The sequence below is a fragment of the Canis lupus genome, chromosome 38 (assembly GCF_003254725.2).
Source record: "Canis lupus dingo isolate Sandy chromosome 38, ASM325472v2, whole genome shotgun sequence".
Classification (NCBI taxonomy): domain Eukaryota; kingdom Metazoa; phylum Chordata; class Mammalia; order Carnivora; family Canidae; genus Canis; species Canis lupus.
The window spans coordinates 2,630,243-2,759,699 of NC_064280.1; the positions used below are offsets into that span (position 1 = coordinate 2,630,243).

General features: G+C 45.3%; 4 protein-coding genes and 1 long non-coding RNA gene across 12 annotated transcripts; 1 reads left to right on the forward strand and 4 right to left on the reverse strand.

Annotated features, from left to right (window-relative positions):
- Positions 1-9,732: 9,732 nt before the first annotated feature.
- Positions 9,733-44,148, reverse strand: NUCKS1 (nuclear casein kinase and cyclin dependent kinase substrate 1). 2 transcript variants are annotated; one of them, XM_025421094.3, is made up of 7 exons: positions 43,870-44,148; positions 25,202-25,251; positions 22,695-22,800; positions 20,007-20,062; positions 17,709-17,861; positions 16,552-16,698; positions 9,733-15,218 (listed from the first exon to the last, which is right to left on the reverse strand). In XM_025421094.3, the coding sequence occupies exons 1-7, from the start codon at positions 43,884-43,886 to the stop codon at positions 15,019-15,021; spliced, it is 729 nt and encodes a 242-aa protein (XP_025276879.1). In that variant the 5' UTR covers positions 43,887-44,148; the 3' UTR covers positions 9,733-15,018. The 2 variants fall into 2 exon arrangements, with proteins under 2 accessions (XP_025276879.1, XP_025276878.1); XM_025421093.3 differs by having other exon boundaries at positions 16,552-16,701.
- An 8,105-nt stretch (positions 44,149-52,253) lies between these two features.
- Positions 52,254-59,893, reverse strand: RAB29 (RAB29, member RAS oncogene family). Its single transcript, XM_025421092.3, has 5 exons — positions 59,371-59,893; positions 56,488-56,559; positions 55,432-55,613; positions 54,422-54,543; positions 52,254-54,114 (listed from the first exon to the last, which is right to left on the reverse strand). Exons 1-5 carry the CDS (start codon positions 59,492-59,494, stop codon positions 54,003-54,005), a joined length of 612 nt encoding a protein of 203 aa, XP_025276877.1. The 5' UTR covers positions 59,495-59,893; the 3' UTR covers positions 52,254-54,002.
- A 201-nt stretch (positions 59,894-60,094) lies between these two features.
- On the forward strand, positions 60,095-66,226 carry LOC112643207 (uncharacterized). Its single transcript, XR_003125708.3, has 3 exons — positions 60,095-60,412; positions 65,475-65,557; positions 65,658-66,226. It is a non-coding gene; the product is annotated as an uncharacterized LOC112643207 (long non-coding RNA).
- On the reverse strand, positions 62,583-94,900 carry SLC41A1 (solute carrier family 41 member 1). Of its 7 annotated transcripts, none has more exons than XR_003125706.3 (12): positions 93,976-94,335; positions 91,239-92,268; positions 83,132-83,239; positions 82,009-82,080; positions 81,226-81,370; positions 80,935-81,081; positions 80,145-80,292; positions 79,188-79,267; positions 78,196-78,330; positions 77,720-77,868; positions 74,075-74,525; positions 71,975-73,371 (listed from the first exon to the last, which is right to left on the reverse strand). XR_003125706.3 is itself a non-coding variant. In XM_049106868.1 (12 exons), the coding sequence occupies exons 3-12, from the start codon at positions 91,611-91,613 to the stop codon at positions 74,340-74,342; spliced, it is 1,545 nt and encodes a 514-aa protein (XP_048962825.1). In that variant the 5' UTR covers positions 91,614-92,268; positions 93,713-93,789; positions 93,976-94,333; the 3' UTR covers positions 71,975-74,339. The 7 variants fall into 7 exon arrangements, 6 of the variants coding, with proteins under 6 accessions (XP_048962826.1, XP_048962825.1, XP_025276874.1 ...); XM_049106868.1 differs by adding an exon at positions 93,713-93,789 and having other exon boundaries at positions 71,975-74,525; positions 93,976-94,333; XM_025421089.3 differs by adding an exon at positions 93,685-93,789 and having other exon boundaries at positions 71,975-74,525; positions 93,976-94,333.
- Positions 94,901-105,838: 10,938 nt separating this feature from the next.
- Positions 105,839-125,873, reverse strand: PM20D1 (peptidase M20 domain containing 1). Its single transcript, XM_049106872.1, has 13 exons — positions 125,638-125,873; positions 122,980-123,066; positions 121,317-121,549; positions 120,820-120,906; positions 119,650-119,783; positions 119,238-119,357; positions 118,458-118,533; positions 118,026-118,087; positions 117,712-117,790; positions 115,755-115,839; positions 109,813-109,968; positions 107,358-107,457; positions 105,839-106,302 (listed from the first exon to the last, which is right to left on the reverse strand). The coding sequence occupies exons 1-13, from the start codon at positions 125,783-125,785 to the stop codon at positions 106,179-106,181; spliced, it is 1,491 nt and encodes a 496-aa protein (XP_048962829.1). The 5' UTR covers positions 125,786-125,873; the 3' UTR covers positions 105,839-106,178.
- Positions 125,874-129,457: the final 3,584 nt, after the last annotated feature.

Consider the following 129,457-nt stretch of genomic DNA (forward strand, 5'->3'; position numbering starts at 1 on the left):
AGGGAAGCAGTAGCCCAGCTGCTTCCTGCTCCCCTGGCTGCTCCCTCCCAGGCCCCCTCACCTACGGTCCCACGTGGCACAGTGTTTCTACCACTGCCTCCCAGGGACTAGGCCGCAGAGGGAGGCCCCGGGGGAGGAAGATCCTGCAGTCCTGGCCCGGGCCCTCCGCCAACCTCCCCTGCCTCCCCCGCCCCTGCCCCCCCCCCCCCCCAGCCAAGCTGGAAGCAGCCAGCCATCTCCAGCAGCTGGACACAGCAGGGGTGGGCCAGCCACACTCCCTCTCACTCCTCAGCAGCAGCTGAGGGGCCCGGGATAAACAACCCCCTTCCTCAGGGACTCTCGGCCACCACCTAATCTCATCCCCAGCTTGGCTCTCCCACGAGGAGCCCTGTCGCAGCCATGCCCAGTGGCAGGTTGGGACAGAGGCCTCTGTGGGCCCGGGGAGAGGATCCTGCATGGAGCCCCGGGGCGGCACCCCTGGGCAGGGCAGGGGTGGGCAGGGGGAGGCTCGGAGGACCGGGCAGCTGCTTCCTTCTTGTCCCTCCCATGACACGCATGACGACGGGGCACCAGGGCCTGGGCGTTCCCAGCCCAGCTGAGAAACTGCTTCCTTTCTCAAAGAGGCATGTAGTTAGCCTGGGGGAATGGAGGACCCTGGAGATCCCGGCATCCCGGCATCCGTTGGCTACCAGAGTAGAGAGAGGGGTGGCAGAGAGGTGAGAAGCCCCCCTTCCAGCCTCCTGCCCTCCAAAACACACAAACACTGGGTCTCCTGCTGCTTCTCTCTGGGACACTCGCCAGGGCCACATTCGAGAAACACCAGGTGCCTTAGAACACCTCTGCCATTGCAGGGGTGGAGGGAGGCAGCCAGAGGCAGAACGCCCCCTCCCCCCCCCCCCCCCCCCCCCGAGAGTGGGACTAGCCTCCCTGTTCCACCTTAAAGGTTCAATCTCTACTCACATCAGCCCCCCCAGGCCCCCGTGGGTGCGTACAAGGCTGGCACTTGGAGCCTGTCCACCTGGGTGTGGATGTCAGTTCCAGGCTTCCCCACCACCCAGCACTCCCTCCTCTGTGGGGACCTACTGCAGATGAGGGGCTGAGAGACGCAGGGCTGAGGGGGCCTCACACCACTCCCAGCCCCATTGGTGTGGTCCTGGGTCCTAGGCAGAACTCCCATGTGAACCGTTTCATGGAGGGAATTGGGTACCTCTGGTGTCCACCCCTATCCCCCCAACCACCACCACCTTATCACGGGGACCTGACCCCCTGGGAGAATGCTGTTCCGAGGCCGACCTGGCCTGTGCCCTTCCCAAATGTTCGGGCATTCCAACACAGCCCCTGTCTGGCTCCATCCACAAAGACCAAAGTGTACATGAAAAGCCTGTTGTTTGCCAGCTACTTTGTAGGACAAATACAAATAAACAGATAGAGCCTGAAGCAAGGCATTGAGGAGACACAGAGGATGAGGCACCAGGAACGGCTGGGACAAGTAGGCTGGTTGGTTCCCAGCCCTTCCTCTCATCCCCTTGTTCACGCAGATTGCACCATCATCCCACCCTCCAGAGAAAACACAGAGAAATGTAACTTCGCTCGGCCACAAGAATGAAGGCTTTATAGTTCCCGGCTGGGGCTGCTCCGGCTTCTGCTACCGAAGCATTACTAACTTGTCATTCCCCCTGGGGTGGAAATACTACAGGGAGGCCTCCTAAGGCGGTTTCACTTGGGATCCTCACTCCAACTCCAACTGACAGAGAGCAGTCCGAGACATAGACCAGGGAGGCGAAGCGTCTTGCCAAACGAGGGCCCAGCTGGCTCGTTAGTGGAGGATGAGAATTCAAGCCCAGGGCCCTGATTTTCCATGTGTCTCTCTTTTTATCTGCTCCCTGATGCTTCTACTAGAGGCTGGCTATTCTGGAAAGCCAGTGAAGGGAACCAAAATACAATTGATCAGCATTGACCTTAGTTAATAAAAAGGTTGCAAAGTGTCGTTGGACTATGGGGATCTGGTCGTTGGGCTATGGGGATCTGAGGTACATGGTTCAAGCATGGTGAGATGTCCGTTCCTTCCTCTGTAAATTGGGGATAGCGGTATTACCTGAGTGGACAGTCCCAAGGACTCAAGGAGAGAAGGCATTGTAAATGTTCAAGATGGTTCCTCGCACGCAAACGCTCAGAACCAGGAGTCGTTGTCATTATGAACACATGTCAGAAGTAGACGTGGACAGCCAAAATGAGTTTCCCAGGGTGAGATGGACATTATTAAAAGATGTCACCACGTATATTCTCACTGCTCTGTTCTTGAACATGACCATCTGTGGTTTGCCAAAGACATTTGCAGGGTTCAACTGTCTTTCCAGGAAGAGAATGAAAAAAATCCTCAAAACCAAGGTCTGGAGTCCAATAGCAGGCAGCATCCTTAAGTCACAGGACAAAAAGCAGAGGTGCCAAAGGAGGTCTGTGACAGTGGCATTCATGGAAGGGAAAACAGTCAGTTGCATCTTGGTGACTCTTACAGAGAGATGAAGCATCCAAGAATGAAGGCAATTATTTCCAGGAAAGGCAAATAAGAATGCAGATATAGGATTTCATTGGTGCTGATGGGCCAAATCCCAGAAGGATGCAATAACTGGTCTGTTTCAGTATCATCACGTAGGCCAAGTTGCCTTTGCCACTAAGGAGAAAACGGCAAAGATTTGGTTCTACTAATCCTTCGGCATGATGAGTTAATCCACCAGTGGTTCTCAAATGTCTGTGAGCTCCAGAATCAACTGGAAGGCTTGTGAAAGCCATCCTGTCGGGCCCCACCCCAGGGTCTCTGCTTCAGTAGATCTGGGATGGTACCAGAGATTCTCTGCATTTTGAACAAGTTCTCAGCCGATGCTGCAGCTGTGAGTCCCAAGCCCACATCTTGAGATCACTGGCTGAAAGCACTTTCCTCTGGGCAGCCAAAGTATATCGAATTGCAGGGACGCCTGGGTGGCTCCGTGGTTGAGAGTCTGCCTTCGTCTCAGATCGTGATCCCAGGGTCCTGGGATGGATGAGTCTGGCATCAGGCTCCCTGCGAAGAGCCTGCTTCTCCCTCTGCCTGTGCCTCTCTCTCTCTCTCTCTCTCTCTGTGTCCCTCATGAATAAATAGATAAAATCTTAAAAAAAAAAAAGAATTTTATGTTGAACGTGATGTGATGAGCACTGGGTGTTATACTACATGTTGGCAAATTGAATTTACATTAAAAAAAAAAAGAATTTAATGTTGAAAACAGAAGACAACCCCACGCAAGCAAAGAAATCTCTTTTGAAAGTCTTCTTGACAGACCATCAAGTGAGTAGAGCAAAGGGCCTCAAGAGACAGGATTCCTTATTCCTTCACCGTCGAATGCCTTCCTGTCGAGAATCTTGCCTTGTGTGCCCCTCTGTGGCCAAGCGAGTGCTCTCACTGCACAAGAAAGCTGCGAGGGCAATCCTAGTTTGTTTGTTTTTTTTTTTTTAATTTTTTTTTTTTTTGGCAATCCTAGTTTACAGCTAAGTTTTCTTAATACCACACGCATAAGAGGGAACAAAAATCCAGTTCTCATGACCTTGAATGCTGACACTTGTCCAAAATGCCTAATGAAGAGGAAGCATGTGTCATGTACTTTAACAGAACTCAGTGATGGTCACTGAGTGGAGAAAAGTAAAAATTCTACTAAAGCCAAAATGACCCGTTCTAGCTCCTTGAGCAAGATAACATGACAGGCGGAACTTTCAACTTCTGAGAATTATCTTATCTATACAAGAAGCACAAGGGATGTTCTTTAAAATCTGATGGAAGAGATTGTTGTAAGATGACAGGCTCCTGACCAGAATGTCAGGATTTATAGCCTGACCGTTACTGAACTTACATAAACCAAATTTTTTTTTTTTTTTTTTTTTTTAAGGCCTCCTCACTCTCTGTTGAGATTGGGTCTTTCTTCTCCAAGGCTGAAGAGAATTTGTGGGGGAGGAGGGAGGCATCCATCTTGTCACTGTAGTTGTCTCTGGGGTTCAGTTGCCAAGATGCTCTTCCTCTGTAAAAGGCCCTCCTGATGGGGCTGTCCAAAGAGGCAGAGAGTGAGGCTTCCAGGATCCTGAGAACACGGGACGCCTCGCTGCGCCACTGAGACAGTTCAGTTGAGGCTCGTGGGTTCTGCCCTGATAATGGCCCAGTGATGGTTTGGTGGCTTCCTCTCTGGTAGTAAACTTGAAAGACCAAAGGCAGAAAACTAGGCTGGTTTCATATCCCTGCAAATCGGCCACTGACAAGTATTTCAAATCAGTTTTCCCGTCCAAACGAGTATTTCTTCGTTGAAACATATGTCCTAAACCAGGAGCCCAGTTTGTAACCACTGGATGAAAGGGTTTTTTTTTTTTTTTTTTCCTATGAGAGGCTGAAGAAACATTAAAGTCCAATCAGTTTTGTGTACTTAAACTACTAAAAGCACACTTTTAGCAGGTGCAGGTGACTCGGGAGATGGTGCCACTCTTCCCTCCCTTAAAAGCTGCCCTATATTGTGGGTTGGTTAAAGTTTACCCTTTTGCAAGAGTGTTCTTACTAATAAATAACTCATTTGTACTTCAGGGACAAAGCTAAAAGGATTTCAGTTCTGCAGGAAGGAGCTTTTCACCACCACATACCTTGCCTAGAGGTACATCGCTGCTTTTGTTTGAGGCCTCCAGTGCCAACAGCTGCTGGGGTGCACAGAGAGCTCTTTCCCAGGGGCTGGGCACACACAGCCCCACTTTCTCTTATAGTGTCCTTTGATGCAGAGGAGAGGCAGGCCCTTATTATTCCCCTTATATAAAAAGGAGAAACCAGCATGAGGTGGGCGAGGGGGCAGGTGGGTAGGTGACTTGCTTGAGAGCACCCTGTAAACCGATGTACTTCAGCCACAGGTAACACAAAGGACCGCTCATGCTAGAGTGGGCATTACACGCTCTTCCCAACTCTGCTGCTGAACACCTGTTGTACTTTTTTATACTAGTCACATACATTTTCTGGAAGAATCCAATTTTAAATATTTCATGCTTTAGTTCCTTAAACCATAAAAATATCCCAGAAATGCCACTGAGATCCAAACTGTATCTTTGACTGGGTTTTCTATTTGGGAGTAGAGCATAAGTCTTCACTGTACCAATTTTGGGTTGGGGAAATATTCACCATAATTTCCATTGTTAATAAATATTGTTGGCTAAGGGATCTCTAGGAGCAACAGGTGTTCTAGAAACTCCCATTTCTCCTGTCTGGCATTATTAACTTTCTTACTTTATTTCTTCCTTTTCTTTTCTTTTCTTTTCTTTCTTTCTTTCTTTCTTTCTTTCTTTTTCGTTCTTTCTTTCTTTTTCTTTCTTCTTTCCTTCCTTCCTTTTCTTCTTTCTTTCTTCTTTCTCTTTCCTTTCTTTTCCTTCCTTCCTTTTTCTTTCTTTTTCTTTCTTTCTTCTTTTTTTCTTTCTTTCCTTCCTTCCTTTTCTTTCTTTCTCTTTCCTTTCTCTTTCTTTCTTTCTTTCTTTCTTTCTTTCTTTCTTCTTTCTTTTTTTCTTTCTTTCTTTCTTTCTTTCTTTTTTCTTTCTTCTTTCTTTCTTTCTTTCTTTCTTTCTTCTTTCTCTTTCTTTCTTTCTTCTTAATTTTTCTATCTCTATGCCCAGTGTGGGGCTTGAACTCACAACCCCCAGATCAAGAGTCACATGTTCTACTGACCAAGCCGGCCAGTTGCCCGTCCACTGTCTGGCATTATTACCGTGTCTCCACTTAGACTTGATTCTCCCAGAATGGGGCATCTGCTTCTCAGTGACTGCTCAGTGGTGTGATGTCTAGAGAAAAGTGAATGGCCCTTGAACCAAATATTAGGTCTTGTTGCTTCACTGGAGGGCGTGGGGAGAGAATGAGGGAAAGCAAGATGAGACGAGGAATGCTTCTTCGAATGGCCCAAGACTGGCCCATTGTATAAAGCTTAGAACAACCGATCTCTTTAACGAGGTGCTGTATCTACCCTGCATTCCTTCGCTCACACCAGCACTTCCCTACAATGAAGCTTGGAACCTAAGCCCTGCATTGTTCCAGGTTTATCAGGAAATACTGTTTGTCTTGTACTTGAGCCAGCTGTGTGGCTGTCTATAGAACAGCAGGCTCCCCAACCACTTCTAGGGATACCCGGTTCGTGTATACACAATATTTTTGCCCCAGAAACACTAACCCCCGTAGAAACCATTCATTCACAAAAACAAGAGAAGGAAAAGAGAGATAGTGGTAAATTAGGTCAGAGGCAAGAGAAAAAGCAAACAGACAGGGCTTGGAGCTTGTAACTGAGATGTGGCATGCATTAGATATGAAGTTAGGTTACTGAAGCCCCAGATTATGTTCTGAGATCTAAACAGAATGTCAATGGAATACTTAACTTGAAAAGACAGTCTTGTGAAAGAGCTTTGCTATGACATCATTCTTAAAAACTTCAGAAGTCAGGCCGTATTTTATTTTTTAAGATTTTTATTTATTAATTTATATGAGAGACACAGAGAGAGGCAGACATACAGGCAGAGGGAGACGCAGGCTCCCTGTGGGGAGCCCGATGAGGGACTCGATCCCAGGATCTGGGGGTCACACCTTGAGCTGAAGGCAGATGCTCAACCACTGAGCCACCCAGGCGTCCCCAGACCGTATTTTAAAAAGGCATAGTATTTTATTCTGTTAGGGCTGAATTAGTGAACAAGAGAACTGAAGTGAGGGTGCATGTATATCACGGTCTCTATACACTTTTTATTGATGATGTCACCACACGTACTCAGTTCACTGTGGACGGGAATCACTTTTGGCCACATAACCAATCAGCCAGAGCTAGCAAATCAGTAATCTTATCCTAGAAGTTCAGGCCTTCATTGTTCTTGTTCCCATGGTTGGTTCAGCCTTACCTAAACCATCCACCCTCATCTCTTGTAGTCAGACCACTGACCACTTAGAGACTACGACACTCCTGTTCCTCCCCAAAGTGGGAAGGACTATTATATACACAACAGTCCACATCGGCCAAGGGAGTGGTCTCACACATTCTACTAAAAGGGCTTGTGTGTGTATTTGACACATATATTATCTCTTAATAGCTAACACATTACCGATATTAGTAATAGATACACAACCTTCCACAGTCTATTCCTTAAAGCCAAATTTTTGGACAAATCATTTCTAGGTGCTACCTAAGAGCTAAATCAAGGCCAACTATTATTCCCAACATTTTGTTATCGTACTTTTAAGAACGCATTTGCTTTACTAGGATGGAAACTCTGGGTGCACCCTCACTCCCTGACCCCAGAATTAGCACAGTATCTGTTTCACAATATTTGTCCTGGACTTTCATATTGAAACAGGGGCACACCCATGAGTAATACCCATTTCTCCTAGCCAAAACATGTCAAAATGGGTAACTGTCCATTCTATTAAGATAATGGAGGGAATGAGAAGCATGCCATCAAGATAAAGGAACACAGGCCCCAAGTTTCAGTATTCGTTGTATGCGAACATGTGTTAGTATTGCTTGTGCAAGAGACAAGGATTTTGAGCTGGAGGGCAGTTTCAAAAGACAGTACCTGTTTCAAAATAGGGCCGAGAGTTCACAGTTGCATTTTGAAATCTCAACCTATCCTTTGAACTTGGGATATTATCCACATAGATTCTGGGAGTTGTGAAAAGAGAACATAAGCAGATAGATATGCATGAAATCAAGAGATCCTATATCCCACTTAAAATACAGAACAGACCACTGCTGCACACATTAGGATGTTAAGTGGGCACAGCAATCACAGAACCTTTCTAATGCAAGTAGGTGGGAGGGTGTGCTGATACAGAGGACGCTGAGCCCATGGGGACAGTATGTAAAAAGTAGTTGGGATGACACCTGACTGGCTCAGTCGGTACAGCATGAGTCTTGATCCCAGGGTCGTGAGTTCAAGACCCACATTGGGCCTACAGCTTGCAGAATAATAAAATAATAAAATAATAAAAACAATAATAATAGTAATAGTAATAATAAAATGAGCTAGGGAGCATAGCGAAGCTTTTAGTTAAGTCTATGGAGGACAAACACTGCCCTCTACTGGCAGAGGAATAGGGCCGTATTTATAGTCAAGATGACTACTACTACTTTCCTCAATACAGTCACTATCTTAAGACATAATCAGAAAAATAAAAGCTTTTAAATAGCTTGAAGCTTCATAGCTAGGGGCCATAAGGACTTTTGGGTAAATTGAAGCACTTGGCAAGGGATTTTCATATCTTATCGAAAAGACATTTTTCCCTTTAAATCTTTGATATTAGTTATTGGACTGGCTCAAGTATCAGCAGTACTGAGACGCTGAAGTACAGCAAAATGCTCTAAAGTTTATTATCAGGAAGGAGAGAGACTCAAGGGGCCCACTTATACAAGATGGGGGGTGCTGGTTTTAGAAACAGCTGTGACAACTCAAAGCTCACCTGATTTCAAACCTTTGTTGTATCATACCAGCCACGACAAACCATATCCTACCTGAACCCGTTTATGCACTATGAAATTGGAGGAATAGCAAACATCCGGCCAACCTTGGTTGTTGGGAAAACTGAAGGAGGTATTATATAAACAAACTCTTCATATATTACAATGTACTGTACATCTACAGTATTAAATTATGGTTTGGTAATGCTCATAGATGGGAGTCAAGGGAGTTCCAGGTTATTTATGCCTCTGATGGTTTTCCTTACACCAGACTACATTTCTCCCGCATTGTACTGAAACAGAAATTGGGTATGTCAATCATAAAACCTAGATTATGGTTTTTTGTTTTGTTTTTTGAGAGAGAGAGTAGGCACATGAGCGAAGGGAAGAGTGGGGAGTGGGGCAGAGAGAGACTCTTAAGCAGACTGCCACGCCCAGCAAGGAGACCTCCACAGGGTCTCGTGATCCTGAGATCACAAGCTGAGCCGCAATTAAGAGTCAGATACTTAACCGACTGAACCACCCAGGCGCCCCAAACACCTAGAGATTGAGGAAAAGTGGCTGGTTCTTCCGAAGTCAACTTTGACCCGGGACAAACAACTCTGTAAGAAATAGTTATCTAGTCACTGAGAGTTAACAGCGTGCAAAAACATTTAATCTCAAAGCCAAGCGGAGCTGGTATGCTAATAGAGGACAAGGCAAGTATGTGAACCAGGGAAAAGGTTGAAAAGAATAAAAGCCCCCAATAGCTACAATATCAGCCCAATTCTCAAGAGGGATTTTATACATCTGTCTCTGTATTTAGCTCTAAACTGCAGGTTACTGTAGTTCATCTGGGTATTTGGAATTGAATGCAAATGTCTGTTTTTTAGTATAAATATTATCTTCTTACATATATTATGACTGAAAGAATTTTGCTCTTCACAACTTCATAACCTTGAATGTGAAATAAGGGAAAATGCTAACTAGGAATCCTCCTAACACCAAGTCCAGTGCTCCCTTGATTATCAAAAGTTAGGCAATCTATTGCCTCTTCATTCCATACTCTTAAGTATTAGTTACTTCTTTTGACTTTGGAGACAAGAGATGCCTTCCTCTTTCACCAACAACAGTGATAGTCACTGTTAGTTTCAAAGAATTCGTTCAGGAAGCAGAATCCCCCCTATAGTCAGTCTGGGCTGGGAGCTGACAGGCCAAGGTGATCAACTGTATAATTAGTGTATTTGCTTGAGTGTTATAAGAAGTACACAGAGCACACATCTGGGTTATAAAAGCCCTTTTATAAAGCCATTTTTAAACAAAACAAAAAAAGTTTACAAAAGAAAAAAAAAGATACAGAAAAAGAATAACTTGCTTCATATGTCCCAAAAAGAGAAAAAAATAAAGGGGACAATGCCAACATGCTCAACAATAAAGGGTTCTTTTTCTTATTTTTTTTAATACAAAATACAAGCAAAGGATACACATACTCAAAACAGAGCTCAGGAGCAGACACGCAGTCCTGGAGACCCTTCAATAAAGAAAGCAGGAGTTTGTTTTTTCTTTGTCTATGCAGATACATACAGAGACTGGGATATGTAAAAAATTAAGTATCACAAAAGACCATCACACAAGTCTACCAATGCATGTTGCATCTATAATTCACGAACATGGTCAACAAAATCATGTTCACTTCAACCTCATTTCATTTAAATTAAAAAAAAATTTTTTTTAAATAAAGTGGTTACATTCAAACTTTAACTTCCTTAGTACCATGCTGCAGATGTCAGCACCTGAAGGTATCGCAAGGATGCCCAACCCCCAGGTGTCTGGCGGTGTATCTAGCAACACTGTAGTATTAAGAAAGGATGCCCCCCATCTCAGCCCATGGACTAATTAAATACATTGAAACAGGTTCCTCTCTATAATCCTTCCTGCCCAGAACACAGAAGATTAAGAACAAAAATCAAGGAAGACTGGGAGTTTTAGAGCTGGCAAAACGAAGTTTGAAAGATGATGAATCAAGGCAATTACTGAGAACTCGGCTGCTGCTTAACCTGGCAAGTCTTAAAGTCTTTCCTTAAATCTTGCAGGAATTAGGTGTATAAGGTTTGCTGCAACATGTTCATGGTAAACAAACTAAGTAGAGCTCTTATTTACAAATCTTGTAACAAATACTTCTGGAGGAAAAGAAGAAAAGAAATCACTAATTTCCCGGAGACAAAAGTTTACTTGCCAGACATATACAAACACACACTCACACTCACACACACACACACACACACACACACACACACAATACTTTGGAGGGTTTTATACATATTATTTAGGGCATAAGCTGAGTACTGTACCCCTACACTCCATTGAAAAAGGAACAACCAAAAAAAAAAATCCCAATTTTACCCTCCCCCCATAAATCTAGAAAACCCTCCCTTCACCCCTGATGTACAAAGTGTATGCACAAAGGTGGCATTCCACCAGCCACACAAAGCATGCTCAGACAGATGTCACCAGCTCAGTCACTCCATTGGCATGGCAACAGGCAGGTTTACGGGACTTTTCCCAATAGTGGTTAATGCACAGTCAGCACCACTGTGAATTTTGTGAGTTAGGCTTTGAAAAAGAGTGTCACTTAGGGATTTGGGATTCAAAGTCATTTTGTATCAAGTTTATCCCAAGATGAAAGGAAAATGGGTTGCAGATGGAAACTTTGCTATAGATAGCTTGATGTCCCAATATTCAAACTAAGTCCCTTTTCAAATAAACCCAGCTCTATGCACAGAGAAAAGACACTTTTCTGACCCCAAGAGCAAACGGCTCGTTCTATTTTCCCTATCCTGTGGCATGAAATGTTTATTACTTTTCTGTCTGAATGCCATTGAAGACCAGAGCCCAGGTTTTATCCTTTCTGAACTCCTAAGGTGACAGTTCCTTCACAGTAACAGCTACTGGTGATGCAGGAACAGAAAAGAACTGTTCAAATCCAAACACCCACTCTATAGAACAGCAACAGTGGCCAACATGGTCTTTTATAAAGCTTTCCCTGTTGCTCCTGGCAAATTCTGCTACTACACTCAAAGCATCTCCTAGACTTGTTTAAAGAAAAGCACGTCCTTCTCCCAACCAGGACTTTATCTAAAATCCACTTGTTACTTGTATGTTCATGGATAAAAGAAGAAATGTTTAAAACAAAAAAAGAAAAAAAGCAAGCAAGCATTGAAGTCAGTCTAGCTAACCATTATCCACAGCGTCAAAAACTTTACTGGATTATAACCTCAAATTCCACTCTTGATTTGTTACCTGTAAGAAAATGCTCTTTCAACTAGTGCCAAAGGTAAGTACAAACTGAGGATTGAAATGGGGCAAACCAGTTACTATGGGGGGGGGGGGGGGAGAAAATCTGTATCCAAGCTCCTTCCTGGGAAATCAACTGCTCTTCTTCCAGAGGAAAACACTCACACCGTTACCTCCTCGAAGGAGAGATACACCCATTAATTTCCCTTCATGGGCTCCATAAAGAATGGGACTACGAAAGGGAGAGGAGTTTCCGCAAGCAGGACAAATCTACTAGCACTGAAACTCAAGCGTATCCAGTGGGCCCACTCCATTGATTCCAATTTGAGGTGGGGAGGGCTAAAAGCAGCAGCAAGTTACGGATTTAGTAAGATGTAAGCTACCCATTTCTAGCTGTGGATGGTGGAGAGAGGAGTCTGGAAATATCTTAAGAACTAGAATGTAGTGTCCGTTAGCATAGCTGCCGAGATCCATGTTCCGGAGGGAAACCTAACAGAGCTAAGAGAATTCAGGTACCACAAACAAGCACCTTCTGAGTGAAGGTCCCACTTCCTGAGCACTGCAAACAAGACCGTGAATGACGCTCTTGCCATTTCACCATAGGCACACTAGAGGAAAAAAATGGGAGTTGAGTCAAGGGTGGTGCCAACGGCCAGTCATTGTCAGCTTCTAGCTTGTAACCCGTCCTGACATCGCTACCAAGCCTGACTATTGAGCACCTGTTTCCAGTTGAGACACCACAGTTGTCCTCCTATATGCATGCATGATTTGAGGGGAAGACTAGAGTGTTTTGAATCATCAACAAAAAGGTGGAGAAAACAAAGGTCATTCAGAGCCTGTCTCACTTGGGGACACAGATCCTTTTGTCTAGTCCATTAGAAATATAGAAGAAATTTTTCAACCTCATGAGTTAATTTTTTAAAAAGGGATCACAACCAAATGCACACAAGTAACCTAAAAGACAGGATTACCTCTAAGAGAATAAGTGTGTATCATAGAGAGGTTAGTGCAGATTAATATATTAAAGAGACTGTTACATAAAATACCGAGGCTAAAGTTTTAAAAGACACCCCCCCATCTTCACGAAACATAATGTAAGAAAAGTCCAAATGTTACTAGGAATGTAGGACTTAAAGTTATAAATCCCTAAAAATTGAAGTGCATGGTGGAAACACTGGGAGGTCTTTTGACTATATGAACACAAACCTTCTTGTTAAAATCGGATACCCCAACAAACCCACCAAAGCAGAATAATCTTTAACACCCTCGTGACAAAGTTCACAACTCTAAAGTCAACCATCATGAAAGATAATAATCCAACTGCTACTTATGTTCAAGTTTTGCATTTTTGGCCAAGTACTAAAATCTCCAAATTCATTCTCTAACACGCACAGTGCACAACAGTGAAATGACTCTGCCACTGGGTGTTATTTTAAAAAGTCATGGAGTAAGGATAGTCTTTAAAGTGTCTTAAAAACCAGAGTACAAATATTCCATAAATAACCTTTTGTCCTAGGAATATCTGTAAGAAAGCCATGTTGTGTAAGAGAAAAACATGCTCTAACTTAAAAGATAGCAAGAAAACTGCATAGGATATTGAAGCGGCACACCTAGATAAAAAAAGGCAGAGGTTAAATTTCACTATTTTTTTCCAACTTATTAGCATGCTAAGACCCCTAAACCTTGCTCCCATGAGCTCGTGGTATCAGGATGGAGAATCAAACCTACAGAACTATCTCCTGACTGCTTTCATAAGGCATGTAGAGTCTGTTATCGCTGGCACATGGGCTCCTAACCACATGGGTCTCCCTAGCTCTGAGCCCCTTAAACTTCTGCTTTCAACATGAGCAGTAAGCAGGGGGCACTGTAAAAAGACAAAAGCAAATTGAAAGGTATGGGAGCAGCATTTACCATACTCCCAACCAAGCACAAAGGTGAAACAAGTGAAGAATAGAGCCAGGAGAAATCAATCATGTCTTAGAGCAGAGCTAACAGGCTTTGGGGATGGGGTATGCAGTGGTATCTATGTAGGAACAGGAAGCCGAGAGATGCATTTCATGTGTCTCCAAAGAAATGGGAAGATAGGTTATGAAGACAAAAATGTTCTATCCCCAAATAAAAACAGAGCATGGTTCATGGGATCTGAATGCATATTTTTGGCTTAAAAGAATTTCAACTTGCTGTTTTCATAAAGGAAAAATCTCAAGTCTTTGTGATCGAGTTTCACATTAATTGGTACTTTATTTGCTTAAAACCTAAACATTGTCAGTTAAGAAGAAATTCACTCTGGTGTATAGATCTTGCCATTTGAATTCTAGAGTTCTTTTTCTTTTCCTTTTTTGATCCTTGGTAAAATGTTATCCAAGAAACAGAATAGATACATATATATTTTAAAACATGAACTATTAGAGAATGAAATAAAGAAATCAAGAGTGATTTAAGTTTTGGCGGTCCTTTTTTTTTTTTTCTTTTTTTTTTTTTTAAAGTTCCTGAAAGACTGTAGCAGGATAAAAGGATCACTGGCTCGGGGTCTCTTGAGATAACAAGTGATGAAATTAAAAAACAAAACAAACAAAAAAAAGAAAACCACACCCTCAAACAAGGTAAGGTAACACCATCCCCTGCCTTGCCCCCAATGTAAAAAATATGGAATACTTTTAGTAACAATTCAGAATTCATTCTTATCTCCTACCTGCCCCATCAGTGGAAGTTTAACATCATGATTTTTCTAGACATCTAGACTTCTGTATATATAGACATATAAACTTGTATTAGATGACAACTTATTTTTTTTTTAAGTCCAGGTAGAGAAAGAAGCAATCATTTTTAACTAAAACCCTTCTACATTTTTTGATTATGGTCAACTTGCTACTGTTTAGCAAAAAGCAAAATTTCCATAGTGTTCATCTCAAATCTTATTGCTTTACAACTGTGGTATACCTTCCATTAAGAATAAAAAGGTGAAGCAGTCAATCCAGTGATTACTTTGACATGGCTTTCATTGGGAAGGGGTGGGAAAGAGGGGTGATGGCAAAGAGAGGACCAATAGACAAAAAGGTAAATTAAACTTACAATGGTTTTCTTAAAAGAGAGAGAGAGAGAGAGAGAGAATGTTATTTTTTAAGAAAAAGAAAAAAAGCATTGAAAGCCCATGAGTCAAGCCATAGCCAAAACCATGTTCTATCTTAAGTAGGTTTCTTTTTTTCCCCCTTTTTCTCTTTTTTTTTCTCTTTTTTTTTTTAATAAAATCTCTCCCCAAACCATCATCACTTTTTTAATCCTCCCCAGACTGGGCTTCATCTTCGGACCCTTCATCCCCAGATTTCTCAGGTGGAGGACTTGCAGAGGGCTTCTTTTCTGGAGGGCTTTCTGGTTCCTCATCTTCTTCTTTGGGAGAAGGAGTCTTTTCCTTTGATGCCTTTGAAGCTGTGGGGCGACCTACCTTCCCTTTGCCTTTCACGGGGCTTGGCGTCACTGGAAGAAGAAAAATACCAATGTGGGGCAGGGAAAAGAAGAAGAGATCTTTAATAAAAATTGGCTATAAACAAAACAAAACTAAAAGAATGCAGTCTATAAATCTGACTAAAAATCAAAGTGGGCACTGGTTCTCAATCATTCTTGCCAACACTATGGTGCTATCTAGCAGTAATGTTTATAATAAAGAAAACAGGACGGTACAGAAACTGCATACTATCCTTAGTGGTTTTTAAACCAACCACTAAGTTGGTTGTGATATAAGTCATGTTTCACTTTTTGTGAAAAGTTGTGATAAAAGTCGTATTTATTATTATTTTTTTAAATAAAGATTTTATTTATTTATTCATGAGAAACACAGAGAGAGGCAGAGACATAGGGAGAGGGAGAAGGAGAAGCAAGCTCCCTGCCGGGAACTTGATGCAGGACTCAATCCCAGGACCCCAGAATCATGACCTGAGCCAAAGGCAGATGTTCAACCACTGGGCCACTTGGGTGCCCCAAAAGTCATGTTTAAAAAGCGGGTCAAAAAGAATAGATACAACAACGTGAATAGGAACTGAAGTCATCAAATTTTTTCTAAAAAGTCTTCTAAGGATGTGTTTTATTTTTTTAACTAAATTCTATGCCCAACATGGGACTCAAACTCACAACTGAGATCAACAGTCCCATGCTCTACCACTGAGCCAGCTGGGTCCCCCCGCCCAAGTAACTTTTGACAGTTCCACGATGTGTACTATCACTAAGTGATGAGTAAAAAATTTAAAAAACACCAGTTCTACCACAAAAAACAAAGCAAATCTAGATTTCTGATTTAATGACAAACTAGCCATGACTCAGAAAATACCTGGCAGAAACAACAACTGCTCAGAGAAAATGAAACCCTGTTGCCAAGCGTGGTTTTATTCTGCCAATACAAAGGATGGTATAAAGATCAGGCCGCAGTAGTGAATCCTAAGATAATATATAGGTGTGTTCTTTCACAATTTCAAGTCTTTCCTAGCTGCTGAGGTTGTGCCATTGGTGGGAAAAAGCACAAGGCGCAGCTATGATGCTGCTGCAGTGTTTCTACCACGGTCACTGCCAAACCTCGCTGTGTGAGGCAGCAGCAGAGGGATGGGGCTGCGCCACCAGACTTTTGCAGGGGCTATAGATCTTATTTATAAATATGTGATCCTCCCAAGTGTGGAAAACCAGATCCTCGCAGAATGCTCCTATTTTTGTTAGGTATGTGGCTAATGCCAAGCCCTGATGAAGAATTTCTGTAGAAAAAGTTTAGTGGTTCATGAAATTTTTCAAAGCAGCTGTTTGGTTTCACTTGTGTACAACTCACCTGTAGCCTTTAGCCTGGGTTTGGGCATTTTCTTTTCTTTTCTCTCAGGTTTGGACTTCTTAACCATCTTTTTATTTTTCTTTTTTGAACTGCCATAGTCACTATCGTCATCATCTTCCATGAGGAAATCTTCATCGCTGCCAGAATCTTCTGAGAGGAAAGAAGAAATTTCAATGTCCAACTTAATGTATACATCTTTCCAAGCAAACGAAGGGAGACAGCGCTAAGCATGACTGCAGGATGGGATCTGGGAGCCAAACACTCTTGGATTCTGGTGGCAGCTGTGCTACCAACCTGGCTGGAGTGGCCACTGGCCCCACACATGGGATGGGTTTGGCACGCACATGAGGGATGCACCACGGACTTGTTTAAAGACTTGGTTGAGGGCAGCCCAGGTGGCTCAGCAGTTTAGCGCTGCCTTCAGCCCAGGACATGATCCTAGAGACCCAGGATCGAGTCCCATGTCAGGCTCCCTGCATGGAGCCTGCTTCTCCCTCTGCCTCTCTCTCTCTCTCTCTCTCTCTGTGTGTGTGTCTCTCATGAAAATTAAATAAATAAGATCTTAAAAAAAAAAAAAAAGACTTGGCTGAAAACGGGAAGAGATAAAATTTAATCTGTATAAAAACTGAAGCCACCATGTAACTTTCTTTTCCCCCATCAAATAACTTTTGGTAGTTCCATCATTCCCTGATAGTACCAGAGAGACCAAGGAAATGAAACAGAACCAATTGGGAGTGTCTGGTCCAACTATGAAGAAATGAAATCAGAAAGCTGAATACAAAGCAAAAATACATGTAAGTTTCACCTAACATGCAAAATATCTAAATTCTGTTATTAACACTTTTTTTGTTGTTGTTGGGGGACGAAGTCTACAACTGTTGCTCCCATGCCAAAATACAAATCCTAATCACAACACCCACCATGTAACTATCACTTTAACAACTGTTTGTTTAGTATTTGAGTTCAGATGATGGCCTTCATAATCAAGAGAATCTTTGATCCTCTTAAAATATCAACCAGTATCAAAACCAGTGATCTCTTCTAACTATGAATATCTAATATAAGGGACTGGCTGTAACATTTAGCATCCACAACAACACAGAGGCAATCAAGATCACAAACTATAATCATGACTCCAGTAAGCCAACTTCACTTACTCTCCTGGAATGGTGCCTCATCCTCCTCTTCTTGCTCTTCTTCACTGCCCACGTCTTCCATGAGCATCTCTCTCTGTTTGGAAGCTGCTTTAGAGGCTGCCTGCCGTTGCTGGCGTACATTTTTATGATCTTCTTTTTCATCTTCACTATCCTCTGTAATATCAAAGTTATAATGCAGTGATCAAAAAGTTGTGCATTTATCTGATGGCTGACCAAGAAAGCCGATATGAGATAGAACCTATAGCTATATTTCCTTCAAACGAGGTAAATTCTATACTTAAAAATTCCTACAAAATATACAGAAGAGGAACTAAAATTCAAAGAATGAACTTGAAAAAGATTATGTCCTCATTATTACATAGAAAATAGATTGGGCATATAGTTTTAAGTAGTAATAAAGCTGAATTTAGGTGCTTCCTTAAACTTGTATCATTGCGTCGCCCTAAAATTATCAATTACATTTTGATCTATGTTCACAGTTTTTAAAAACTAAAGTTAGATGGAGTCTGCTTCTCCCTCTGCCTAGGTCTCTGCCTCTCTCTGTGTCTCTCTTATGAATAAATAAATAAAATCCTTAAAAAAAGAAAAAAGAAGAGAGTGTGAGAGTGGGGGTGGGGGGTCAGAGGGAAAGGGAGACAGGCAATCTTAAGCACGCTGCATGCTAGGCGCCATGCAGACACGGGGGGCTCCTGATCTTAAGACCCTGAGATCATGACCTGAGCTGGAAGCTTAATGAATTGAGCCATTCAGATGCCCCTAGAAAAATATTTTCAAATGGAAGAGGCGAAGACTGTCCTTCAATGATACTTATTCTAAGGTACAAAACATATTTCTTTTCAACTTAGGCAGTCAGATAATAGGCTAGAAAAGGAAAGAAAGCAAACAGCTCAATGGAGTGAATTTAGGAGAGCTCTGTCTACCCTCCACATATTAGCTAATAGCAATCTCATTTAAAGGGAGAGCTAGGAAGGCAAAAGCAGGGTAGTGTACATCAAAACTAAAGTGGTTGGGAGCAATGTGGAATAAACCCTTAATAAGTAGAAGAGTTATATTCAGAAAAATAAATATCAATAAGTAATTAGGATTTAACAAGTATTTTAGTATATATGCTGCCGAAGTAAGCATAGGATTTAACAAATAAAACAAATGAAATTTGGCCATGGAGTCTATTAACTCTTTTGAGTTAAAATTCTTGCCAAGAAAGCTTTCTCTATGGCCACTGTTTCTAAGGACTACTTGTGGCAAAACTATCCTTTGCTTGTTGCCTTTTTTTTTTTTTTAAGATTTTATTTATTTATTCATGAAAGACACATACACAGAAAGAGAGAAGCAGAGACACAGGCAGAGGGAAAAGCAGGCTTCATGCAGGGAGCCCGATGTGGGACTCGATCCCAGGTCTCCAGGATCATGCCCTGGGCCAAAGGCGGCACTAAACCCCTGAGCCACCAGGGCTGCCCCTTTGCTTGCTCTTTACCCCAGAGTTCATCACCATCTCCCTTTTTTAGAGCTCTATGTCATTAGTATTATATATGCTCTTTTATTATTATTATTAAAGATTCTATTTATTTATTTGACAGAAAGAGAGCGTGAGAGTGTGTGTACACACGCAAGAAGAGGGGCAAGAAGCAGGATCCCCCTGAGCAGGGAGCCTGAGGTGGGGCTCCATCCTAGGGCCCTAGGATCATGACCTGAGCTGAAGGCAGATGCTTAGCCACTGAGCCACCCGGGTGCCTCACACTCTTTTAAATCTATTTAGTTTGATATTTGTTCATGTAAATAGTTTTCGATGTTAATTGTGCATGAGAATAATCTGCACAATTAAAGTAAAAATAAAATTTTTATTTATTGTATTATTTTTTTAGATTTTATTTATTTGAGAGCATGACCATGGGGGAGAGGGAGACGGAGAGGGAGAAGCAGATTCCCCAGTGAGCAGGGACAAAATATGAGGCTCAAACCCAGGACCCTGGGATCATGACCTGAGCCAAAGGCATAGTCTTAACCACCTGAGGCACCCAGGTGTCCCTGTAAATATTTTTAAAAAACAAAGCCCCAATGTTGCACTGAGACCTACTGAATCAGAAATCCTGGAGTAGGACAGAGCATGTAAGCACGTTAACAAACCCTCACAGGAGATTGTAGTAAGCCACCAGCATTGAGCTCTTCAAAGACGGAAACATCTTTGTAATGCCAGTATTTACCACAGTGCTCGGCATTATTATAAAACAGCATATTAAAGTGTCCAGTGAATAAAAAGACATACATCAATCACCTATTACATTAAAAACTGTTTGCTACCTGCTGAGTGAGAATCATCTTTCTTGGTCTTCACATCTTTTTCTTCGGAGTCCTCACTATAAAGGAAAGGAGGGGAAAAGTTTAAAAGTCTTAGATCAATCTAACTGAACACAAACCCCTGGTATCTCTAACAGGGGAAGAATCCTGAAGAATACCTCTTTTGTAGATGAAATATTCAAATCTGCTGAGGAATGAAGCTGGTTATATTATTTCTCTAGCTTCACAGGGGTAGGAGTGCTAATGAATAAGCACAATTTTATGTGCTTTTGGAAAATACTCCTTCCAAAGACCCAAAGGAAGAAAAGACAGGATCTCAACATGGGCTGAAAATTTCTCACCTGTGGATAAGGCCTGGTTCACAAGAACATTTAATAATAAAAAATACAATTCTCTGTTGTCAGAGGCAGAGTACAAAAACACTGAAAATAAATTACCTAATGTGTGAATGGTGGGAAAGTAGGCAAATAAATAGCACCAAATACAGATGCAAAACTCACCTAGTACACAATTATTAAAGGAGATTGGGAGTGCAGTTATATAAACTACAATATCCCTAAAAACTTACCTAAAACAAAATGAAAATAAATCAATTAATCATCTCATATTTTTTGCCTCCAATATTTCTAATATATTAAAAACATCAACACATAGATCTGCCTCGTATCATGAAGAAAATAAAAGTCAGGCTCAAGAACACCTCAAAGTAAAATAAGGTGCCTCAAAGCTCAATGGAAAGTTTTATAAAACGGTTTTTAGTCTCACAAAGATGCACATTTTATGTCCTTACAAATCTTAACTTGGGAATCTGGGTTCTAGTGTCTTGTTTTTGTCATTAATTAGTTGTATGATCTCAAGCAAATCACTTGGTACTCTTCAGTGCTAAAATTTTATGATTCAATGAGAAATTCTGACAAAAAAAAGAAACGCTCATCCATGAAAACTGCCTTCATAGCTTTTTCAAACAGCAGGTCTCATAAATCTCTTTTAGTATTTCCTATAATCTAGACCACACTCAAATGACAAACTACCAAACCCAAGATTCCTGAACAAAGAGAAAAACCAAATATATTTTTTTACTAAGCAATCTGATCCAAGGCACATTGTAATTCTGAAACCTGTGACTATTCTAAATGTTTTTATGCAAAATAAGCACTTAATTCACAAGTCACAATATTGAGAAACTATTGCTTTCTCTAGTTCTTTTATTATTGAGTTTATAAAGACCATTAATCCTCGAATCCCATTATAATGAAGTCGAGTAAAAGCTGAACTTTTAAGTAGAGACCAGTAGAAAACTCAACCCAACAACGGTCTGAGGAAATAAACTGTACAAGACACCTAATACAAATGGCAATAAAAATTCTATTTCAACCACTCCTGATACTTAGGAAAGAAAAATAAAACCAAATGATTAGAACAAAGAAAAGTTTAGGCTAGATATATAATTATATTGATGAGACATTGTAATGGGTAGTAGGCCATACAAATCCATTCCTAAGAGAAATACAAAAAATGAATATAATGAAAGAGAAGCAAAGTTGGGCTGCTATATAAAACTGGATTAGAGAGATACACTACAAAACCATGGGAGACTTGTTGCCCCACAACATAATTTTGCCTTGTTTTTCCTCAAAACCATGTTTCTGAAATTTTCTAGGAAAGAAAATACTGGAGGTAAATGCTGTTAAAAATTTAGCATCCTGTGAATTCAGAATGGAAAGACTTCTGTGTGGGGCTTCATTTTATTAGATTTTAGTACTTGAAGTTAAGTATCTTGGAAGAACTGCTAAGATAAATTTTATTTCTTTGAACTTTCCTATGTAACAGTATTATCTGGAAGTAGTATAGCCTAATGGTTAAAACGTGGACTACAGAGTCCAACAGATATGGTTCCAAAACCTGTTGGTCCATTCGCTGGATAACGTTGGATAAATCACTGAACCCTTCTCTAAGCTAGTATTATCCTAGTAAAGAATTAAATGATGATGAATACAAATTAGCAGATAATAGAGACCGGAAAAGAATCATAGATGGTAGTCATCATCATCATCATCATTAAGAAAGTCTTAAAGTTTGAGTATAAGAGTGTGTAGATCTGTGACAGAAGCAAAAATTACAATATCTAGCCTCATGAAGCAATCATAGATAAAAATCACAACTCCTCTGAACTTGTTTATAAAACAAGGGAAAGGAAACTGCCACATGAATGATTACGGTATCTGAACAAAGGAGAATTGATTATAGATAGTAAAATTCAGCAGGTGAAACAACTTAAGATTCTATAAGCTTTAGTTCCGATTCCGCCCGTGTTGGGTGACTGAATGGGAGAGGTCACTCATTCTGCTAACACTACAATGAAAATGTCAACACTAATGCTAGGTAACAAATCACACACGTAAACAATCTCTCTGCTTATGTTCAGAAGTTTGAGGTAGCAACAAAAGCATTCTTGGAGATCACCTTGGTTTCCAGGTTGACTCCAAGCAAGCTTCATGACATTAAAGCAGCTCAGCTCTACATTCAAGAAGCACTGCCTGAGAGAGTAAGACATAGGCAAAACATCAAGTGGACAATAAGCACTTTCCCACAGTAAATGGAGTAAATGGAGATTCCACCAAGTTAGAGATCAGAGCCAACCCTCACATCCAGCGTAAGCACAAGCACGAACAGATTAACAATGCCTCTTACCTATCCTCCTGTGAATTCTTTCCAGATCGCCTCTTATTTTTAGCTTCTCGGGGAGATGATCGAATTTTCTTAGCTGGAGGGCCTGAATCTCTTCCATAATCTTCATCTAAACAGATAATTTTTCAAATTCAATGAATTAGATTATGATTTTTACATGTAGAAATTGCCACTGTTTATTTATAAATATCTCTCATGCTACTTAAATGGTGAGGGGTTCAGGATTTCCCAAATAATTTTCTTTCACTTTTAAAAAGTAAATTGTTTTCTACCCCAGTCCCTTCTAGTCCTCATGTGTTTAATATATTTAATATATCCATAGCCAAAGAAATATTTCTTACCAATTTATATCCTACCCTTTTAATTTCTTAAAGATATGCCATGTTTCGACATCTTCCAACTTATTTACTTGAAAACTATTAAACGGTAATAAAGCAACATATGCATTTTAGAATGTAGAGAGCCCACAATTCTATAATCCTAACACAATTACTGTTATTAAGTAAATTACTTGAAAACCAAAGTATTAAATGTAGCATACTGACACTTAAGGGAAATACCTCCAATTTCAAAAGTCCTTTAACTAAAGAAAACTACCCTATCTTAAACATTGATTAATTCTTTTAAAAAAGACTTATTTATTTATTATAGAGGGATAGCACATGCACATAAGTGGGGGGAGCGGCAGAGGGAAAGGGACAGTCTTCCAGCAGTCTCCATGCCCAGCACAGAGCCTGACATAGGGTTCAGTCCCATGACCCTAAGATCTTGACCTGAGCTGAAATCAAGAAGCAGACACTAGGAACACCTGGGTGGCTCAGTGGTTGAGCATCTGCCATTGGCCCAGGGTGAGATCCTGGAGTCCTGGGATCGAGTCCCGCATCAGGCTCCCTGCATGGAGCCTGCTTCTCTTTCTGCCTATGTCTCTGCCTCTCTCTCTGTCTCTCATGAATAAATAAATAAAATCTTAAAAAAAAAGAAAAAAAAAGCCAGACGCTCAACTGACTGAGCCACCCAAGCGCCCCCATAATTGAATACTTCTAAAACTGTTTACTACTCTATTATATAGAATAGTGGAGATCTGGAAGCAGTCTGGAGCTTCAGTAATTATTAAATGGTTGGACACATTATAAATTCCATTATGGAATATCACACAACCATTAATAGGAGTTTCTCAAATAACTTTTTGTAACAGGAAAAAGATACTCATAAGTAGGAGTGTGATGGGAGGGAGACAGAACCCAAGATTCTTTCTTTCTTCTTTTTTTTTTTAAATATTTACTCGTGAGAGACACAGAGAGAGAGGCAGAGACATAGGCAGAGGGAGAAGCAGGCTCCCTATAGGGAGCCTGATATGGGACTTGTTCCCAGGGTCCTGGGATCGCAACCTGAGTCAAAAGGAGATGCTCAACCACTGAGCCACCCAGGCGCCCCAGAACCCAAATTCAATAGCAAGACTTCAACTACATTCATTCATTCATTCATTTATTTATTTATTTATTTATTTATTTTAAAGATTTTATTTTATTTACTCATGAGAGATACAGAGCGAGCCAGAGAGGCAGAGGGAGGAGCAGGCTCCACGCAGGGAGCCCGACGTGGGACTTGATCCCGGGTCTCCAGGATCAGGCCCTGGGCTGCAGGCAGCGCTAAACTGCTGTGCCACTGGGGCTGCCCTCAACTATATTTTTAAAAGGAGAGAAAAGACACAGGCTTTTTAAACAAAAAGATTAAAATGGTAATTTGCTAGCCAAGGGATCTTGAATAATATTTCTGCCCCAATTTCTTCATCTGTAAACAGTAACAGTATTTCCCATTTTATTAGAACTGCTCTACTATGGATTAAATGAATAACTGCAAATATTTAACAAGCATTTAGTAAATGTTAGTATTTCTTCCGGGAGGCTGGATTATATGTTATTACTCTTCTTTACATTTCTGCATTTTCTAAAATTTCCCAAAGTACACATAATATCTTTATAACTAAAATTGGATAAAAAAAAAAAAAAACAAATAGCAAATGGATCTGAAAAATTATTAGAGTAAGGACATATTCTACAGAAACTTTTTATGGCTAAGATTTAAGACACACTACTCATTCCATGATGAATTAGTTCACAATTCAAATGTTTCACAAATACTCTCATGTTAGTTATTTTATTATGCAAAAACCTTAAACTACTATAAGGTACAAGTTTTGCTGTGATTATAACAGGAGAAATAGCTAATGAACACTGCATCAGAATTATTGTACATTTAAAGTGTGGAATCCAAAACCAGATAAGAAAAAAAGTATTCAAGTATTTACTATCAATGACCTACTAAGAAAAGTTAAAATCCATGCAAGTTCAACTTTTGTTTTGGGTGACACAGATCTTGACATAATTTACACAGTTTAAAAATAAAGAATAAAATTTATTTTAAAAGCATGATCTAAAAAGTACGTTAAGTTGGCATTCTTTCATTATTAGTTGGCCCAACTTACAATTTACTGAAATCATGAAACTTACCAGCATCATCAGATTCCTGAAACTGTGAATAATCAACGACCTTTCTATTTCTGTAGAAAGAAGAGACTCTAATTAAGATCATAAAAAATGTAGGACTTTTCTATATTAGAACACACGTTCCTATTTCATAAACAAAATTAGAACTAGCTCTGTAAAAATTTTTCAACAAGTCTCCACCTCAGCCCAAAACCCTTCATGTGTTGCAGAAAGGTCTAGTTTAAACCAAATGTATTTCAAACTACAATTCTCCGAACTGTTCTCATCTCAGTGATAGCTCAAATACTATTCTTTCCCTCAAAACCCTTTCACCTCCCAAAACACGCATAAAACAGCAAAATGCACCAAACTACTATATGTATTCATTAATGACACAGAGATATAACATGTGCACAAAAAAACTGTAAATGTTTTACATTTTTATTCTTACTGCTATACATATATAGACGTGTGTATACCTGACAAAACTATTACTGAGGTGTTTTTTTTTAAGGCAAAGTGATTTTTAAATATAATGGTTACATTATAATATACAAATTATGATGACAGTAAATTAAGCCTTACACAGAAGAAACAAGTAACTGATTGAGTCAGGAGATGCTTTTTATTAAATGGTCTGGTAATTAAGAAGTCTATGAAAGTCCCACAAATTTATTTATCTACTTGTCTCAGTGACTTTAAGTACTTCCTACTAAGTAAGGGATCTTTAACAATCTGAACAAATCTCAATTTCCATTTTCCTACTTCATACTCTAAAAGCTTAAAATTCCTCCTTTAGGGATATATAAAAGCTTCAATGTCAGTATGCATATAGCCTGTCTTTGAGAAGAGCCTTAGAGGTACTGTACTAAATGGATACTGAATAAGTGAACTGAAAGTATTAAAAGAAACATACCACCAACTACCCCTACGCCTGAGTAGAATATTCCTGATTTTATAGATTAAGACACCATTTATATCCAAAGACAGGATGCTCAGAATTCAAGCACACATAGAATTTCTTTATAATATGTGAATATAAAAGGTAGAGGAGTAAATTCTGAAAACATGTTTGGGGCTTAGATTGGAGGAAGGTATAGCCATATCCTTGGCTTTGAAGAAGAAAGATAGGTTCTTAAGGGATTTTGCCTTCTGTTTTTCTTTAGTCTACCAGCAATGAATTATCTTCTTATCATATGGCCTCAGTAAGTCAAGATGCAAAAATATAAAACATAGTCTACATATGTTTTGTTAAAAGCAGCTGAGTTTATATATAAACGATGCCACTCTATTAGGAAAGTTAATTTTAAAAACGTGACTATTAATTCCACTTATATGAGATACGTAGTCAAATTCATAGAGACAGAAAGCATGGTGAGGGTTCTTTCTCAGAAGTGGCTGTCTCAGTTGGTAGAGCGTACAACTCTTGATTTCAGGGTTGTGAGCTTGAGACCGCTGTTGGATGTAGCAACTATTTAAAATCAAATCAAATCTGGGATGCCTAGATAGCTCAGTGGAGTGTGGACTCTTGGTTTCAGCTCAGATGATGATCTCAGGGTCCAGAGATTGAGCCCTGAAGCTGAATCTGGTTGAGATCTACCTCCTAATCTTGTGCATGCTCTTTGTCAAATCAATCAATCAATCGAAGGAAGGAAGGAAGGAAGGAAGGAAGGAAGGGGAAAGAATGGTGGATGCCAGGGGCTAAGAGGAGGGGGATAGTGAGTTAATGATATGTATAGTTTGTTTTGCAAGACAAAGAGTTCTGGAGGTTGAGTTTAAAACAGTGTGAATGTATTTAACACTATAGGCCTGTACACTTAAATTGATTAAGATGGTAAATTTCATGTGATTTTACTACAATTTAAAAAAAGAGTGGATCCCTGGGTGGCTCAGGGGTTTAGCGCCTGCCTTTGGCGCAGAGCGTGATCCTGGAGTCCCGGGATCTAGTTCCACGTCGGGCTCCCTGCATGGGCCTGCTTCCCCCTCTGACTGTCTCTGCCTCTCTCTCTCTCTGCCTCTCTCTCTCTCTGTCTCTCATGAAAAAATAAATAAAATCTTTTAAAAAATTTTTAAAAAAGATTAAAATAAAATTCTATTAAAAAACTATTTGGGGGCTGATAACTAATTGCCTACTATATTTTAACAAAATAGTGGTTTTTATTGACAGATGCTATGAAAAACAGTATAATGACCATTTTCTGCATCATTTAGGATCAAGATGGTACCCAAAAGTGGGAGTTTGAAATCTTAATCTCTAATAGTTAATGTACAGGTTCTGAAATTGCAGGCATAATAATTCTAATTTATCCATGCTGGTGGGATTGCAACTAAAATCATGATACGATTTCTGGGTACCATCTGCCAACAGATACATACATTCTATGAGACTATATAAAGGATGGCCAAGGGTATATCATATGAAGAGCATATGAATAAACTGAAATTAACTTGCAAAAGAGCAAATATGTTAGCTACTTTAAGGCTTTGAAAATAAGGGAGCAATAAACATACTGGCTTATTAGCTTCCTGATCAGATTAAGTGTGGGTTCAATATAAACAACTTTGTAGCAGTTAGCTAATGATAGTTACTTCCGTGATCTATCATTAGGAACACTCAGAAAGTTATTATCTCCTAAAAAGCACAGAATGTAAAAAAAAAAAAAAAAAAAAAGCACAGAATGTTTGTTTTTTTTTTTTTTTTTTTTTTTTTTTTTTTTTATTTTTTTTTATTTTTTTTATTGGTGTTCAATTTACTAACATACAGAATAACACCCAGTGCCCGTCACCCATTCACTCCCACCCCCCGCCCTCCTCCCCTTCTACCACCCCTAGTTCGTTTCCCAGAGTTAGCAGTCTTTACGTTCTGTCTCCCTTTCTGATATTTCCCACACATTTCTTCTCCCTTCCCTTGTTTTCCCTTTCACTATTATTTATATTCCCCAAATGAATGAGAACATATAATGTTTGTCCTTCTCCGACTGACTTACTTCACTCAGCATAATACCCTCCAGTTCCATCCATGTTGAAGCAAATGGTGGGTATTTGTCATTTCTAATAGCTGAGTAATATTCCATTGTATACATAAACCACATCTTCTTTATCCATTCATCTTTCGTTGGACACCGAGGCTCCTTCCACAGTTTGGCTATCGTGGCCATTGCTGCTAGAAACATCGGGGTGCAGGTGTCCCGGCGTTTCATTGCATTTGTATCTTTGGGGTAAATCCCCAACAGTGCAATTGCTGGGTCGTAGGGCAGGTATATTTTTAACTGTTTGAGGAACCTCCACACAGTTTTCCAGAGTGGCTGCACCAGTTCACATTCCCACCAACAGTGTAGGAGGGTTCCCTTTTCTCCGCATCCTCTCCAACATTTGTTGTTTCCTGCCTTGTTAATTTTCCCCATTCTCACTGGTGTGAGGTGGTATCTCATTGTAGTTTTGATTTGTATTTCCCTGATGGCAAGTGATGCAGAGCATTTTCTCATGTGCATGTTGGCCATGTCTATGTCTTCCTCCACAGAATGTTTGTTAATAGGAATCTTGGGTTCTGGTTCTAGATCTTCGGGCAAATCACATGATTTTTCTGGGCCTCAGATCCTCCTCTGCTGGAACTAATGGCTTAATTTGCTGGACAGATCTAAAAAGTTATGCCATTTTTAAAAAAAGTTTATTTAGGGCAGTCCTGGTGGCGCAGCGGTTTAGCGCCGCCTGCAGCCCAGGGCATGATCCTGGAGACCCTGGATCGAGTCCCACGTCGGGCTCCCCGCATGGAGCCTGCTTCTCCCTCTGCCTGTGTCTCTGCCCCTCTCTCCCTCTGTTTCTCATGAATAAATAAATAAAATATTTTAAAAAATAAAATAAAAAATAAAAATTTAAGTCAACACTGGGCTCAAACAACCCTGCGATCAAAAGTGGGCACACTCTTCCAACTGAGCCAGCCAGGCATCCCTATGCCATAAATATAAATAAGATTATTATTAAAGTTCAAGGTAAAACTTTTTCTCAATTGTAAATGGTCACTTTCATTCTCTACACCACACATCTCAACTCGTATCGCTGTACTGTTTGTTTTCTGCACTAATTTGAGTTTCTTGAAGGTAACAATGGGCTTACATCCACATTTTCCCCTCAACATTTCTTTCCAACCACAAATCAAGGTAAAAAGTAGACATTCAAATGTTTTTTATTTTTCGCTCTTAGGCCAAATTTACGAGCTCTGTTAGAAATCTAATTTTATAATACACTTGAGTGGATAATATCCAACCTCCTTAAAAGTCTTTGAAGGCCTTATCTTTTGCCACTTAATCAAGCAACCCAGAAATCTGTAATTCTCCCATCAAGTTATTTCTTACCACTTGTTCATGCTTCTCCTTGGCCTACATTTCTCCTTGTGTCACTCCCACTCATATCAGATACCTCACCTCCTCTCAATACCTTTAATCCTTTATTGATAACTCTATAACCTACTAAATGTCTGTCTTCCCTACTAAATGTGAACCTCTTGAGGACAGGGGTTGTGTCTCTTTCATTCAAAACACCAAATTCAAGAAATGTGTTTAGGCGCACCTGAGTGGCTCAGCCAGTTAAGAGTCTGCCTTCAGCTCAGGTCATGATCTCAGGGTCCTGGGATCAAGCACCACATCCTGGCTCCCTGCTCAGCAGGGAGTCGGCCTCTCCTACAGTTCATGCTCTCTCTGGCTCTCTGTCAAATCAATCGATCAATCTTAAAAAAAAAAAAATATGTGTTTGATGAACAAATGGATTTGGCATCTGCAAATGGTCAGGGTGGGAAAGGGCATCATGAGAGAGCATATATACAGGAGCCTTCAGTTTAATTCCCACTGCCCTTAATGATAAAAGAAAATTTAATTTTAATTTTCTCCATATAAAATAACTAGTTATTTTAAATCTAAAAAATGTAAAAGGCTACTATTTAGAAATTTTTTCTACCCTAGTTTTCAACAAGCAGAACAACAAAAAATTGCTATGTAGACTATACTGTTATTATAGGAGTAATTAAATTTTTCAAAGTTTTTCAAAGTTAAATTCAAGGCCATTCCATTTGAAACAAAGTATTTTACCTTCAATTATGTGAAAATGGCCGAAATTAACAGAATATCTCATGTACATAATAAATATCATTTATCACAGAAACCAGAAAACTTGAGTAAAGCAATATAATAGAAGCAAATCTGTCTTAAGGATAACTAGATCCCGGGACGCCTGGGTGACTCAGAGGCTGAGCGTCTGCCTTCAGCCCCAGGGCTTGATCCTGGAGTCTGGGGATCGGGGGGATAGGTAATCGTGTCCCACATCAGGCTCCCTGCATGGAGCCTGCTTCTTCCTCTGCCTGTGTCTCTGCCCCCGCCCCCCCCCCCCGTATCTCTCATGAATAAATAAATAAAATCTTAAAAAAAAAAAAAAAGATGACTAGATCCCCACCCAAAAAGAATGTATCCATCCATAAATGTTAGAGGAAAAAGATAAGAATATTGAAATAAAGAATCTGAAATAAAGGATCTCATTACAATGATTTAGAATAATAATTCAGTTCATTTCCTGCCTTCTAAAGATGCTTCAAGGGCCCCGGGGTGGCTCAGCTGGTTAAGTGTCTGCCTTTAGCTCTGGTCATGATCCCAGAGTCCCGAGATCAAGTCCTGAATTGGGCTCCTGCTTCTCCCTCTCCCTCTGCCTGCCACTCACCCTGCTTGTGCTCTCTCTCTGTCATACAGTCTTTAAAAAAGTAAACAGGGGCACCTCGGTGGCTCAGTGGTTGAGTGTCTGCCTTTGACTCAGGTCATGGGGTCCTGGGATCGAGGCCTGCATCAGGCTCCCCACAGGGAGCCTGCTTCTTCCTCTGCCTTGTGTCTCTGCCTCTCTCATGAATAAATAAATAAAATATTTAAAAAATAAATAAATAGGGACGCCCGGGTGGCTCAGTGGTTGAGCATCTGCCTTTGGCTCAGGTCGTGATCCTGGGGTGCCAGGATCGAGTCCTGCATCAGAGTTCCCACCGGGATCCTGCTTCTCCCTCTGCCTGTGTCTCTGCCTCTCTTTCTGTGTCTCTCATGAATAAATAAAATCTTTGAAAATAAATTAAAAAGCTTCAAAACAATAGTAGAAATATTATTCCACTACCTAGAGATTTACCTTAAGGTGGAAAGGGATTTTTAATGAACTTCTGTATAAACTAAAAATTGAGAAGATATATTGGGATGGAAACAAATATTTAGGAGTAATATTTAAGTCTAATTAAGGGCATGAGAAGTTCTACTTCAAGTTGAAAACAAAGAAACATTATTTCCTCGAAATACCATTACTTAATGCCAAAGCTAAGCCAACTCCTCAGTGTAAAATGAGCATCAATAACTAGACAACAACCAGACCTGAGAGGACAAAAAATTTGACTATAACACAGAAGGTTAAAAACACAGATTTTGGAACTGGGTTTAAATCCTGGCTCTGCCACTTACTAGCTGTATGTCCTTGAGCAAGTTACTTCCCCCTCACTGAACTTCAGTTTCCTCACCTGTAAAACATGAGTAACAACACCTATCCCTCAAGATTGTTGTGAGTGCCAGGTACACAGGTAACCAACAAAAAGCAGCTATTAATACCTGTAAGTACTAACTTGTTCCCCCAGAATCCCTTTCAATTGTGAACATACATGAGTAACACTTTTAATGAATTATTTTATTTTATTTTTTTAAAGATTTATTTATTTATTCATTCAGAGAGAGAGGCAGAGACACGGGCAGAGGGAGAAGCAGGCTCCATGCAGGGAGCCCGACATAGGACTCGATCCCAGGTCTCCAGGATCTCACCCTGGGCTGCAGGTGGTGCTAAACCGCTGTGCCACCGGGGCTGCCCATTAATGAATTATTTTAACATGATGATTAAGTTACTATTTTAAAAAAATGAATGTCTTAGGGAAAATTCCCGATAACTTTTGATCCCTCCCCCCAAACTTAACCACAAATACCCCATTGTGGACCAGAAGTCTTAATCAGGAATAGTTGATCGACACATATTTTTTATGTCATATGTATTATATACTCCATTCCTACAATAAAGTAACCTAGAGAAAAAAAAATGTTACTGAGAAAATCCTAAGGATGAGAAAAGAGATTTATAGTGCTATGCTGTATTCACTGAATAAATCTGCATAGAAATGGACCCATGCAGTTCACACTCAAGTGTTTAAGGGGCCAACAGTATAGGAACACAGAAACTTCAACTGTGTGTGCTCTTACTTTACAAACTTACATGATCTATCTAGATTCTTTTTTTTTTTTTTCCTATCTAGATTCTAAATGTACCTTGGTCACAATGAACCAATTCCTGAATGATCACCAGAGGGCTCTGAGATGAGAAGTTCCCCCTTTTACATCAGGTCAAAGTGCAAAAACAAAGGGTAAAGTGGGAAGCTGGACAAAGAACATGAAAAGATCTGGTTTTGGCACCAAATGTGGATAACTCAAGAAACTCAAGAAGCAATAGGGACATTTTTCTTCCACTAATCAACTTCTTTCTACTAAATGCTGAGAAGTCTACACCCCAAATGCTTTTATAGCAGCAACTAAGACCAAAACAATGATATTTGTGAAATCTGACGTACCTCCAACCAACATTCTGAAGAGTCAACCATCAGTGTTTAAGATGAAAATTTTCACTTTTGAGATGACTTTATCTAACCTCTAGCTTTTTTTTTTTTTTTTAAGAGAGGGAGATACCAGGGGTGTGTGTGTGTGTGTGTGTGTGTGGCACAGGAAGAGAGAATCTTAAGCAGACTATATGCCCAGTGCAGAGACTGAAGAGCCCTATGGTGGGCTTGATCTCACCATCCTGACATCATGACCTGAGCCTAAACCAAGAGTTGGACATTTAACCGACTGAGCCAGCCAGCACCCACCCCCCTGTAAAAGTAAGCTCTTGGCCCAACATGGGGCTTGAACTCATGACCCTGAGATCACAAGTCACATGCTCTACCAATTGAGCCAGCCAAGTGCCCCTCTCTTTAACCTCATCTATAGAGGGAGAAAAAAAAAAAAAAAAAAAAAAGCCCATATAATCCAGCTCTACTTTATAACAAGCCAGCAAATCAAAATATGGAGACCAATAACAAGTTAATAACTCTGGAGGAGGAAGCAGAACTTCCGATATATTCGGAAGTAAATTTAATTACATATTAAATTATTGACAACCTAAGCTTTATACTACTTGAAGACCACAAAACCATTTTCTCAAGGCAAACTGGAGAGCCTTTTAGACAATTTATTATATTATTTAGCTCAATCAACAGACTACACTTCCATTTCTACCCTAAAGAAGTTCTGGCCAATGCAGGGAAGGATTTTTTAAAAAATCCATCTTGCTAACTTTATAAAATTTAACAAGTTCCTCACTAGGCACTTAAGGCACATTTGAAATTTGAATTTTGAGAAACCTAAAATAACCAAAAAAAAAAAATTTGTTTTTTTTTTTTTAAGATTTTATTTATTCATGAGAGACACACAGAAAGAGAGGCGGAGACACAGGCAGAGGGAGAAGCAGGCTCCATGCAGGGTGCCTGATGTGGGACTCATCCCAGAACTCCAGGATCAATGCCTTGGGCCAAAGGCAAGCGCTAAACCGGAGCCACCCAGGGATCCCCCAACATTGCTTTTTTCACTCATCACCTGAGTGGTAAATACCTCATTTGGTCAGATGAATGAGATCCTGCAGAACAATGTTTTTCAACTGGCAGGTCATAACCCACAACTGGGTCCTGAAATGAATTTACTGGTGTATCAGCAACATTAAAATAACAACCAAGCAAATGAAAAATATCAGAGAAAACCTTATCTAAATAATAGTAAGTTCCTGAAACTTGTTTCAGGTGATTTGTATCCTCGTATGCAGTGATCTCATCCAAACAGTTTGAGACCCACTGCTCTAGAATAGAAAGTGGATTGCAAAAGGAGATTTCTAAAGTCATTTTTATTTTTACCTTTACAAAAAACAATTTGTTATTGATCCATGGCAGCAAAAGAATAACATCTCTTCCTGTTTTAATTTCCTATCTTTTTAAATTTTAAATTAAGTGGGCTCCACGCTGGGCATAGAGCCCAACACAGAACTTGAATTCAGGACTCTGAGATCAAGAGTTGGAGGCTTAAATGACTGAGCCACACAGGTGCCCCCGCTTAAAGATTTTTAAAAAGTATTTTGAGAGAGAGAAAGAGAGCTCTCTATTTTGAGGAGCAGAGGGAGAGGGAGAGAGAGAATCTTAAGCAGGCTCCATGCCTAGTGCAGAGCCTGACAAGCCCGGCACAGGGCTGGATCTCACAACTCTGAGATTATGACCTGAGCTGAAATCAAGAATCAGATGCTCAACTGACTGAGTCATCCAGGTGCCCCAGTTTGTTTTTTTGTTTGTTTGTTTTTAAGTAATCTCTACCCCCAGTGCGAGGCTTGAACTCACAACCCAGAAATCAAGAGCGGCATGCTCTACCAACTTAGCCAATCAGGCACCCCTACTTTCCTATCTCTTTTAAAAACTTACTTTTCCCAGCTTAAGCACTCATAAAACCTATCCAAGTTTGGTGGGGAGGAGGTAGGATGGTATGACGATAACATGAGGTGTACTATATGTACTAGAACTAATGGACTTTAGATGATCTAATCCAATCTTACCCCAAACTTGCTATCCTATCAACAAATATCCCTAGGAGGGAATTCTAAGGACCTCCTATGACCTCCTAAGGCAGCTTATTCTAAGAAAATTCCAATAATGAAATAGTTCTTTTTATCGTGAAATCTGCCTCTCAGGTCCACTCACTGATTCTGTCACGTGTATCTTCTGAATTACCATGGATTCAATCTAACCCCTCCCCCAAAGAAAGGCCCTTACACTTTATAGGACAGTTTCCACTTTTTTCTTCAGGGTTCCTTTAATCCTTCTTCATAACTTATTTCAAGCATCTTCATGACCTAATTGTTACCCTTTGTATCACCTGGGATTTTGTCAAGTTGATCAAGTAGTGCCCCAATCTAATCATAACAACATAGCATAGTTCATAAAGGTGTATATGGAGGACAAAGGGAGATCAGGATTATAAATTTCCTCCCCGTATTCTTCTCTGTATGTGTAATAATGCAATCCAAGAACTCAACTGCCTCTTGGGCTATTATATCACACAATGTACTATATATTGCAATTCCAGTAACTAAAGCCTCCTTTTCCCAAGACCTAAAACTTTTCTGTAGTTCATTTCAGCATATTATCTTTCTCAACTTCGTATTATCCACAAACTTAATCAACATAAGCCAAGAACAAAGTCCTTTAAGGCATCAGTGGAAATGTTCTTTCAGGCTGACATCAATCTATGAATAAATAGATTTGTCTTCCCTGGGTATGGCTACTGAGGTACAAGTCCATCACAGCAAACTAGCATTCTGCTCACATTTCATTTTCCCCACAAGGACCTCCTGTGAAGCTCTGTCAAAATCCTTGTTGAAAGAGAAACCTCAGTCAGTTAAGGGTCCGCTCAGGTCATGAGACAGGGTCCCAGGTCGGGCTCCTGGCTGGGCGTGGAGCCTGCTTAAGATTCTCTCTCTACTTCTGCCCCTCCCCTACCCCATTTACTCACTCACTTTCTAAAAAAAAAAAGAAAGAAAGAAAGAAAAAAGGGCCAGTATTTTACTCTAATTTTTTAAAAATAAATGGGTTTGTTTAAACCGATAGTGAAGCTTTAAAAAAAAATAAACCTTTTTTTGTTTGCACTAAATATTCCCAGGAACCACAAAATAAAACACAGCTAGTAAAGAGTAAAAGCAGTATGCTAAGATCATAAACTTGTTTTATAATTTCAAATTTAAAGAATTTTCTCATTACAGATTTTCCCAAATTGTGTTCTGTCAAGATAGATTTTCTAAAGATTTCCTGGTCAGATCATTTTGGATATTATCACCTCCTTAAACGAGTGAAAACTTAGAAAGTTCTGCATTAATGAAATCTGCTTAACTTTGATCTCTCAAATTACCAATATTTTAAAAACAAAATCTGAATCCAATGCTTGAGATATCCCTGAAAGCCAACACCAGGAAGACTACTGACCTATGAGACTTTTTTTATCATGCTGAATTTAAAATTATTACAAACAGCAGTTAGTACGATGCACCAGATAGCTACTTCACCTAAATTCTCATTTAATCCCCACAATCTCAGAAGAGTTAATTAACATGAATTCAATTTTATCTGAACAATCTAATGCTCAGACAGGCTCATGAACTTTCCTATCACTGCAAGCTATCAAGTAGTAAAGCCAATTTTCCAACTCAAGCCCATTAGAACCAATACTGATGGGGCATTGTTGCTGGCTGCAACCTCTCGAACCTTCCCCCTTTGTAGTTGTTCAAATTGAACTCTACAGAATGGAGACTACTGAAGTTTCTGCAGATCTACAAGTTCCTGTATCACTACCCTCCCCCCTTGAAACTTGGGCCACTTGTCTCCCGCCATTCTTCTATTTCTCAAAGATTATTCATATACTAAAGTATCTCAGGACGTTAAAAACATTAGTTCAGAGAAGTGAGGATACCTGAACTCAAGAGTAACTTCTTAGAATTGTTTCATTCATCTTATGCTTCAAGTTCCTCTTGGCTAAGATTTATTCCTTTGACTGTGTCTTGTACTACTGTTACTTACAACTAAAGCTCACAAGACGCAAGAAAACAGTTAAGTAAAATGAACATTATAGGAAAGCACTCCTACGTGTTTCAAATGGAGGGTATAATTTCTGCAGAAAATGGGAGTGGAGTCTTAAATGATGAGCCAGGCAGGTGTTTATTAGCTCATTGTCACAATCTCTTACTAAGTCCTTAATCAACTTGCTAATGTTTCAGGCTAGATACATAAATACTCTTACATGGCACTTCCTATTCCTAAAAGATCTTCAGTTCCACCATATTCTTTCCATATAGGAAAATATTGTGTTTAAAGGTCACAAATACAAATTTCCGTGAGTAGAAGAAAATATTAGATAAATAACATGGGCCAGATTTTTCCCAACGTAAGTTGAGTGTAAAACCTATGCATTTAAGGAGAGAAGCTTCAAGCGGCTCAGGCTGAAGGGGCCTCAAATGTGCACGCTACCCACCCAGTGGAGTCCTGTCTGCAGCAGTGTCTTGGGAACCTCAGTGGACTCTTTTGGTTATTTTAACTCCACCAGGTACAAATCTGTAGCCCAGCAGGCTTAGTGACTCACTCCACCGAAGGCAATGGCACATCACAAGTGTGGAGTACCTCACCACACAGAGGAAGACAAAAGCATTTGGGGAAAAGTAGATTTCAGGGGAAATTTTTTTTTTCCAGGGGAAATTTAAATGAAGCAGTATCTTGATAGGATCAAAGTACAGTGACAATGCGTGTAATGGGGATAACCTCACGTCTGGGCACAAGTGGGCCCTATTTGTTGGCAGAGAAGCTGGATGTAGAATTGGGTTCAGCAACGCCTCATCTGAAGCTCTAGAGTTGTAAACCAAGTTCTCCAAAAGGACCTAGCTCTGACAGAAGTGTGGTGTTTTCATTCCTACTAATTTCAAACAGCAGTTTCTAATAGTCTCTTCTAGCGAATTGTTCTTAGTAGGAAGGCATAGTCACTTGAAGGATTGTCGTCTTTACAGCTGCAGCTGATCTGTGGAAGCCAGCCAGCCATGTCTGTTATCCCAGCCTAGTGAAGGGCAGAGTGCATTTACTTCTAAGGGGAGCTAATAAGGTTGATTTTCTCGAGTAGTTTATCTTTGGGTCATTTTAGCTTGATGGGTGAAATATCCTTGAAGATCACCTTGCTTATTAGCAAGTAACTAGAGAGGTGCACAATTCAAAAAACAGACGTGCAAGAAGTGGCACCTGAAAATATGCAACACCCAACAGAAACACTCTGGCAACCTGTGGTCTCTCTGCCTAAAGTATTTCAAAGACCTGTAATTATGGCTATTTAGATAGTAGTTATTTAAAAACATGGTGATGCAATTCTCTAACCACCCGTTCTACTTCTCAGAATCTAGATAGAAATAGGTTTTTTAAAACAAAAGGGATGCCCAGTTTGACCAAAGTGGTCCTGTGCTAAATCCAATTATTTTCTATTGTGCACAACATGACTGTCTGTTAAGTGCTATCTCTAGTTTCAATCCAAGAAGCTACTTCTTCATAATCTGGAGTAATGAGGTCATATTTATTTCTATCTTTGCAGCTGAGAATTTAAAAATGCGAACAGAAGTCACACTTCACAGCAAACTCAATAGCTCCATTATTAAGTTCAAGTAGTCAAAGTTTGCAAAGCCACCCATCTGGCTGTGTAGGCTCTAATTCTAACTCCAGAGGAGCACCACTCACAGGACTACGTATGGTGTCCTGGAATTACACAGTATAGTGGTGACCTTCTTTTGTATTTCTGGCAAAAAGACCACATACAAAAAAAATTAGTAAAACCAACTGCCCTTTCTTTATTCAAAACTACTTTCTCTTTATTTCTAAAGTTGAAAGAAACCTATGAAAACTGTAAAATGCTTCATAAAGTCATGCTACTATCATTCTAGTGGAGTGCAATATCTCCATTATATAAACTTAAGCAGAGACCAGGGCCCACATTGCCTGACCCCGGGTTTCTTTTGCTGCACCATGTTACCTCCCCCAAACGGTTTTATTTAAAACACTAAAAATTCAACCACTTACCTTAATTTGTAACTTGTCAAGTTAAATCAACTCCAATTTTTAATTAATCTTAATTTTTCTTCTAATTTTAACATACTGAGTTTTACAAAGGGTGTTGAACCTTTCCAAGTGCCAGGGTTTTTTTTTTTTTTTTTTTTTTTAAGCCTTTTAAAAGTGAGCTCTACACCCAATTTGGAGTGTGAACTCATGATCCCAAGATCAAGTCACATGCTCTACTAAGTCAGCCAGGTGTCCCCTCCTTTTGTCTTTTAATATGATGTATTAGTAGTAGATTTTAGGTTTTGTTCCTAGGACAAATCCAACTTCACCATATAGGTTTTTAATACACATTGGATTCTGTTAGCTAACATTCTGTTTGGTGTTTCTGCATCTATACTTGCATGTAAAACGAGTCCATTAATTTTCTTGTAGTGTCCTTTAGTTGGCTTTAAAAATCTAATCACTTAATTTAATCAGGGGATAAATGCTCTTGTTACAAAATGTATACACTGAAAGCAATGCCACTTGTCTAACATTCACATTTTCTTCCAAGTGTCACACTATTTCACCGCTTTTCCCTCTCCAAGTTAATGTTCCCATTAACTCCTTCATATTCTCCTATTCCAACAATTTTTCACCCTCCTTCCCCACTTTAAAGTTGATCCTCCCCATCAAAGCCCTATTATGAATTGTAAACCCTTCCACAGATGGCAAAACACGCTACGACCATGAAAAAGAGTAATACCCTGTGGCAGTGTGTCTCATGGGGCAGATCACATTGGTTTTGGGTTGGTCATACTTGGGCCCGAATTCCTGCTTTTCACGTCTTCACAGGTGAACTGGCCCAGTTAATTTAGCCAAGCTTCAGTTACCTCACATAGGAGATGAAAATAACATATACCTTGCTGGGAGAGTTATTTCAATATTGTGAAATACGTGTAAAGTTTCTGACAGGATATTTGGCACAAAAAAAGTTGCTCAGTGATGGCTTGAATTTCAACGTGATTTTATTCTTTCCAAAACTGAAGGTTGAAAAAGTACTCCTGTTAAAGGTCCACAATCTCTAATCCACATTTAGAAATTCAAAAAGTTCTGAAACCAAATGTTTCAGGTTTACCTGAACAATGAGAGGGCTTTTTTGTTGCATTTTTTTTTTCATTGTGAAAATTCAGTTTTATTACAGATAATTAAGGTGTTTGATTACATAAGTACTACTGCTGAACTCACTGGTGATAACCCATTAGTGCACAGTATAGGCCCCATTACTTTTAAATTTTTTGGAAGAAAAATTAAACTTCCAAACACACATGGCCCCAATGATTTCCAACTATACAGGGATTGTGGACCTGTACTACATTCTATGTGGAATCAAATACAGTAAACGCAAATCTAGTAGAAAGGATAACAGCTAAAACTCATGCAGTTTAAATACAGTTTTGCTACTATTTCTACATTTTAATTCCTTTGGCTTCAAAGTCATCGCTGGTAAACTTAAGGAATTGGACTTAATCTGCAAAGGTTTTTCTTTTAGTTTTTCAAAAACATGCTTTTAAGTTAAAAAGCATCTCTGAAAATTATTTTTAAATTGAGTTGAAGAAAACCACTCTTATTTAAAATAACTTTATATCAACCAGTATGAACCTATGCTTTCACATCTAAACTTTAAGGTTAAAGGTTCCTTGCAAGCTCAAGTACTAAACAAAAACCAACCAGATATCAAGTACACTTACATTACGAAGAAAGAAGCAAACACTGTTCTGAATGATTTGGATCATTTTTCATTAAGGGAGGAGCATAGTATATGTACTAAGCTGAATTTCAAGAAACCTGGTTTCTAGTTTGGGCAAGTCAGTGAATCTCTGAGCTTTCTTTCTCCTCTTTTACAAGTAATAGTATTTTCATTCCTTCCTCCCAAGAATCATGGAAGCACTTTGAAAAGCTAAAAGTGCCATATACTACAGTAACATCAATACTTATGAGGCAGAAGGTAAAAGTGATTATTATAAGGGTGAGGATGAGCAGTCCTGAGAATTAAGAAATCTAGGTTGTAGGCCCAACCTTTGCATCCAGTGTGTGATGCAAGGCACTTCACTTGTCCAGGTCCCCATTAAGTCACTTGTAAAAGGAATCTGCCTAAATTTCCTTCTAGCTCCAAGACTGTAATTTCATGCTCTAAAATTGAACCCAAGGCCTAACATATTTGAGCTCTCATTTATATACAATGAGTCAGATGCAGTAAAAAGGTAAAGACAGCAACACTCTATGAGCAAAACTTAAGTTATGTGTTGCACGTGTCTATGGAAAAACCTGCTCTAGCTTATCAGTTTATTTCCTGCACACGGAAATTGGTATCAAGCAGCCATTAGCACAGTTCTAAATCTTCTTTAAAAGCTCAGATTAGTATTAAGATGAAAAATATTTACAGTAAATATGAAAACCAGAAAAAGTTCCAAAATTACATATAGGACTAAAGGGCAGAAACCCTAAAAGATGCGCTGACACTTATTTTCCAACTTGTGCTTTTTTTGGGTTCATTTTAAAACAGGTTGATCATTCTGATATCTGGTCAAGGTCTATCATTCATTTTTTATTAAATGCCCCCAGGTATATAATATAGATTCTTTATTTACACTTTGGAACCAAAGCACTTCCCTAAGGCAGGACCTTTTTTATTGCAAAATTTAACAAACCACCAAACTCAAGTTTAATTATTTCTGCTTTATTATTGGTCATGAGTATATTAAAAACTTTAAAGTTACAAAGAGACTTTGATCACTAAAGTATATAATCAGAAACCAAGTTGTTTTTAAAATTAATAATATGAAAGTGACCCCAGAAGCCAATAAATTAATTTCATTCTTCGGTTAGGGGCAAATAGACAGTTAAAATTAGTTTTAACAACATAATAAACAAGAAAAAAGTTGTGCAGAAGTCCCAAGGCCTCCAAAAAAAGGGACAGAGCCATGCTTAATATATCCCCACCTGGTGATATTAAGAAACAACAACAAAGCCAATAAATTAATTTCATTCTTAGGTCAGGGGCAAATAGACAGTTAAAATTAGTTTCAACAACATAATAAACAAGAAAAAAAGTTGTGAAGTCCCAAGGCCTCCAAAAAAAGGGACAGAGCCATGCTTAACATATCCCCACCTGGTGATATTAAGAAACAACAACAAAGTTTTCAAGTAAAAAAGAAAAAAAAGAAAAAGGAAAAAAAAAAAGTTGCGTTCGTGCAATATCTAATTCCGGGAACACGAATTCAGGCAGATGAGTATAATAAAGTCACAATAACATAAAAAGTCATCAAAACCTAGTGAACCGATGTTGAAAGGCAGAAAAAAAAAAAAAAACCCAATTTCACCACACAGTTAATTTACTTCCAGAGACAGGAGATCCAATCCAGATGAATCAAATCTTTATTACGATATTGTCTATTTAACCTGATCCTAAGGAGAATATTCTACAAAAATTGAGGAGTACATTGATCAATTTTCATGCCAACAAACAAGCAAGCAAACAAACGTGTGCGTACTATAATCTGAAAAATCTATTCAGACTCCTTGCCAGGAAGTGGGCAAAAGTCTTCCCGGTGGCGACGGTGAGTGATCAGAGACGCGGGCAGAAATGAGAAGGCAGAAAAGCGGGCAGGCAGCTAGTTAGCGCTCTCCTCACGCCCACCCCGGCCGCCACCGGCTGGAGACGGACGATCTAGTCAGGAGGCGCGAGCGGTGCGGAACCAGCCCTCGCCGGGTTCCAGACCTCTCTCTAGAGCTCTAGGTCAAAACACTTCCGCTTCTCACAAAACTTGGAATGAAGAAGGGGAAGCGACAGCTGTTAAAGACATTTTGATCTAGACCTTTACCCACTCAGGTCACTGCGAGGCCGCCAGCGCCTTACATGAAAGCGTCGCGGACCGTGCACGGAAGGGAACAGCTCCGGGCCCGGGCGCCGCTCTCCGCCCACAGGCCTCCGCGCGGGGCTAGGCCACGCCCCTCCACAAACGGCACATTCCTCACAATGGCCGGGAGGACGGCAAAGGGCGACTCCGCCGTCCGCTGGGGCACAGCAAACTTGTGGAGATTCTCAGAACCGAGTCTACTGGTTACCGGAATCTAGTCCTTTTATTTTTAGGTCGTTAGGGGGGAAAAGAGACGGTTACAAAGACGTCCGAGACGCGACCGCCGGGGGAGCGGGGGGACGGGCAGCGGGAACGAGAACCACACGGGATCTGGGCCGCGCCGCGCCGCGCGGTTAACCCGCACCCTCCCGGGGAGGGCCGGTCCAGGCGGGGGCGGCTCCGAGCCGCGGCGGAGGAAGCAGCCGCTCTCTTTTCCAGGGCCCAGTCCCGGGCTCCCACTTGGGTCGGGAGGGGGAGAGGACGGGGCCCGCCCACGCCCGGCCCGACCCGACCCGGGAGGCGGGGCCCCGCGGCGACCCCGGAGGCCAGAGGCGGGGCCGGTGGCGGGGCGCCCCTCCCCCCCGCAGGGAGAGACGGGCGGCCGGGCTCCCCGCCCCCACGCCGGCAGCGGGGCGAGGGGCGCGGGGCGAGGGGCGCGCGGGCGTCCCCCCCTCCCCCCCCACGTGAGGCGGGGAGCAGGGCCCGGCCCGGCCCGACCCGACCCGCCGCTCTCGCCGCAGGCCCCGAGGGCTGGGCCCCGAGGGCCGGGCCCCGAGGAGGTGGGGCCTGGGTGGGGGCGCCGGCTCCACACCCCTCCCCCCGCCCGCTCCAGTGCGGCGGGTGGGGGAGGCGGCAGAGCGGCCCGGAGCTCCGCAGCGGCGCGGGGCGGGGAGGAGCGCGCATGGGCGCGCGGCCGCCACCCCCGCGCAGCCCCGCGCGCCTGCCAGGCCCCCCACGCTCAAGGGCGCGCGCGGGCCCCGAAAGGGAGGAGGCCGCGCGTGGCGCCGGGAGGGCCGACCGCGGGCTTGGGTGCCCCAGGGCTTCACCACTCGCCCCCACCCCTCCATCCCGCTCCAGGCCTCGGACTCCGCACTGACCTGACAGGCCGAGACATGTTCGCTGCCGAAACAGGACCGAGTCGAGAAGCCAAAGACCAGGACCCCCCCCCACCCCGCGCGCTCGGCGCCCCACCCCCCCCAACTTCGGCCGATGGGGCCGCTGCCGCCGAACCCCGAGCTGCTGGCTTCTCAGGCTCCGCTGCTGCTTGGTCCAGGGCCCCTTAATCAGACGAGCCCCCCGCTCCCCCGTCTCTTCAAAATGGATGAATCAAACCAGCCGAAAATGCGCCAAAGCCGCGGTGCAACCAAGCCCTCTAGGGCCTGTGGGCTCCGCCCCACCACGGCCGGCCATTGGCGGCTTCTGCCAGACGAGCACAGCTCATTGGCCCGTTTGAATCATCACGTCCCCTAGACCCCGCCCCGCGCACCGATAGGCCCCGCCTCCTCCGTGGGGTCCTGTTAGTCAAGATGCTCTGAGAGCGCACGGCCGCAAAACAAAAATGGTCGCTGTTTGGCCCGCCCCCTGGTTTCCACTCCGGAACTGCAGATTCGTTCTGGGTCGCGTCGTGAAGCGACTGGAAAGAAAGATGGACGTGAGGCTCGATGTCGTTTAGTGGTAGTTTAATGATGTCTCATTTCGCCGGCCTTGATCTTCTGGAAACTGCGCCGATAGCAAAACGCGTGGGATAGGCAGCTGATTCGTCACTAAGGGGCTGCTTCAGAATTGGAGGGAAATTCCATAGGTTCAAAATGTTTGACCTTAAACGCACGAGCCCTTTCCACCTGGCTAAAGCGCTAGCCCTCAAGGGCCCCAACCGCCGTCGGGGCAGAGAGGCAGGATCAGAATCAAGGAATAACTTCACTCCCAGTTTCCATTCTCCATTCTGGACCTTGAGATCCACATTCAGGGTCATTAGAGTCCCAGTCCCCAGCAGGACTCCAGGGGCCTAATGATTAGAAGCATGAGCTCTGAGGCCACAGCCTGTTTCGATTTGCAGCCCAGGTCCACGACTTAGTAGTTGAAGAACTTTACCTCGCTGTGCCTCAGTTTTTTCAAGTGTAAAATGGGAAACAAAGATACTTGCCTCATAGGGATATTAGGACTAAATGAGCTGATGTATGCAAAGCCCCTAGGACGGTCGCCCGTGTACAGACAGGCCCGGATAGCAAGCAGAAAGTATCTGTGAAATTCAGTTTTTGAAAAACGACTTGGTCCTTGGGTAGGACTGGATGGCGTTGGCTCAAGACTCAAGACAAACAGCATAGGGTAACTCAGACCATTCCACTTAAATTCATGAACATTGGTTGGATGCCTAAAATTCTCAGAGGTAGAGCTGAGGATCCCTATGGGAACGACTGTTTACTCTACCATTGTAAAATAAATTTCAGGGACTGCCACAGGCAGCCTGTTAATAACCAACTGAAGATGCACTCCATAAACAAACAAACCTGCCACTGTCTGCCTCCTGCAAAGTCTCTCCTTAAAAAAAAAAAAAAAAATCTGCCTTCCCTAAGGGAAGAGAATGCACAGTCCACCAGTGAAGCATTAAACAAGTTCTCTTCTCCCTTTGGCTGTGTCACTCTACCCTTTCTTGAATTTGCGTGTGTGTAGTAAAGTGCAAACGTTAAATTCACCATTTTGACTATTTTTGAGCGTATAGTTCAATGGCGTTAAGAACACTTATATCGTTGTGCAACTCTCACCACCATCCATCTCCAGAATATTTATTTTCATCCGCCCACCTGAGGCTCTGTACCTTTTTTTTTTTAAGATTTTATTCATTCATTTATGAGAAACAGAGAGAGAGGCAGAGACACAGGCAGAGGGAGAAGCAGGCTCCATGCCGGGACCCCGACGTGGGACTCGATCCCGGGACCCCAGGATCACACCCTGGACCAAAGGCGGCGCTGAACCGCTGAACCACCCGGGCATCCCCTAGGCTCTATACCATTAAACAGTAATTCCTCACTCCCTTTCTCCCCAGACTTTGGCATCCATCATTTTACTTTGTTTTTTTATGAATTTGACTACTCTAGGAAGTCTACTCTTATTCTATATAAGTAGAATCATATAGTATTTATCCTTTTGTGTTGACTGATTTCACTTAGCATGTCTCCTGAGTTCATTCATGTTTTAGCATGTATCAAAATGTTTTACTTTTTAAGGGCCTGGATAATATTTCAATGCATGTATATACCCCTTTTTGTTTACCTATTTGACTGTCAGTGGACACTTGTGTTGTTTCCAGATTTTTGCTATTGTGAATAATGCTGCTATGACCTCTTTGAGCCCCTGCTTTCAATTCTTCGGGATATATTCCCAGAAGTGGAATTGCTACCCATATGGTCATATTGTTTTTAACTTTTTGAGGAAATCTCCGTACTGTTTTCCACAGTAACCGCACCATTTTCATTCCCACAAACGGTGCACAAGGGTTCCAGCTACTCCACATCCTTGCCAATGCCTCTGGGTTTTTTGGTAGTAAGCATCCTTAATCCGGGTTTTTTGGTAGTGAGCATCCTTAATCAGCGTCTGAATATATTTTGACTAAGTGTATTGTCAAGCGAAAGATTGTCAAAATGCCAGTGCAGAGACTGGGGCAGTGCAGTGATCATGAGTGACTTTGTTGGAGATTGTTTTATGAGAGCAGATTGCTGTTATTTTAGAAAATACCTTTATTTAGTATTGTTAGATGAGGCAGAGATATTCTTGTTACTCACTTATTAGGTAATGAAAGGAACTGGCCATAGTCTGCATGTCTAGGCAGGTGAAAAGTTCAGGACAGGTCTTCCAGGCCTTGCCCTTCTAGTTTAGTTCAAGACCAACTGATAGCCTCTGAATTAAGGCCTCTTTCTCTTCCAGGGTGCGGGTCATACCCTCTCCTCACCTCAGCTTCAGCTAACATCTTCCCTCCATTTGTTTATTCATTAAATATTTCAACAAACATGGTCTCTTACAGAGAAAGTAACTGCAGATTTGAACTTCTAGTTTACTTTTTAATGGACAAGTACTAATTCTGCCTTCAGGAGCTCCAGCACTGTCTCTATGGCTACCAGAACCTGGAATGCAGTCTTTAAAGTCAATTCCTTCTTGTTCATCTCCAAAGGCTCTGCCCTAGGCACATGTCTCAGCCACAAGCAGTTTATTGGAAACCAAAGAAAGACATCATATGATAGGCTACTTTAGAAGCAATGTCAGATAATGCTGAAAGGACAATATACATAATAACGTTATAAAAACTATGAAAACAGGGCAGCCCCAGTAGCACAGCGGTTTAGTGCTGCCTGCAATCCAGGGTGTGATCCTGGAGTCCCGGGATCAAGTCCCTTGTCAGGCTCCCTGCATGGAGCCTGCTTCTCCCTCTGCCCGTGTCTCTGCCTCTATCTCTCTCTCTGTGTCTCTAATAAATAAATAAATAAATCTTAAAAAAAAAACAAAACAAAACTATGAAAACAAAAAAAGCTAAGAAGACAGAAAGTTCATTCCTTTTCCCTGAAAATGAGATTTAATGGGCCTTTTTAAACTCAATGTTTGATTTCCCTATGATTTTAGTTATATTTTAGAAAGCAGCCTTTTACTTCTCTCCCTGTTTAAGACGCTGAGAAGTGGCAATGCTGGCTGGCAGACTTATGACTCTTCCCTATCCCTAACAAAGATCTATCTCCAGGATGCCTAGGTGGCTCAGTGGTTAAGCATCTGCCTTTGGCCCAAGGTGAGATCCTGGAGTCCTGGGATTGAGTCCCACATCAGGCTCCCTCTGCCTATGCCTCTACCTCTGTCTCTTATGAATAAATAAAATCTTAAATAAAAACAAAAACAACAAAGATCTATTTCCTTCAAGGCTATGCTATAGTAGCTGGGAGATTTTATTTTATTTTTTTTGGCTGGGAGATTTATAACAAATTTAGAGCACTTACTCTGTGCTGGGCACTTCTAGTTCTGTGGCCTCATGAAAGTCATCCAACCAGATCTAAAGACAGACACTACTTCTACTGACCACAGGAGCACAGAAAGCTGTCTCTGAAGACTGCCAAGAAGTTAAAGAAAACTTCTACCTCCAATCTGCTGACTTGCTGCCCCACCATATTCATAAGAAAGGGGGGGACAGAAAGGCTGTATGTCTGGTTCATCTTTCTACAACCCCAGAGGCTAAGTAGCTTTGGAGATAGGTAAGGAGGATATATCTTTGCCCTCAGATCACAGCCAGAAAAAGATTGGGCCACAGTCAATTAAAACGTTTAATTTCATTTTCTTGTGTATATGTCTTCTACTCCAGACTTCCTCTCTACATTAAAGAGTGGTAAGAGCTAACTAAGGTTAGGTGAATTTCTGTAAATAGAGGTTTTGAGTTGTGGGACTATAGGTGGATTGGATTTTTCTTCTTCATTTTCCTTCATGAGAAAAGTTTTCATGATAAAAGCATTAAAAAATCTGTATACTCACTTAATAAATTACTTGTTGTTTTTATCATACTGAACATTTGTTATATGGAAAAAATTCAAGGATGCCACCACCAAAAACACACACATAAGAGATGAGAAGAAGCAGTGTATTCTGTAGTAAAGAGTCATGTTCTGGAGTCACACTGGTTAAGGCTAAAAATCAGTTTGCCACTTGCTAGCTGTCTAACCTTAGGTAAAGGCTGAGTTTTTTGTGCCTCAGTTTTTTTTTTTTTTCAGTTTCCATATATATATGTGTGTGTGTGTGTGTGTGTGTGTGTGTATAATTTATACACACACACACACATACCATAGGGTCATTGTGAAAATAATAATCCATGTGAAGTGCTACTGGCAGCAATAGTTGAAAATGGAGTGGATGTTAAAATCCCTGTACTTGCAAATAATGACTGACACTGAATTTGGGTGACATATCTTAGAAAGTAGAACTTGTTGATTAAGCATCTTAGGATATAGTGCTCTGCATGCTATTCAAACTGCACTTACTGGGGTCCCAAATTTAATATGGAAACATACAGGTCTCCATTTCATATATGAACATGATCTCAAAAGCTAACACAAACCAGAAGTTCTAAACCCCAAGAGGGTCAGTTTTGTTTCTATAAATGCTTGGACTGATTTTCTTTAAAGATATTTTTTTAATTTTTAAGTAATCTCTACACCCAACATGGGGTTTGAACCCACAACTCTGAGATCAAGAGTTGCACACTCTATGGATGAGCCAGCCAGGAGCCCCTTAGGCTTATTTTCTAAAATAGGTTTTTCAGGTCAAATGTTTCCCAAAAACTTAAATGACAGGATGGAGATGGGAAATTGAAGACTTACAGTTATGTCTTGACTTTATTACAAATTCAACCAGCTGTCTTTCAGGCAGTCACATTTTGAGACACTGTTCCCTCAAACATAAATGTGAAGAACTGTTTGCTTTCTTATTTCAGAGATCATGTAAGAAGCATACACAACTCACAGATCCGAGTAAAGTGTTTATATCAAATTAGATATTAGTCGTCAGTGCTACAGAGCTGCCCTTCTCACATCACGATAAATCATAAAATGCCTACCTTATCTCCTTGGTCTTCCTACCTACTTTCTCCTCTTTATTCTCTTTACTGTGTAGTTAGTTCCTAATCACATAAACTTTAAGTGCATACCAAATTTGAGTATGAAGAAAAGGTACCAAAACACTACCATCACAGGGCACCTAGGTGGCCCAGTTGAGCGTCTGACTCCTGATTTCGGCTCAGGTCATGATCTCAGGGTGGTCAGACTGAGCTCCATGTGGTGTTCCTCACTCAGCTGGGGGTCTGTTTGAGATTCTCTACTCCTTTCTCTGCCCCTCCCACTCCCCCACTCCATACTCTTTGTCTCTCAAATAAATAAATCTTTAAACAAAACACTACTACCACACAATGAAGTACTGCAAAGTGTAGGTGATAGTCAATTTGACTAGGCAACGTAGTGCCCAAATACCCGGTCAAAAATTACTCTGGGTGTTTCTGGATGAGATTAATACTTAAATCAGTTGACTGAGTAAAGCAGACCACCCTCTGCATTGTGGATGGGCCTCATCCAATCAGTTGAGGGCCTAAATAGAACACAAGGTTGACTCTCCCCTGAGTGAGAGAGAATTCTCCTGTGTGATGGCCTTCAAGCTGGAGTATCAGCTCTTCCAGCCTACCGTCCTTGAGACTCGAACTGCAGCATCAACTCTGCAATATGTTGGACTTGCCAGTTTCCATAACCGCACAAGACAATTCCTTCTTTCTAATAAATTCCTTTATATATATATTCCTTTATATATATACATATATATATATATATATATATCCCATTAGTTATGTTTTCCTAGAGAACCCTAATACAGAGCAATACTGTTATATACAGAAACTCTGCAAATGAAATTCAAGAGGATTCAACTTATGCTTGAAAGCCAGAGAGAAGGCAGGTAGATATATTCTCGAAGGCCATATGTAATCTCGAGTCTCATGTATTTATGGCTGAATCAAAAATGCATCTAGTGCTTTCCAACACACATCACTTTCTAGTGGATTTCTACCTATGCCAACTTGCATCTTGGAGGATTACTTGGCTTTGATAAATGAGTCACTTACATAGCTGAAGCTTCTTCCTATATAGTGAACCAAGAGAGTAGAGGGAAAAAGGGCACTGAGGTTTCCATGGGCAATCTGTCAATGGATCTTATAGAATACCCTAGAAATTTTTCCATCATCTAATCATAGCCTTAGATCATGTCAAAAGCAGACTATTGCTTACAAAAGGACAGCAACAGACAGGAAAAGCCTCATGTTAGATGGGACAATGTCCTGAGGACAGAAGACGGACTATTTCAAGAGTTAAATCTGGACATGACAGGACAAAATAAGGAACCCAAACATACCTTAGCAATAGCTAGGGCAAATGAATCAGGGAAATCATCTTGGTAGTAATTCTGGCTCATTAGTAGTAACAAAAGATCAAACCATCACTTACTGCAGAGGGGTCTTACTTAACCTGTGGTCTCTTTTTCTCTGCCTGTTTGATCACTCAGCTCTTCTGTTCAAACTCCAAAGCCAGGGAAGGGATGCCTGGGGGGTTTAGTCAGTTGAACATCTGACTCTTGATCTCAGCTCAGGTCATGACCTCAGGGTCCTGGGATTGAGCCCCCCCGCCGCACAGGGCTCTATGCTGGGCAAGGAGTCTGTTTGAGGATTCTTTCTCCCCCTCTCCCTGCCCCCACCTTCCATGCTCTCTCATAAGTAAATAAATGTTAAAGAAATAAAATAAGTCCAAGTAAATAAATGTTAAGTAAATAAATGTTAAAGAAAAAAAAAAGTCCAAAGCCAGGGCAATCACAGTCACACAGCTCTGCTCTCAGCCCTTCCTCAGGTCTCTTAAAAACACTCTTCAGGAAATGCTTATGTCTTCTTCTTGTCCATAGACCAGCTGAGAGGTTGGAGGGGCATCTTGTCTCAAATATGAAGGGATCCCTGGGTGGCGCAGAGGTTTAGCGCCTGCCTTTGGCCCAGGGCGCGATCCTGGAGACCTGGGATCGAATCCCACATCGGGCTCCCGGTGCATGGAGCCTGCTTCTCCCTCTGCCTATGTCTCTGCCTCTCTCTCTCTGTGTGACTATCATAAATAAAAAAAATAAAAAAAAAAAAAAACTTTTCTAGGCAAGGGCTACGACAATATTCATGTTCCAAACAATTGTACCAGGACATAGCATCCAAATGATAGGATACAATTGTATATTTCTAATCATGTAACTATTTCCCCCTTTTTAAAAAATCTTCAATTTTTTTCCTTTTTCTTTACGGATAGGGACACAAAGAGAAATTAGTTATATTTCAATTTCTTCTTTAATTAGTTTTAATCCTATAATGCTCACCACTTGAGAGAAAATTCAGAATGGGGCAGCCCGGGTGGCTCAGCGGTTTAGCGCCGCCTTCGGCCCAGGGCATGATCCTGGAGTCCCGGGATCGAGTCCCACGTCGGGCTCCCTGCATGGAGCCTGCTTCTCCCTCTGCCTGTCTCTCTGCCTCTCTCTCTTGTCTCTCATGAATGAATGAATGAATGAATGAATAAATAAATAAATCTTAAAAAAAAAATTTCAGAACGGCCAGCCTTCAGCAATACTTGAAAAGGCAGGTAAATCCTGAGTCAGCACACAGGAAAAGAAAGCATATTCAATTTTCACAACAGTCACATTTCCAAGCAGTATTTGGAATGTCATATCAAGTACTGACTATTAGGCAATCGATACTAGTAAATTAATAGATAGAATAACATTTACCTTCATTTTTAAAGAAGGCATTTAAAAAATACAGTCGCCATTTCCTAATACTCTTGGATTATCTGTATAAAATTGCATTTTAATAAACTCACATTAAAAGCCAATAACTTCATGAATAAAATCTTTTTTTAATAAAATCTTTATAAAAAAAGCCAATTACTACCATGAGTATGAGACTTATTTTGCCTTTATTTGTGACTTTGAAGAGGTTTAAACCAGTAAATAAAAATCAATTTTCTTTTCACATAGAGGGAATTTGCTATCCCACTCTTATCTTCAGAACCATTGTAATAAAAACCTATATGAAAAGAGTAATACAAAAGAGAACTTCAAGGTCTTAAAAGATTGTGCAAATGTTAATAACTGATATTAAAAACAGACCAGCCAACCAACAACTGATGGCCTGGCTCTCATTCTCTTTCTGATATTTGGCCTGTGATCATTCTCTTAGGATAGTAGTTTCCAAAGTCAGAATCTCCGGAAGAGCAAACAGAGCATAAGGAAGCCCGGGATCATGTACACAGGGAATGCCTGGGTCTCTGCATCATTACCAAATTCTCTAGCAATGCTTTCCAAATCAGGTTAGTCAAATTACCTGGGTAGCTTTGAAAAACAACAACACATTCTCATGCTACACCCCTGGAAATTTTGATTCATAGGTTTGTGTTTGGGACCCAGAAACCTTAAAGTGTAAACATTTTATTTAAAAAAAAATTAACAAACTTCCCAGGTGGTTTTCATAAGTCAGATTTGGGAACCACTGACTTAGGGCACTTATTTAAGTAAGTATCTTTCAAAGAACACTAGGTCTCTGAGTTCACAAACACTATTCATAACTTCGGGTTGGTTAAAAATCACCATCCTGTGAGAATTTAACAAATGAAGCTGTCCAGAAGTGATTTAATACTAAAAACCCTACCCAATTCAGCACTTAAATTACTTAATGATTTTCTGTTTACTCTCCCCATTCACACAAAGGTCTGTACATAAAATTTGGTTCCTATGGCTGTTAAGTACTAGGTACCCAAAGTGCTCAGGAGCAAGTTGCCCCACAGGATTTTGTTCTGTTAACCTTTCCCTCTTCCATTCAGACTCCCAGAGCTGCACGGAACAGACCTATTTCAGGGCATCACAGCCAACTGATGTCACCAGCACCACTATGCGTCAAGACATCAACCCAGAAACCTCACAAACCCTGCTCCCACCCCACCGGTAGGGAGATACTAGAAAACCCTAATAGTACAATTTTTTCTTTGGGAAAGAAATGTTATCATTTAAACAACAGGTAGTTTAAAAGCTTGACTATTCTTGAGACAACAGAAAGCCAATTATGACTTCAGAAGCTTCAAAAAGACAATGGTTTCTGGGTTACCTCCTGTGACCCCAAACCCAGGGATATCCAGCCCTACTTCTTGTGCATCTCCAAATCAGAGGTTTAAACTTCAAAGTCCAAGACAGAAAGAATCTGAAAGCAATAACCTATGATGAATTTGGCAGATGCCCTTTGCTCTCATTTTCCTCCAATCTGAACTCAGATCAGATGGAGATATCCACAAACATCAAATGGAAAAAAAAGAAAAAACACAAAAATAGGTAGGAATTATGTTTCATAAAACACAGGTGCTGATTTCTAACGCTTCCCACAAAATCCCAGATCACAAAATGAGGGATCAGATGATCTTTCTTACAAGAAGGTACTAACTGAGCCACAGGTGCCGGCAGCAAGTAGGAGCCCACTTGTGAGAGCTGCAGAAATGCACACACGTCCCAGGTCCTTCCTTAGTAATGATGGGTCCTCCTTACTGGGCAGCTGGAAGGAGGCAGTTCACATGTACTTAGTAAAATTGCTGGGTGGGCAACTGAAGGGAAGAGATGAAAAGACCTCCTAAAAGTGGGAGGGAATACCAGCCAGATTCTATTAGCAGCAGGCCCAGTTGGAGGAGGGCTTGGTCTGTAGATTGATATAGTCCCCTTGGGTGGACAAAGACATATCTTCTCTGGAATTGCTCATCATCTTTTCAATGAGGACTCTAAAAAACAAACAAACAAACAAACAAACAAGCCTGATAAACTGGATGGAACAAAAGGAGAAAGGGCAGACTGTCTTCACCAGATGCCATTCAGTTAAGCCATGAGGTTTAAATGCCCCTTCGTCCCGTTATCTCAGGAGAAAGGATGGCATCCCTGACCTTCAGAAGCTGGCATTCCAGTGGCTTGGTCTGTTCCGGTTTGCTCAGAAACAAGAAAAGAAGGTCCAAGGTGGATTTGGTGGGGAGCAGTGGCAGCAGAAGATGGGTAAACTGTGTGCCTAACCCCAGAACAATATGCGTGACTCACCTCATGGCCTCATTAATATTTTTGTTCTCCTTGACTGATGTTTCTGTCCAACCTGTGAAACCATTCTCTTTACTAAACCGGTCAACTTGGTCTCTGCTTACCGCCCAAGGGGACAAGTCACACTGGCAAAGAGAGTACATAGAAAGCAACACCATGAACTTCCTGAGAATAGGAACACAACTACTCAGATACTTGTGGATTTAAAACCTTTCCACTGGGGGCGCCGGGGGAGGGGGGTGCTCAGTCCCTTAAGTGTCTGCCTTCAGTTCAGGTCATGCTCTCCCAGTCCTGGGATGGAGCCCTGCATGAGGCTTCCTGCTCAGCAGGGAGTCTGCTTCTCTCTCTCTCTCTCTCTGCCCCTCCCCACTGGGCATTCTCTCTCTCTAAAATAAATAAAATTAAAAAAAAATAAAAATTAGGGGCAGCCCGGGTGGCTCAGCGGTTTAGCGCTGCCTTCAGTCCAGGGCCTGGTCCTGGAGACCCAGGATAGAGTCCCACGTCGGGCTCCCTGCATGGGGCCTGCTTCTCCCTCTTCCTGTGTCTCTGCCTCTCTCTCTCTCTCTGTGTCTTTCATGAATAAATAAAAATGTAAAAATAAATAAATAAAAATTCGGGCAGTCCGGGTGGCTCAGCAGTTTAGCACCGCCTTCAGCCCAGGGCCTGATCCTGGAGACCCGGGATCGAGTCCTACATCAGGTTCCCTGCATGGAGCCTGCCTCTCTCTTTCTCTCTCTGTGTCTGTCATTAATAAATACAAATAAAAATAAATAAAAATAAAAATTAAAACAAAAAAAACCCCCTTCTACCAATGGCTAAGAACACCAGTGTCTAAAATCTGGCCAACCTTCTTCACAAAAAAAGTCCTAGCATCCCTTGAAAGAAGGCAGAGATGATTCTGCCAACCTGAGAAGGGGACATGGAGGCCCAGAATCAGAGAGCATTTTAGATATATGCTTGCTCTCTGATCCCAAAGAGAGGCCAGGGGCCATTTTCCTAGACTGACCACATACTTTGTTGGCCAAGAGCAGGCAGGGCACAGGCTCTCCATTAGGCAGTGTGAGCTTGCTGTCCAAGTCCTGTTTCCATCTCTGGCTATTGCTGAAGGTTGTGGCGTTGGTAACATCAAACATAATAATGCAGGCCGAGGCATCCCGATAGTACAGTCGTGTCATGGAGGTGAAGCGCTCTTGCCCTGGGAAGAGAGGAAGGAGCCCTTGAGAAGGTGATACCGAGAACCAGCCTCAGAACCGCCTCCAACACCCTGCCCTTTCTATCTTTGTTGTGGGGGAGGGCAGTACGCACTGTGGCTGAGTCCAGATTTTGCACCCAGACCACCTAAGTCCAAGTCCCTGCTCTGTCATTTATTATCTCTATGACTTTGGGTAGGTGAAGCTTCCAGTGCTTCAGACTTCTTATCTATAGGGAGAGAATAAAAGCCATAGCTCTTCTCACAAGGTTGTGATGAGGATTAAGGAGTCATTGAATCTCCTATGCTCAGGAAAGTATTTGGCACGTAGTAAAAGTCATCTATTATTGTCTCTATTTTCTGGGGATCTTGTTTTTCCCTAAGATCCACTGAAATGCTGGAAAAAAGCACCCTCCCTCTGCTGTGAGAGCACTCATCTATGGTTTCCACAATCTACTACCTTGCCAGCCACTCCACCCACAGAGAAACAGCCCTAAATTCATCCAGAGCAAAGCATCTACAGACAATATCAACACATACTCTACATCTCAGCTTATGTTACCTCCGAACAACTCAATCATTCCAGCTCCAGAAACAAACCTGGTTTGGGGGCTTCTGGGTGGCTCAGTCAGCTAAGTGTCTGTCTTGGGTTCAGTCCTGGGGTCATGATCCCAGGACTGAGCCCCCACTGGGTAAGGAGCCCAGTGGGGAGTCGGCCTCTCTCTGCCCCTCTGCCCTTCTCCCCACTCCTACTCTCTTTCTCTCTCAAATAAATACATAAAATCTTAAAACAAAACAAAACTTTCTGGTTTTGCTACCCCACTTTTTCTGATCAAATCAAAATTTCTCCCCTTGTTCCTATCCCATCTTCTCAGCCTACCTGCAATATCCCACAGCTGGAGCCGCACCATCTCTGAGTCAGACCACTGGAGAACCTTCAGAGCAAAATCCACTGAAAATACATATACAATTGAATAAAATTTACCTTTAAAAATAAATCCATGAATAAGCTCAGATCAAATATGCAGTTATAACCCTAGAGACACATAACTCTAATCCTATGTATCTATTTATTTTTAAGCTCTCAGTGGGCCGAGATGAGCCCCCGCATACGCATTAAGTGTGGAATAGACAATTCTTTTTTAAACATTTAAAATTTTGGGATCCCTGGGTGGCGCAGCGGTTTGGCGCCTGCCTTTGGCCCAGGGCGCGATCCTGGAGACCCGGGATCGAATCCCACATCGGGCTTCCGGTGCATGGAGCCTGCTTCTCCCTCTGCCTGTGTCTCTGCCTCTCTCTCTTTCTCTCTCTGTGACTATCATAAATAAATAAAAAAATTAAAAAAAAAATAAAATAAACATTTAAAATTTTATCATCGTTATTATTTTTTTTTTAAGTGTACTCTACCCCCAACGTGGAGCTCGAAGGCACCACCCCAAGATCAAGAACTGCATGGTCTTCTGAATGGGGCAGCTAGGTGCCCCTGGCACAGACAATTTACAACCACTTCCTGAAGGGGTCTTCAGCTTTTCATCTCTCCACACACTAATTTATTTGATACTACTTATCTCTAAGGCTGGGGATAGGAGGGTGGGAGCAATTAGGAAAACAACTCCTTATCTCAGGTTAAACAGTTTCTGGAGGGTCTAGGGGGGTTCCTTTCTAGAGGAAGGGATGATAGGGCAAAAGGGAAATGAGGTAAGTGTGGTGGCTTCTGCATCTTCCACATTCAATTTCACTGTTGGTTTCTAATCCAAATGTATTATGAGAAAAACATGCCCTGATGGAATTCTACTCTCCACAAGGCTGCAGGAATTATTCTGGGTGGGAATAGGGTAAAGTGAAGACAGCCAAGGATTCAAGGAAGAAGACATGGCATGGAGGGTGCTTGAGAGTTTTGCTGAAATCTGTAGATGCAGAGACTCCAGGAGTTAAGTCTGAAAGAGTATACTAGGAGGAAAAAACCTTCTGAGAGGAACAGAAATAGAGTAATTTCCCAGATCTGGAAATACATTTTTCCATATCTGTGACAGAAATGAAAGGAAGGGGTAATTTAGAAAAAACATTGAAAAAAAAATTAGCCAGAGTCAATTATTCTTTTTTTTTTAATTTTTATTTATTTATGATAGTCACAGAGAGAGAGAGAGAGAGAGAGAGAGAGGCAGAGACACAGGCAGAGGGAGAAGCAGGCTCCATGCACCGGGAGCCTGACGTGGGATTCGATCCCGGGTCTCCAGGATCGCGCCCTGGGCCAAAGGCAGGCGCTAAACCGCTGCGCCACCCAGGGATCCCTAATTATTCTTTATTACAGGAAAACCAGAGCAATTGCTAAAAACTAGTTAGTGAAACACTTTTAAAAACTCAATCCATGAAATAAGAGTCCTCATATTATTTAGGAGTGGGAGGCAGAATGGTAGGGAAATAGTCTTAGAAATTTCAAACCCTAAATGTTGCTGGATATTCTCAAGGAGGATGTTTTCATTGTTAATGCTTGTTTTGGTTTTTCTTTTTTTAAAGATTTTATTTATTTATTCCTGAGAGACATAGAGAGAGGTGGAGACATAGGAAGAAGGAGGAGAAGCTGGCTCCAAGTAGAGAACCTGACTCAGCCTCGATTCTGGGACTCCAGGATCACACCCTGAGCCAAAGCAGATGCTCAACTGCTGAGCCACCCAAGCTTCCCTGTTAATGCTTGTTAATTTTTTTTTTTAATTCCATACCGAACACCAGCACCCATCTTCAAAATTTACAGTAATGCAGGGCTTTTTTTTCCTTAAAAAAAAGTTCTCTTCGGGATGTCTGGGTAGCTCAGTGGTTAGTGGTTGGGTGTCTGCCTTTGGTTCAGGTCTTGATCCCACGATCCTGAGATGGAGTTCTGCATGGGGCTCCTGCAGGGAGCCTGCTTCTCCCTCTGCCTGCGTCTCTGCTTCTCTCTGTGTGTCTCTCATGAATAAATAAATAAAATCTTTTTCTTTTTTTTTTAAAGTTCTCTTCATGTTTATTACCTCTCCCCTTTCATCAGCTCTTCCCAGCCAAAGCCCTTCTACTTAACAAAAGGATCCCTACCTTTGGGGGAGGGGGGGTAAAAAAAAAGTTGAGCCCAAGGCCATCCCTAGGAAGAAATGAATGAACTCCTTGGTGCTTCCTTCCTTTTTCCCCCTCCCCAGCTTGAGAGAAAAGGGGGGTGGGAAGATAGGACTGATTCCCTGAATAATGTCTAGCTTGCGTTTATTCAAGCAATCCGTGGACAGAAATACAGCTCATCAGCCTTGGTGAGCATCAGGCTGTGTGGCTCCGGGGCTCTCCCACTCAGGTATCCCCAAAACAAAGGTGGGGTCCTTAGAGCCAGACGAAGCACCTTTCCCTTCCTACACCGGCTACCAGGAACCCCGGCCGGCACCTAACCAGGCCTCCCCGGCGGGTGCTGGGCTGGCCGCAGAGATTTTCCGGCGGCCGCTGGGGCAGGTTGCAGGAGGAGACCCGAGTTCACGTCCCCCCCCCCGCCGGGAGAAACAACAATCGCGCACTTTCTCAGCCCCCTTCCCCGCTCCTCGCCTTCACACCTGCGCCCCGTCCCCCTGCAGGCGGTCAGCGCGGGCTGGGCGAGCCGCCCGGGGACACCCGCGGGGAACGCGCCCATCGCACACCGGCGGGCACTGCCTGCAAGACCCGGGCCCCGCTTCCTGACCCGGAGCGACCCGCGGGCGCGGAGCCCCCGGCTGCCCACCTGCCGGGGTCCCCCGGCCCAGCGGCGACGTCTCACCTCCCACCGTGGACTTGTAGTGTTTGCTGAAGCTGTCCTGGGAGTACCGCTGCACGAGCGACGTCTTGCCCACCGCGGCGTCCCCCACCACCAGCACTTTGAACAGGTGATCGCGGCCGCCCATGGCTGGCGGGAGGGCCTCGCGGGGAGGCGGCGGCCGCCCGTTTTAACCTCTTCGGCTCCGGGCCCCTACCAACCGAAGTCGGGCATTGCAGCCCCCCGCCGGCTGGGGCTGCTCTGACGGGAAAGCAGAAAGGGAAACTGTGCTTCTAACCTCTACGCGCTTCCTCCCCGCGCGCGGCCGCAGCCAGGGTGGGGCGCCCGGCGCGAGCTCCGAGCCCCTGGGCTCCGCGCACCTTCTCCCGCCCCGCCCCGTGCTGCCGAGAAACGGGACCAGACGCGGCGGTGCCTCGCCCACGGGGACTTCCCCGGAGCGGCGCCAGCGGGACACCGAACCCCGGGCCGGCTCATTTCACAGGGGCCAGATGATGGGCGCCTTGCCCGCCCGGCACACACCACACCAGGAGAAAGAGCGGCTCACACTCGGACCCCAGGGCTGCGCGGCCCCGGTTCCTCCGCGCGCATCACGTGCGGAGCGGCTCGGTGCACTACATTTCCTAGCGTACCCCGCGGCGAGCAGACCCGGCGGAGCGCAGAAACTCGCCCGCGAGGCCTCCTGGGAAATGTAGTTTATGCACTCTGCTTTTTAAAAGTCTACGCCAAGTGTCCAGGCTTTTCAAACTCCTTCAGCGGTTCTTTTTTTTTTTTTTTTTTTTTATTTATTCATCATAGTCACAGACTGAGAGAGAGAGGCGTAGAGACACAGGCAGAGGGAGAAGCAGGCTCCATGCAGGGAGCCTGACATGGGATTCGATCCCAGCTCTCCAGGATCGCGCCCTGGGCCAAAGGCAGGCACCAAACCGCTGCGCCCCCCAGGGATCCCTCTTTCAGCGGTTCTGAAGCTTCAAGTAATTCTGAAATAGAAAGATCTTTCGGAGGCTATTTGTTCCACGCGAGGTCACCTGCCGAAATCCTTTCCCAGGTAGATGTCTCACTGTCTTTAAAGGTTTTAGGAAACTACGATTAAAAATTATTCCATAGATTATAAATTATTTTACTAATGGAAGCTCAGGCCTCATCCTTCATGCTCCAGGCGAAGCTCATTTGCTATTTCTTCATTAGATAGACAAACCCGGGATCTTATGAATATGACAGCTAGCTCTTTTATTTGCCACATGGCCCAGCATAAGTCGGGTTCAGGAACACTTGATCAAGAGACTGACCCTTAGAAAAACTCGTGCCATTAAATGTCAATTAGTATCATCTGATAACTGGCCACAGCAGTAAACGTGGAAAACAGTAGATAGTTCCTCATTCTCACTTCCACAGTTCCCAGTCTATTATTTGAGCTGGAAATCAACTGGAATAACTGGGAGTCTTCCTTCATCTTTTGCTGCTGTTGCTCATAAGTAATCATTAAACTACAGGTTTGCAATGACTTAAATTTTTCAGCCTACAGCTTTTCTGACCTGTCCCATCTTTAAAGGGTCAAGGGGACATGAGTTCCATGGCAAGCAAAATGGCTCCATTTTCTGGGCTTTTGCCAGGAATAGAAGAGAAAACAGCAAGGCCATGGGAAACATAGCTCAGCCAGGTCTCTTGATAGAGAGGCTATAACTTATATCCTGCGAGGAAAGAACATCAGCATGGTTTCTAAGGTATATAGCCCAAAATGTTTGTTACCCAGGTATGGGAGGTCAGGCTGGCTACCTGTCATCCCAAATGTCTGAGAATCCTTTCCAGTGGTCTCTTCTCAGTTCCCATTGGCTTTGACATAGTTGACTACTCCTTGACATTTATTTCTTGCATGGCTTTCTTGTTCATCCTCCTATCTCTGATGATAATCACCTTTTTCTTTTATGGTATCTTTCCATCTCATCGCCCCCAAAAGGAGCTATTTTTTAAGGCTTGATTCTTGATCCCTGAGCTGATCATTCTTTAAATTCTTTTTTTTTTCCTTAAGATTTATTTATTTATTTGAGAGAGAGAGGAAGAGCTCATGAGCTCACACACCAGTGAGAGGGACTGGGGACAAGGGAGAGAGAATCTCACGGAGACTCTGTGCTGAGCATGGGGCCCAATGTGGGACTTGACCTCACGACCCTGAGATCAGGACCTGAGCTGAAATCAAGAGTTGGACACTCAACCAACTGAGCCACCCAGGTGCCCCTCATTCTTCAACCTCTTTAGTGAATTGCCCTTGGCTTCATATATCTCTTAGTCTTGACTTTATTATATTTTTACCACCAATCAATTATGTTCAACTGCCATGAAGGTGCTTCCACTTGGAGGTCCTTTCACAGCTTCCCTCTTACTGCATCATCACAGAAACAGCTCCTTTTCTCAGGTTCTCTATTTTTGTCACTAGTCTCATTGTTTCTTCCTTCCACTCAGGCTTTGAACCTTGAGATTTAAAAACTTTTTATTTTACTGTGGCAGGAACGTAAGGCCTACTCTCTCTTTTTTAAGAAAAGATTTTGTTTATTTTTTGAGAGAGCGAGCGAGCTCATGAGTTGGGGGAGGGGAAGAGGGAGAGGGAGGAACAGACTCCCAGTTGAGCAGGGAGTCCAACATGGGGTTTGGTCTCAGGGCCCCAAGATCATAGGCAGATTCTTAACCAACTGAGCTACTCGGGCCCTCCCCAAGATCTACTCTCTTAACAAATTTTTAAATGTGTAATGCAATACAAAAAGTACAAATGTTTAAGTGTGCAGTAGAGGTACCATGTTGTATAGCAGATCTCTAGAACTTCCTCATCCTGTGTAACTGAAACTTAGGCCCATTGATTAGTAACTCCCAATTCCTTTCTCCCCCCATTTTTTGGCAACCATTATTCTACTCTTTGATTCTATAAATTTGTCTATTTTATTTTTATTTTTTTAAAGATGTATTTATCTATAAAGAGAGCATGAGTGCATGTGCACGTACACAGGGTGGTGGTTGGGCAGAGGGAGAGAGAGAATCCCCAAGCAGACTCCCTGCTGAGCTCTCCGAGACCAGCTGAGGCCTCCATCCCACGACCTGAGATCATGACCCAAAACCAAGAGTCAGATGCCCAGGTGCTCCTAAATTTGTCTATTTTAGATATCATATAAATGGAATCAATGCAGTAGTTGTCTTTCTGTGATTTGGTCATTTTACTAAGCATAATGTTCTTTTTTTAAAATTTTATTTATTTATTCATGAGAGACACAGAGGCAGAGACACAGGCAGAGGCAGAAGCAGGCTCCGTGCAGGGAGCCTGACGCAGGACTCGATTCCGGGTCTCAGGATCAGGCCCTGGGCCGAAGGCGGCGCTAAGCCACTGAGCCACCCGGGGCTGCCCTAGCATAATGTTCTTAAGGTTCATTCAATGTGATTGCTTACTGCAAAATTTCCATTTTTATAAAAGACTAAATGCATAAACCACGTTTCTTCATCTGTCTGTTGGTGGACATTTAGGTTGCTTCCATATCTTGGTTATTTGTGAATAGAGTTGTAATGAGCATAGGAGTGCTGATACCTCTTCGAGATCCTGATTTCAGTTCTTTTGCATAAATACTCAGAAGTGGGATTGCTGGATCATAGGATAGTTCTATTTTTAGTTTTTTGAGGAACTTCCATACTATTTTCTAGAGTGGCTGCATCATTTTGCATTTCTACTAACAGTGTGCAAAGGTTCTGCTTTCTCCACATCCAACAGTTGTCTTTTTTTTTTCTTTTCTTTTCTTTTTTGGATAATAGCCATCTTGACAGATGTGAAATGATATTATATTGTGGTTTTGATTTGTATTTTCCGGATGGTGAGTGACACTGAACATTCTTGTGTACCTATTGACCGTCAAATCCTTAGCCAATGTTTAAATCACATTATTAGTGTTATTTTTGGTTTTTTGCTATTGCAGGCCTTGAGCATTATGAACACTTCCTTTTACACACATCACTTTACGGCCCCTTCCTTTTAAAAAAGTCAATCACCACATTTTCTGATTCTTTTTTCAAAAATATTTCTTCACCCACACTTTCTGCTTCATATTCAATGTTCCTTTCCTGGTTTAGGCTTTCATTATCTCACAACTGGATCATCTTCAATAACCTGCTTATTGGTCTCCCTGATTTGAGTTTCTTTTATCTTCAATTCATCCTACATGCTGGTCAGGGTGATTTCCTTAAAACATCATTGTTTGTTCCTTCAACTGTCTAGCAACTATCCAAACACTTGGCAACCTCCCTGAGCTAGTATCCAAAATCCTCTGTGCACTGGCCCCACCCTCCCTAACCACCTTCATCTCATCTGATCTCAAATGAGAATTTCCCCCTTCAACAAGATCAGGTGACTTACACTCTTTAAAAGCCCTATTTCCTTTTTTTTTTTTTTAAAGATTTTTATAATTTATTTATTCATGATAGACATAGATAGAGAGAGGCAGAAACACAGGCAGAGGGAGAAGCAGGCTCCATGCCCGGAGCCCGACGTGGGACTCGATCCCAGGACTCCACAATCAGGTCCTGGGCCAAAGGCAGGCGCCAAACCGCTGAGCCACCCAGGGATCCCCAAAAGCCCTATTTCATTTCTGACTTTGCACCTTTTCCCTGGGGTATCTTGCCTCTCAGAGGTAAGAAACCTCTTCAGGTTTCTCTTCACATACCTAACTCTTCCCTCACTTCAAGTTCTCAAACTTCTGTGTGTGTAAGAATCACCTGGGGCACCTGTTCAATATGGATTCTGATCCAGGGGAATCTGTCTTTTTCTTTAGTACTAACGTGATTCCTAGATCAGATTCCACTTTGAGAAATGCTGTTAAGGCCTGACTTAAGTGTCAACTCATTCGTGAACATTTTTTTTTATTACTGCAGCCCTTATGCATCTCCTGTAGCATTTACAATCAGCCTGACCTGTAGACACTTATATATATGACCAATTTATAATTATCCAACTTATAAGCAACCAGCGTGTTGCCAAGTAAACAAGGACTTCAAATTCAAAATTTTGGTTTTGGGGCCTGTTGTCTGTGAGAGGAACTCCCCAAAGTTTCCCAAATCAGAAGTGTGAGGAGTGTGGGGTGCCTGGGTGGCTCAAGCAGTTAAGCGTCAGACTCTTGATTTCTGCTCTGGTCATGATTGCAGGGTTGTGAGATTGGGCCCTGGGCTGGGCTCCACACTGGGCAAGGAACATGCTTAAGATTCTCTCTCCTCCCCATCCACCCTCTTTCCTATTGAAAACAAAGCAAAACAGGTGTGAGAAGCAAAGATTTAAGAGGCAAGATTAGCAAGTTCCTGGTATCCCCCAAATTACAGAGTTTCTGTCAAAGAAGCATCACTTCCTTTGTTGGGGTTGGGGTGTATTTCTTCGACAGTAAGTTGCAGTTTCCCAGTTTCCCCTAAGAGGGAGGGAAAGCGTATTTGGAGAGCCACACAACTGATTTGCATAGACGTATTTGGAACGCAGGATTTTGGAAGCTGGGGAAAGTGATAAGCCTTGCTTTGTTACTATCACCCTTCCTATGGCTGTGTGCCTCTCTCCTCTTTACTTTTTACTTCTCACTTTTTATTTTGAAAATGTTCAAATGCATAGAAGCGTTAAAAGAGGAATACAGTGCATACCAGTAAGTCCTGCAGCTGGGTTTCCATTAGCAACGTTGTGTCAGAGCTGCTCTCTTTGTGTGTATTGAACCATTTGGAAGTAAGTAGTACACACTTCATCCCTAAGGACTTCAGCACGCAGCTCCTAATAATAAGATTTTCTTACAAAACCAAAATACTGTGGTCACACCTAAGAAAATTCACCTTAACTCAAGAATGTCATACGCAGTGTACATTTACATTTATCTGTGGCCATTGAAATATTTTTTCCTCATTTTTTCCTGCCTGTGATCTAGAGTGCAAAGTTCATGTGTTGTGTTCGGCTGTTTTATTTCTTTCATCTTTTTTTTTTTTTTTTAATGTAGAACTATGCTGTGTCCATTATAGGACCCAGTAGCCTTGTGTGGTTATTTACATTTTAATTAATTAAAATTAAATAAATTTAAAAATCAGCTCATTAGTCATATCTGCCACATTTCAAGGTGCTGAGTTGACACAGATGGCCAGGGAACAGCCCAGCTGTGACGTCCACCATCACAGACAGTTCTGTCAACAGCATCAGTCGGTAATCTATTTTGCTTTTCATAACATTGACTTTCTTTTTAAAGAGTCTGGGTCATTGTCTTATAGACAGTCGCACAATATGGGTTATCTGTTTTTTCAAGGTGAGATTCTGGAAAAACATTTTTTTTGGCAAGAACCCTACAGAGAGGATGTATTCCATCACTAATTGCAGGGGCCTGCTGGTGACACCTACAGTATGAATCAATAACTGCTTATGAAAGAGGTGACCCAGCACCAGGCAATTGCCTAAGGATGGAAGAGAAAAGGGTTTATATGGTCTCCAGAGCATCTACCACTATGCCAGGATCAAGAGGAAAAAAAAATTCAGCTTTGTGACCTGAAACACAGACCGAAGTGACGCAGCAAAGCGGCCCAGCAACACAGGAGAAGAGGGACTGACCCAGGGAAGGGTGAGGCCATGGGGCTCTGGCTGTCCTTCCGCCGCAGACTCCATGCTTATTTAAATAATCATAACTTCTGGGGCAGCCCGTGCCTGATTTCGGCTCAGGTCCTGATCTCTCCTGGTCCTTGGATGGAGCCCGGAGTAGGGCTCCATGCTCAGCGGGAAGTCGGGTTGAAGATTCTTTCCCTCTCTCTCTCCCTCTGGCCCTCCCCCTGCTCCTGCACGAGTGCTCTCTCAAATAAATAAATAAATCTTATAAATAAACAATCATCACTTTTTGGTGATTGCTTTGGGCACAGGAAGCAGCTTGGTGAGATGTCTGTGACCCAGCTAAGCATTCAGCCAGAAGGCTTCACACCAGGGCCCCCTAGGGAACCCTCTAGAGAGAGGCTGGCAGGCTCCAAGAGCGATGTGCTGCTTACTTCTCCGCAGGCTTGTGCTCCAAGTCTGGGGTGAACTTTGCATCTGGAAGAATCTAGAGACACATCACACTCTAGTTTTTACAGTTTCATTGCCATGTTTGTCTCCTTGGAAGGGTCCTCTCCCCTCCACTCCAAATAAGGACCAGAAAAGGGCAGAAGCTAGACAGGGAAATTTTGATTTAAAGAACTGAGTGCGTGGTCCCAACTGTCCACGTGGCTCTGCGGAAGTCGAATCTGTACAATGAAAGGGTTCCCTTCCAACACAGAAGATTCAGTTCTAATTTTCTATGACCTTTTAACTCTATGAGAGGGGAGGAAGGCAGAGATCATCGTACCTAAAGGCCGCCCACCAACAACCCCTTGCCCCTCCACCAAGACTTGGCATACCCTTGTCTCCCTAGCTCCCTCAGAGTTAACCTCTAACGAGAACATTCATGAGAAGCCCGCAGACAGGAGACTGGCTGAAGGTATACACACATCTAAAGAAGGAAGGTGTCGATCTGCAGGGGAGCTGGTCAATCTCAAAGGTAGAGAGAGAGGACACCTCAGGTGTCTCTGGGCTCTATCTGGTAGACACCAGAGTCTTAAGGGAATATCTATCTGGCTGTTTGTCAGATATCCCTATTGTGGAGACTCATGCAGCTTGAATAACAAGACCTGGTGTCATTTTATCTTCAGGTAATAAAACTAACTTCATTAGGATGCTAAACTCTCTGGCTACCTTCTGATCACCTGCCTTCCCATGTAGCCTGCTCCAGGGAGCGATTGTGCTGGGTGCACTGACACGTCCGTTGGATCCAGGGACTGTTTGGTCTGATGCACAGGCCTCCACGAATTTGTGGGTCCAAACTGGCCTCCGTGAGATGATTTCTGGATGGAACTGAGTTTCTGAGCCTCTAAGGATGAATCCAGGCCCAGGGGCATGGTGTGTTCCTCTAGTGGAGACCAAGCTGTGAAGACAGCTGGTCCTAATATCCATGATAGGTCTGGGTCTGCTAACATCTTCTTCTTTTTTTTTTAAAGATTTTATTTATTCATGAGAGACACACAGAGAGAGGCAGAGACATGGGCAGAGGGAGAAGCAGGCTCCCTGCAGGGAGCCTGAAGTGGGACTCAATCCCAGGACCTTGGGATCACGCCCTGAGCTGAAGACAGACCGTCTACCACTGAGCCACCCAGGTGCCCCTAGGGTCTATTAACTTCTTGATTCACTAGTTTCCTTCTATCATCCCAAACTTTGTATTCTGGGTATTTTTCTTCTCATTTTGCTATACCATCCATTCAATCAACATTATATCATAATAATAAAAGCATCTGTTTATTGAATCTTCTGTGTGCCCAAAAGCCCCACAAAGAAGGCATTATTGTCCTATTCTATAAATGGGACAATTAGGGGATCAAAGGAGGCTGCTTATGACCACCAGCTCAGAGAAGTGGGATTCAAATCTGTGTCTGTCTACCTTTACCTTAATTAAGCTTGTGGTTAATTGTTAAAATAATAACAATTAAGCTACATGACGAGACTAGGGGGACTTCCCAGAAGGAGAGTTTTCTAAGTTTCCTCATTCTGAAAGTGGACACGGGGAATCTTACTTATTGAGGTCAAAGAGTAAGAATCTGCCTTGATTGGAGAAGCACCCTGGCGATTGTGCTTGGTTGGAGCAGAATTTCAGTGATGCCCTAGGGTGTCTCAGAGGACTCTGACTGCCATCATTGACTGATACAGGAAGGAGATAACCCAGATACTAAGCAGAGCAAGACATATGGAATGTAGAAGCATGGGTGGGCACACGATGCATTGTTCTGTCCTCCATAGCACGGGAGTTAGCACGGAGAAGGATCAGTGGCTGCGCTCCCAGCTTGGGAGGGGTTCCCCCAAGAGTACCGCAGGCACTGGGGACATTCCTCCACCCAAGCCTTCTTGAACCTAGACAGAAGGACATCTCTGACTTTAGCTTGGCAATCAAGAGATCTTAGTAAATATTTCATATTTGACAGGTCATTTATTCTTTTTAAAAAAGATTTTATTTATTTATTTATTTATTTATTTATTTATTTATTTATTTATTTGAAAGATAGAGCGAGTGAGCAATGAGGGGGGAGCAACAGAGGGAGCCAGGAGCTGGATGCAGGGCTGGATCCCAGGACTCCAGGATCATGACCTGAACCAAAGACAGACGCTTAACTGACTGAGCCACCTGGGTACCCCATGTCATTCATTCCCTTGAAGGTTTAGTTTCTCTTTCACAGATTTCTTTTTTCTCTTTCTTTCTTTCTCTTTCTTTCTTTCTTTCTTTCTTTCTTTCTTTCTTTCTTTCTTTTCTTTCTTTCTTCTCCCTTCCTTCCTTCCTTCCTTCCTTCCTTCCTTCCTTCCTTCCTTCCTTCCTTCCTCTCTCTCTCTCTCTCTTTCTTTCTTTCTTTCTTTCTTCTTTCTTTCTTTCTTTCTTTCTTTCTTTCTTTCTTTCTTTCTTTCTTTCTTTCTTTCTTTCTTTCTTCTCTTTCTCTTTCTTTCATTTTATAATGTTTTTAAGATTTAAATTTGAGATAACATATAGTGTAGCATTGGTTTCAGGAGTAGAATTTAGTGATTCATCACTTACATGCAGTACCTCCTGCTCATCCCAACAAGTGCCCTCCTTAATGCCCATCACCCATTTAGCCAATTTCTACCCGCTCACCTCCCCAACAGCCACCCTCAGTTTGTTCTCTATCGTTAAAAGTCTCTTACGGTTTGCCTCCCTCTCTGTTTCTTTTTTTTTTTTTTTAAGATTTTATTTATTTATTCATGAGAGTCAGAGAGAGAGAGAGAGAGAGGCAGAGACAGGCAGAGGGAGAAGCAGGCTCCATGCAGGGAGCCTAATGTGCGACTTGATCCTGGGACTCCGGGATCCTGCCCTGGGCCGAAGGCAGGCACTAAACCGCTGAGCCACCCAGGCATCCCTCCCTCTCTGTTTTTATCTTATTTTATTTTTCCTTCCCTTCCCCTAAGTTTCTCTGTTTTGTTTCTTAAATTCCACATATAAGTGAAATCATGTGATACTTGTCTTTCTCTGACGGACTTATTTTGCTTCTTTCCAGATTTCTAACTCCTAAAAACCAAACACTTCACTTCTGAATAATTTTTGAGATAGTCAACAACTTAGGTAACGTACTTGAAACTCACACATGTGACAGTCCATGGCAGAGTCAAGGACAGAAAAACATGTGGTTGTTCCAGGCTGACCACAGTCTGGAGCTCCCTTAAAGCCATGTTCTCTATCTACTTGTTCAACATTCCTTTGATAGGGGCTAAGAGAAAATCATTTCTATAATATTCAAAATATGAAATTTTTGCCATGCACCAAATATGACATAACATTTAAACTTATTTGGAATTATTTTAACTTTAAAAACAATCACCAATAGCCAGGCAGCATTTGTCACCCACACTTAACTAAACATGAATATTGCCATAAAGTCTTTTAAACTATGTTTAAAAAGTCTTTTCTGGCTGGCCAAACTGTTCTCACTTTTCTGCAATTTCTGTTTTCTTTCAATTTGTATGTTCATTTTTAATTTCCTGAGGTATTCATTTTCTCAGGAGCCACATTAAAAGATTCTGTAGCTAGATAATGTAATAAAATACAGTATAGTGCAGTAAACAGCAGTATACTGTCCATTATTCAGTTTCTGGATTTTAGCTGAAGGAGAGCTGATTTCAAGAGACTGTCTGCTGGTGCTGCCAGATCTCAGGGTTGGTGATGTTGCCTGTAATTATGTTGCAAAGATACCATCAGGGCTAGACTGGCGCCTGGGAGGCATGTTTTTAAATGTCCACTGGAAGATATTATCTATTTCAGTAGACAATTAACATTGTACAGTAATGTAAAGTGTCTCATGGGCAAAATTGAGATAACGGGCACCATATTTCTGATCATTTCAGCAATGCTTTTGTGTTCTCTATATAGGGCACCTTGGCCAGATGTTTCACCTGGCTCCAGGCCTAGAGGAAAGGCACTGGGCTGAGAGAAACCTGGGTGTGAATATGTGACCTTGGGCCAGACACCTAACTCCTCTGAGACTCAGTTTCTCTCTTGTAAAATGGTGATAACATCGATTTTGCAGAGTTATTAGAAATGATATTTAAGTTACAAATGAGGCCATTATTTAAAAGTGTACTGTATAGTATAAGATACTGTGCATTAAAACATTATACAAATAATAATTAACAAGTGATTATCCTCTTTCTGTTAATCCTTAATAACCTTATTAACATATTGGTCTTTGAAGAGTTAGTCTGAGAGCCCAGGCCTGTTATAAAACACTGATTTTGTAAATGTTCTTTCAAAAAAAAAAAAGGGGTAAATATGTGAAGTGATAGATATGCTCATGGGGGGATCCTTTCACAACATATACATACATCAAATCATCATGTTCTATTTTAAATATTTTACAAGTTTGTCAATTATACCTCCATAAACCTGAGGAAAAAAAAAAAAACTGAGATGACTAATGCTCAGCACTTAGTATATGCTCTATAAGGCCATCATGCATCCTGTGGGGAAAAGGGACCCCGGGTGGGTAGGGGTTCCCAGCAGAGGCTTTGGAGTCAGACATGAGGGCTCTGCTCTCCCCTATCTGCCACCTCAGAAACACTGCTTTGTCATGAACGTGTGTCTGTGTGTGTCTCAGAAGGCCACGTTAGCACCCTCTGCCTTCCAGACTCCAGCCACTTGGAACTATCTGTGGTTCTCCTAAGCTCCAGGCTCGCTTCCCTGCCTTAGCATATTGTTCCTTCTGCAGGATGGCTCTTTCTCTTCCCACTTTCTGCTAAATCCTATTCCCTTTGGCTTCCTCCCAGACTTCCTGTCGAGACTGGGTTAGGTATCTTTTCCACCTGCCAGCTCCCATAGCTACCCTCCATGTACCCTTAGGGTCACCATATTGATATTCCCTGGTCATTGACCGATCCCCCACCCTTTAAATATTGACTGGTGTTTGGTGGTTTAGTGGGTGCTAGGCACATTGCGCGGTGCTTTATGTGCATTATGTCACTGAAGTCTCCTAGCAATCGTAGGGAAGAGGTATCGGTACAGATAAGGGAAGAGGCTCAGAGAGGGTACCGGATTCCCTCACATCACACAAGGGGCAAACGGAAGTCCTGGGATCTGGACCCAGGCTGGTCTGACTCCAAACCTTTTGTAGTCTATTATGAATTTCTAAGGGCTTACAGGGTTGAGCACAGTGGAGGCGTGTGGTAAGTACCTGACAAATCAGAGCGGTTATAATTTTCACCCAACCAGATTGTCAGCCTCTGCAGGGAACCACAGATGCTTGTGCCCCTTAGCACGGTACCCTGAGGCCGGCTCTGTGTGGAAGGACACCGCAGTGGCTTCTGAAATGTGTCCCAGAGCACCACTCACTGTTTCTTGATAAATGACTGATGCGTGTGCGTGTGTGTGTGGTGTATGGTGTTTAATCACACATCTCTGTATCTAAGAGCTGTTTCATTTCTGGTCATGCTCTGGCCCCTTTGCACATCTGAGTAAGGAGGGGAAACAGAACCACCAAACTGCTTTCTTTCGGGTGAGACACACAGGAACTAGCAACCACCTAAATAAACGTCCTCTTTATTTTACCAAATATAATTTATCAGTTACGTTGACATTTGTCAATTCAGTTATAGTAACTATAAATAATTCTCTTAAGACACAGTTCTGTAACTTTTTAAGGATACAAGAGTAAACCAATGTTGCTCCTTGCAGCCAGGCCAAAAGTACATGCAGTTTGTGCAATCAGGGGAAAAGAAATGAATCTTCCACGAAAGTCCACTTCATTTTCTTTTCCTCTCCACCCCGTGGTCCTCCCTCTGCTCACATACTCAGGGCTTGGGGCACGCCCACCTTTTCCTGCTTTTTCAGCAAAGGAGGCTCCAGAGTCTCCAGGGTGGCCTGGCTGAACTCCAGGGGTGAGGAAGAGGTGACTGGGGCAGGGGCAACAGAACACAGGGGCACAGCCTCCAGGGCAGAGGCCTTGGTTTTGGTGCCTGTACAAGAAGAATGTGTGTGCAAATGTGTCTGGAGGTGGCAGGCAAGCTGAAAGAGGGCCTAAGGGAAGAGCAGAAACAAGCCGGGGCTGGTGTTAACGAGCTCTGCCAGACGCAGCCCAACCAGATAACCTCTACGATTCCTTCCAATTTGAAGATTCCAGAAGGTGGTGTGGGTGGAAATGGAGGGAAAGCAAAGATAGCCTCTGGAGCTACATACAGGCCAAGTTCTTGGGATGAGGCATGGTTTCAGGTCACTGCCTAGCCTGCGGCTACAAAGAGGAGGGTTTACGGGGAGACTGTGGCTGGAGAGGCTGGAAAAAACCCGCATCCAAATGCTCAGATTTGCACACATGCAAGTGTGGACAGACTTCTGATCTGGTCAGAGCAGTGGGTGGGGCAGATGCAGAGGCTCCAGTGTTCCCTGAATCTTGTACTAGGCAGAGACGAGTAGCAGCAGCTGGTGCTGTCCAGCCTGCTGGGTCTGAATCCTCTCTCGAGTGTCTGGGGAGGAGAGGTGGAGGGAAGAAAAGGTGAGGATGGGTAGTTCCAGGAAATGAGCTGCTGGTTGAGCGATGGGGCTGGGGGCTCTTGCTGGGATCGGCACTGCACAGAGGGGAGACTGAGAGGCAGAGCCTGGCTTGAGGACACGGATGCAAACACTTCTAGCAAGGAAACCTTCTCTGTCAGATTGGAAGGGGCACAAGGCCTTTGTATGTGGGGAATGAGGTGAGCTTAAAGCTGCTTCCCCGACCACTGGCTTTGTACCTAACACACGGTAGGCACCCAATCACTACTGCTCAGTGAATGCTTCAGACCATGCCTGCACAAGAGCTCCTCTTGGGGAGGCTGTGTATTTGCTGAATGGGTGAACAAGTCAATGATGGATGAGGGCAGAAGCCAAGAGAGAGGAAAACTGACCTCCACAGCATGACAGCAGGAGTGATTTCAGGAAGTGCCAGAGTCTAAAGTGACCACATGAAAGGTCCTCGTTAGCAATGAAACACACCTGATTGCCCTCCACCTCCCAACGATCCTCCAAGTGCTCACTCTCTGTCCCTAACCTCAGAACCCAACCTGGCAAGCTCTGGGAAAGACAGTATTGAGAGACAATTAGACATGAAGACTAAACAGAGATAAACAGTTTGTCCTCTGGTCCCAAAGAGGATATAGATCTTGGTAAATCTATTGGTGGACATGGGTCAACAGAGAGACCAGGCTACTGCTCATTTCTTCTCAGATGTGACAATCAATTAGAAAAAGATCAAAGGGAGGGGTTGGTGGTGTTTATCAGGCAGCTGGGTAAGGAGTGTGTATACAATTTGAACAATTAGTCCACCTCACTCTTTTTGGGATGGAGGGCTGAGGATAGGGCTAGGATTACATGGGGCCAGGAGCAGCTATCTCCTTACCAGTGCTTTGAAGTTGGTCCATTTCTAGAAAAATGTGTATTTTGCAGGGTGGGGGGGGGGGAAATGATATTTATCTCTCTGTTCAATCAAAAAGAAAAGAAAAAGAGAAGAAATAAAAACAAACCCCAAACACCAGAGCCCATTCACAAAAAGTTTCTCATTAGGGCCATGACCGAGTTTGCTAAAGCTAAACCAAACGTCCCCAGATCCCAGATGGAAACCCCTGCCCCCATCCACCTCACCTGGAGGCACCCACCATGAAATTGCACTTGGTGATTGTCTCAAAAATCTACTTGCACGGCTTATCTCAGTCCATCTGTCCTGTCTGAATTTTTGCTGTACAAACTTGGCTCAATGTATAAAAAAATTCCCATTGAAAATAATGAGAATTCGGTATCAAAGTGAAGTCCTAGAAAGAGGTGGGGGTGTGGAGTGGGGTGGGGGAAGGGGAACAAAAGAAACAATTCAAACAGAAAGTGCAGGGGGCGGGGCGGGGGGGTGGGAAAGGTTGAGTGACCAGGCTAGTCCCCAACATCCGTGTCTCGGTCCCCAATGAGCCAGAGGACGTGGAAGCTGAGTGCTAGGAGCCCAGTGCCAAGCAGGTCCCCCAGAGCTGTCAAGTACGGGATGGAGAAGTTGTCCGGGTCCAGGCCCCGGCCCCACATCCAGTGCACCATCCAGTCTGCGATGTACAGGAGAATTAGCACCTGGGGAAGACACAAGGGCCCGGCCTGTAACCATCCCCTCTCCAGGGGGAGCCAGAGGCCACACGATAGAAGACATTCATTGCATCACGTGGCTCAGCTAGCCACAGTCCATACGCTGGGACAGTTCATCTTCCCACCCCAGCATCCCCTTTATGCTCCTCTGCTGCGCAATCACATGCCTGGAGCAGACGATCTGCATCACTCCCCAGGACCTCCGCCATCAACATTACATTCTGCTCCCAAATTGACCAAAGAGGGACTTCCTAATCTAAATCCTACTTATTGCAGAAACTCAGCCCTCTTGCCTCTGATTCTGGGTCATCCTATTCTTGGGTCACCCTAGCACCTGCTATGTGGGCCTCCCCAGGAGCCTGGCAGGGGGCTGGGGACTGGAGCTTGCTTTTCACATAGGGATTTCTCCTCGGAGCAGAGCGGAACAAGGACAGAGTGTGAGGCTGCTGTCCCCACAGCTGTCCAAGTAACAGTCGATTATCCCAAGCTAGCTTCCTCCTGACCCTTTCTATTCTCCTGTTGTGGGCTCAAACAATGCAAGTCTAGTTTAACAGCTCTAGCCAGATAGAACTACGGGTAAGCCAGCTAAATATAAAGCAGAGAGTGCATCTCAATTCAAAAGACATTTTGGATTTATCTGCTGCTTTGATTTATCTGTGCCCTTGCTTCCCTTCTATTTCTACAGATGGAGAATGATCTCGATTAGACCTTTGCTAGTGGGCCCAGGACCAGTAGTATATCAACAGCAGCTGGAAGCCGGTTAGAAATGCAGGATCTCGGGTCTGGCTCTTGATCTCAAACAGAATCTGCATTTTCACAAGATTCACATACACTTTGAAGTTGGCAAAGCACCTGATCTGGAATACCAGGGGAGAGTGGGGTAGGCAGGCTTGCATCTTCTCTACCCTCAGCACCATTCCTGACATCTGGGCTCCCTAAATGACTGTATCTGCACGAGAATGAAACCCTTTCTACCGGTAAATCTCCAACACAGTCATTTGGGAGGGAGGTTTTACTCTTAACTGTACTTTGCAAAAACTGTGGTATGTAAATTCCGCTCTGAGGGGCTCAGATGCAGGAAAAGCACACGCATGGGGGATCCTGAAGCCAGAACTGAGACCTAATTTTAAGCGAACTTGTTTATTCTCCTGTCTTCAAGGCAGCCAGAGGTTATGGTTCTAGCATCCTTCATGCTGCCCCTGCTTTGCACACAGCTGTCTCATGCTCCCGTGGCCTGCCCCTGGCCCTGGGTGAGGGCCAGCCCCCATAACGCTGCGCCCTTCCCAGCAGCTGCAGAAGAGTCCTGAATAAAGAGCGTGGCCAGCAGGATTTCAGGACATGCTTCAGGAAGGGCCTGACAGCAGCTGTGCCCTCATTCCAGCCTCATTCCAGGGACACATGGCTGAGAGGAGGGGGCAAAGGGATGAGGAAGGATCTACCCAGGGGACCAAGTGCCCTGCTCTGGCCCTCCCCAGGCCTAGAGAAGACTGCAGAGGCAAGAGTACATCCAGCGTGTCTGTAATGGGTAGTGAAGCCAAAGTTTCTCCTCCTCAGCAGAGGGCAAGGGCTATGCCCCAGCCACAGACCCTTGGCATCCCCGCCCTGCTTTCCCACCAAGTGCACTTCACTCCAACTTGAAAGGGGAGTGTGGCTGCAGGGCAAAGAGCATATGGCTGGCTGATTCTTAGTCTGGCCTTGGCTAAGATGTCCCAACACACAACCTTTAAGGTTTGGGGGGAGGGGCTTGGGGGACAAGTGGTTACCAGTAGGGGACTGGTTAAATGAAATTATATATATCTACAGGATAGAAGAATGCAGCCATAAGAAAATCAGGGTGCTCTTCTCTTTATGTATTGATGTGGAGTGATCTCTAAGATAAACTCTTAGGTGAAAAAACAGGGTGTGGACAGTGTGTAGAGTACACTTCATGCGTGTAAGAAAAAAGAGGGACGCCTGGGTGGCTCAGTGGTTGAGCCTCTGCATTTAGCTCAGTGTGATCCAGGGTCCTGGGCTCGAGTCCTGCATCGGGCTCCCTGTGGGGAGCCTGCTTCTCCCTCTGCCTGTGTCTCTGCCTTTCTCTCTGTGTCTCATGAATAAATAAAATCTTTAAAAAAAAAAAAAGGGAGGAAAGTAAGAAAAATTATATGTTTCCTTGTATAAATATAGAATAAGCTTGAAGGATATACAAGAAGCGGACCACATGGATGGCCAAGAGGAGGCGGCTGGGTGGCAGAAAGAAGGCAGGAAAGAGGAGCTTTCACTTTGTCAACCTTTAAAAAGTTTTGAGCTATGGGACTGTTCTTACCACTCAAAAGTCAAGTCTAGAGAAATTGAAAATGTATCATAGGGTAAGTGTGGCTCCAAGGGGAGAGCATAAGTGGGGGTTTTCATGATGGTAGAACAGTTCCATATCTTGACTGTGGTGGTGGACAGACGGATCTACACATGTGACAACTGCAGAGAACGAAACATACATGCAAACACACGGGTGTGTGTGCAATCAGGGCAAGCCCTGTGGATTGTTCTAATGGTGATTTCCTGGTTTTGTTACCGTACTGACTTATGTGAGATGTTACCACTGGGAGAAACTGGGTGAAGAGTACATGGCATCTCTTTGTATATATTTTTTGCAACTTCTTGTGAATATATCATTATTTCAAAATAAGAAGTGGGAAAAAATGGGATAATGGTACAAGGGAGAGAGTGTATCATATTACAGAATGGCAAGGCTGGACAGGATCCTACAGATTATCTAGTGGGGTGGTTTTGACACTTTTTCAAGCTGTGAAACCCTTCATTTAAAAGACATTTTCTAGGGGAGGGGTGAAAAAAAAATAAAAATAAAAGACATCTTCTAAGGAAGCCCAGCATGCAAAACAGCCAAGTGGAGTTCTGTGGCAAGGCCAGTGGGGGTGGCACCCCAGGCCCACCTGCTCAGCACCCTACACCTCCTGCCTAAAAACCAACAACTTGGGTCCTTTCCTCTCAATTTGTAAATGTGTCACTGAGGCTCAGCGAAATAGAGCAACTGGGGCAAAGTCACACGGCATGTCAGTGACTTTGCTGAACTACGGCCTGTGTTCTCCTGAGCCCCTGTCCGGTGTTTACTGGCCACCTACTCAACAGAGGAAGCGGTGGTGGAGTGGGTGGCAGGCCCTCCCCACACTCCTGCCACTCTGTACCTGGAGCAGTGCGGCTGTCATGTAGAAGATGATGAAGATGAGCGTGAGAGTGGTGTGCCCGCCCTGCATACAGCTGATGGTGTAGAGGAACACCAGGTGTCCTGGAACCACAAGAAGGAAGAGGACTCGGGCCGAGCGAGAATTCACATCTGGTACCAGGAGAGAGAGGGGATGAGGAGTGAGGAGGAGGAGCCCTGGCCCCAGAAGGCCTTTCGGGCAGGAGGTGCCACCCTGCACTTCAGAACAGCAGGCAGCGGACAGTCTGTACCTCGGCACCCCAAGATCCCCAGCTCCCATGGCGTCCCCAGGAAGGATAGTCTTCCTGCCTGGGATCTGCTCTCCAGACTGCTGGTACCCAGCAGAGAGGGCGATGCTGCCTATCTGGGTCCCAGCTGTTTTTTAAGGGAAGTTCACTAATGGTCGGCCCCCTCCCTCCAGGCCTGGAATGGACTAGGAGGCTGGGACTCTGCCATTACCGGGACTGAAGAAGGTAGTACAAGGACTGGGGCAGCGGCGAGGGACTTGCTCAGAGTTCTCGCCTGGCATCCCATTCATGTGCAGGAAGGTGGAGATGCGGCTGGCCTGCACTGCCACCAGATTGCCCCCAACACCTGTAGAGAGACATAAGCATTCAGACGTGAAGGGAGTGAGGAGTGGGGAGGGCATGACACGTTTGCCAGTCCCCAAGAGAAGAGCGAGACTCTAAGAAGGAACACAAACACCCCCCCACTTCCAGAGTCTTCCAGGTTGCTTCCATCCTCCCCTGTACTGAGACGTGGCAGTCCCACGTGCCCCTAGGGTGCTGAGGATGCAGGAAGCAGCACCGACTCAGGCCACCTGCCATCCCACACAGCCGAGGCAACAAGACCTGGCCTTGCCCAGCCCCTCTCCGCAGCTCTGAGCAGACCTGGGCACCCCCTGCTCCTGTGCTGGTTCCAGGAAGCAAGTTCAAGTATCAGGTTGGGCTCTGGACTCTGGTACTTCTAGGAACCGTGCTTGTAGTTGTTTGCCCTCTCCGCACTCCCTCCCTGACCTATTCCCTGCTCTTCTCAGCCTTTCTTTGAGCTCAGAGAGGCTGACTTACAGACTGCATCACCCAGGCTCCCTTGCTGGCTGCTTTTAATCGGGTTTGTTCATCAGGAGGTGCTAGTACACAGTCAGAGAGGGTGGAAGGAGAGGGCGCTCAGGTATTTTTTATCTTACCCCTGTTGGGGGCAGAGGAGTGTTCTCTCTAGGCTCCTATAACGTTACTTTCTCGCCCCCTGACCTTTGAGGACAGTGGCTTCCGGTTGTTGCTAATTTCTGGATCCTTCCTCTATTGCCCGCTCCGTGAGCAGCCCCCTGGGTAAAGTCTTGAACTACCTGAGCTGGATACTCTTGCTGCCGGAATCCTGACTGATACAAAGGCCCCTATAACCTCTTCTCCTGTCCTCTTCCCCTTCCCCGGCAGCTGATGCCAAGACCTCACCATTAATCACAGGTGTGAAGACAGCCATCCCTGCAAAGTTGGGGTCTGAGACCGTCTTGTCCAGGATGAGGCCTCCCACACTACACAGACAAAAACAAAGTGACACAAAGATCAATAAAGGGTTGTGACTCGGTTCCAGGGATGACGGGCCCATCTGGCCGTGGGGAAGAAGGGAAGCAAAGTGTTCCTAGGGTGGGGAGGGGAGGGCCCCTTGACTCCTTGTCCTGGCCTCCTATTCCAGACCAGCTGTTGCTTATAACATTCAGACTTGGCACGGTGTCCCCAGAGCAAGATGCTGGCACAGAGTCAGGCCCCTGCCTCCTGTACCTGCCCCTGCAGGCTGGTATGAGGAGCACAGGGTGAGCACCCCATGAGGACTGAATTGACTTCCCCTTGTGGTAATGGCACCGGCTCCTCCTCAGGAACTGCCTATCTCAAATTCAGTCACTATGGTTCGGACGACAATGCCCCGGTGATGGCTAGGCCTCAGCCCCATCCAATCACAGCATTGCCTCCCCGAGGCCGCAGTGATGCAGGCACAGCCTTGTGACTGGCTAAGAGCCAGTGAAACTCTGGAGTGGGACTTTGTGGAATTGCGGAGAGACTTCTTCTCACCACAGTCAGTAAGAGTAAGGGAAATAAGTATGCACCCGGAGCCGCGGGCCATCATGGGGAAAAGCAGAGCCGAGACATACAGAATGCCAGAGCCCTGATGGGATGGATCATCTGTGTCCCTGAATCCAGCTTTGCCTTTTTAACTATCTAAGCCAGCACATTCTGCTTTTCAAGGAGACCCATTTCGGATGGCTTCTGTCACATGTAACAGAAGGACATGGAGCCAACACTCTTGAAGGCATTTCTAGGGTCTGTACCACATTTCCTCTCCCTGGGGCTCCACGGGGAGTCTGTGGCAGGGAGGGGCGTGAGGGAGGGTGTGTAGCAAGGACCCGAGCCTACCTGCTGATAGCCATGGCAATGATGACAGGCTCCCAGCCCGAGTACAACACCTCCCTTGTGGCTGGGCTCCGTCGGGCCAGCACCACCCAGACAGGCAGCAGGGCCACGAAGAAGGCACACACCAGGGGATAGATGTATTGCCAGTCATCTGAGAGAGGCAGAGATCAGAGGGAGGTAAGCACTGCGGCTCCCTGCTCAGGCCTCCCCCGGCTCGGCCCGCCAACATGCCGGCAGATCCACAGGAACGCCACACTAGGTGCCTGTAAATACATAACCTCATTGATCCTCCCGTAAGCCCGGGAGAGAGGTGGGGCCAGCCTTGTCCATTGTGTAGATGAGGAAACCCACCTGCGAGCTCCCCAGGCACCGGGCTTAGTAGGGGCAGAGGCCAGCCTCCACGTTCCTTGCTCTGATCCCCAGAAATCACTTTCTCCCCCCCCTCCTTCTCCCTGTTGCGAGCAGATTCCAGGCTTCAGCTCCTCTCTGTCACCCTTTCACCTTGACTCCTCTAAGGCAAGTGGGAGTTGCAGGACCAGGCAGGAATGTATTTCTCAGATACTTTCCCCGGTGCCCCCGCGGCCTGCCCCTCAGCCTCATGTCTTGAAGCTCGGGGTAGGGGTGGGGGTGGGGGTGGGGAGGGGATGGAGGGGGGGGTGTTAGAACCAAACTGCTCCAACCAGATAGTTGAGAACATCGAGGAAATCCTTACACATTTGCAAACTCACTGCCATCTTTCCTAATCCCACCCAGGAGTCCACCCTGGTCACACCCTCGGTGGCCTCAGTCTCACCCCGCTCCAGGTAGAGTCCCCAGCTGATGCCTGAGAGCAGTGCCAAGGTGATGAGGTCACCCAGGCTGGCAGCAATGGGCGTGGCTACATTGTCCGGGTTGATTCCAATCTTTCTCGAGCCAATGATGACTCCAATCATGATCATACCTGGGGAGGAAGGGGAGGGGCCGGGCAGGGCGAGAAGAGATAAAAGGGTATCAACAAACAAAAGGAGAGACTGAAGGTGCCAGGCACAGCTGACACCCCTAGGGTGGCCCTCCCTACTCCGTTGCCCCTCCCTTCCTTCTTTACCCAGGACCAGGGAGGCAATGAAGGCCGTGGCCACGCTGCTGGCACAGAGCAGGAAGGCGTGCGGGATACTGAAGTGGCCGTCAGGGATCCAGCCGAAGACGACGGCTGCGATGGATGCCAGGAAGCCCACGACCGTGGCTTGCACCTGCAGTGGGAGTGGTAACTCAGAGAGCCTCGGCGGCAGAGGGTTCCCTAGTGCAGGCTGCCGAGCACTCGGCCAGCTCTCTTCCTGGCTCTTAGCAGTCCCAGGAGGCAGGCTGGGCTGAACTGTGTGGTCTTTCAGGAATGATGTCTTTATTTAGTTTCACACCAGACACTAGTACTGGGCAGCGCACCCCGCGGGAGCCCAGGACGTGGTACTGGCTGAACGAGCGTTCCTCTGGGGATTGGGGTGAAAATCAGCAGAGCCCGAGCCTTCAGTCAGGAGACAAGGCCTGGGCCTCAAGGGGGAAGACTCCCAGTCTGGAACCTGCGGAACCTCACACGGAGATGGAACAACAGCGGACAAGGACACTCCAGCACTCCTGAGTCTGAATTGTGGGAACTCGAGCCCAGTGGACCCCTGCGAGCCGAGAGCTGACATGGGGCCTTCTGGGGCCCTCCCCTTCTTGGCTGCTTTCCTGGGAAACTTGGTTACCTCCTAGAGCTGCTGCGGGAGAAGCCAGCTCGGCAGGACGCTGGCGCCTCGCTTGCAAGGCAAGCCGGCTGGGGCTGTACTCAGTCTTTAAGGTTCCTGACGAAGAGGGAAGCTTAGCCCACCCTCTCGGGTCTCCGCTTTCTTACCTGGATGAGGGCCATGTTCCCGGTGATCATCCGCCAGAGCTCCTTGGGCGTGTCCATGTGCCCAATGTTGGCCTGAGAGAGGGAGAGCAAGGGCCTGAAGCTCCGGGCTGGAGAAGGCTGTTAGGACCCTGCCTGGATCAGGAGGTCTGGACCGGGACATAACCACCAGGGAAAGTCAAGTGGCATCGGGGAGGCCAGGAGAAGGAAGGAGCTAAGGAGCCCGAGCTCCTCCAGCTGGTGGGCGCGGAGAGGGCTCCCAGGGCAGGCCCCTCTCTCCTCCTCCTCCTCTCAGGACAGCTGCGAGCAGAGGCAGATTCCACCCTGGGCACTGCTCATCTGGGAAGCCCGTTCCCGCACGGGTCAGAATGACCTGGTCCCTGACCGGGAAGCCAGCTTGCCATTCTAGGTCAGGGAAGGTCAGCTGCTGGTGCGGGACCGGGCCTGCAAGACGGTGTGGGGAGAAGCGAGGTGGTGCGAGGGCAAGCTGGGGTGGGCTGGACAGGCTGCCACTCTCTCTGTTGCCTTCTCTAGACTTGCAGCCACGTGGGACATCCCTGCCACCCGGCTCCCCTGGCCTCCCAAGTTTTATTGCTTCCCACTTCCCACCCCAGGCCCCTGTATCTGATTCAGTCTCTCGACCATCGTGGCTGTGGGAAGGGGGAGTGATAAGCAGCCCTCTCTCTGTCTATTCCCTTAATGAAGAGCAAGCTGCCATGAGGGAATGGGATGGATGGGGGGCTGGGAAGGCCTGGCTCTGCTCCTGCCCAGCTGCAGAGTAGGGCTGGAGATCAGAGGAGGCCCCCATCTGTGCAGGTGGAGGGACCAGCGTGATGCTCGCCTGTCAAAGCTGCACAAACAGTCACGAGGCGGGTTGCAGAGCAGGGGGTGAGGCAAGAGTCCAGGAACGGCCGGGACATCCAGAAACCGAGCCTGGGAACCACTCTAGGCAGGGAGCCCCTGCCCAGGAGCAGGACACCCAGCCTGGGATCTCCCTCCACCTTCCCACCCCAGCCCCACACTCCAGGCCTGGGCGCTTGGGAAAGGCCCAGAATGATCTCCCAGTCTGGTTCTGTGCTGCCCCGAGGCTTCTGTGTGCCCCGTGCTTCCCTGCCAGGACACTCACTGCAGTGGACAGCCTCGATGCCAGGGTCATTTCCAGGTTCCCCTTAAGCCCCAGCAGTGCAGGCACCAGGATGAAGACCTCTGTCACCTTCTGGAAGACTTCCCAGTGCTACAAGGTGAAAACAGAACCCAGGAATTTCAGTGCCCCAAACGGCTGGCATCACATTGAACAGATAGTCTGGGATCAGGGGCTTGAGGAGGAAATGGAATCAGCAGGGCATGAGCACACAAGCCGCCTTTTCTCCAAGAACCCTGGACCCAAACCAAGACCATGGTGCTCCAATAGCAAAGCTCCCCCTTTCCGCCACCCAGAAATGGGGAGATGTGGAGGGAGCCCCCTGCCTGGCCCCACTCCCTCTGCCTGCTTTCTGCAGCCAGGGGACAGGAGGTGAGGGCCCACACAGCCGCCACCCGGGGCTGGCTTACACCCCAGAACTCCTTTGTGATCCCCCCTCAAATAGCAATCTCCAACCTCTTTGCCTTCAGCCCAGTTTCTCTGTGGCCTCAACCTTGGGTGGTGTTGTCTCAGCTGTTGAGAGCTGGGCTCCATGGGGCTGGGGCTGGGGCTGAGGAGATTAGAGTTTGTTTGGTTTCTGTGTCCAAGGGCTTTGGGCCTCAGCCACAGCAACTCTCCTCCTCAATAGGCTCTGAATTAACACCAGGCCCCCCAAACCTCTGCGTGCTGGCCTGTAAGAGGCTTTCTAGGCCTCCTCTGCCATCTCTCACCCCACATTTCTCCCCCAAGCTCTCGGTTAGGAGAGGTGAGTGTCCTGCAGGATGAGCACTGGATTAGGAGTCAGGTGACATGAGTTCTAGTCCTGGGACATCAGGCCTGGCTCTCCCACCAGCTCCTTCAGGTAAGAGCTAGTAAGTGCCAACCATGTGCTAGGTTAAGTGCTCTACACATAGTTTCTCATTTTGTCCAACAATCCACTCAGATGGGGGATATTTTTTTCCCCATTCTGTGAATGAGGAAAAGGAGTGTCAGAGGGCACCATGCTAGTGAGTGCTGAGGGACAAATCCAAAGGAGCCAGGGTTGGCTATTTGAAAGCTACTTTAGTTGCAAGTGAAACTGAAGACTCGCAAAGAAGCTTGGGATTGCATCTCCCTCTCTGGTGCTGACTGCCACATGGACTTCTTTCTTTGTTCTTCATTTGTTTTAGGAATAGAGGGAGGAGGGGGCAGACGGCCGGGCGGGTGTGTGTAGGGTGACGAGGGTGTCGTGGTCAGGAGGCAGAGTGCTGCAGGTGTGAGGACACTGGCCTGGGAGCCTCAGGTCTGTACAGGGAGACCACAGGGATGGGCCTCATGCTACCTCCCCAATGTTCCTCCACCTGGACCAGCGTGGGGACCTCAGACACACTATGAGGGCATCAAGCTCCTGACTGTAAAATGGACGATTCAGAAGCCAAGTCGGATGGTCTCTGAAGGCCGTTCCAGCATTGACACTCCACAGTCAAAGGAGGATAGCACCCACAGCTGCAAATCAAACCCACAATGAGACAGATCACCTTATACCCATCGGGATGGCGACTATGAGAAAACCCCAGAAAATAACAAGTGTCAACAAGGGTGTGGAGAAACGGAAATCCTTGGGCACCGTTGGTGAGGATGGAGAATGCTGCAACATCTATGGACAACAGTACAGAGGGGCCCCCTGAAATTAAAATAGAACTGCCATATGATCCAGCAATCTCACTGCTAGGTAGAGATCCCAAAGAAGTGAAAGCAGAGTCTTGAAGAGATATTTGCTCACCCATGTTCATAGCAGCATGATCCACAATGGCCAAGAGGTATAGGCAACCGAGTGTCCACTGATAGATGAATGGACACGTACAAGTGGTATAAACGTACCATGGAATACTACTTATCCTTCGAAAGGAAGGACATTCCGACCTGTGCTACCACATACATAAGCCTGAAGGACATTACACTAAAGTGAAACAAGCCAGCCACAGGAAGACAAATGCTGTAGGATTCCACTTATATAAGGTATCCAAAGTAGTGAAACTCATAGAAATAAAAAGTAGAGGGATCCCTGGGTGGTGCAGCGGTTTAGCGCCGGCCTTTGGCCCAGGGCGCGATCCTGGAGACCGGAGATCGAATCCCATGTCGGGCTCCCGGTGCATGGAGCCTGCTTCTCCCTCTGCCTGTGTCTCTGCCTCTCTCTCTCTCTCACTGTGTGCCTATCATAAATAAAATAAAATTAAAAAAAAAAAAAAAAAAAGTAGAATGGTCAGTTGCCAGGAGCTGGAAGGGAATTTAGTGTTTCATGGTTATAGGGTTTCAGTTTTGCAAGATGAAAAGTTCTGGAGATCTGCGTCACAACAGTGTGAATATACTTAACAACTACTGAACTGCACGTTTAAAAATGGTTAAGCTGATACACTTTGTTATGTGTGTGTTTTTTTTAATCACAATAAAAAAAAATAATAAAGATGAGCAAGAAGTATCAGAGAGGGCTGGGGCTAGGGCCAGAGACCCGGGGAGACTGGACACCAGGAAGGCCTATAAGATAAGGATTTTTCTTTTTTCTTTTCTTTCTAAAAAATTGTATTTATTTCAGAGAGACAGAGATAGCAACTGAGATAGCACAAGTGGGAGAAGATGGAGAAGCAAGCTCCCCACTCAGCAGGGAGCCCAACAGGGGGCCTCATCCCAGGACCCCAGGATCATGAGCTGAGCCACCGAGGCGCCCCTGGATTTCTCTTTTCTTGTCAGAGTGCTCTTTGTGGGGGGGGGGTGTGCATGTGTGGTGTGGAGAAGTCAGTGCCAGGATCTCAGGGGAGGGCATATCTCTCCAGGCCTAGAGCACATCGTGACCTTAGCTCCTGGTCTGGCCCCAGACAGGGGGAGGGCCTAGGACTCTCTTTAGGGGAGCCCCTCTCTAAGACTAAGGATGGGAAAGAACCCTGTCTCCCTGCTCCTTCTCCCCCAGCAACAGTTGCCGAGCTCTGAGGTACCCAAAGGAAGAGCCAGCCCCTTGCAGATGCCGGAGGGATGCCTGAGTCCCTTCTCACTCGCGGGGTCCCCAGAGAGAAGGCAGCCCCAGTGAGCCCCAGCCACCCTGGAGGAACTCAAACTCAGGCACTGCTACTCTTGGACATGGCTGCTACTACCCCTGGGGTTCCAGATCCCCGGGGGCCAGCCACGCTCGGTTCTGCCTCTCCTTTCTCACCTAACCTGGACAAACATCTCCGGAGAGGGGAAGAAGGCCCCTCTGCTCCCCTCCCCTCATGAGGTGGCTGACTGGGGGGCTCTCGGAGCTTCTCTGGGAGCCCAGCCTCATATCCCCTCCTCCCCCCAAACCACCCGCCCCTCCCAGCATCCAAGCTGCCAGTTCTCTGCGGAGCTTGGCTCTCCTGCCCGGCGTACGTGACGTGTATGTGCTGGCGGTAAGGAAGGCGGGCAAGAAATACTTCAAGTGTATGCGTGGAATACAGTCTAAATTGTTTGTAAGGGATATTGTTTGTCTTTGTGATTATTCGAGAAACAAATGTAGGAAGCTCAGCTAAACCCCTCTGGCTGCCCCTATTGGCACTCCAAAGCACTCCGCCTTCCAGTACACACGTTAGAAGGACCTAGAAGGTACGGGGTTTCAGTTGTGATGAGCTGAGAGACAGACAGGCAAGGGAACCGAGCAGCCACGGTAACAGCCCCTCTGCAGAAGTCTTCCCAGCCCACACAGAATCCAGCCTGGGATCTCACACCCCCTGACCACCAGCCTAGCAAAGCCCTGAGCTGGCACTTGGGTCAGAGTAGCCAATTCCTACACACATACTTTCTTCACCCACAGAACCTTCTCAAAGAGGCAGCTCAGGCAGGGGCAGGGGTGGGGGGTGGCCTCACAGCTGTGGAACCACCTTGGGGGGCCGGGCAGCCCCTGAACGGGTAGAGTGTGGCAGGGGCAGGCAGTGAGTGTCTCTTTTTCTTCCTCTGGCCTAGTTCAGGCCCATCCTGTTCATCCTGGCTGGGAGTGCCTGCCCCTGAAGTCAAACCTGTCAGCCAAGCCTTCACCCACGCCTTCCTGCTCTGCTGGGGACAGAAAAGGCCATGTTCCAGGAAGCGCTGCCCCACTTGGCAGGGGGAGGGCATCTACAGACAGCATTGCTTTTCAGACATGCAGTGCCTCTTCCCTATCTTTCTCTGTCCCTCCCAGGGAGTGGGGCTGCTCATTGGTCCCTGCTCTCTGGGGGTTAGAAGTGAGACTGCTCCCTCCACACTCCAAAATAATCCTGATTCAGAGTGATCACCCGAAATCTTGTACCTCAGTGGCTCAACCATTACCTCTTCCTTATCTTTCCATCCTGCCTTTTCTGTCCCTTACCTTCTCCAGCCTCATATACTCACTCTTTCCTGCTTCTGAGTGTTCTGCTCTGAGCTCTCCTCCCTTCCAGGGGGTAGAAGCAGGGAGGAGAGGCACAGCCAGGAAGAGCTGGAGTCAAGACATTAAGAAGACAAAAAACCCCTGAGCACCAGGATGTGGGAAGACCTTGGAAGCTGGGCTGGAGTTGATCTTTCAGGGTGAGGACTGAGTCAGATCACCTGTCTGAGGCTTTCCCCCTCTGCAGGTGTCCCAGGTGTCCAAGGACAAGGGCCTCAGGGCAGTACCTGGGTATCCAGGGCTGCACAAAGTGTGAGAAAGGAGGTGGTCAAGGAAGATGGGATCTGAGCATCCTGCCCAGGAGTGCCAGCGGCCCTGGGAGCAGGCCAGCCAGGAGGAATGCTTCTTTGCCCTCCACTCCACTTTCATTGTGGTGGACTCTTCCATATACACAGCAGAGCTGAGAGCAGGAGGAGGAGGTATTTGGGGGAAGGGGTCTCCTTTCCTCGAGATCCTCAGCAAGTAGTAGTGAGTTAAAATAAGGACCTATGGGTCCTGCTTATCTTAACACAGCTGGGAATTCCAGGGAAGATTGCTCCACCACCTCTTGCCAACCCTACCCCTCAAAAAGTTGACAGCAGGGGTGCCTGAGTGGCTCCGTGGTTGAGTATCTGCCTTCGGTTCAGGGCGTGATCCCAGGGTCCTGGGATCGAGTCTTGCATCGGGCTCCTCACAGGGAGCCTGCTTCTCCCTCTGCCTATGTCTCTGCCTCTTTCTCTGTGTCTCTCATGAATAAATAAATACAATTTTAAAAACTTAAAAAAAAAAAAAAGGCTGACGGCAAAGAGGAGTGAGATGCCCTGCAATGGCCTAGGACCAGACTTGGACACCACTGATGCAGGGCACAGAGCACCTGTGGCAAATCCATACCCAACCACAGTCAACCCCTTCCAGTCCCAATGTGGGGCCCAATCCTGCTTTCCTTCCTAGAAGTCATAGGAACGTTGACATGGTGGGACATTGGAGCTGATGGTAGTCCATGTATCCTTTTTCTAATTTTGGTCAGTACACCAGGCCCTTATCTCACTGCAGAGGCTGGCTGTGCACGTTGACTGGGGTGGAGCAGGGAGGGAGAGCAGATAAGAGGCAACAAAAATGACCTTCCAGAAAGAGACTGAGTCTTCTGCAGTAGTAGGGAAAGATGGGGAGCCCTGGACCAAAGAGACATTGGCACCAACTCGGACTTCTGCTCATTTGCTCTGAGATGCTAGGGACACTCTACAGCCATCTGCTCCAGATGGCCCTAGTCTTAGGCCACTCCGGCTCTGTCCCATGGAAGGCCATTGCACCTTATGAAGGGGGATGAAAGTGTGAATCCCTAGAAATCATCCTGTTCTTCCTGAATCTGAGATTGTCAGCCACCCCCACCCAACAACCTTTGCCTTCCCTGGCTGTGGAATCAGACTCTCCCTGTGGTCCTATGTCCTGGTCTTTCTGCATCCTCCTCCTGCCCTGATATCACTGTAGCCATCTGCAAGGCCTGCTTCAACCCAGCTGTGGCAGGAAGGCTGGGGGAGGGGGACCAGGACAAACAAACCATTGTCATTCACATCAAATGGACCCTAGCTCTGGGGTGAGCCTAAGTGCCACACCGAGGGCAACTGCTGGCCCTCTGTGGGCATGTTGGGCAGGCTCCAAGTGTACCTACCGATGTCTCAGGCTCATGGGTGTGCGATGAGGGTGGGGCAAGACTCAGAAGCCTTTTCCAGCTCTGGAATTCTCTGAGTATATGGGAATGGGGTGGGGGTTGGGGCCTGCTAAGAATCTTTGTTCTTGTTCACTTTAGAATATAACGCCAATTGTTCCAGATTCTGATCCACCCTTTTCTTTGAGGGAAGATGGAGAGCAGACTCCTCCCTGAGTCTTTAACCAACTGGCGACCACGGGCATGGTATAGGCCAAGAGGTTAAGGCTCTGAGTCCAGATGACCATGGACAATTTACCTAATCCGTCTAAGCTGTAGGTTTCCTATCTACAAAATGGAGAAGATTATGGTTCTTACCTCATGGGTCTACAGAAGACCCATGCTTCAACAAATGCTCCCCAACCCCATTATTATTATCCAGAAAACAGAACAACTGGAACCTGGTTCTACACCCCTTTGTAAGTACCAAACCAGAACTTAAACACTCCTAAGAATGAGAACCAAAGCCACAGTAAAGGGATGGAAGAGGTGGAGAAACTGCTACTTCAGTCTCATTTCTCTTCCGGCCACTACCGCCACTCACTGCCCTAGAAAGTGAAACAGCCACTGGGGAGGAATTCAAAGTCTGCCTTCCCAGCTGCAGATTGGCTTCCCAACTACCATGAAGAACAACCCTGAAGACAGTAGGCCGGGGGAAGGGAATGCAGTATGAGGCACTTTGGCAGGACGTAAACACCATCCTCATTATCAACAGGCTTCTAAGGGCTCAAATCAAAGTGGTCCAGGTGGACACCGTTGACAGAACCAGCTACAAGCAACACACTCAGTTCCCCGGACACCGGCATGGAGACATCCATCCACCAACAGGACTCTGCATCACCACATGCATCATTTGTAGGGTTGGCTTGGCATGATCCTGAGTTCCATGTCCTTCTGGGAGATATCATGGTTAGAGACCAACTGGGAGGTCCCAAGGGCCAAGGCCCAATCTCTTCCCATCTTTGTATTTCCCCCAAGTACCTAGGACAGAGCTCAGCACTCAGTAGGAATTTGATACCTGCTAATGATGAACTTTGATAAACCCAGTGCCTGCGGGTAAAACACTCAGCGTGCCTTACTGCACTTCAAAACCTTTTACCTGGAAACAAGACTTGAATGATCTCTTGGACCTGAAGGTTCTGAGTCCAAACCTACAGTATGCTTGCGACATAGCACGCCCCAGACTCTCAGCTTCCGGATCCTGCCAATTCCCATCCTTAACTCTACCCAATTTTAGTATATGTGCTGCCGAAGTGAGCACATCCTTAACTCTACTCAAGAGCCTCACAAAGAGCCCTCTTTGCCCCGGGCAGGTTCATGAAAGACAGGTAAGAAGCAGAGAGGAGAGAGAGTTCTGCCCAGGCCTGGTTGCCTTTTGTCCCCATTTACTCCACACAATTAGCACTTCTGGGTCTTACCAGGTTGCCCACCCCGTGCCACTTCCTGCCCAAATCATGCATCAGATAGCATGTGCCCACCCCCAGGCCCCAAGGAGACTGTGCCAAGGTTACAGGCAGATAAGCAACACAAAACGCCTTTAAGAACCTTCCCACTTAATTTGAGACCCTCTTGGCAGCCAAACAAATTCCTGCCCAGCAGGGGGATGCAGGGGAGGCTTGAAACTGAGCTTTTTACTGTGGGCATCCTTGAAACCCCAAGTGAAGGGAAAAGAAAGCATAAAGAGGAGTCCCATCTAAGCGTCCCTCCTACTGACACGGGCTCAGGAGGAGTGCCCCGGGACGGATGGCAGGCAACAACCTTGTTCCAGCTCTCCCCTTCCAAGCCTCAGCTCTGGAATTCTGCTTCTGTTCAGCAGTGCTGCCCTGACCGCCTCCTCAGGGCTACTGGGGTTCCTCGAGGCTTCTGTAGAAAGTAACTAGACCAAGCAGAATTTGAGGACGTGATCCAAAGGGAAATGGTTCTAGGAAGCGGCAGCTGCTTCTCACAGGGAGGTGGAGAGAACGCTCCCAGAGTCGGTTGCCCAGGAGGAAAAGGTAGCCCCGGGCTCAAGGTCAAGAGCCGCCCTACCCAGGTCCTACCTGCACGATGTCCAGCACCATGCCAGCAGCCACAGTCCCAAAGCCTGCCAGGAGGAAGGGGAACAGCACTTGCAGCCCGATGGAAAAGGAGGTCTCCTTGAGTGGAGAGGGCGGCGCGGGGCCATGGTCGGTGCTGACGTCATCACTCTCATTGCTCTGGCTCCCGTTCTCCAGCAGGGCGTCCTCCTCCCGGACCCCCTTGGCGTTGGCCCGGGACTCGATCACCACCACCTCCACGCCGGCCCCGTCAGGCCCCAGGAACTCTGAGGTCCCGGCCAAGGGCTCTCGCCCGGGGCCATCTGAAGAGCAGGGCGAGGGAGCAGGGCCAGTCCCGTTGAGCTGGTGGGCGTCCTTCGGCTCTGGCTTAGAGGACATGACGGGAAGGGAGGAGGGGAAGGGGGAGCTTTCCTTTCTCTCTCTCTTTTTTTGTTTCTTTTTGCTTTCTCTCTCCCTCTCTAAGTCGGGAAAAGAATTTAGTCTTGGGGTGAGCCCAGGCTTGGGCGCCGCGGGACCTCTTCCCACGGCTCTCTGCTCCTACCAGGTGCTGCAAAAACTGGTCCACCGACAGGCAGCCCCATCAAGCACTGAAGCTACGAGCCGGAGGGAAGCAAGAAACTCCCCACCAGACTCCGCAGCCAGCCACCGGGGGTCCAGATGCCTGACTCTGGCCGGCCAACACTGTGCTGGGGGAAGAAGCTTATTTGGCCTCTTCTCTTCTTTGGTTCTGAGTGAGCAGCAGGCTCCTCAGAGCAGGGGGCATCCAGAGTAGAAGAGCCCAGCCAAGTCTGGGGTGCCCTCTGAGGTGGCCCTTCTTTCATGAAAAGTAGCTTGAGTTCAAATCCTTTGGAAGGTAAGCCCCGGCCTAGGGCTGCGGCTCCTTTGGCCTCCCACAGCTCCTCGGGCTCTGCTGGTCCCAGGGCAGTGTCTGCTGTCCTTCCACTTTCCTCCAGAGATTTCCTTCCTTCCTGGGAAGACCTTGTCCTGTCCTAAATCCCTGGTCCTTCAAGTTACGAGAATCTGTGTGGAACACCTGATGTGGGAAGGAAGGAGACAAGAAAGAATGCTATGACATGGCAAAGGACAGCTCATACCAAGACAACTTTCCCACAAGACAGGCATAAGGAGTTTGTTTTTCTCTTGCTCCTTTTCACTAAAACTACCCATGCCTGCATTGTGACATCTGGAGGCCCAGTAGGCACTAGCCCTGTGGTCCTCCCAACTGGCAGCCCACAGCCTGGCAGGGATCACCGCTGTTGTCAACAGCAGCGAGACAGGGCCAGCCTGGGAGACCTTGACATTGTCTTCTTGGTGACCAGGTGTGGACAGGGATGTCCTGGGGAGACCCCTTCTTGAATGATCATTAAAAACCCAGGATGATTTCAGTGTGGTCTCCCAGTGGGGTCAGTTACGAATTCAGTCACAAGCTCCCTGCCACACAGCAAAGATACTCCACTGTGGATAGTGATTGTTTACAGTCACAAGACAGCTGTGCGAGGCAAATAAACAGGGAGAATCTGATCATTAAGTGAACGACTCCAGACCCCCAAATGCCCTAGCCCATGGGGGAGGGGGAAATACAACAAAACTAGGAGGACTCCCTGGGCAATGGGGCAGGGCTGCCAGACCAAGGCCAAGAGCCAGAGGCCTACCCACTCCTGCCCTTGAGAGTCAGCAGTGTTACAAAAAGCTCAGGCGCTGACTGGGATCCAGGCTTCTGTCTCTACTTCTCTCCCCCTGCTCTTGGCCCTGTGGATTTGTCAGATAGGACAGGGGAGTTATCTCAGTTTGAAAGGGAAGAGGGTAGAACTTTTGGTTATTATGCACACATTTCAGTTTCCTAGGTTCGCCCCGTTCCCCAGGGTTACTGAGAGTTGGATATGGTGGAATTCTAAAAAACAAAAACAAAAAACAAAAGCAGCAACTAAAAAAAAAAAAAAAAAAAAGTAAAACCAAAACAAAGCAGCATAAGCCAAAACACACTTGCTCCCAAATGCAAGCGTCTAGCTGCAAAGGCCCCACTTCTCTTGTTTAAGGAATCCCCAGGCCCTGATCCCACTCTCCCATTTCACCAAAACAGTTCTTACAAGGAAAAGAAAAAAAAATAATACGTTTTCTTAAAAAGAGAATTTCCTTAGGTAGGATGAACAAGTACTTAGGTATTCCAAACACAATTAGTCAACTGCAGTTTGGGAAAGGGTGATTCAAACTCCAGTAACTGACCCATGGGAACTGTTTTCTCTTTCTATAGGCTCAGGTCATACATCCAGATTTTCCCTTTTGGAGTCTCCTTAAACACAGTCCTGCGGTTCTCTCAAAGACCCTCCCTCGAGATCCAGAACGAGATGGGGGGGTGGGGCAGGAGAGAGTGCACGGCCCCTATGCCAGCAGCGTCTGCTAGAATTTGACGCTCCCTCCCTCCTCCTGTCTTCCTGGCAGGCCACCTCACCCGAAAGGGAGGCCGGTCAGTCCCTCACCCCACTCCTTCCAGCAAAGAGACTTCGGACGGGCCTAAGGCCCTGGGATGAAAGAAGCAAAAGTGAACCAGGATGCCCTGAGGAGGGAACAAAACAGACCCGTTTCAGTATCTGCAGACCCGGTGGGGGGGGGTGGGAGTAGCTGGGGGGGGAGTAGCTGGGTGGCCTCCCCCCGCCTCTCCCGCATTCGGACTCAGCAAATGCGCTGCGCGCCAGGGCTCCCGCCCTCCGCCTCCCACCGCCCCAGCCCCAGCAGGACTGACCTGCCTCTCGCTCGGGAGGAAAGGGGGCGCCTGGCGAGTGGCAGCAGGGACCCGTGGTCTCGGGGGGTGCAGGGCTCCCCCTCTTCTCATCACTCCTCCTCCGCAATCCTCCTCGGCCCCGGCGCGCCCCCCGCACCCCCGGCCAAGGCGAGCGTCCAGCCGCGGCGCCCCGCTCGCTACATCTCGCCCCTGCGGTACAGCGAGGCCGCCGCTCCGCCCGCGAGGGTAGGTGGCCGCGGAGGCAGGATATACGGCCTCGGCCGGGCGGGGGGACCCGGGCGGGGGCCGCGGGGCCGCCCTCGCTCGCCCCAATCGCTTCTTGCCCGCGGACTCGGGCCCGGCTGGTTGGCTGCTGGTGGCAAACGTGATCTGGGGCAGGCTGGGCTGGCAGCCCCCCCGCATCCAAAATAGGTCCGGGACGGGCAGGCGCAGCAGCCAATCCGCGGCCGGGGAGGGGGCGGGCTCAGCCTCGGCCCCGCCTCTTTCCCTCGCTCGGGGCCGGGGGGCGGGGCGCGGGGGCCGCGGCGAGCGCGGGGCGACGGGAGCTGCGGGCGGGGGCGGGGGCTCGCGGGGCCCTCCCGGGCGGCCGCCGCCCCGGGTTCCCGCCGCCGGGCGCTCGCGGGGGGCCGCCTGCTCCGCGCCCCGAGCCCCCCCTTGCCCTTTGCAGGCGAGCGCGCCTGGGCGCGTCTCCTCGCGCGTCTTGAGCGTTTCCTCCAGCCTGGCCCTCGGGAAGACCCGGGCGCGGGGCTCGGGGGCTCGAGCATCCGTCCCCGCCCCCGCCCCCGCCCCCGCCCCCGCTCGGCGCCCGGACACGGCGTGCCCACCTCGCTCTTGGACACAGCCCGCTCCTGTGGGCTCGGCCCCTCGCGCTGCCTCCGGACCCCGCGCTCCTGCAAGCCAATGGCCCAGCCCTGACGCCACCGGCCTTAATAACGTCCCAGTTTTGGAAGGGGTGGGGATGGGCGGGCGGGAGGGAAACGAGGTCAGACGCGCGCCTAGGGTCCCGCAGGCACCCCCTGAGGGAGGGGCGGGGGGGAACCCGGCTTCCTCTGCCCCACTGGTCCCGGGGGCAGCACAGGGGAGACAGGTCCCCATCGCGGGCTAAACGAAACTTTCCCTGACGCACCTTGTGGGATCGCAGAGGGGTGTTCCCATCTCGCCCTCTGCCACTTCCTCCCTGGGGTATCTCCACCTCCAACGCCAACTCAGGACCAGCGCTCTCTGGGATGTTTTTGTGCAGGGGGTGTGACCTCGCCCCAGAAAGGAACTGCCACCCACCCCCAAGTTTTCCCCTCTTGCCAGTGGAACCTGTGACCAGTGGTTCCTTCCTGCCCTTTCCCACTGGGAAAGTGGCTCAGGGGCCGTTGTAGCTTGGAGCGTGACTCCAGACCCCTGGATGGGGCTTTGGAGTAGAGATGTCCCCGGAGAGTGGAGAACACAGCCTTGGGGTTGAAGCTGTGTGGCTGCCCTTTGCGCTTTCCGACACACGCGAACACACACAGCAACCTGAGCAGGCAGTTCCTTTGGACAGGGGGTGACAAACGTGCAGCCTGGCCACCGGAACTTCCCACTCTAGTACTTAGGATGATTCTGGTTTAGGGGCCGGGACATTTGCATCAAGGGCCTGCAGTCTTAGAGGAAATGTCAGTGTCTTAGAATCCCAATTTGGCTTTAAATACTGGGTCTCTTTGCCTGGAGACAGTGGTAGCTGCTAGACTAGGAAACAGTGGGCTCCATCCAGAAGGATCCTTTATTGAATAGGGGGTGTAGGATTAGGTGGGAAGTTAAGGGTGGTGTGTCTGGAGACTTTTCAGTCAACGGCCGGAGACAATTCCTGTCCTGCTCCATGCAACAGTCTTCCCTGCTGCTTTAAATCGTGCCACAGCTCAGCCAGCTGTGTATGAAATCTTGACCTCCCCATATTCCCTCTCCACCTTCCGTTTTTTAGCCATCTGAAAACAGTTCGCCTCTCCTGTGGGCTTGGTTGTTGTTTTTAATCAAAGTATACCATACATGTGTGAAAACGCACAAAGCCTAAGTGTACAGGTCAACAATTTATGACGCAGTGAACATACCCATATAACTGACACCCAAATCAAGAATTAAGTCCTAACTGGCATCTCAGAAGCCCTCCCCATTTTCCCTCCCAGCCACTACCCCACTCTCCTTACCAAAGGTAACCTCTAACACCACAGAATAGTTTTGCCTGGTTTTGAAACCACTTGTGTAGGTATCATTAGGTATCATTTTGCATCTGGTTTTTCTCCCTCAATATTGTGTTTGTGAAATTCACGCACACGTGGTAGCAGCGGCTCATTTTCATTGCTTTACTGTATGGTATTAAATGAACATACTATAATTTGTTTATCTGTTATTCTGTGCTTTTTTTTTTTGTTCTTTTTAAGTAGGCTCCATGCTCATGGAACCCAACGCAGGGCTTGAACTCATGACCCTGAGTTCAAGACCTGAGCTGAGATCAGTAGTCAGATGTTCAACCGACTGAGCCACTCAGATGCCCATCTGTTATTCCACTGGTGGACATTTGAGTTGTTCGCAGTTTGTGGTTATTAAGAATAATGCTGCTATAACAATTTTGTTTGTGTCCTTTGGTACACTCATGTTCATATTTCTGTTGGTTATAAACCTAGGAACAGAATTACTAGGCCATAGAGTAATCATATGTTTAGTGGTAGCAAATGCTCCTAAATACTTTTTTGAAGTGCTCATGTTAGTTATATACCTGCCAGCAGTGTGTTAGAGTTCCAGTTGCTTCAGATTTTCATCATCGCTTTGTGTTGTCAGTCTAAAAAGATTTAAAAATTTTAGCCATTCTGGTCATGTGTAGTGGCATCTCATTGTGGTTCAAATTTTAATTTCCCTGATAACCAATGAGGTTAAGCACCCTTTCATATCTTTTGTCATTTGGATATCTGTTCAAGTATTTTGTCCATTTTGGGGGGGTCCATTTTGTATTTGGCTTTCTGTCTTACTGCTTTGTAGTTCTTTAAATATTTCAAATATGAGTCCTTTGTTGGTTTTAGGTATTGCAAGTATTTCTATGAGTATGTAAATACAGAAGGCTTTGGTTTTGGGGTCTTCTGAAGCCCCAGGGCTGCTGGGACAAGACTGTGAGCTCTATGTCCATTCGTTCACTAGTGAATTCTCAGTTCCTGGGCCTTAGTAGGACTCAGAATTTGAATGAATAATGGATGAGATAATTAAGACTCATCCAGGTAGTTTGCCCTGCACTGTACTGATCCCTAGGGTCAGACATGGAAAGGGGCTGGAGGGAGCAGATTTCCTTCCATCCCAGCCAGATGTGACCTTGGGAAGGGGAAGACACCCAGCCCTTCCCTACCCAAAGAGCAGAAATAGCTACAATCTGTGAAGAAAGAACCACGGATGTAGGGAGCAGAGGTCATAGATGAAAAGACAGGAACTACCAGCAGGTAGCAAGCCAGCCAGATGCTTCAGAAGGAGGGACTCAGTTGGGGGGTGCATGCTCAGAGACACTCAGGAAGATGGTGAGCATCACAGCAGGCAAGAACCCCCAAAGTTCACATGGGCCTCTTACTGCCTCGAGACATGTCCACTTCTAGAGCTTGTTAGCCGAGAGGTGCTCCTATACTTTGACATACTTTTCCCTCTCTGAAGGAGCTGCCTTGGGACTTTGGCTGCCAAGTCTCATTCCCACCTCTCCAAGGGGAACTCTTTTTTTCAGATCTGGCCTTGACTTCCTCATGGCTTATAATGTCCATCCTGAAGATGGAAGATGATTACATCACCGCCAGTCCCTTCTCCAGGAAGTCTTTCCCCCAGGCCTGTTGCTGTCTCTAGCACTTCTGTCACTGTGTTTCTCCCCAGTGTCCTCTCCTTTCTTCCCTTAGCCACAGCAGGCACCAGGTCAGGTCAGAAGTCCCTATAGGAGGAGGATTTCTCCCTTGGAACACCCTAACACACTTGCAGCACCCCTTTCTTAGGTTCCTAGAAGACAATGAGGCTAGTGGTGGCCTCAGAATTTTCTACATAGAATGATTTTGGGTTAGAAGACTGGCTGGAGAGGAGCTAGATGGTGTGTCATGAAATGGTGTTCGTAGAGCAACCACAGTTATTTTCACTTAGAGTATGAGATTTTTGGTGGTGGGGGAAGGATCTGGGGGGAAGGAGGAGGTGTTGTTCACTGACAGAGTACTGTGGAGGAGCCTGTGAGGGAAACATCTCTGTGGGGCAGATTGCTTCAGCCTTGTTTGGGAATTTTCCTAATATGGGGTTCATTTAGCCTCAATCCTTAGGTATTCCATGTTCCAAGACCCTCAGGTCTTCCTAAGGCCTTCCTTCAGGGACAGCTGAAGTCTACCAATGGCTTCTCCATGGACTACCTGGATACTTATCCTGAAACATCATAAAATTCCAGAGCCCTGTACATCCTGGATCCTCTAACCAGCATGGTAGAGTCACAAGACTAGCCGGACATGGCTGGAAACTTTTCTATCTTTTGTTTCTGCTGGGGAAGGTGTGCCCCCTCCCATTTTTCCCCTCACCATAACCCCTCCCCTGCTATCTCTCTTCCAGAGGTCAACTTCTTTCCTGCTGCCCAGAGCTGAGGTGATATCCCCTTCCGGCTTCATTCAGTTCTAGGAGGATGTAGTGATGGGGGGGGGGGGGGGTGTGGATAGGGAAGTGTGGCCATCTGTGCTCAGGGCTAGCTGCTCTTACCACTGCCTTTGCTTCTCTATAACTGAGCTCCCCTTTTCCGAAGTCCCCTGGATACCTCTCTGGATTCCTCTGGGCAGGAAGATTCCAACTATTTCAAAGCTTCAGTTCTGAAATCACTGGGTATCACTGGGAAGCCCCAGCGGCAAGCAAAACCGCCTGGTGAACCGTAACTGGGGATACAGTAGTAATCTTTGAGAGGAAGTGTTGCAGAGTGGCATGTGCCCCAGTTTTGTAATCACATGGGTTTGAATTCATGTTCAGCCATATTAGGCATGTGATCTGGGATAAGCTTTATGTCTCTGAGGCATATCTAGAAAATGGAGACACTACTCTCTTTTTCAGAGATGCTGTGAGGATTAGTGATAACATAGCAATTGGAACACTTCCTGCACATTAGGAATATTATGATTCCACCAAAAAGGAAGAGGCACCATCAAGGACTAGGCATATGGAAGGGGCAGGTCAGGCTCTCTTTGGGACACATACTCCAGTCTAGCCTTTTTAGCCTGTGAGGGCACTCCTAATTGTGAAGGGTTAAAGATGGACAGTCTTCAGCACCGTGGATGCCAGTGGGGAGCTAGTCTCAGGGCAGCATCCCTACAGTAGGTCATCAGCCAGATATGGATAATCTTTATCTTTCCAGAGCCAGGATTCAAGAGGATACTAATCTGCAAATCAACTGCCCTTCGTGTTTACTGCTCTTTGATTATCCAATAGCCCAGGGTTTCCTAAATGGGCCTGGTCATAGGAATCACCTGTGGGCACTTCTTTTACAATATGGATTTCCAGGCCTCTCTTCTAGAAATTCTGTTTCCGGAATCTGGTGCCAGGCCAGGAAATCCACCCTTTTAATTGGTGCCCCAGATGATTCCCATGATCTGACCAGTTTGGGGAACGATGCCCCAGCCGGGTGGTTTTCAACTGCAGCTGCATATTAGAACCTCCTGGGAAGCTTTAACAAAAATGTACATTTGTCATAGGAGGAAACGCTGAACTTTGTCTGGGAAGGGTCTGGAAGTCTTCAAAGACATGAAGATGCTTCCGTTGAATCTTCCTGTGTAGATTTATTAACTCATTTAATCATAATGATTATCCTATGAAGTAGGCTGTTGCAACACAATAGGTGAAAAACAAGTCCGTGGATTGGAGAAAGGTAGGTATATTTAAAAGCTATGTAGGTTAGTCATTAGGGAAATGAAAATGAAAATCACAATGCAACACCACGTCACACTCACTAGGTTGGCCATTAAAAAAAAAAAAAAAAAGGCAAACCCCAGAAAATAAGCCTAGGTTTGCGAGGACGTGGAGAAATCGAAACCCTTGCACATTTGCTGGTAAGAATGGAAAAGGGTGCAACCGCTGTAGAAACAGTTCGTTGTTTCATCAAAAAGTTAAGCATAGAGTTACCACATCCCCAGAAATTCCACTCCTAAGTGAATGCCCAAAGGAATCCAGAACAGAGAAAAGCATTCTAGTTGGAGGAAAACAGCGGAGTGGCAGGCAGGCCAGGGAGAATGTGGCATTTTGGGGGAACAGCAGGTTTTTATTTTTTAAAAAGATTTTACTTATTTATTCGTGAGAGACATGGAGAGGCGGAGACACAACACAGGCAGAGGAAGAAGCAGCCCCCCTGCGGGCAGGATCCCGGGATCACTACCCAGGCTGAAGGCAGACTCAACCGCCCCCGAGCCACCCAGGCATCCCGTCACAGGTTTTTATTTTTTATTTATTTATTTTTAAAGATTTTCTTTAGTTATTCATGAGAGACACAGAAAGAGAGAGGCAGAGGCAGAGGCAGAGGGAGAAGCAAGCTTCATGCAGGGAGCCTGATGTGGGACTCGATCCCAGGTCTCTAGGACCACACCCTGGGCCAAAGGCAGATGCCCAACCGCTGAGCCATCCAGGGATCCCCCGGTCACAGGTTTTTAAATACATAGCTGGTCGCATGTTGGGGAGAACAGCGGGAAAAGACAACGTGGTACTTTCTGATGATATCGGTTACACAGCTTAACACTTATTTTACATGGACTTTTTGTTTGATGTGCTGGTTTTGTTTTTCCAAGTAGATAGCAAGGTCCTTGAGCATAGATACTTTATATTTTTAAATTTAGACTAATTTTTAATGCCTTATATTTTAAAATTTCTGTGCTATTTGCAGACATGTTCTAATTTTTTAAAAGACGTTTTAAAAATTTTAATTTATTTATTTATCCATGAGAGACACAGGCAGAGGGAGAAGCAGGCCTCTTGCAAGGAGCCCGATGTGGGGACTCGATCCCAGATTGTGGGATCCTGGATTGTGGGAGCCCGATTTGGGACTCAGTCCCAGGACTCCAGGATCAGGCCCTGGGCTGAAGGTGGCGCTAAACCCGCTGAGCCACCAGGGCTACCCCGTCTTTTGACGTTTTAATTTAAACTTACAAATTGAGTTCTCCTTCCTCAATCAGACCCTCAGATAGTGAATCTCATCCACTCTCGTAGTGTCAATTTATAGTGACAGGTTGATGAATCCTAAATATCCTGGTCTTAGACTTTTCTTCTGAGCTCCAGGCTTGGATGTCTCAGCACTTCCAGCTCCTCATATCCAAAATGGAGCTTGTCATCTCCTAGAGATCTGCTCCTTCTTCAGTTTCCCCTGTCTCAGTAAATGAAGTCACCTCCCATTTGCTCATGTCAGCCACCTGGAAGTCATTCTTGATGCTTTCCTGTACCCTACCTCCCCAGTATCCACCAATCACCAAGTGCCATCCGTTGACTCCACCTCTTAAATACTTCAAAAAAATTTTTTTTATTGAGGTAAAATCCACATTAAAAAAATGAACCATTTTATTTTTATTTTTTTAATTTTTAAAAAAGTTTTTATTTATTTATTCATGAGAGACAGAGAGAGAGGCAGAGACATAGGCAAAGGAAGAAGCAGGCTCCATGCAGGGAGCCCAAGGCGAGACTCGATCCCGGGTCTCCAGGATCACTCCCTGGGCCAAAGGCAGGTGCTAAACCACTGAGCCACCCAGGGATCCCAAAAATGAACCATTTTAAACCATACAATCCATTGGCATTTATTTAGTACACTCACAGTGCTGTGCAACCATCAGCTTTCTTTAGCTCCAAGACATTTTCAGCACCCTAAAAGGAAACCTTTTACTCATTAAGTATTTACTTCCCTCTCCCAGCTCTACTAGTCTGCTGTCTCTATGGATTTCTCTATTGTGGACATTTCATATATTTTTATATATGAAATATATATATATTTATATAAAATATATATAAATATATATATTTATATATTTATTTTATATATATATTTCATATTTTATATATTTATATGTGGACATTTCATATAAAATACATTTCACCACGCCATAGGTGACCTTTTGTGTCTGGCTCCTTTCATTTAGCATAATGTTTACAAGGTTCATCCATGTCATAGCATGTGTCAGTATTTTATTCCTTTTTATTGCTGAAAAATAGTTCATAGTATGGATATAACATATTTTGTCGATCCATTCATTTGTTAATGGACATCTGGGTTGTTCCTACCTTTTGAGTATTATGAACAGTGATGCTATAACCTATTTTGTACAAACTTTTATTTGAGTACTCCTTTTCAGTTCTTTTGGGTATGTAAGAGTGGAATTTCTGGGTCATATGGTGACTCTACATTTCACTTTTTGAGGAAACAACAAAATAATGAAATCTATTAAAAACCTAGGGGTCGGGGGCTCCTGACTGGCTCAGCTGACAGAGCATGCTACTCTTGATCTTGGCGTTTTGAGTTTAAGCCCCATGTTGGGTGTAGAGATTACTCAAAAATAAAGTTAAACAAAACAAAACAAAAAAACAACCTGGGGTGCCTGGGTGGCATAGTTGGTTGAATGAGACTCTTAGTTTTGGCTCAGGTGGTGATCTCAGGTGGTGAGATGGAGCCCTGCTTTGGGCTCCATGCTCTGCATGGAGTCTGCTTGAGATTCTATCTCCCTCTCTGTCTACCCCATCCCACTCGTGCTCTCTCTCAAATACATACATTAAAAAAAAATAACAATAAGGATGTTTCTGTCATTTAGGATTCAGTGTTGGCACAGAGCAATCTGTCACCCTACACACATATTCCTGAGACTAACACAGTTCAGGCTGCAGATAAATCCTTCTCTACATAGCTCATCCTATGTCTTAAGAAAAAAAAAATTAAATGTGATGCTCTGAAGATTTGTAGGTTTTGTCACTGTAAACTTTGGAGACACACATGGCTTTGGAGTACAAGGAGGAACTGAGCTGTCAAAGTGCTTAGCTAAGAGAAAAGAAAATTGTCAAACCTTTCCTCTCAGATACCATGACTGCAATAGATTCCTGCATGAAATGTTATTTCTCAGTAGTGCTGAGTGTCCATTTTCTCGCTCCTCTTTGAGTTCCAATTTCTGGTTCTGGAGGTAATCATGAGCTAGTGTAGTATTTACAACATTGCACATGGTGGCTGAGGGATATTTTTTGGTATTAAACACTTTATATTACATTTTTATATTTGTAGGTCTAAATGTAATATACATGAAGTGTGATACCTTTTTATTGACAAGCTACATGGACGCTGAACAGTAAAACTGCAAATAGTTTCATTTTTATAGAATTATTTAGATTTCAATATTCAAAGAAAAAAAAATGAAGAGTCCAGCTCTTCAGTAGGACCTTTGGGTCTCTATGTTATCTCCTCTCGGGGAGAAGGATATTGGACCTAAAATGGCCAAGTTTTTAGCAACCTGGGTTCAGCATCAAGGGACTCCAGCTAGACTTTACTCCTTTCCCAGCCTCTTTGCTTATGACTACTTTGTCTTCAGGGAGCAAGGTGTGAGTAAGAAGCTTGAGCGAAGTCCTCAATGGGGATATAGGGCATACTTGTGATTATTGCCAGAGCTCTTTCAAGGTAGATTTGGGGAGTGGTAGATTGATGTAGGTGGGGGTGGAGGGAAGTTCCAGATTTATTGCCCCTTTCTGCCCAGAGTCCCAGGGCTCATGTTGTCCTGGTCTGGTCAGCACTTTTGACCATTCTTTCCAGAAGCATTTAGGGGCCACAGGATTGAAAGGTCTGTGTTCTTGGAACTGAGATTTGGAGCAGTTCCCTCTCAAGGGCCTTCCTTCCCACTCCAGAGGCTGGAAAGACTATCTTGTCTGCCAGTACAAGAGAGTGGTGAGACCCAATAGGGACAAGGTCCCCTGCTCATTCTTCCCCAAGTTATCCCATGGTTTATTAGAGACCCAGCTGTCCCCAAACTCTGAACCCAGAAGCTGGGGTTGGTGTGATAAGGAATGCTGGCAGACAGAGGAAGAGGTGTGACTAGAGAGAGGTCAGCCAGGGGAACAGAGAGAGCTTGAGCTAAGAACCAAAGCCAACGGTACAACAGCCTTTGTCCTTGGGATCTCCTTGGATCGGAATGAATAAGCTACACAGCACAGGTTCTTGGGGTGGGCAGTGTGGTACAACTGAAAAAGCACTGGACTTGGGGATTTTTGACTGACATTTACATTTTGGGGCTGCCCCTTGAGAGCTTTGTGATCTTGGGCCAATGACTTCTCTGAGTCTGTTTCCTTCCTCTTCAGTACTGTTAGCACAGGCTTTGAACTCAGGGAGACTTTGCTCCCAACACCTGCATGACCTTGGGCAAATTACTTAATTTCTGAATTTTAGTTGCCTAATCTATAAAACAGGAGCAATAACCCCTTGGAGCTATTGTGAGGATTAAGTAAGATAATGGATGGGAAGTAGATTCCATTATTAATTTAGGACCATGGAATGATGGTGCATTTGGGGCCAGGTGACATGGTTTGAATCTGCTCCCAGCTAGGTGTATAACCTCTCTGAGAACCAATTTCTCCCCTGTAAGAAGGGGTAATAGTACTTTCTTCATGGGGCTTTTATGAAATAAGGTGTAGGAAAGCACTTTGTCCAGCTCTGCATGAATGTGAAGGATTATTTTTGTTCTTCAGCTCACTCTCTAACAAAGGCTGAATAAGTTCTGAGTTGGCCAAAAAAGGGAGGGTGAGGGAAGGAATGTGAATCTTAGGGGGAGTAGCAAAAAGGCTCAAATAATCCCCACACTGTGTTTCTACCACTTTCCATTAAGCATAAGCTCCAAGGAATAGCTCACAGCCACGGGCCTGGGCATGGGAGGGAGGTAAGGAATTGGGGGCATGGGGGTTGTGGGGTGCGAAAAGGAGCCTATTGCTGACATATCCCAAGGAAGGCATGAAAAGTCTTTGATGAGGCAAAAAAGAGGGAGTCTCTCAAGTCCCAGCGCCCTCTGTGTCTCCCTCTCTGACTCCAACTCCCTTGTGACCCACAAAGCTCGCAGCTCCCAGCCTTGAGCCAAGAAAGGCTGCCTTCCAATGCCCCCTACCTGGCAGCTACTAAGCAGACTTGAATATGCTCAGGGTTGGATTCCAGAGGAAAAGAACAGGAGCTCTGCTGTCCTCTAAGGAGGCAAAGCTTGCCCCTCCTCTGCTCACCACCTGGGACACAGCCCCTCAAGTCAGGCTCCTCCTTGCTCCCCCATACCATACCTGCCACTTCCCTTTGATAGGTCAGAACCAGGACCTGAGGCGAAGGCCAGAACCCCGCTGGTCCTGGGCTTCACTGAAAGCCAGGATCATGAGTGCCCTTCTCTTGGGAGCTCAGCCCATAGGATATGCCAGGGAAATGTTTCCACAGATTAGTGCCTCCAGGGGTGGGTCAGCAGCAGCAGGTGGCAGGAACAGGACAGGGGAGGGAGCAAAGACCAGGGAGTCCTTGGGAGAAGCCCAAGGATAGTTTTCTTCTCTAGGCTCCAGCCTCCAGAACCAGGAGGCTGCCTCAGTTTCACTTCTCAGTGAAAAGCCCCCTGCCTCAGTTTCACTTCTCAGTGACCACTTGATGCCACATAGCCCGCTTTATTTGGCCAGGTGTTGTGGTAATTACAGTAGTATCACAATATAACTAAGTTCTGCTCTAGATTAGAATAAACGGGAGGGCAGGGCGAGGGATGCAGGGGCAGGAGAGGAGAGATGAAGGGCCAGCTAAATAATCCAAGGGAAGGGGGAGGAAGAGAAAGGAAGTTACAGCAAAAAGAAATTTGTAAGTGATGGAGAGGGCAGCCTGGCAAGCATGCTCTAAATTAAACACTTCTAGAAGGTAAAAACAGTTGAGATTTTCTAATTCTTTGTTTGTCAAGTCAGGCCTTAACAAGGAGCAGTTAAATAACCCGTATAAGACAAACAAGCCCAGTAACTTCTAGGATACTGACAAGGCAGTAAATGTTGGTCAGCCAAGGGATGCAGATGTTTGGAGGAAGGAAGAAAAGAGGTTCCTGCCAGCCCTTCTCTACCCTTGGCCTTGTTCTTTGGTGATTTCAGGAGTGAGTAAGGCAAGTGGGTGATGGATCACAATGTGGTTTTGACCCAAAGTTTCATCGACATTAGCTTTGCCCCGGGTAGGCACGGTTAGTCCAGCTGGCTCCTCGACCTCATAGTTCGTGCAGGTGAGGAATTGGCTCCTGGTATGTGTCAGCATTCTGGATAAACTCAAAGATGAATTTCACCTGGGTCTCATAGGCTTGGACTGAGATTTTCTCATTGATTCCATGGATGCTGAGTGAGAGATTTTGGGAAAGAGAGGAGAGAGCCAATTGCTGTAGAACAAGTGCTACTACTGAGTACCCCCTACCTCACATCCCCTGAAGCCACTGGCCTTTGAGTCTCTAGGGGGTAAGAAGTGGGCAAGTGGGGGAGGCCTTTTGTAAGAAGATGACATGTAGGTCATTTCTCCAGGGTCCCGGCCCATGGCAAAGAAAAAGTGCAGGAATATAATAATAAAATCCTGGGGAGTTCACATTTGTTTCCTGCTCTGAAATCTATGTGATACTTTCCCCTCAGAGGGGAAATTATCTTTTTAATTCTATTTCTCTTAGGCCAGAGTCCCTGGCCCCTACATTACTAGGGACATAAAAAGAAAGGGAGGTGACTGCTCAGGGTCCCTGTGGGGCCTCTACTTCATCTAGAAACTTCCCATCAGATCTTGTGCTCACAATGTGCCTCCACACACCACACATGTAAGTAACCTCAAAGATAAAAGAAATGAAGAGTAGCAACCTGCTACCTCAGTTAAAAAAAAACAAGCAAAATCCGTAAAAGCTGTTATTAAGATCTATCAAATATGCTGAAGAACCCACAAAGTAGTAATTCACACATAGCAGTTAAAATTGGTGATCATGTCTTAGATTCCTATAGTATATTTTTTTCTGAGAATTCAAAGCATGTGTCCACCTTTGACCTATATGGGTCTGCATTTCACTGAGTGGTAATTGAGAAATCTGGAGTCTCCTTTTTTAGGGGAGAAAATGAAGTCCAGAGGGTAAGTATTCTTCCAAAGGGAGGGATCATACCCAAAGGTCCTACTTGCATCAGGTTCTTTCCAATCATCTGATTATTTACATCCCAGAGAAACAGTGGCCAATTCCCATACATTCTGGAGTGGCAAGACTCTGGCAATGATGAAAGTTGGCCAGTGGGTTCAATAATGTCTTCATTTTTGTTTGTGCAAACCCTGGCTTCCCCCCATTCTGTGGACTGGTAGGAGAATGGGGTGGGGATAGGTCAGATGTATCTCCTCCTTCACCCTTCCTGTTCAAACTTGTTCCACTCACCTACGGAAGTCCTGAGGATGCAGGTAGACGGGGTTGAACCGGTAGATGCTAGTGGTGAGGTTCGTATAGTGTCTGCTGTCTGTGTTGCCAATACAAATACCTACACAGGGAAAATCAAGAGGAATGGGGCTTTATGTGAGCCATCAAGCCAAGGTAGTGATTGGAGGTGGGTTGACTGGAAAATCATAAGAACGTCACCTGGCCCCTCCTGGGAGCCTGCAGCTATGAATTTTTGTCCTTCAGGCTACCCATTCTCAAAACCTTAATAAAACACCATTTCAGCCAGAAGCATGAAACCTCCTCCCAAGTGTATTAGTGAGTTATCCCTTGAATGATCCAGACTGAAGTGTCCTCTCTCCATGATGACCAGGGAGGCCAATACCTTCATTTTATACCCTTAGCTGGGCTATTTCAGAAATCTAGCTCTCCAGAAATCTAGATATCAGTTTTTTATTGCCTTGGTTCTCTTTATATCACCCTAGATCAGAAATAAACACCTTCCAGGGAGCTTTACTGCTATAAAATGCAGTCCTCTTAAAGCAGAACACAATTTCCTATTATTTTCATCCTCTGAAGGCTGACTTTGTCTTCTAAAAATCAAGCTTCAGGTTAAGGAAGTCCCAGGATATTCTCCAGTATCATGCTCTCTTGAAGGTAGTAGCCACTCACCCCACTCACCAGCTAGGGCTAGGACTTGTCCCCACTGGGAGTGTTCTCTGAGATAAGACCCCCTCAAGCACCAATTAAAGAATGGTGGGATGATCTGAGATGTTAATTTGTGTTTTGTTCCATTTTCCACTCCTGGTTTCCAATGGGTAACTATGCCCTTGCTTTGGGGGTTTCTACTAGTTGATATCTGCCTATCTTTTTTCTGTAAAGATCTAACTCTGTTAATGAGATTATGGTGGGTGCCCCAGAAGGGAGAGAGTAGTGCAGAAAGCTTTTGAGGGCCAAGAAAGAAGAATCAGGGACCTAGAGGGCCAGGGTCCCTGGATGGTGGAGACCCAGGCCCTGCTCTGTGGCAGGAGTCTGAAGAGGTGGCAGGCCTCAGAGGGGATGGCTGCCTGGTATGTTCAGGGAGGTGGGTCTTAGGTCTAGAGTTAAAGATCCCACTCTTCAAACAGGCCAGGGAATCAGAGGAAATCTCCAACTTGAAGTGACCTTCTAGCTAGGCAATGGATGTCTGAGGTAACTGCAAGGACCGATGACCACTGGCCGAGGGGCTCCCGTGCTATGCTGCCACCTAAGATCTCGAGGGCCCGATACAGAAGGAGGGTGATGGGGTGGTGCTTGGAGGCCTCAATAGCTCCGGAGGTTGAGTTTCCTGAGGAGTGGGGCTTAAAGCCAGATTTAAGTTGATTAAAAACCAAGGCTGCCATTTTCACATCTGAGTTTATGGATGCAGAGCTTCACTGTATGCGCTCCTACGGGCCCATGCCCAGCACAGAGGCAGGGCTGAAGTATGCACCTAGAACATGAGGGAATCCAGGGCACCTGGCTGGCTCAGCCAGTTAAGTTTCTGATGCTCAACTCTGGATTTCTGCTCAGGTCATGATCTCAGGGTCCTGGGATTGTCCCACATCGGGCTCTATGCTCAGTGCAGAGTCTGCTTCTCCCTCTCCCTCCCCACACTTGCTATTGCTCTCACTCTCTCAAATACATAAATAAAATCTTAAATGAAGGAATCCATGATTAAATCTAGATTTAAAAAAACCTGGACACAAGGCTTAGCATTAGAGCATTTTCTCCTTACATCATGGACCAGAGATCCTCAAACTGCAGTTAGCCATCAACTAGTCTCAGAATCCTCTGGGGGAATTTGTTAAAGAGGCAGATTCCAGGGTGCTCTCCAGATCTGGTTAGCTTGAATCTTTAGGAGTAGGTTCAGATAATCTGCACTTTAGTGAATTCCTTAGGTAATCCTCTTCCACTTTCAAGTTGGAGAATCACTGTCTACCCAACATAGGTTTGGAAGGCATGCTGGAAGATTAAGGAAGGGGCACAGAGGCACTGCTGCTGGAACTGGTTTGGGCTGGGAGAGACGAAGGGGGTTCATGCAAATGGTACAGGGGGGGAGGCATTTCTGAGCTCTGTTGCTGAGCTGTTGTCCCAGGAAGGATCAGAACCAGCCTAGGAGAAACTTGGCCCCTTCTGTGGCTCCTCCAGAGGAGCTGGGGGTGGGGGTCTGGGCTGACCCTGTCCTCCATGCCAGAAAGGCTGGTCTAGGTTAAGCTAGGACCCAGGCATGACTGACCTAATTTATTGTTTCTGCTCTTTTCCTGTTTGCTTTCTGACTTCCACTCCAAGGGGAAAATACAGTTCCAGTTTCATCACGAGGGGAAGCAGCCAGATGTTTCCAGGCTGAACAGCTGGGGTGGAGGTGGGGCAGTAGACATTAGATAGGAAACAGTTCCAGCCCCCACCTCCCTCCAGCCACAGCTGATGAAGTCATTACCTGGGGCAATAGTGTTGACTTCCGGGAAGATGGACTGTATGGTCTGGCGGAGCAGCTGGTAGCCCAAGGCCTGATGATCAGAGGGGCTGACAGGCAGGGGGTCAAAGGCAGTCAACACGTGGAACTGGACCCGGTCGTCAGCCACAATGTTCTTAACTGAGTTCTAGGACCTTGAGGGAGCAAACAAAGAGAGTTTGAGTTCTTAACTATCTGCTGTCCAAGTACTATATGAATTGAAACAGTCCTGATTTCTCTCCAGGAAGGCAGAGCCTTGGGGGTTTACAGGGGAGCTCATTTTTGCCCTGGGACCTCAACTTCAGTTGACTGGCTGTAGTAGAGAGAAGAGGTGGGTCTTTCTGGCAAGGGATCTACAGCATAGTAGGTTTAGGTTAAACATTCAGGAGGCTTGCCTTATGGCCTTGAGGCAGGTGGGGAATTGGAGAAATCAGGAAATTGTGTGTCCTTCCTCTTGGGCTGAGTCATGGGCTAGGTGGAATGCAGAAGACACCACAGGAAGCGGGGAACACAGACATCTTGAGGCAGGCTGATCGATGTGATGACCTCACATCAACCTGGGAGTTTCAGACAGTTGAGGAAAGGGTCACGCACTCCTCTTTCTCCTCTCTGGGCATCCCTGCTTCCTGTTTGTAACCAACTGCCCTGGAGCCAGGAAGATGAGCTCAACACAGGCAAAAAGTCAGGAGTTGGGGGGACTGGTGTTCAAGTTTTCTCTTTGCCTCTTTTCCTCAGGAAGGAACCTGAGGAAGCTCCTAGAAAATTCAGTCGGAAACCACTAGAGCTGGATCCAGCACAAGTCCTGGTCCCAGGCAGGACGTAGACCAGACCCTGAGGATCAGGTCCCATGGAGACATGTGGAAATGGACTGGGAGGCTGGCTTAGAGTGGCCCCCAAGCCTACCCTGCCACCCAGGGAAAGCCCCAGCACTGGTCTCAACCCATCTGATCAGCAGGTGCTTTAGAACTGCCTCTGCCTTAGAAAGGGGGGTGTCCCATAGCTGAGGACCACTCCTATGGGGGGCATTAACTCAAGAGTACCTCTTTTTATGGCAGTGTCACCTAGAAACATGCTAGGAGTGGAGACTGGAAAGGAAACGAGGCCTATTTCTGGCTTAAAAACCACCATTGAGCCAAACCAAATTCCTTGCTGTTGGATTAGTTGGGGGTGGTGGTGGTGGTGCATAACTCACTTATCGGAGCTTATTTTCATTCCAGCATGTTTGCCCTAAACCCTCTAATTCAAGAATTAGTACATAGTCTTGCTATATCTTCAACCAACTGGCAGATTCCTAGTCATCACCATAGAAGGTGGGGGTTGGGACTGGGCCTGCTATCCCAATTTTTTTTTTTTTTTTTGTTATCCCAAATTACTTGAATACTCCTGCCCCCAGAAACTGAAGAGGGCACACAGATAGGATCCCCCCTCAGTTGGAAGCCACAAGAGCTCAGGTTTCCTGCTAACTCACAGGCCAGGTTCTGATGCAAGAGGAGGGCTACCTCACTTCTGTGTTTTCCGCCCCAGGAACATAAAAGGCATGCAATGAATGTTGGATGCAAGAAATTTAAAAGATATGAACTAATAAAAACAGTGGGAGTTATCTCATGAAGTAACTGTATAATAGGATTGTACAGTTAATGTCGCTGGGCTGAGTACCTGAACCTGGTTTCTCACAAGGATGATGCTTCACTACCACCAAAGCACATGCAGGTTGAGGTGGGGTGGAGTAGGGCCTGAAAGAGGATGGTGTTCATTAAGATGGACTCCTTGGATTCCTTTCATCACCTTGGTGGTGGTGGACTTTGAGCAGAAATTCAAAGGAAGGACATGAAACAGATGGAGAAGAGGCAAGATCTGATCAGGGGGGCGGGCAGGCACAAGAATCGAGGAGTGACAGCACACTTCGTGCCGTGGACAGCCACTTATAGTTGTGTGACCTTGAGCAGGCTCCTTAACCTCTGTGTCTCAGCATGCTCATATGTTAACATAAGGATAACAGTAGCACCTGCTTGGGAAGGTGGTTGTGACCACTACTGGAATTAGCATATGTCACGTACTTAGGCTGGTTCCTGGCACATAGTAAACACTCAACATATGCTAGTTATTTGCTTAGAATAGAGGAGCCACCCTGGGCAATAATCAGGGGCACAAGGATGGGATTCATGAATGGTAAGAGGGACCTCAAAGGTTACTTTAGAGCACATCAGTCTCATCACTCTGAGCTTCTACAGCCCTTACAGCACATTACCATAATGTTACGATTTTTCCTCTGTTTTATGTGTAAATATGTTTTTCCCTCAAGTGAATGATAAATGTGTTGAAGGCCAGGACAAGGGATACCAAAAAAATTGGCAAGGTCTTTAGAGTTAGAGTTAGCAAGTCCAGCCTCCATCCTGTGGTAAGGCAAGGCCTCTCACTAATGCCCAGGACAGACTGTCATCCAGCCTGGGCTTGAATACTTCCATGGCAGAAGGCTCACCACCATGCTAAGTTACAATCCATTCTGCTTTTGAGCAACTTGGCTATGAATGTCTATAATGACCTGATGTATGGCTTCCTGTAGTATCTCACCCCTCTCCCCCTTCCTTTTTTTTAAAAAAAGATTTTATTTATTTATTCATGAAAGATACAGAGAGAGGCAGAGACACAAGCAGAGAGAGAGAAGCAGGCTCCATGCAGGAAGCCTGATGTGGTACTCGATCCTGGGACTCCGGGATCACACCTTGAGCCAAAGGCAGATACTCAACCGCTGAGCCACCCAGGCATCTCCCCCTCCCCTTTTAATTTGATATATTTTTATATCCTCCACAGGCTATGGTATATATGAGACATACCATTTCACCTCTGTTGAGACTAGAGGCCAGTGCCCTTACTGCCATTCCCAGATCTTTGTTCTATGTCGGGTTGCAGGGTAAATGTCGCCTCAGAGGACTGACTCGCTGTTCCATGCCTACCCCACAATCACTTTGTGACACATCATCCTATGATTTTCTTTTTTTTTTTTTTTTTTAAAGATTTTATTTTTTAATTCTTATTTATTTATGATAGTCACAGAGAGAGAGAGAGAGAGGCAGAGACATAGGCAGAGGGAGAAGCAGGCTCCATGCACCGGGAGCCCGACGTGGGATTCGATCCCGGGTCTCCAGGATCGCGCCCTGGGCCAAAGGCAGGCGCCAAACCGCTGCGCCACCCAGGGATCCCCATCCTATGATTTTCTTTATGGTACTTACCTCTTGAAAAAATCAACTTGTTCCTGTATTTGATCACTTGCTTATTGCTGTCCCTTACCCATTAGAACATAAGTGCCATCAGGATAGGAATCTTGTCTGTCTTGTTCACCATTTTCCCAAGCACTTAGAAGAATGCCTAGCCCATAGCAGCCACTCAGTAAACACTTGGTGAAGCAATGAATGAAGAAAGGAAGGAATCTTTGGTACAATACTCTATAGAGAGGTGGACGTCATCCACCCTCTGAGAAGCTCATGACCATCCAAGGTGCCATATTCCCCAACTCTCCTTCTAGTGGGGGCTTCCTGAAACATCTTCTAGTGGCCTGATTTTTACTCCTTGAGGCCCATTCAGGACGAACCTTCTACAGGGTAGTCTATGACATTTCTGAAGACTGTTGCTCACACATAGGTGATGGAGACCTCTCTACACCCACAACATGGGAGAGACCACTTAGAGTTGGAGGAAGACAGTTCTGGGAACTGTTCATGCTCCCACAGGATCCAGCCCAGCAGTTCCAGCCCATGGAACTTGATGATGGAACTGGGCACGAGGCAAGGGAGGGATCAGAACCAAAGGATGCTGCATGCTTTTGGATGCTGGACAGGTGGGCAGGATGGGCCCGGGGCTTTCAGGGATTTCATGAGATAGACTGGGAAGGAAGGCCACTCTGGTGGGGAATAGACAGGAGGGAAGAGTGCCAGAAGCTGGGGAGATGAAAGCCCCAGCTGGTGGAAAACAGCCCTTGGAAAGGGCATGGAGTTGGAATGAGGCTGGAAAAAAACTGGTAGAAAGAAGTTCAATGGGGGGAATTCAGTGATTTCCTGGCCCCATGATCCTCTAGGGAGAGGACAAAGGTTGGCACTCGATGAAAAGCAGTGGAGCCCAGGGCTCACACCGGTCCCAGCTTCCCCAGAATGCTGGGTGATGCTGGGCAGGCCATCAATCCATCCCCCGCCGGCCCCCCTGCAGTGAGGGGTGTGCCTCCCACCCTATGTGAGAACAAACAAAACCCTCCAGGGGGAAGAATTTAGGGAGAAAAGACCACAGAAGTCTAAGTGTGGCTGACCCTCGAGGATCTGCATCAGAGACTCAGGGAATACCACCTGCCCTTAACCCTGCTTAATTCTGGAATGTTATTAGTCATTCGATAGTTGTTGGGTTGCCTCTTGAGATCATTTTTTTGAAGGATTACATTTGTCTCCTGAACTCCTATTTAGCTCAACCTGCTGTTTAAGTAAGCTAGCCTTTCCTGCAGATGCCAAACATTCTGCACCGTGTCTGCTCAATCCTGTACCTTTCAGCTCACGTGTCACTTCCCCGGGGAAGCCTTATCTGACCCTATCCGAGGTCTGGTTCCCCCTTACATTCTCCACTAGAACCTGGTCCCTCTTTGTCATAGCACTCATCACAGTTTGCAATTACGCACTGATTTTAATCATTTTTAAATTGATGTTTGTAGCAGGCCACTGCCAGGCTCTGTCCTCGATCCTCTTTCTTTCTAATTTTACACATTCTTCCTGTGGGATTTTATTGACTCTAGAGGTTTCATTTATGTTAACACCCCAGCCTGTATCTCTAGTTCATTCTCTCTCCAGACCTGATGTATTTATAATTGCCTATTTATAATTTATAAGCTTCTCAAACTCCTAAACCATTATATTTCTCTGAACTTGCTCTACTTTCTGAATGCTCCATCTTGGCTAAAGGCATCAGCACCTGGCCAACTACCCAGGTTAAAAACCTTGGAGTCATCCTGCCTTTCTCTCTCCCCTTACCCATGACACATTACATTCTGCTGAACCCAAGTCTCCCACCGTGGCAGGTGCCTTTCCTCACCCCATCACCACCACTCAGTCCACTGCCTGAGAAGCTCTAACAGTTTCACAACCGTCTCTTCCTACTCTGGCATTTCCTCTGCATTGCCATCAGCACCATCTCCCTAAGAACACATCTAAGGACATCATGGCCCCGTTTGAAGTTCCCTCTGTCCACAGATTAGAGCCCAAACTCCTCAGCATGGTTCACAAGGCTCTGAACCCCACGCTACTACTCCATTTTCACCATTGCCATATCTGCCTGGTCTGTCGTCCTCTTTATTTAGCCTGATTTGACCTTAGCCTGACTCTGAATACCTGGCTTCTAGCAAAGTCCTATCTGTCCTTTACATCCCCGCTTAGATTTCTAGTGGTCAGAAAAGATTTTCTTGACCCTCAGAGGTAGTGACAGTCCCTTTCTCTGCACTGGTCCTTTAGCAATTTGTTCATCCCTAATCAATTTGATTGTGGTCTGGTGTGGTGGTTCTGGATCTAGACTGTTACATGCGTAATCTTGGGCATGTCACTTACCTGCTTTTTTGATCTGTGCCTCAGTTTCCCTGTTAAATAAGGATGATAATAGGATGGTTGTGGGCTTTAAATGAGCATGCATATATCTTAGAACAGTGCCACACACCAAGCAAGCCTGTGGGACATGTCTGCTACTATTGTTATCATTTGTCAGACTCCAAGTTCCCCCAAACCAGAGATCTCCTATCCTAGCCAGATTCCTGGAAGCCTCTGAAGAAGGTTGAACAAATGTTATTGAATAAACCAACCAATGTTGGTTGAAAAATGGTGGTTGGCCAGCCCTGGGAATGCAGCTATACCCAGATCCTGGGGATCACACACATCCCTGATACCAAACCACTGGTTGGGAACAGATGTCACCTACCTCTTGGACTGTCTGTGCAGGGTGAATCCGGAGGTTGATTATGGCCTGGGCCATCGGGGGGATGACATTCATCTGGAGAGAGAATCACAAACCCTGGCCTGAGCCACAGAAGCTCCAACCTCTGCCCCCGCCCCGCCCCCCCAAAGGCCAACTACCACCAGTAGAGAAAGAGGAAGCCAATTTGATTGAAAGGTCCAGGGCTTCATTTTTAGTTGGCCCTTGTCTCCTCTGGGCCCTTGACAAGTGGTTATGTTCAGAACTAGAGGTGTGTCTGTGCATTAGGCCAGATCTCCATGCTTCTTGGTCCCGGTAGGTTTCACTGAGAACTTCTCAGAGCAAGACTGTTTTCTCCAAGACCACACAGACCTCTCTCTTCTGGCCCCATGCAGCACCACTGGCACTGTGTGCCCTGGATATGCCTCTTGCACTTTACTGCTTACTCAGGCCAGGGCACCCAGAGCCTCTGCAGGCCCCCGTCACGGTGTGTTTGAACCCCGAAGGGGATGATGATAGTGATTTCCCACTTCTAATTGCAAAATTTGATTCTGTTCTCTGCTTGATCAGGAAGAACCCAAGACTAATCAGAGAAGAGAATTAGACTCTGAGTGGATTTTTTTCCTCAGAGGCCATAATAGAACGGACTCCAACTCTGAATCTTTCTTTGAACTGGTTTGGTGCAAAAAAGCACTAGACCAGGAGCAGGAGAGCTGGGCTATTACAAATTAGCCGTGTGATTTTGAATAATTATGACCTGTTTGTGTCTCTGTTTCCCGACTGGCAATGGGGATGATGGTACCAGGAGGGCTGTGAACAGGATCAAATGGAATAACAAATGTGACAATGGACAGATAAAAATTTTATGGACAGATAAAATGACATTCACATGCAAGGACACAGTATTATTATTATTTCAGTGAACACTCTAGACAGCTGGTGAAGACAGCTCAGGTCTGGCTGACACTCTGTCCAGTTAAGTAATGGCAGGAATTGAGGTGCCATTCATTGTACTCAACCTGGGCTCCAGATGACCAGACCTCCACAAGGCCATCCTGTATGCTAGGTAAAGGTGGCATTCCTTAAAGTAGTGCTGGTAGTCATTGGGAACAGTCTCACTTCTCTCAAGATTTCAGAAAGTCATAGGCCCAAGCTAACCAGTGTGGCTGTGGCTGTGGTTTGTTCCTTTAAACAGAGATGCCCCTTAGTGGCCAATCCAACTGGAAGTAGACCAATTTGCCAAAAAGTAGTTCTTGGAAAAGAAAAATCTATCAAAGTAATAATTCACTCAAAATTTATTTCTACGAGTGAACTTCATGTTTGTTAAGACTACCCAGTATTTAGTGTGTTTTGGGAAATGACTAATATCTGCCTTTAGATGTTGTATATGTAGATTTTATAAATTGTGAGTGAGTTTCTCTCTTTTGACTCAGGGGAGCATGAAGGGAAAATACATTAATCAGTCATTAAATTTGTTAGATGAATAAATCTTCCAAAGTGTGATAAAGAGTAATCAAAAGATCCTTGATAGGTAGGAAAGTTAGAACCTTAGGCTACATGACCAAAATGCTAGGTAAATATGTAACAAGTTGAATGAGTATAGTTCACAAAAATTAACTTCCAAATAACTCCCCTTCATACTAGTATAATTTTCTTTAATGGTTTTTTTTTAAGGAGTACAGACACAAGGCAGCTGAGAGGGGCCATGGACACTCCCTAAAAGGCACATGTACAAAATCTGGCCAGCAATTTCAGAGGGTTTGTAGACCTCGGTTGGTACACTTGCTCTTGAGGATTACCCACCTGATAGCACTGTACAGTTCAGCCCTGGGCCTTCCTATTATTCAAACTATAATCAGAGAAGGAAGAAGGGGCCAGGAAATAAAGCCAAAGGATGGAGGGGCGGGTGTAGGGAGGGAAAGGTGTAGGGGATGATCTAGGAGATGTTACCTTGACTCCTGCATTGAACATGGTGAGTGCCATCGTGGTCCTGACCAGTGCATTGGTTATGTAATTCCTCTCCATTAACCTAAAGCCAAAAGACTAAGGTCAGACATTAGGAACAACTTTCCAATGTGGAGAAAGAATGGGTTGGAAGATCACCCACTTTCCTGAATCTTGAAGACCTTTAAGACTAGGAGGGACATCCTATATATGGATTAGATGTAGCATTTGGTGGCTAAGGGATGATTAGCTAAGCCAGGGAGAGGGGACTGAGTAGGTTTGGTTTGGAGGATGAGAGAGAAGGAAAGATAAAACTTTACCTGCTTACAAGGGGCCCAAACAGCCATAGGTTTCTCAAGACAATATTGGCAGGAAAAGGGAACTGAAAAGCAAGAAACCAGGTCATCAGGATTTCTGAGGGGTCAGCATAACAGGGTCACTGTACCTGAGGCTCAAGTCTTTCCCTGCTTTAGATCTGCCTCGAGGGCCCTCAGTGGCAGCCTCAAGGATGATTGAGAACCGGCTCCCGAAGGGTGCCTGGATGTGTCAGGTCTTAGGGTCTCAGAGAAGCACCAACACCCCCGGGAAGAAGTCAGATCCTATGTCTCGGCTCAGCCTCTAGCTGAAAATAGGTGAGCATGTGCATAGCACGGGTCAGCAGTGGGCTCTTCTTCTGTTCTGGAAACTACTTTTCTGCCCTTCTTTCTTTCTCTTCCACAGCTGACCAGGGGTAGTGAGGCTCCTTTCCCTACCTCATTTGCCAGTTCCTGCAATGTCGTTTTCAATGGCCCACTTCCAAACATGTTCGGCAGTGGTGTCTGCTCCAGGCTGGAAGAGAAAGGGAATTCTCAGGACTTTCCCCAACCCCAGTTAAAGATCAGCAATCTGAAGGGAAGAAGAAGGGAGACAGGGTTTTTCAGCAGGTCTGGCCAGGAGGTCTGCCATTTACCTTCTATTACCACCGATCCACCTGTTTGGAGATCTCAAAACACAAGCAGGATTACTTCTAGATGCTGTCCCTATCTACCAAGGCCAAGTTGGCACCACTCCTTGTCACCTACCACACTGTAGCAGAATTATCAGTCTCTGCTGTAACTGTGAGTTCCTTGAGGAAAGGGGCTGTCTGTTTCTTTCTACTGCTATATGCCCATCACTGGGCACAAAGCCTTAAACATTGGTAGAGAATACCCATATTTAACTGAATTAATATAGTTCTTCTTCCCACTTTGCTAAGAAAACCCAGCTGGAGGTAAGCTTTGCTGTTACAGACCTTGCTGTGCTCACCCACAGCCTGCAGCCCTTACATCCTGACCTAGCTTTTATGGGCCAGCTCTTGCTTACAATATGGGTAGATCCTTTTCTGACCCCTGACCCCTGCCTGGGTACTGGTGGCTCTGTCCTTCCTGCAGCCCCCATTGTGGTTTCTCAGCCCAGCTTCAGGGCAGGAAGCTTAGCCTCTTCAAACCCAAAGTGGGAAAGGGCCAGGTCCTCCATCCCGAGTCTGGCAAGGGAGCAGGGCCCATGTTGCTTACCGGCTGATAGCAGCTGCGAGGATGCCAATGCTTGTCTCCTTGGGGGGAGCTGAGGAGTGGCCTGGAGTCATGTTTACTTGCAGCCTGAGGTTAATCCCACCCTTCTCTGAGACTGCGATCCTGCAGCAGAGATCAGAGAGGGTCCTCCTGACTTCCTCCCACCTTGAATTATCCCATGAGCCCATGAGCCCACCTGCACAGTGGTCTGCTGGTCTAGCAGCTTGGCTTCATAATGCTTTAAAAAATCTACACTTGAAGAGAAAGGGAAGGGGGAGCCCAAAACTGGTCCGAGTTCAGGGCCAGAGGAGTAAAATAAAGAGTTGTCTCAGTATGGCTTACAGATGCCAGGCTGCGGTCATCTGAAGTGTGGTGAGAACACCTTCTAAGGTGGGGGATAGGGTACTGTACTCACATGGCAAAGGGCTTCTTGAGGTAGGGAATGAAACCATCCAAGATGAAGTTACCCTCGTCCACAATGAAGGCTAGCTTGACACCCCTTGCCTGTAGCAGGGCTGAGATCTTCTGAGCCCCATTCTGTCCTGACACCTGCAGACATTGAACCCATGGCCATTGTCCTTCTCAGACAGACCTCTAATAGCTAATGGAGACCCATTGAACATAGCTAGGAGCTCCAGAATCTCCCTGCCCTGTCTCCATCCTGCGGGGTGAGGGAGGGAGAGGAAGGGGCCTAGACAGTCTTGCTTCACAGAACCCTGGAGAGTCACAGCTGGAAGGGCCAAACTGCCCTCATTTCACAGATGAAGTGACAGGCCCAGGGTCAAAGTAAGTGACATCACTGGAAATAAAACATTGATTCCTTGCTCCCTGTTGGTTCTCTTACTATCACACCCATGTTTCTCAGAGTGTCACTGCTGCCTCAGATAATACCAGAGAGTTTGTTAAAAATTCAGATCTATGCCTATCACTAAATGAAAGAAGTCAATCTGAAAAAGGCTATATACTGGATGACTTTCTGGAAAAGGCAAAACTAGGGACATAGTAAAAAAATCCGTGGTTTCCAGGGATTGGGAAAGGGAGAGGGGGATGAATAGGCAGAGCACAGAGGATGTTTAGGGCAGTGAAACTCCTCTTTATGAAACTATAATGGTGGATCCATGTCACTATACAATTGACCAAGTCCACAGAATGGATGCCCAGAGTAAGCCCTAATGTAAACTAGGGCTGTGGGGAGTTATGATGTATCAATGTAGGTTCTTCAGTTGTAACAAATACCCCTCTGGTGGGGATGCTGACAATGGGGAGGCTGTGCATGTATGGTAGGGGCATAAGGGAAGTCTCTCTACCTTCTCAGTTTCACTGTGAACCTAAAATTGCTCTAAAAAATAAAAATAAAAAAACCTTTAAAAACAAATTCAAATTTGTGGCACCGGGTCTGGGAATCTGCATTTTGGTCAAGGGCCTTAGATAGTTCCGGCGTGTGGATACCCATAGGAATTGGCAAACCACCACACCATATTCTGGAGGCCCTACAGCTGGGGAGCAAACTGGACTAGACTGCACCCCTCCACTCCCACCCTAAAGAGGGGTTTTAGAGATGGTTTATGGGGTGAAGAGGTTGTACCTCCTCATCATGGCCCAGAGCAATAAAGAAAGATCTTCGGGGGATGTAGTTTCTGATCAGCAGGAGCTCCAGGGCCTGCAGAATTGCCTGGGGGTAGAAGCACAAGGGAAGAGGGAATATCAAGGCATCAGTAACATTCAGCTGCCTGCATCAGGGCTGGTGGGGCTAGCATCAGGCTCTCTTTAAAGAGAACAAATTCAAGTGGCCCCTGGGGGATGGGATGTGAGGAAGCATAAGCTCCTTTACCACCTGGAGAAAAGCATAAATGTATCAGTGTCAGAGCTGAAAGGGTCCCTGGATATCACGTACTCTAGTCCTTATTTCATAGTTGAGAAATCGAGACCCAGAAAAGGATAGTAACCAAGTGATAGCTGGAACATCTCCTGAAGCCAAGGTTCTTTCTACCATAACCTCCCGCCTCCCAGGGGTCAGCAGAACATCCCCATCCTGGGTGAATCCTTAGTGCCCCAAAGCAGAGAAAACAAGGCATTGCACACCATCAAAGAGTTCTTGTTGTCCAGTGTGCCTCGGCCATGGATGAAGCCATCATGCTCCAACCCAGAGAACGGAGGCACCTCCCAGCCTTCATCAGGGGCAGGCACCACATCACTGTGAGCCATCAGCATGTAGGGCTGCAAGCTGGGGTCCGAGCCTTGGACAGTGAACAGGTGGCTGTACTCTCCTATGACTTCATGTTGGATAAACCTAGTTTTGAAAATTGTAGGAAAGACTGGAGACAAAGGGATGAAAGAGGAGAGAGAAAGTCAGATTTAACAATTTCCTTTGGTTTTCTTACGATTTGATAGAAAATGTCCACCTGTCCCCCCACCCCTTTTTAAAAAGGTGTAGTGTCCTATAGGAAGCCTTCTGGAACAAAGCCAGTCTGATTCCTGATTTGCACGGACAATCTCTAAAATTCCTCTTCCTCATATTTAAATGTGCTACTACTACGTGACAATGTGCATATCAAGATTCCATCATGGTAACAGCTAATAGATCAAGATCTGGCTTGGTCTGATCTGTAACATGCACATCACAAGTATCTGCTGCAGGACTATACAGATGACGAGTGTGTGTTAAATTTTAAATATACTAGTCCCCAATATCCAAATTACTTGGAACCAAACATGACCCTTATATTACAAAGAGAGAGAGAGAGAGAGATTAAAAAAATACTCCTGTGTGTGTCATACAGAGGGAAGATTGTTCTGTCTAGCACAAGGCCACACTTACATGTGTGGGTGTGGATTCTCTCAGGGTCAATTACTCAGGTTACAGACAGTGTTAGCGAGGGGGCCACTTGATGTGCCCAGGCCAGCTCCTCCAACCCCAGATAACTTTGGAGGGGCTGTTTTTTTCTTTTATTTAGGAGGAGGGCCTCACTACTCTCCAGGAGCTTTCCATGCAGGGAGTGGGGAGTTGCAAGTCTCCTTTTTCTTCTTGACCCATCCCTTCTTGGACTCACATGGGGGTGAGGAGCTGATATGACAGCTCAAAGTCGCTGACTGCCTCGAAACGCAGAAACGGGCCTGTAAAGAATCAGGGGAAGGGCCTGCATGGGTGGAGTGTGTACATAGGTGTGTAGGTGTGTGTATGGAGGTAGGGGTGGGAGGAGCATGGAGTATAGTTCCAGAAGCTTGCACGGGAAGAAGGAATTCCTAGTCCTATCTTTTTTTTTTTTTTCTTTTTTAATTTGAGTATAGTTGACACACAATGTTACCTTAGTTTTAGGTACACAACTTACTGATTTGACAGGTTTATCTACTATGCTGTTCACCACAAGTATAGCTACCATCTGTCCCTATACATGGCTATTAGAATATCACTGACCCTATTCTTTATGCTGTGCCTTTTAATTCCTTTCTTAGTCCTAACTTTTGATTATATATTTATTGACTGTTATATATTTAGGGCAAAGATCGGGAGAGTTCAAACTCCAACCCAACAGTGTGCCTTAGTGTTTCAAGGGCCAAATAAATCTATAGTCTCTACCCTGCCTCCATTCTGACTCTTAGAGAGCTTGTATTCCTCCCCACTGTGTATAAACTCAAAATACGCCCACAGAAATTTTTACTGTCCTCTGGTCAGTAACAAAAGAAGCTTCTTTATCACTTTGTAAGAGAACTGTGCTCCCACCCCTTTCCACAGATTGTGGCTGACCTGTACGAATGAATTCTCCAAACTCGGCCAGGGCTGTAGTGTTAATGTCGTCAGGACTGAAAGACACTGTTGGAATCTGGATGGCACCTGTCAGAGACAGAGAGCCATGGGAGAGTACAGTTGATAACAACCACTGGTTTCACCATAGCCCTCTGTGCATAGAGTTCTCTTGCGTTCATGATCTTATTGTGGGAGGCAGAACAATCCTAGGAGGTAGGCACTGCTATTTTCTCTAATTTGAAGGGAGGAAAACAAGCCTAGAGGGGTGAGGGGAGCTGCTCAGGGCTGTCCTGAAATAAGCAGCAGAAATGGGATCTATAAACCCAGGTCTTTCAGGTTTGGTTAGACTAATATGGGTCTTAAAGTCCAAGATGGATGTGGGTGGGGGGAGGTGGACAGGAGTAAATTTTGGACTTTGACCCTAAGTGGGGAGCTGCTATAAATTGTTTCTAAGCCTCATTCTGCCTCTGAAACCATTATCCTTTCAATGAACCAGAGGAGCCCACCATTCTGGGTCCCTACATGAATGAGGCTTTATGTGCAGAGAGTAGGCTTATTCCTCATGGACTGGCTCATCCAGAGTCTCGCTGATTTCTCAGCCAATGCCAGCTTTTTGGGCACATGATGCCTGGGAAGGGGTGGATATAGGAGTTCCCAAACCAACTCCTCAGTCCTCAATAATCTTCTCCACTTTACCCAGATGCCTCAGTTCCTGAATTGCTATTAGGTTTATCCCTTTGAGCCATGAAGGCTTTACACTTTTTTTTTTAAAGATTTTATTTATTTTTTCCATTAGAGACACAGAGAGAGAAAGAGGCAGAGACATAGGTAGAGGGAGAAGCAGGCTCCCTACAGGAAGCCCGATGTGGGACTCGATCCCGGGACTCCGGGACCAGGCCCTGAGCCAAAGGCAGATGCTCAACCACTGAGCCACCCAGGAGTCCTGGCTTTACACTTTAAAGAGATTCATTATTAAATGCAAACACCAATGGGAGAGGAAATGCAATAAATTATGAGAATGTTTGATTAGATATTCCAAAACACACTAGGAAGAACAAATGCATCTAGGCAGTGCATTTGTCAAGGGTGGGCTGCTGAAAGACGAACTTAGCTCTGTAATCAGTTTTGCTCAGGATCAACCCTACATCACAGCCCACCACATAGATGGGGAAGTCAAGGTTCAGAAAGATGAATCTATAGGAGACAAACTCAAAATCTGAACTCAAATGTTTTGCCTCCTGCTCACAGTTGGAGCAGGAGGCATGTGGCTATATAGGTATATATATAGGCCGTACAGCATATATAGGCCATATAGCCATATGGTTATAAGGTCCCTACTTTGGGTTCTTTAATTAAGAAAGCTTTTGCTTTCTCCTGGGTGAAAAGACACTGGTGAGCAGCTGCCTACTGGCTTTCAGAGAACTCACTATTTGTTCTATGCTTTGGGAAAGCTCTGCTCTGCCTCCAGACCAATCAATCCCTCAGGCACATGCACAATTTATATTCAATCACGAGGGCTAGCTTTTGATCCCTGCCTCTGGCAGCACATGTTTATGTAGGCAGTTTCTTTTAATTCATTATTTAATGAAAGGGGAAAAGACTGGAGCTAAGCCCAATGGTGAGGAGGATCTCATTATCCCATAGGACCTAGTACGCAACAGAACCTTTCCTCTTTTCTCCTGGAAAATGCAGACTGAGAAGGCAAATGAGTTTTTAACCTTGGTTTGAGGTCTAGGGGAGAGATGTCTTTTAATTAGAAGAGGAAATTTGGAACATCTCACGCATCTCCTGGTGGAGTTCCCTGGAGCTGGGTGGATCCTACAGGTGATAGATGTTATCACCCAGTGCTCACTCCTTGCTTGTGAGGTCCCTAGGGAAGGTCATTCAATTGACCTAAGCTTCAATTTCCCTCCACTGTAGGTAAGATTAAGATAATTTAGTCTCGGGCAGCTTGGGTGGCTTAGCGGTTGGGTGCCGCCTTGGGCCCAGGGGTGATCCTGGAGTCTCAGGATCGAATCCCACGGAGCCTGCTTCTCCCTCTGCCTCTCCCTCTGCCTGTGTCTCTGCCCCTCTCTGTGTGTGTGTGTCTCTCATGAATAAATAAAATTAAAAAAAAAAAAGATAATTCAGGCTTAAGATATCGCGTTGATTTAACAGAAGTCAACACTTTGGACGGTTAAGGGTACAAATAAAAGCTACTGCAGGGATCCCTGGGTGGCGCAGTGGTTTGGCGCGGGCCTTTGGCCCAGGGCGCGATCCTGGAGACCCGGGATCGAATCCCACATCGGGCTCTCGGTGCATGGAGCCTGCTTCTCCCTCTGCCTGTGTCTCTGCCTCTCTCTCTTTCTCTCTGTGTGACTATCATAAAAAAAAAAAAAAAAAAGCTACTGCAAAGCCGGGGTTGGGCTGGCGAAGGCCAAGGCAACGGGGAGATGGTGGAGCTCGGGCAGGATCCTGGCGAGGCAGGGAACACCGGAGGGCCCAGAAGCCAGCACTGGGACAAGAGTGGCGTCCCCACGCCCGGGCGCGAGGTGCTGGGGCTCGGGCTGGGGAGTGCGGTGCAGCCGCAGGTCCCGTAGTGGACCCTCTGCGGTGGGAGTGGGCGGCAGAGGGACCGACCTATACCCGAGCATCGCTGGGCCAAGGGACCCGGCTCACCTTTCAGCGCTTCCTTCATGGCGAAGCGCTCGCCTTGGTTGAACTGAGAAGGGATGTGCCGCTCCCGGCCCTTCCCTGTGGACATGGTGGAGACGCCTGGCAGCAGCACAGCCGCCAGAGCCAGCACGCAGACGCACTGCGGAGCCATACGCTCGTCTCGGTCTGCAGCGGGGTCTGCACCTGCCCCGCCAGCCCGCGCCGGTGGTCCTGTCCGCGCTCCAATTCCCGCCCCTGCCTTAGTCCCGCCCCCTCCCCAGGCCTGGCCAATCGCCGCTTGCCGGGAGCTGCGGAGCAGCCAATGAGGGGACGGCCCCGCCCAGGGCCGCAGGGCCTCTTGGGAGTTGTTGTTTCTCCCCGCGGGGCAGGCAGAAGCGGAGCAAAGGTGAGCGCTGCGGGTGCACGTCGGGCCTCACCTGCTGCTCTGAGGTTCTCAGGATCCCTTGCTCTAGGACTCGTCTCATAAAAGGGGGGAAAGGCTAAATAAAATCAGCAAAGCGTATCAGTCTTTAATCTGCTTCTCACTTCTGAAGTTTAGGGCTTGATGACCAGTCCCCCAGGTCCGGGGGTGGGGGTGGGGGTGGGGGTGGGGGGCGGAGCCTTCTGGGTCCCTGGCTTTATTGAACCTGAAATTGAGACAGTATTACTTTATCTATAGACGCTACTTTGAATGATCAGTTCGGAGGGCTTGCTCCTCCTTAGGAATTCGCTGGAAGTGTTTCTGATATTAATGTAAACGCTGCATTTTTTTGCAACGCTCTGCAGATACCAGAGTTTTAGGGGGTAAATACTTGAAGGATTTTGAGAAAGATTGTTTTAATGATTTTGATGTATTTCATAAACTGAAATTTCATAGCTGTTCGGAGTAAAGGATCATTTTGGAAAAATAAAACCTTAGGACGCAGAGAATGAAATGAGGTTTATTGGAACCAGGAAAAAAAATAGCTTTTAGATCCCTTGATGCAGTTTAATAGGCCACCAGTCACATATTTTAGAATTCTCTAGAAAAAAAAAACAATAGTAGGGCTGCATAGCTACTCATGACCAAAGCTGCAAATTCATATTCCTGGTGTTTGCCAAAACTCAGAGAGGGAGTACTTTGCTCCCTTTCAGTAGTCCTCCTCCTCCTCCTACTAAAAATAATTGCCTCAAACAAAAAACTACAATCATATATTTACTTTTCAATAGCAATCAAAAAACACTATTATGAAACATTTCATACATACAGAAAGGTGTAAAGAATAATATAACGAACATTTTTGTATTCACCACTCAGCCTAAGGTATAGAACATTAGAGTTGAAATGAGTTTTTAAAGTTTGATAGACATTAAGCCACTTTGTACTAAAAATTCTGCTGATGTCAATACTGTTCAAAAATTTTATTTATTTATTTTAGGAGTGGTGGAAGGACAGAGAGAAAGGGTGAGAGAGAATCCCAAGCAGATTCCCTGAGAAGTTTAGGGCTTGATCCTGCGATCCTGAAATCATAACCCAAGCAGAAATCAAGATCAGATGCTTGATTTCTCAGCTAACTCAGCCACATCCCCAATGTTTATACTTTTAAAAACTGTTATGATTGTAAATTAATATAGCACTTAGGCCCTTGTGAATTATTTGGAGAATACCAGAAAGTATAAAGAAAACAACTCATACTTCTTACATTGTTAGTCCTTCTTGTTTCCTTGCTTAGTAAATCTTTCTCTATTTCAAGGTCATAAATAAATTTTGATGTGTCATCTTTTAAAAGTTTTAAACTTTTGCCTTTTATATGAAAAATAAAAAAATCACTATCCAGAGACATTCACTCATAGTATTTTGATGGGTTATTCACGGTTTTTTCATGCCCTCCAATACTCACATATAAGGTGTATGTCTGTTTTATTTTTATTTTTTATTTTTACAAGGTTAATAAAGTCTTTAATTTCATACACACAAAACTCCATGTATAATTTTTTGAAAAAGATTTTATTTATTTATTCATGAGAGACACAGAGAGAGAGGCAGAGGGAGAAGCCAGCTCCATTCAGGGAGCCCGATGTGGGACTCAAACCCGGGACCATGGGATCATGACTTGAGCCAAAGACATGCTCCACCGCTGAGCCACCCAGGCGTCCCTTAATATGTTGTCTTTTAAAAGACATAAACTTGGCAGCCCGGGTGGCTCAGCGGTTTAGTGCCACCTTCAGTCCAAAATGTGATCCTGGAGACCCGGGATTGAGTCCCATGTCAGGCTCCCTGCGTGGAGCCTGCTTCTCCCTCTGCCTGTGTCCCTGCCTCTCTCTCTCTGTGTCTCTCATGAATAAATAAATAAAATCTTAAAAAAAATAAATAAAACGTTTAAACTCTTACAGAAAAGTTCTTACTCCATCTGGAATTGACTTTTTGTAAATGATATAAGGTCAGGGTCAAATTTTATTTTTTTTCCAGTTAGATAACTGATTTCCCCAACACCATTCCTTAAATATTCTGTCCTTTCCTGAGCTATCTGCAGTGCCAGCTGTGTCATTTACTAGGTTTTCAGACGTGAACGGGCCTGTTATGGGACTACTTTTTTGTATTGGTTTCTTTGTTTATTTCTATGCTAATATGACTGTCTTAATTATTATATCTTTATTTATTTATTTATTTATTTATTTATTTATATTTTTATTTTAAAGTTATTAGACCTTTAAAAAATGCCTCCATGTCAGGCAGAACACGGTTCTCCCTTAGGCTGTTAATGTAGTGAATCACATTGATAAATTTAAAAAATGTAAACCACCCTGGGAAAAACCATTACTTGGATAAGCCCACTGCTGGGTTTTCTTTTAGGATTTTTGCAATTCTGTTTATGAATTTGATTGTGGCCTGTAGCTCTTCTTTTTAATAATGTCCTTTTTGGATTTGGTATCAAATGTATAGCAGCCTCAGAAATCTCATTAGACAATATGGTAGAAATTTCTAGCTGACCCCAGTACCCATTCTCCTTTCTAAGTAACAAGAATCCTGAATTTTAGCTCAACATATGGCTATCTAGCTGCAAGACCACATTTCCCAGACCCTGGCAGCTAGGTTTTTCAGTATAACTACATTTAATGAATGGAGGATAAGAAGTGTTGCACGTGTTTGATTCAAGGCAGTGTTTTATGGACATGCTCTTCTTAAATCCCTCCCTCCTGCTCAGACTTTCATGGCTGGAGCCCTAGCAACCATGTTGGACCATGATGGTGCATTCTGTACCAGGGGAGGGCAGAGAGCTGAGCTGGAAATAGCCTGAGTCCTTGGGGAACCAGATATATATATAATATAATATATTATATATATACTTATATATATTATATTATATATTGTACATTATATATATGTTATACACACACACAATTGGACCAGAAATCTAATTTTTTTTTAACAATTCTAAAAAAATGAAGTAATTTGGGCCTGGTGTTTTCTCTTACTTAATAGTTAACAGACTTTCTACTGTTTTGTTTTGTTTTTTCTTAAGATTTTATTTACTTATTTGAGAGAGAGAGAGAGTGTGTGTGTGTGTGCATATGCATGAGCAGGGGCAAGGGGCAGAAGGAGAGGGAGAAGCAGACTCCTCACTGAGGGACTGGGTTTCAGGACCCTGGGATCATGACCTGAGCAGAAGGCAGATGCTTGACTGACTGAGCCACTCAGGCACCCTCTGTTTTTTTTAATTCTATTTTAGTAAATTATATTTTATCAGCAATTTATTCATTTCACTTAAGATTTCAACTTTGTAGTAGTTAAGAGCTTAAGCTCTGTAGCCAGATTCCCTGGCTTGAAATCTTAAGCTCCTTCATGTTCATGTTGAGTGTGAAA

Coding starts and splice junctions, on each gene's coding strand:
- SLC41A1 (XM_025421090.3), bottom strand. CDS start 91,613: ATGTCCTCTAAGCCAGAGCCGAAGGACGCCCACCAGCTCAACGGGACT. Junction 77,869..78,195: donor TACTACCTTCTTCAGTCCCG/GTAATGGCAGAG, acceptor TCCTGGTACCAG/ATGTGAATTCTCGCTCGGCC. Junction 74,526..77,719: donor TGACAGCCGCACTGCTCCAG/GTACAGAGTGGC, acceptor TGTCTTCCCCAG/GTGCTAATTCTCCTGTACAT.
- RAB29 (XM_025421092.3), bottom strand. CDS start 59,494: ATGGGCGGCCGCGATCACCTGTTCAAAGTGCTGGTGGTGGGGGACGCC. Junction 56,560..59,370: donor CTACAAGTCCACGGTGGGAG/GTGAGACGTCGC, acceptor ATGTATTTTCAG/TGGATTTTGCTCTGAAGGTT. Junction 54,115..54,421: donor AATATTAATGAGGCCATGAG/GTGAGTCACGCA, acceptor TTTGTTTTTTAG/AGTCCTCATTGAAAAGATGA.
- NUCKS1 (XM_025421093.3), bottom strand. Junction 20,063..22,694: donor AAGAATTCACAGGAGGATAG/GTAAGAGGCATT, acceptor TTTCCTTTATAG/TGAGGACTCCGAAGAAAAAG. Junction 16,702..17,708: donor TGAGGCACCATTCCAGGAGA/GTAAGTGAAGTT, acceptor CTTTCCTCTCAG/AAGATTCTGGCAGCGATGAA.
- PM20D1 (XM_049106872.1), bottom strand. CDS start 125,785: ATGGCTCCGCAGTGCGTCTGCGTGCTGGCTCTGGCGGCTGTGCTGCTG. Junction 123,067..125,637: donor CATGAAGGAAGCGCTGAAAG/GTGAGCCGGGTC, acceptor TGTCTCTGACAG/GTGCCATCCAGATTCCAACA. Junction 117,791..118,025: donor TTTGGGCCCCTTGTAAGCAG/GTAAAGTTTTAT, acceptor TTTTGGCTTTAG/GTTAATGGAGAGGAATTACA.